Source organism: Henckelia pumila, unplaced genomic scaffold, assembly GCF_033568475.1.
Source record: "Henckelia pumila isolate YLH828 unplaced genomic scaffold, ASM3356847v2 CTG_476:::fragment_2:::debris, whole genome shotgun sequence".
In the NCBI taxonomy this organism is placed as follows: domain Eukaryota; kingdom Viridiplantae; phylum Streptophyta; class Magnoliopsida; order Lamiales; family Gesneriaceae; genus Henckelia; species Henckelia pumila.
This window is the reverse complement of record NW_027331837.1, coordinates 1-125,000: the sequence shown is the minus strand read 5'-3', so window position 1 is coordinate 125,000 and position 125,000 is coordinate 1. Positions and strand designations below refer to the sequence as shown.

The 125,000-nt window shown below is 38.3% G+C and overlaps 1 protein-coding gene, 1 long non-coding RNA gene and 2 pseudogenes across 8 annotated transcripts; 2 read left to right on the top strand and 2 right to left on the bottom strand.

Moving 5' to 3' along the window:
* The first annotated feature begins 44,174 nt into the window (after positions 1-44,174).
* On the top strand, positions 44,175-110,264 carry LOC140872713 (probable indole-3-pyruvate monooxygenase YUCCA7; annotated as a pseudogene).
* LOC140872714 (actin-7-like) lies at positions 44,374-49,839 on the top strand (annotated as a pseudogene).
* Positions 105,566-110,797, bottom strand: LOC140872715 (probable cyclic nucleotide-gated ion channel 20, chloroplastic). 7 transcript variants are annotated; one of them, XM_073275588.1, is made up of 10 exons: positions 110,671-110,797; positions 110,325-110,504; positions 109,205-109,736; positions 108,643-108,834; positions 108,113-108,211; positions 107,812-108,010; positions 107,222-107,496; positions 106,919-107,008; positions 106,572-106,845; positions 105,566-105,739 (listed from the first exon to the last, which is right to left on the bottom strand). In XM_073275588.1, the coding sequence occupies exons 3-6, from the start codon at positions 109,463-109,465 to the stop codon at positions 108,008-108,010; spliced, it is 555 nt and encodes a 184-aa protein (XP_073131689.1). In that variant the 5' UTR covers positions 109,466-109,736; positions 110,325-110,504; positions 110,671-110,797; the 3' UTR covers positions 105,566-105,739; positions 106,572-106,845; positions 106,919-107,008; positions 107,222-107,496; positions 107,812-108,007. The 7 variants fall into 7 exon arrangements, with proteins under 7 accessions (XP_073131689.1, XP_073131687.1, XP_073131685.1 ...); XM_073275586.1 differs by having other exon boundaries at positions 110,325-110,530; positions 110,671-110,796; XM_073275584.1 differs by having other exon boundaries at positions 107,805-108,010; positions 110,325-110,760.
* Positions 110,798-124,241: 13,444 nt separating this feature from the next.
* LOC140872717 (uncharacterized) lies at positions 124,242-124,923 on the bottom strand. Its single transcript, XR_012147895.1, has 3 exons — positions 124,795-124,923; positions 124,622-124,716; positions 124,242-124,542 (listed from the first exon to the last, which is right to left on the bottom strand). It is a non-coding gene; the product is annotated as an uncharacterized lncRNA (long non-coding RNA).
* Between the last annotated feature and the right edge of the window lie 77 nt (positions 124,924-125,000).

The following is a 125,000-nucleotide window of genomic DNA, read 5'->3' as shown; positions in this document are numbered from 1 at the left end:
ATGCCCTTACCAATAAAACGTGGTACACAAACAAATGCTAGTTTCAAACTCAAGCGACCTTTAACCTTTTTTTAGGTGGCTTAATTGACTAAGAACTTGTTTAGATTATACAGTAACTTAAATATGTGTTTCATGATTGTGATCATATGTAAAAACTCACATTTATTGTACTATAGTTTATTCAAAATCTTTATCTATGCAGTTTGCATGTGTATTCATATAAAGAAATGCCAAATTGAATGTAAAATGTAATTATATTTAAATAAATATTGTTTATTACACTTGAGCCAATAAAATCCCTACCCAATAGTTGGCTTGCAGGGCATTTATTCTAACATACCTCGTAAAAATGTGCACTGATTGTCTGCCCACTACACATGTAATCATGAATAGTCATTCGATTTTTTTATGATGTGCCAATATAGACAAAAATATTGTCACCTTCTCTTGCACTCAGACATATCGAGAATATATTAGTCCATATAAGTTGTTTAAAAGATAACACAACCTTCCAAATGTATTACAATTCGTCTCAAATTCACCAGACATGGAGCATCTCCGACAGTAATAATCATGTTCAAATGGCTCAATTGAGCAATGATTCTTTGTGTCATGGTGTACAAGATCAATTTGCACGAGGGGCACGAAGTCTCTTGGCAACCATTCTCTTACGTCGTCGGATGGATATTTTGATCTATCACGTCAAGACGATAAAAAACGGTTAACATGTCGGCGGTGACGGGAAATCGGGGAAGACGGAGGCGGTGCGGCGGCGACATCCAAAACTACTCCAAAACTCATGAAATTTGGCAGGCTTGTAGAGCTCAACGAGACGATCTCAACCATCTAAGCCACGATTGGAACAGACCAACGATGCGGTCGGGATCTACAAATTTCAGGTGACGGTGGCGTGAGCTTCCCAAGCTCCGATTTACACTATTCTTGACGGAAAAAGTTACCATAAGCTCGGGAAATGCTCTACACATCACATAATATCATCTATAATCTCAAAAACCAACACAATCGAGCTAAAATTGGATTTTTCCAACGAAGAAGAACATGAATAGTAATCCCGATTGTTCTTACCTCAATATCCGACGATCCAACCGTACGATCTTTGATTTCTTGGTACCGATGGAATCGTCTAGATCTTAGCTACACAATGACCATTCGAATTTCTGATCCGAGCTCCGAAAAGCGTCCGAAGAAGACAAATCAAAGGACTGCTACAGTGCACACAAAAAATTTTGGGAAATTAATGAAAAAAATCCGATCTGTGCTTAATTTTTGGTGTTTTAGTGTGTGTTTTGCGATTTATAGCAAATCGATAATTTTCTGATCAGGTCTAATTTATTTGATATCCAATTGGGCAAATTAGTCTTCATTCTGATATTTTTCTGGTACACACACCCCACAACTATTAACACCATTTTCTGAAATTATTGACTTTGACCAGTCAATTAGGCTTATAATTTCTCAAATTAATTCTTAAGTCAAACTTAGACCATGACCAGTCAACTCGGTCAAACATTATTCTAAATTAAATTATCTAGCATAAAAATTATTTTTATTCTAATCACTCAATAATTATATCAAAATATCAATATTACCAGATATCCAGAAATAGTCAAACTCATTGACTAATTGACACGTATATTTTATTTATACACTCTATAACTCATTTGGCAGTAATAATTATTTTAACAGCTCAATAATTAATTTAATTTCCAAATACTTCGGTAGCTAATTTTTGGGGCATTACATTTGATTTCTTGTATCACTGAAATAATTAGTTGCAAACCATGCTTCCTTTTTATTAACGTTGGTTGTAGTCATGTTTTATTCCTAATCTTTGTTGTGCGACTAAATCTGAACTTGTTGTCGTGTGTTGAGTGTTGAGTTTTGTGTCAAGATGGACTTGAACATAGAAACCTTCTAGTAGCTCTACTGGAACACCTTCCTCGCTGTTCTTTTCGCTCCAAAGTGCCCACCACAAGCATACGAGTAACAAAACGTGAGGATAGGAATTACCTCGCTTTCAGGTACACATATTCGTATGACTTGATCAGCGCAGTGTTTCCACAAGTATGGATCATCCCACACAAATTACTTAGCATCGCTTCTGACCTTATCTCTTTGTGCTTTGGAAAATTCAGAGGGAAACCTATTAGTAACTAAATAATTTACGATATGCACATACCAGGGTAATACTGTGCTCGCCGAAAGTAGTTGCTCATCAGGAAATTCTTCTTGCAATCTCAGCTCCTCATCAATGTGAACCAGACGGCTCAAGTGGTCAGCTACTCGATTCTCTGTTCCTCTTTTATCTTTGATTTCCACATCAAATTCGCTCAAGAGTAGTATTCATCTTATCAACCTTGGCTTTGCCTCCTTGTTCGCCATCAGAAAGCGAAGATCCGCATGATCAGAATAAACAATAACTTTAGCACCAAGTAAATAAGAACAAAATTTTTCTAAAGCAAAGACTACAGCTAAGAGCTCTTTCTCGGTGGTAGAATAATTCTGTTGGGCATCGTTTAGAATGCGCGAGGCGTAGTAGATGACATGCGATGCTTTCCCAAATTTTTGTCACAATACCGCTCCTATCGCGTAGTCTCTAGCATCACACATTATTTCAAACTGTTTGCTCCAGTCTGGTGGTTGGATGATTGGTGCCAAAGTCAATGAGTCCTTAAGTTTGTGAAACGACGCTTTGCATGGCTCATCAAACTCAAACTGAACATCTTTCTGCAACAGCTTACACATGGCGGAAGGGATCTTGGTGAAATCCCGAATAAATCTCCTGTAAAAACCTGTGTGGCCAAGAAAAGAGCGCACTTCCCGCACACAAGTGGTGTAACGCCCCAAATTTATCTTAATTGAGTTTATTTGAGTTAATAGGAGATTATAGAATTCTTGAGCCGATTTTTTTTATCAGGGTCTATTTTGCAATTTTCGGAATTTTCAAGGATTTAAATGCAAAAATGAGATTTTATATATTATCTTAACTTGGAAGTTGACTTGTTATTCACTTCCACCACCTCCCCTTCTTCTCCCTTAGCCGTCTCCTCCATTTAAGCATAGAGCGAGATCTTCAAGCTTTTCTTCTTCGGTTTTCGGTCGATCCGTCCGGTAGAATTTAAATCCAAAGTTAGTTTAGCGATCCCGGCAACGAGAGCTTCGTTCCATCGTAGGTTTTTCTCCGATCAGTTATGTTTCATTTTTTGGATGTTGTTAGAATCGAATGAGTTTCGGATGTGATGTTTTTGAACTAGTTCTTATCATTTATTCTCAGTCGGATCGGAAAAAGAGAGTCGTTCGGAATTGTTATGATTTTTGGTAGCATATTTATATAATGGGGTTTTTGTGATTTTTTGGTATTGAATTGTTATTGATGATTTGGTATTGGTTTGAGTTGGTTTCGATGTTATACTGCTGTCTGTGTTTTCGATTAATCAGAATATAGTCGTTATGCCGCTGGTTTGAGTTTTGGGTTATCGTTTGAGTTGAATTGATTGAACCGTATTAGTTTGAGTTTGTTTGTCGTTGTTGATCCTCTATTGCCTCCGTACAGATTGGTTCGAAGATTTGTTGAGCCCAAAGTTAGCAGGATTTGAATCGTCGAAGAGTTAGTCGAAGAGCGGTAAAGAGTTTTACCTTGATCGTTTGAATTATTGGTTGTTTAGATTTTGATATAAATCTCTTATTGTAGCTTATCCAGAATTGGAGCTTTTGAATCGAAAAGGTATATGAAGACATCGGTTAAGCGGGATAGAACACTCAAGATAGATGGATCTTGAGTTTTCCCTAAATCACATACTTGCATCAATACTTGTTCTAGAGTGGGGAACTTGTATTTTGTTGATTGAACTCTTGTTATTAAATTAATTATGGTGTAATGCTTTGCGTTTCTATATGAATAAAATTAAAGATTTATGCTCGAGAATGCTTTGCGTTTCTATATGCATTCTCGAGCATAAATCTTTAATTTTAGCGGGTTAAACAACCCTTTTTGTTTAGACGTTTTGGGGGCTATATTCGAGTGGCCTGGGTTGTAAGTTCACCTAGTGTCAGCATATTCCTTATAGTCGCACCAAAGTCTAGAGGATGGAGATACGTGACACCACCTCGATCAGGAGAGTTGGTGAGTTGTTACGTGATTTCATCCTCGGGATCCCAAAAGAATAGCAGAAATTCCTTCGATTATCAGAGTTGATATCCCGATTTTAAAGACATGCATTTCATTCGTATTAACGTTTAATATGTTGTATTTAGATTATGTTACTGATACATTACTTGTTATTGCATGTTATGTTGCTTTTACAGGAAATATCATTCTCACCGGAGTTATCCGGCTATTGTCTTGTCTTTGTATGTGTGCTTGGAAACAGGTGGGGCAGGACCGATTAAAAGATCGCATGGCTAGGTGGTTGAGTTGATAGAAGTGAGGAATTTGGTGTTTTAGAAGTCGAGTTGTTATTCGAACTTGATTGTATTTGGGCTTGTAATTCAGAACTGGAGCATGTTTTATGTTTGTTTAATATTCGAATAACTCTAGAACTGCTTGTATGACTTTTTATGAGTTTCGAGTTGTAATTCATGTTGAATCATATGTGTTGAGTTGATTTGGTCTTGGAATTCTGTTCTGTCATGTCTTTTCTTTTGCTGGTGCAACAGGTCACGGACCCCATGCCACGTCCGTGCAAGGGTCCGTGTCCCTTTGCATTTTGTTGGAGTGTGCAATTTTATTGATGCACGGACCCCGTTCCACCTCCGGGTGAGGGTCCGTGTAATGAGACAAAAACTCAAGTTTTTAGTGTATTGATTTCGCACGGACCCGGACATGGAGGTGGTGCGGGTCCCTGTGCCCTTCAGATAAATGCACGAACCCGTGCACGGATCTGTGCACGGGGTCCGGGCATGTTCTTAAAAAAAATTTCTTTACTTATTCTGTCTTGAATTGTAGTATCAATTGCATGTTTATTCGAGATTAGATGATTAGAGACGAGGTCCTCTCATTAAGGATAAGGTAAAGACTGAATAGTATCAATTTTTTCTTTATCTACCTCAATTCCCTTAGATGAGACGACGTGAGTTTTTGTTATGTGGCTTATGTTTATGTTTCTGTTATGCATTCATCTTGAGCCTACTTTGATTTCAGCGGGCAGAACCGCCCTTTTTGTTAGACGTTTGGGAACTATGATTGAGTGGCCTAGGTTGTAGTATTTCGCCTAGTGCTAGCATACTCATTATGGTTGCTCAAAGTCTAGAGGAGTGGGATACGTGGCACCACCTCGATTGGGAGAGTCGGTGAGTCGTTACGTGATCTCATCCTCGGGATCCCAAAGCAGAGCAATACTCCCGTGTTTATCAGAATCGATATCCTGGTTTTAAAGACATGCATATCATTAACTTCGACTTGAATATGTGGTTTGATAGCATATTGTATATTCATTACTTGATATGTTGCTTTTACTGGGATTATCATTCTCACCGGTTATCCGGCTGTTGCTTTGTTTTGTATATGTACTTGGAAACAGGTGGGGCAGGAACAAGTCAGAAGAGGCATGGTTAGCTTCGAGGGCAAGTAGTAGAAGTGAGACTCGGTTTAGAAGTCGAATTAGCATGTTTATCTAGTTTAAGATTGAAGCATGTTAGAACTCGAACTTGATATGTTTTGTTATTCGAATTAGTTTGTATTCGGATTGTAATCTGAAATCGAAGTATGTTGTTGTTGTATCGATTTAGACTTCTGGTTGTTTTTAGGCCTTCTGAAAGCATGACTTGTTATGGCATGTTTTCCCTACACCCTGTTATTGCATTTGTATTTGAAGGCATGTCGGACCAAGCGCGGAATCCTTTTTTTTTTTCCCGCAGCCTGAGCATTTTTTCTGCCCAGGCCTTCCGCGCGCGGGCGAGGCGTTCCTCGCGCGCGCGCGATGCCTTCGTTGGGCCTCTGAATCGTTTGCCCGCGCGCGCGCGAGCTTGGTACCTCGCGCGGGCGCGAGCCTTTTATAAAAAAAAAAAAAAAAAAAAAAAAACTTTGAATTGTTTTACTCTTGGATTCTTGTTCGCTTACTCGTTGTTTAATCCGAGATTGGTGGTTTAGAATCGAGGTCTCACAATATGTAAGGCCCGAAAATATTCAATTATTAATTATGGAATTTGAGAATTAAATTCCATATTATGGGCTAATATTGATTTGAGAAGTTTTGAAAATGATAGATTTAATTTCCGAGCTGAAAATATTTAATTTGAGAATATGCGGATTTTGAGAATTAAATTCCGAGAATTCTTAAATTAAAAGAATAAATATTCGATTTGAATATTTATGGAATTGAAGATTTAATTTCATGTTTCGGAAATTAAAGAAGATGAATTTGGAAGATATAACTCGATCAGGGACTGATTTGCACATACTGACATTTGAAGGGCTGAAGTGCAAACGGTCGGGATTATTTAATTAATCCGAATTTAATTTATTTTAATCCGAGAATATTTAATTTGGGAATATTTAGAGTTTTGATTTAAATTCTAATATTCTTAAATTATTTTGGATTGAAATTGAATTAAAATGAAGGCCGAGGACTGAATTGCAATTACTGAAGACTTGAGGGACTAAATTGCAATTTATGCAATATCTATCCAATTTAATCAGAATGAAACGTGTTTGAAGCAAAAAGGTTTCAGAATTTGAGAACAGAGGTCGAAACCTCTTCCTTTTGCTTTTGAATTCGATGATTTTCAAAATGCCGTAACTTTTGCGTCGTTCGTCCGATTTCAATTCCGAAAGATGTTTTGGAATCCTTGCGATGAGTACTTTGAATTTATGTAAGTTTCTGAGTACTTTAAGTATGTTTTGTAGAACGAAATTGGCAGAGATCAGTACATGAGCAGATGATCTTGTTCTTGACGTGTTGTTTAGTTTATATTCGAAACCGGATTGAAGATTTAGTTTTGAATGAATCGTATGGATTCTCCAGCATGTATTCTCGAAATTTTAGCTGCTGGTATGTGGTTATTTGTCTGGTTTATGATCACATATGTTGAGATGAGATTGAATTCGAATACGATATTTCGTCGGTTACCGATTTTCAGTCGTTATGCCGTCGATTGATGTTTTGAGACAAGTTTGATAGATGATTGTCGAGATAAGATGTTATTTGATATGTTTAGCTACTGTTTTGAAGATTCAAACGATGTAGTATTGATTTGAAAAGCTGTATGAATTGAATTGAAATTAGAAATGAATTCGATACCGTAACGATTCCCGATTGTCAATCGCTACGATGATTGGTTATGTTTGAAACCATATGGATAGTCTACGATTGAGCTAATGAACTTGGGATTGTATACTGATTTTGTTAGATGCAATCTGTATATTTCAGACATGCTACGAGCTCAAGCAACTCAAGAAGTCGAATAATGAACCGAGGAAGTTCGCTTGAAATTTGAAATGGTTTGATTGAAGATGTGCTGATGATTTCGACTCGATTCTGAAAGGATTGAATTGAACGAAGATGGATGTACATGTTTGAGGTTGAAGAATTCAGAACGGATAATATACGAAGGTAAAAGTGGACTATTATTTGATTGGGAATACAACTCGAGATGGTTTGTATCGAGTTCCCCTAAATCACATACTTGTTTGATTATTTGCTCTTATGTGTTTTACTATGAGCTATTGAATAAGTATTGATATAATGAATGCCTTGATGATGATATATGTTTCATTCATCTTGAAGACTTATTCTTTGATTTTGAAATGAACGGAAACGTTCGAATAGACGATTTGAGGAATCGTATATGTATGGCCTGGGTGGTTGATTTAGCCTAGCGTCTGATTTGCATATATGATTGCTTCAAAGTCTAGAGAAGAAAGATAAGTAACCCCACCTCGAGCGGGAGAGTCGGTGGATTAGTTATGATATCTACTTCTCGGGATCTCAATCGACGAATGAAGAGATGAACCTTGTTTTGAAAACATGCATTGTATTTACTGTTATATCATGATCTTGATATATGTTTGATATGCATGTTTAGTTGCTTTTACTGGGAAATATATTTCTCACCGGAGTTATCCGGCTATTGTTTTGTTGTATGTGTCATTGCAATAGGGGGATTGGAACAGGGCAAAAGCAATCATGAAGAACAAGGATTGAAGAGATATAGTGTGAGGATCCGAGTTAGGAGTTGTTTGAACTGTCATGAAGTTTATTGAGTCGTAAACATGATCATTTTAGAAGTTACTTGTATCAAGACTTGTTAAGGATGATCTAAAGGTCTTGTTATTATATTTGAAATTTGAGTAATGTTTCAAATATTTGACTCCAACATGTTGTATCTTGAACTAGTTTATATATGACAAGATTATTGCATGTTTATGAGATTTTGATTATGTTGTAAAGCCTTGGAATGGTTTATTCCTAACAATTATAGCATGTTAGAATGCATGTTAGATGTTATGATTGATTAAACCATGTCTAGATTTTTGTAGGAGATGATCTTGAATCAATTGTAGGCTTGATTTCATTTTTGTCAGCAGCTGAGCCAACATTTTTTTTCTGGTGCCGTGGCCGGCGCACGGGCGATCTACTGCTCGCGCGCGCGTGAGCCAGCCCATGGAGCCTCGGGCTCGTTGAACTACGCGCGCGCGAGGGGTGATGCCCGCGCGTGCGCAGGGCAATCCATTTTTAAAAAAAAAAAAAAAATTTTTATTCTTTTGTTTAGACATTGATACTTGTCTGTTATTGTTGATTAATGTTTATTGAGAGATTAGAACTCGGGTCGTCACATTATACATGCATTAACTGATCAATCATGTAAAAATCAGTGTACTACAATTTAAACGGTGAGCAAGAAGGAATTCGAAACGTGCCTCGATGATTTCTTGATCCAAAAAGTGATAACAACACGTATCGGCGCACCGGGACGATCGAGACGTCAAATATCCTAAATTTTCCTCAAGGTAATCGTGTTGTGTGTGCTGTGAAGTGGAGGATGTTTCTGATGAATGATGGAGGCGGCTCAAAGGTGAGTTTACGTAGGGTAAGGGCTAGGTGGATTGGGGTAGAAAATCTTAGGATAATATTTTGGGTAATCTAGGTTAAATATTTAAATAAATACTTTGGAGAGATAATTACTATAATTTAACCTTTAAAAAAAATACATGATAATTTGTTAAGAACTTAATAATCTCGAAATAATAAAATAGGAGATTTTTAAAGGTTAATAAAAGTAATTAAAATAACTTATTTTGGGTAAAAACTAGCACATAAATAAATATATATGTAAATACCATAATTTTCTTTCAATTATACCTTAAAATAATATTTTAAGGCTCCTACAAATATCATAAAATATTTTGGGTGAAAACAAACATCTCGTCCGTCCACGGTCTCGCCTATGCGATCATAAAATAAACTTTCTAAAATAAATTCATAAATCATATCATACCGATTTAAATGCCGAAACAATATTTAAAACATGTCAATAAATCACATAATTCACATAATAACTCATAAAACAATTTAAACACATTTTCACTTTATTTTTAAAATTATTAAAATCCCCTAGTTATGCATGTGAATTTACGTGAAGAATTTCTGGGCGTTACACCCACTCCTCAATGTGATAGCTTTACACTGCTCCTTGGGATTTGCCTCTGTGTTGCTAGGTAACTGGCCTTTGTTATTATCTTTCAAGGCATTCGCCAGCTGCCCAATGCTAGTCTCCATGGATTGAAGCACATCACCCATGTTGGACACGTGCATCTCTAAGCTGTCCAGGCGATTCTCAGTCCTTGCCATCCTCTTGCTCTATTCCTGCACAAAATTACTAACAACGTCCTCCAAAGATGGATTACCCTCACCCTTATTTGCATTGTACCCTGGAGGAGGATTCAACACATTTTTATTGTTAGCATAAGAAAAATTTTCATCATTTCTCAAACCTGGGTGATAAGTGTTGGGAGCAGGACTACCTCTATAGCCTCCATATCCTCGGTAGCCATTAGGATTGAGATAATTCACTTTCTCTGGGGGATGGGATCCTTCAATGGAAACTGAAACTCCAGCTGAATCTGAAACGTTCACCTTATTCAACGTGGTCACTTGTGTAGTCAGTGCAGATAACTGGGTAGTAATAAATGTGAGAGGATCCATTGCATACACTCCAACAGGCTTCTTGACACCTATATGCTCAAATGTCCATTGAAAGCTATTGATCGTCATTTGCTCCAACATATCATAGGCATGTACAGAGTCCTTAGCAAAAATGGTGCCTCCCGCAGCAGAGTCCACCGATGATCAAGTCGGCGCATTCAGTCCATTATAGAACAACTCGATTTGTTCCCAGTCTGCAAATTTATGGTTAGGACAATGTCTAAGTAAATACTTATACCTTTCCCATGCCTCATATAGCTGTTCTGAATCATGCTGATGAAAGGTGTTGATCTCTATCTTCAGCTGGGTGGACTTGGCAGGTGGAAAATATTTCGCTAAAAATTTAACAGCCATATCCTCCCAAGTAGTGATGCTTCCTAGTGGCAACGACTGCAACCAGCTCCGTGCCTGATCCCTGAGAGAAAAAGGAAACAAGCGTAAACGTATAATATCCTCAAACACCATTCATCTTTACCGTATCAGTTATCTCCAAGAAAGTACGCAGGTGTAGATGAGGATCAGCAGTTGCACTCCCATTAAACTGGTTCTGTTGAACCATTTTGATCAAGGCCGGCTTCAATTCAAAATTGTTGGCGTTAATGGTCCCATCGAGCGATTCCAGAATGGTGAGCCTGGATCGTCGGCCGAAAGTGATCTATAATTGGAACCAAGGGAGCTTGATTCACATTCTTTTCAGCCATTCTATCAACTTCTTCTCTTCTTGCTCTTCTCAAAGCACGCGCAATTTGCTCGTTCTCCGAATCAAAAAGTATAGAATTTGCACTTTGAGATCATTGCATGAACTGCAATAACGAACAAAAAGAGATAAATTAGTAACTTAAAAATAAAATAAAAAACTCTAAATTAAAACTTAGACTAATTGGTAACAAGACTAAACAAAATAAAAAATTACTCCCCGGCAACGGCGCCAAAAACTTGTTACGATATTTTGCTCGCAAGCATACGAGTGTCAAGTTTTAATAAAGTGATGAATCAAGTATCGTTCCCACGAGGAGTCAAATGAAAATATTCAGTACTTGTAATTAAAATAGTCATAATTTTATTTAGAAAATCAAAGATCAAAAGGTTTGCAGAAAATTTAAATAAGCAGATGATTTTATAGCACGCACACAACTCTCAAAGAAATTTCAATCAGATGAAAAATGGTCTAGAGGTTTAGATTTCACCTGACTTCGAAAAAAATCACTTATAATTAAATTAGTTTCATGAATTCCTTTCAATTAATAACCAAGAACACTTAAGTGTATTATTCCTTCTCCCGAATGCCGAATAAAATATATCAACTATAGTTCAATTTCAATATCCCTATTAAGAATCTACTTGCAGTGATCTATGTAAAAAATGTTCTTTTCTAAGTTTCGTTAAAATTATATACTCTCTCGAGTTATATAAATAATTAACAAAGTAATTTCTATTGGTCCTATTCAAAATCGCCTCTGTCGAGTGCCAGATTTCAAATAAATATTACAGTTCAATTATTGATTAGGTAATATCAGCCGCCACAACACATCAGACAGAAATTGAATAGTTTAGATTGAGATTTTGAGAGTAAAGAACATCAATCAGCAGAGTTTGAAGATCGATAGACCGAACACGACATCGAAGGTTCGACTTTGTTTTCTTTCCTTTATATTTATTTCTGAATTGATGTTTACTTTTATGAACATGTTTTGTGTTTATTTAAATTCTATTATGAACTAAATTTTTAGAGTCTAGAGGTTGGATGGAACCTGATGTAGACATTTTCATGAGTTTTTGATTTCATTGAATTGAGTTCCTATATATTAATTGTGTTTTTAGAATTGAATGTCTTTTCAATCCAATAAAAAGCCCACGAAAATACCCGAGTTTTCTAACAAAATCAAATTCTCAAATCTGAAAATCCCGTCGCGCAGGCGCGCAACTAACTTGGCGCGGGCGCGCTCAGGATTTTTCTCACTTCTTCAAGTCTTGATTTCCTCTCTTTTTCCATCCCTTTTGGCTTATTTTCACTTGAAATCATCAAATTCCATTATTTCCTGCAAACACAAAAACAACAACAAATCCCGCAATATCTCCCAAATAATTCACAAAAGTCAAGTAATATCATAAACAAATTAAGTGCATGAAATGCACTTATCAACGCCTGCTCGATTGGTGAAAGTATGCAGATCGAGAGGCCAAAACTCTGACTCGCTTTTCCAGCCAAAATGCTACATCCTACAAAATAAACCCGGAAGCATGTAATGCAGACATGATAAATGAAATACGAACAAAATACTGAATTAAAACAAATGAATGCATGCAAAACAACAACAAAATGATATTAAATATGCCACACAAACACGGCTATCACTCAGTAGTTTCATTCTTTAGATCTGCAAAATCATCAAATACAACATTAATAGACTTAATGTCCTCGTTCTCAAGTTAAACATCCTATAGGCACGGCTATTTGATGAATATCTCAAGAACAAACACTTATCACTTTTTTGCATCAAACTTAGCAAGATGATCTCTATCATTCAAAACGTGACATACACATCCAAAAACATGAAAATATGTAAGGTTTGGCCTCTTTTCCATGAGGATTTCATAGGATGTCATAGTAGTACCATACCTCAAATATAATCTATTTGAAATATGACATGCAGTATTCAAGGCTTCAGCCCAAAAACATTTTGAAATGTTTTTCGAGCTTAACATCACTCTTGTCATCTCTTGCAAAGTTCTATTTTTTCTTTCAGCAATTTCATTTTGTTGTGGAATTTTAGGAGCACAAAATTCATGAGAAATACCTTTTTATCACACAAACTAGCAAAAAAAGAGTTTTTGAACTCCTTACCATGATCAGTGTGAATGTGTCTGATGTGTATTATTGAGCAGTTTCTTGAAGAAATCAAATGTGTCTGAATTTTCTCTCAAAACATTCACCCAAGTATATCTTGAAAAATCAACACAAACAAAATATTATTTCTTACCACCGAAGCTTTCAACATACATTGGACCCATTAAATCCGTATGTATAAGCTCTAGGCAACGTGTTGTCACAGATGTTGGCAACACCTCACGTGACACTCTAGTCTGCTTCACTTTTTGACATGCTTCACAAACAAATGGAATACCAGATTTTAAGCTAGGCATACCTCTAACAGCATCTAACTTACTTAAGTTCTTTAGAGTCTCGAAACTTGCATGACCCTTAAATGTCAAATTTTATCACTTTAGTGTGCCAACAAGCCATCTCTTCTTCAAGTTGATAGGAGTTGTCGGATGACCTTGTACCTGACATGACACACAAATTAGAACTATAAAAAACTTTGCATACTTTCTTATCAAATTGCACATGCAAGTTATCATCACAAAGTTAACTAATGCTTATTAGATTTGCGGTAAGTCCTTCAACATGAAGCACATTGCGAAACTTAGGCAAACCAGCAACATTCATTATTCATTTTCCAACAATGTTTCTCTTTGAACCTCCTCCATAGGTTACTTTTCCACTTTTCTGTTCAACATAATCAGTGAGAAACTTCTTGGAACCTTTCATAAGACGTGAACTACCGCTATCAAAGTACCAAGCACTTGAAACATTAGTTTTCAATGCAGTATAGATCATATAATAGTAAATATTAGCTTTTGGTACCCAAACCTTTCTTATAGTAGATCTGTTTCTGGAGATGTTGTAGGAGGGTGTTGGCAACATCTTAGGCAACACCTTCGATGTTGTAGTGACCCGTATCCAGAATTAGCGATTAATGAGTAATTAATCAAGTGATCATGTTAGATTTAGTAAAACATGATTAAGGAGTTTCCAAAAGGATCTAAGAAGTTCAAAAATGGGTCTAGAACACTCGAAAATGGCCGGGAAGGTTTCGACGGTTCGAAGGGAACGAAGGATCCGAACCTGGATCGGAGGATCCGAACTTGCATGGCCAGCTGTCCGAGAGAAATATGTCATTGGTGACGTCACAGGGGGACTTCGGACAATCCGAACTCAGATCCGAGGCTCCGAACCCGTGTCGGCAAGCGTCCTTAGGAAGCTTGACACATGTCTGGACGGGAGAGTTCGAACAGTCCAAACCCGAGATCGGATGCTCCGAACTCTATCTAGAAATAGGGGTGTTGAGGCTTCATTTGGAGTGCACCATTCCTCTATTCTCTCTCTAGATCTTAGCCTTTCTAGTCAGATCTAGGAAATTTTAGGCGTCCTATTGGGAATCCAGAAGTAGCGGAGTGATCCCGACGTCGTAACGGAGCAAGGCTAAGTTTTGAGGCAGTCGACATCAGTGGGCTGACGACGGACACAGGTATAGCTATGGTCTCATTAAATTATTTAAGAGTATGCAATATCTTAGTTAAGGCTTTTAGAGCTTAGATAATGATGCATGGGTATTTTCATTGTAGAGCTGATGATAGGCCTTAAATCTTAGAGCGAGACTGCTAGGACTGCCTGTAGTAAGGTACGTAAGTACTGACTGAGATAGCCAGCGGGTTTGCATGCTTATGTGTTGAATTGTGTGCCATATTATTTTGCAGCATGTCCATATCATATTATGCATGTCCATATTTTGAGATGAGCCATGTAGGGCCGCTCAGCCCTGTTCGGATGGTCGATGTCGAGCGCCCCGCGACCAACGGGTTAGCCGGCAATGGCATCTATAGGATACATTCCACGTCCGGTAGGAATGAGCAGTGTACGCAGGGTTTGATTCCCGGGTTGTACCACTCATGTTCTAGGCGCCATTCCTAGCAGTTTGTATACAGTTATCCCAGATATGGATACCCTGTTATTTGCATGCATCATATTTGTATGTTTACCCATATTTGCATATTGTATTAGAGCTCACGTCCAGTATTTCTGTATATCTGGACACCCAATTTGACGGGGCAGGTGTAGGTGCAAGGTTGAGCACCTGGAGCTTGGAGTAGCCAGTGATCACTGAAGGCAGCAGGATTAGCTGTAGGTTTTAATTGCCCCTAGGATTATTTAATTTGATTGGGTTTTATATTGGTTTTATTTAACCGGTTGTATTCTTTTGATCTGCTTTTATTTAAGTCTTTCGCAGCGATTTATTTTAAATGCATGCTTAATTATGCTCTAACTCTGATCAGGTAGTGGTTCCGGGTTGGGTCGCTAAATTTATTGGTATCAAAGCGGCATGCAAAGAGACTTGGGAAAATAGTAATGAGACTTTGGGTTATCCTTGTAGGATTGATGAGACCATGAAAAGAGACGACGATGAGGTGATTAGATTACCCGAAGACTATCATCATCGGCAGGAATTTTAAAGATTTGGCTTATGGGATTCCAGAAAGTGCGGACAAGATCTAAGGATCTTGTCCAAGTTTTTGCGATTTCTACCCATGTGGATCCTAGCTTTGGATCGATTACCAGATGTTAGAGGAAATGGAAGAGGATTGGTTGGGACATACTTGATGTTTGCATCTGTATCGTCTGTACCATGATGACACTACTCTGAAGATTCTCCAGCCGTAGTTGGAGAGATTGTCATAAAAACCTTCACCAGGGAATGCCTCAAGTGGCTAAGGCATGACTGGTTTCGAGCATAAGGTCTTTAAACTCATGCAGAACATGGTTTTGCTGGTATGCTTGTATTGATGCGTTCGTTAGGCACATGGGAAACTTCATGTTAAAAAGTATGATATGGATGCAAGAAAAACGCTGACGGTATATTGTGAGCAGAAGAGGTCGACTGACAGGCACTGATGCAGAGCATAGCTGTTTAGCGAGCTTGAGTTAATTTCTCCGGAAGTCTTGGCAGGACGAGATACCGAGAGAGTTGGGCAGGAGTACGCTTGCATTGATGCGTGTGTCGATGAGAAGCTTCATGCTTAAGAAATCAAGATTAGTACAATGATTTAAATATTGTATTTCACTTGTAATGAATCATCAGAATCCGGTTGTATCATTTCAATTTGTTGGTTGTACATTTTCGTTGTATTTTGGATACTGTAATTGTATTACATGGGATTGTAATAAAGAAAATTGTGCATGACTTGGAGTAATGATACGTGTATTATTTATCTAGCAATTCGTGTATGATTGCAATATTTTGCTAAGGTTGGCATGGTTCTAGTTGATTAGTGTTCAACTATTGTAACTCATGGGTTTTGAATAAGCCAATTGTAACTGCTTGGCTTGTGGTTAGTCTAGGCGATTTCCTAGGATTGACCTAGTTAGTCAGTGGACTAAGTTAGTGCCAGTAATGAGTTGATTCATCAATGGGCATGAGTTTTGTTCTAGGTTGTTTCCTTAGAATAGTAGTCTGATGACCTTCTTAGGTTAAGACTTCGTGATTATAGGTTTTCATCAGGATGTCAGGTCCAGTATATGCCGAGAGTTGTGGACTATGACCATGATTTGACATGAGGAGGCGCGGCCCTATGTCGATGTACCTCAGAGCCTTTGTGCTTTAGGGTATGGCGGTGGCAAGGCTACTCAATCTCGAGTTTTTATAATAGTCACGACAAGGTATGACCTTGGATTAAATATCAGGATTGATATCAATGGTTAGATATCATTTGGCTTGTTTCAGATATATTAGTTTGAGTGTTCTGTTGTGAGAACCAATCTTGGAGGGATTTCCTTGACAAGTGTACACTCTGAGCAGATAGGTTTTGACCTATGAGATATTGCTAGACTAGTGGATCTAGTAGGTGATTGGATTCTCTTGTGATAGGACTTATCCAGGAGATGAGTTGTAGACTGTCTGGGAATTTGACTCAGAGGTAAGAATTTTCTAGCGATGAGATTGTTCCTCAATGGTTGATTATATAATATGCTAAGGATTGTACAAGACTATTTGAGGCGTGAGGGAAGCGTTTCCTATGCCCGTGAAGCCTTGGTGGTTGTCCAGGTGGGTTATCGAGGTAAGCTACCTCAATCTTAAATTGTTGCACAGTATTAGAGAGGGATAATCAGGAGCGTGTCCGCAGATTGTGGAAATCTTTGGGATTCGTTAGTTATAATTTTTGGACTTGACAAGCCATGACGTTCATTCCGAATGTACGAGGCAAAGGATAGTGAGTCCAGTGATTGCGCTAAGTATTATCTGATGTTTTCAGAATTAAGCGTGGGATTTTCCATGGGATGGAAATGATCTAGGTTGATAGATCACGAGCATTCCTTGGGTTTAGTTTGCCTTAATATTCGATTCCAGTATACAAGACAGCTGTCAGTAGTAAGGCGCGAGATGATGCCAATAGACTACTAATAGTTATTGTATGGCTATCGAGTGTAGGTGTGTTGAAACCAGAGCGAGTTGGGTATTCCAAGAGTTGGAAATAATAAACTTGTGGCAGCAGAGTCAAGATTATCGATCGAGCCACATAGGTATTCTGATTTGAGTTTCACTGTTGAGCTAAGTGTGAGCCACATTAGAATCGACGAGGTAGATTAGTTGAGCCCAATCTGTGATGATCAGGGTATAGCAATTAAGAAATACTTGGGATAGTATTTTTTTGCGTAGTGCTTAAGGGGATTTGTACTTAGTACAATATTAGAGCAGTCGGCGATTTGGGGTAATTTAGTAGTCTCTAGGGTTGATGGAGATGAATAATTTGGGATTGCAGTAATCGGGGATGATTGCAATTATACTTGTATGTTAAAGTTAGGCGATAACTTGATAGTAGAGACAAGCAAGAGAGTTGGTAGTTTCCCAGGATAGTGTCTTTTGCTAAGAAGAAGCCGAAATTGATCTAAGCAATTGCTTCGTGTTAAGCAATAACGTACTCAGGTTGAGTAAGTAAAGGGTCAAGTGTAACTTGGTGACCAATATCTTGTGACGATTCCAACGGATGACGTGTTCATCAGAGATCGTAGTCTTTTCCAATTCATGTCAAAGATGATGCGTTTCAGCAGGAACATGAGTTAGTGGAAATGTTGAATCTGTTGGGATTAATTGGTCAGATCTCGTAAGGATATAATTCCCGATGATGGTTGTCATCAGGGACTCCGAGATGAGTTATGTCGAGTGCAATGACTGTCAAGTTTCGGACAGGACAGGAAGCATTTCCAGATTCCAGTGCACTGTGGAATGTCCTAGTTGAGCATTTTGGTTAGCTTGCCTTAGTCTCGATATGTGTACAGTGATTGCAGGTATGTATAACTATCAGGGAGGGATGTCCAACGATAACTGAATCCTGTAGAGAGTTTTGACTAGTCCGTTGAATGAAATTCTTGGGTAAGTTACCTGTGGTCGGGATGATGTAGATCATTGGAGGTGCAATGATTGCCATTGTGGCATATACGTATGTTTATGCAGGCCAATGATTAAGAGATGACTTAGCATCATGGTAGGAAAGAGATGATAGTTTCCATCAGGGAACGATATTGAGTCATACTGAGAAACGTAAAATGCGATTTGCACTAGACATAATGGTTTGAGTTCCCGGTATCGGCTAGGAAGCTTGTTATGCTTCCGGAGAGCATGGGAACGAGAACCAGTTTGGAAATCGTGGGAAGCCGTTACGTTGAGGTATAGCTTTGAGTCAACTGAATTCTCTTGAGGAGAGATTCAGGATTTGCTGTGTCAGGAGCAGTGTTAGGAAGTGTGTTTCTTGACTATAGGTTGTTCCACACCGAGAGAAGTTGGGGAACCATTGGATGGTTAGATCTATTAGTGTTCAATGAAGGTTGCAAACCAGTTAGGTTTCGACGTGGGTTTCACCTACATAAGATTTTCCTTTGGGATGGTGATCTTGAGCAAGCAAATGTTTGCGTTCTTTTGTTGTGGTCAATTGGTATAAGATCAGTGCCCAAAAGTTGCAAGTGTTAACTCGATAAGAAGAACTTGAGGAGATGCTCCTTGACGACGGAAGATGTATCATTGTTGTGATACATTAGTGCCAAGGAGATTTGATGTTCGTATGTTAGCACAGAGACTTTCAGAACCTAGTCCCGGGGTTTGAAGAATGCTAAAAGTTGCTCAATCGGTTGAAGCTTGCTGGGAATTAGTCAAGAGTCTGAGTGTGTCGGAATCAATTCGACCAGATGCTCAAGTAAAGATCTTTAGTACGTTCTCGAGGTTTACCCTAAATTTTGAGGACGAAATATTTTAAGGGGAGAGAATGTAGTGACCCGTATCCATAATTAGCGATTAATGAGTAATTAATCAAGTGATCATGATTAGATTTACTAAAACATGATTAAGGAGTTTCCATAAGGATCTAAGGAGTTCAAAAATGGGTCCAAAACACTCAAAAATGGCCGGGAAGGTTCCGAGGGTTCGGAGGGAACGGAGGATCCAAACTCAAAACGGAGGATCCGAACTCAGAACGGAGGACCCAAACTTGCATAGCCAGCTGTTCGAGAGAAATACGTCATTGGTGACGTCACAGAGGGACTTCGGACGATCCGAACTCAGATCGGAGGCTCCGAACTCGTGTCGGCAAGCGTCCTCAGGAATCTTGAAACGTGTCTGGACGGGAGAGTTTGGACGCAAGGATCGGACGGTCCGAACCGGTTCGGAGGATCCAAACCCGAGATCGGACGCTCCGAACTCCTTCGTGCCGAGGCTTCATTTGAAATGCACCATTCCTCTCTTCTCTCTCTAGCTCTTAGCCTTTCTAGTCAGATCTAGGAAATTCTAGGCATCCTATTGTGAATCCGGAAGTAGCGGAGCAATCCTGGCATCGTAGTGGAGTCGTGGCTGAGTTTTGAGGTAGTCGCCATCAGTGGCTGACGACGGACTCAGGTATAGCTATGGTCTCCTTAAATTATTTAGGAGTATGCAATAGCTTAGTTAAAGATTTTAAAGCTTAGATAATGATGCATGGGTATTTGCATTGTAGAGCTGATGATAGACCTGAAATCCTAGAGCGGGACTGCTAGTACTGCCTGTAGTAAGGTACGTAAGTACTGACTGAGATAGCCAGCGGGTTTGCATGCTTATGTGTTGCATTGTGTGCCATATTATTCTGCAGCATGTGCATATCATATTGTGTATGTCCATCTTTTGAGATGAGCCATGTAGGGCCTCTCAGCCCTGTTCGGATGGTCGATTTTGAGGGGCTCGCGACCGATGTGTTTGCCGGCACTAGAATCTGTAGGATACGATCCACGTCAGGTAGGAATGAGCAGTGTACGCAGGATTTGATTCCCGGGTTGTACCATTCATGTCCTAGGCTCCATTCTGAGCAGTTTGTATAAAGTTATCTCAGATATGAATACCCTGTCATTTTCATGCATTATATTTGTATGTTTACCCGTATTTGCGTATTTAGCTTAAAGCTCACGTCCAGTATTTTCTGTATATCTGGACACCCCATTCGACGGGGCAGGTGTAGGTGCAGGGTTGAGCACCAAGAGCTTGGAGTAGCTAGTGATCAGTGAAGGCAACATGATTAGCTGTAGGTTTTAATTGCCCCTAGGATTATTTAATTCGATTGGGTTGTATATTGGTTTTATTTAACCGGTTGTATTCTGTCTATCTGCTTTTATTTAAGTCTTCCGCGGCGATTTATTTTAAATGCATGCTTAATTATTCTCTAACTCTGATCAGGTAGTGGATCCGGGTTGGGTCTCTATAGATGCTGTAACACACCGAATTTATCTCTTAATTGAGTTTATTGAGATAATCAGGGATTTTAGAAGTCGAGGGCCGATTTGTAATTGATCAGTGACTACTTTGCAATTTTCAAATTTTTTCAGGGACTAAAATGTAAAATTGGAGTTTGTTAGATATTTATAGCTTGTTTGACTTGGTCTGTCACTCCATCATCACCTCCATATCGCAATCCTCCATTGAAGACGTCCCAACCCTTCTCCAAGCTTTCAGATTTTGTTTTCTAATCGATCTGTCCGTTAGAAATTAAATCTGGAGGCAGATTAGCGATCACAACATTGAGAGCTTCGTTCTGTCGTAAGTATTCTTCGATCAGATATAATTTATTTTCCGGATGTTGTTAGAATCGAATGAGTTTCGAGTATGATGTTCTTGAACTATTTCTTATCGTTTATTCTCAGTCAGATCGGAAAAAGAACGTCGTTCGGATTTGTTATGAATTTTATTGTGATTTTCGAAAATGGGAATTTGAGATTTGGTTGATTTGAGTTGTTTTGATGAGATTGGAGTTGTATTGAGTTGAATGAGATATTGTACTGTTGTCTGTGTTTTCGGTTAATCTATTTTTAGCTGTTATGCCGCCGGTTTGAGTATAGGAATATCGTTTGGTTTGAATGTTGAGCCATATTCGATTGAGTTGAATGTGGATATTGATGTTCTATTCTTCTTCTTTCAGACTTGTGTGAAGTCGTAGGGCTCAGAGTTCAAAGATTGAATCGATAGCAAATTGACGAGGATTGGTAATGAGTTTTACCTAGTTTGATTGAAGGAGTTTGAATTGGTTATTGAATTTTTCTTGTTATTGAATTTTAGATTTGGAGCACCTTTGAATCGAATAAGGTATAAGCTAACATCGATCGAATGGGAAAGAACACTCGAGAATGATTTCAAAGCTCGAGTTTCCCTAAAATCACATATTTTAAATTATTTAGAAGTATGCAATAGCTTAGTTAAGGATTTTAAAGCTTAGATAATGATGCATGGGTATTTGCATTGTAGAGCTGATGATAGACCTGAAATCCTAGAGCGGGATTGCTAGTACTGCCTGTAGTAAGGTACGTAAGTACTGACTGAGATAGCCAGCAGGTTTGCATGCTTATGTGTTGCATTGTGTGACATATTATTCTGCAGCATATGCATATCATATTGTGTATGTCCATCTTTTGAGATGAGCCATGTAGGGCCTCTCAGCCCTGTTCGGATGGTCGATGTTGAGGGGCTCGCGACCGATGTGTTTGCCGGCACTAGAATCTGTAGGATACGATCCATGTCAGGTAGGAATGAGCAGTGTATGCAGGGTTTGATTCCTGGGTTGTACCATTCATGTCCTAGGCTCCATTCTGAGCAGTTTGTATAAAGTTATCTCAGATATGAATACCCTGTCATTTTCATGCATTATATTTGTATGTTTACCCATATTTGCGTATTTAGCTTAAAGCTCACGTCCAGTATTTTTTGTATATCTGGACACCCCATTCGACGGGGCAGGTGTAGGTGCAGGGTTGAGCACCAAGATCTTGGAGTAGCTAGTGATCAGTGAAGGCAACATGATTAGCTGTAGTTTTAATTGCCCCTAGGATTATTTAATTCGATTGGGTTGTATATTGGTTTTATTTAACCGGTTGTATTCTGTCGGTCTGCTTTTATTTAAGTCTTCCGCGGTGATTTATTTTAAATGCATGCTTAATTATTCTCTAACTCTGATCAGGTAGTGGATCCGGGTTGGGTCTTTATAGATGCTGTAACACCCCGAATTTATCTCTTAATTGAGTTTATTGAGATAATCAGGGATTTTAGAAGTCGAGGGCCGATTTGTAATTGATCAGTGACTACTTTGCAATTTTCAAATTTTTTCAGGGATTAAAATGCAAAATTGGAGTTTGTTAGATATTTATAGCTTGTTTGACTTGGTCTGTCACTCCATCATCACCTCCATATCGCAATCCTCCATTGAAGATGTCCCAACCCTTCTCCAAGCTTTCAGATTTTGGTTTCTAATCGATCCGTCCGTTAGAAATTAAATCTGAAGGCAGATTAGCGATCACAACATTGAGAGCTTCGTTCTGTCGTAAGTATTTCTTCGATCAGATATAATTTATTTTCCGGATGTTGTTAGAATCAAATGAGTTTCGAGTATGATGTTCTTGAACTAGTTCTTATCGTTTATTCTCAGTCAGATCGGAAAAAGAACGTCGTTCGGATTTGTTATGTAGCGACCCAAACCGGATCCACTACCTAATCAAAGTTTAGGAGCATAATTAAACATGCATTAAAATAAATTGCTGTGGAAGACTTAAATTAAAACAGACCGGCAAAATACAATCGGATAAATAAATTCGATTATACAACCCAATCGAATAAGTAACCCTAATGGCAAAACCTACAGCTAAATCCTGCTGTCTTCACTGGTCACTGGCTACTCCAAGCTCCTGGTGCCCAACCATGCACCTACAACTGTCCCGTCGAATGGGGTGTCCAGACATACAGAAACACTGGACGTGAGCTCTAAGCTCAATACGAAAGCAATGATATATATTATATGCAACACATAAGTGACTTTAAAAATCAGGGTTAAATCACTTTCTCTGGGCGCCTGGAATACACAGTACCGGGAAAGAGAGCGACTCCGCGTGGTACTCGTATATTCCCAAGACACGAATCCTCAGGAAGAATCGCCTCGACTGATGGAAACTATCATGACTCACATCATCCCGATGCAGTCTTCGTAAAAACATATGCATGTGCTAAAGCCGTAAAACATGGTAAAACATATAGCACATACTCATGCAACACATATAATATATATCTTGCTGGCCATCTCATTCAGTACTAACGTACCTCTCTACAGGCAAATCTTAGCAGTCCCACTCTAGGTTCCAAGCCTATCATCAACTCTATAATGCAAATATCCATGCATCATTCAATAAGCTCTAAAAGCCTTAACTAAGCTATTGCATACTCCTAAATAATTTAAGGAGACCATAGTTATACCTGCGTCCGTCGTCAGCCCACTGATGGCGACTATCCCGCAACTAGGGGCACACCCCTGCTGCAGCTCCACAGCTTCGAGCACTACTCCGCTACACGAGCACTGCCCCGTTACTATGTGAGACACTGTCTGACTATAATAAAATATATTTCCTACTCCAACTCTAAAATAAGAGTACCCAAAGCCCAAAATAGAGCTACTAGGGCGAAGGAGAGGAATTCGGAATTTGCAAGAAATGAGGAGCTCGGACCCTATATTTATAGACGTTAATCGAAAGTTCCATTCCTCGATCGGACGTTCCGTTCCGGCAGATCGGAAGCTCCGTTCCTCGATCGAACGCTCCGTTCGCCACGTGTCAATTCGATCCACATGCAACCACACACCTGTCACCGACAGCCATCGGAAGCTTCGTTCTTGATCGGACGTTCCGATTGTCGATCGGACGCTTCGATCCTAGATCATTTCTTCCGATCCCACTCGAGTCTTGGAACCCTCTAAACCAATTTCGAGTGTCCTGGATTTATTTTTGGGCTCCGTTAATCCTCCTAGAATTTTCTTAATCATGTTTTACTTAAGCCAAACATGATTACATGATTAATTACTCATTAATCGTTAATCACGGATACGGGTCACTACATTCTCCCCCCCTTAAAAGATTTCGTCCTCTAAATCTAAGGTAAAACCTCGAGAACATATAAAAGACCCTTGCTTGAGTGCCTGGTCGAAATAGCTTCCGACATACTCAGACTCTTGTCGAATTATATGCAAACTGCATAAATGCTAAATCACAATAGCATTCTCCGAGCTGGAAACCACTGCATTACTTGATGACAATTAACCTCGCTTGACACTAACGTGCCACAGCACTGATACGTCCTTCGTCACAATCATGATCTTACTGATCATGAAGGATACAACAATCCACTTGATCAAGATTATCATCCCAAGTAAAATCTAAAACTGACTAATACCAAGTCATAACCTGACTGGCTTACGATATTCGTCGAATCACTAAACAATTCTAACCATCCACTGGTCCCCAAAAGTTCTCAATGCCCAACACCTCTAGTTAGGAAACACTAATCACAACACTGTGCTGACACAACAAATCTCTAATTCTCTTCAAGAGAATCTAATTGACATAGGGTCATACTGAAATATAACTGCTTAACATGATTTCATAGACTGATTATCCTCCCCATGCCTCACCAAAGCAAAATAGCTTCCCAAGGGCAACACTGGGAACTATCCAGTCTAATACCAATCACCGTTCATGTTTCTTAGTATACCTCAGCACCCTGCTATGATGAAAACATCATCACTCACCAATAATGACGCTACGTCATTTCTAGCCTCTGATGATCAACATCATCTCAATCATAGGTTATTCACCCATGAATTCCATCGATGGACCTCCCCCGATAGTTATACATACTCGCAATCACTGTATACAAATCAAGACTAAGGCAAGCTCCCACCAATATGCTCGATTGAGACATTCCACAGTACACAGACATATGGAAACACTTCCTATACCATCTCGAAACTCGACAGTTGTAAGTTCCTGGTATAACTCAACTCGGAGTCTTTGATGATACCATCATCGCATACCAACCTCCCAAGGTTAATCACACTGATCCTGGGACTAAATCCCAACGGATTCTCAATAGTCAAATAGCTTCCCTTGCTGAACTCATCAGCCTCAGCAATGAAAAGACTAATTCGTCGATTCCCTAGCCGATCCTGGAAACACTTGTGCTTAGAGTAATGTGTCACATATAACACCTCCGACTATTGTCTACTGCTGCAACGTAATATCTTCGACAAACAGTCTGCACGGATGTGACTTACTAACTTGAAAGAACAAAGTCGCTGCATCGTTGTCTTGCGAAGTCTTCAATTCCCACAACAATCTTGTTGACCACTAAGTTGATCAACGACTACTTTGATCGTCTCAATGATCTTACGCACCATATGCTAAAAATTAGTGACACCCCCTGCTGGATCTCGAGAACTAAGTCCCAGCTAATGTCACATCTCGCGATCATACAACTGATGTCCATATAAGTGTCCAATCCTCGTTGGATCCCAAACTCCAATGGTACACTTAAGACCTCATCATAAAAGCACTTAAGCGACAAAGTACTATCCCAAGCATTTCTCGATTTCTACATCCAATTCATCGCTGATTGGACTTACTCATCGACCTCGTCGATTTGCTGATTGATACTCACACTTATCAAATCAGATAACCACTTATCGTCAACACCTAAGTGGCTCGATCAATTACTCTTGACTTGACTGATCCAAGTCTACTATTCCAAACATTGGATTACACAAAAACTCTCTGGTTACAACAAACCCGCGCTTGGTAACCGAAACATAGCTATTAGTAATCCAATGACACAATCTCGTGTCTTATTACTGACAGCTATCTCGTACACTGACTTAATCAATCTAACTCTGACAAAGTTAATCATTAACCACTAGTAGTCATTAGCACAAATCCTGTGCCGTCTCAGCACTACTACTCGTTTGTCTTGTTCAATCGAGATGATCATCAAGACAAACCAAGTTCAAGATCTTCTCGCGATCTTATCAACTTAGACCATTTCCATCTCAGGGAAAATCCTATGCTCCACCTCCGAAATATCAGACAGTTCTTGGCGCAATCACTGGACTCATTATTCTTGCCTCGTTCTTTCAAGATGAACATCACGATTCGTCAAGTCCAAGAAGCATAACTAATGAATACCAAATATCTTCACAATCTTCGAACATGCTCTGGATCAGATCCCTTGCTAAGACTGTACGACAATTCAAGACTTAGGGTAGCTTACCTCGATAACCCACCTGGACAACCACCAAGGCTTCACGGGTATAGGTCATGCTTCCCTCAGATCTCAATAATCCTTGTACAATACTTATCATATGATCCAACACTTGATGAAATCAATCATCATGAAGTAATTCTTGTATTCGAGTCGAAGTCTCGAAACTGCATCCCATCCTGGATCTCGGATAATTCCTATCTCAAGGAAACTTTATCCACAACTCTGATGACAACCACAAGTCATTGTTGGTAGAATTCCATCCACCTACTAGATCCCCACGTCTAGCATTAATCATCGGTCAAAAATTAAATCTATCTGCTCAGAGCACACACTTGTCAAGGAAATCCCTTCAAGACTGATTCCTATAGCAGAACACTATCACTGATATCTCTGACACATCAGACGATATCGAACCATCAATATCAAACCTGTGATATCTAATCCAAGGTCATACCCTGTTGTGACTACTGCCAAATCCCTAGACTGAGTAGCCTTCTCATCGCCATCTCCTGAAGCACAAAAGGCTCCCAGGTAATCCTCTAAAGTGCAAAGACTCCCAGAGTAACACTGGCATAGGGTCGCGCCCCATCACGTCTAGTCATGATCATAGTCCACAACTCTTGGTATATACTCGACCTGGCATCCTGATGAAATCCCATCATCGCAAGTCTCAACCTAACAAAGGTCAGACAGTCTACTGTCCTAAGAAAACAAAGTAGAACAAAATCCAATGTCCGAAAACGAACAATATTCCCATGCCTCTAGATGAGTCCACCCATCGCTGGCACTATCTTAGTCCACTGACTAACTAGATAAATCCTAGGAAAACACCTAGACTAACCGCAAGTCAACAATCACCGTTGGCCCTACTCAAATCCCATGAGTCACCACAGTTGAACACTAATCAACTAGGATCAATGCTAAACTTAGCAAAAACATGCAATCATCCACGAATTGCTAGATTAATAAAACATGTATCATTGCTTCAAGTTATGTACAATTTCTTGATTACAATCCCTATGTAATACCATTATAGTATTCCGAAAATACAAAATGTACAATCAATAACTTGAATGATACAACCGAATCTGATGATTTATTACAACTGAAACACTGTTTATAACTACAACAATACAGTATTTAAATCATCGTACTAGTCTTCGTTCCTTGAGCATGAAGCTTCTAATCGACATATGCATCGATACAAGCATACTCCCGTCCAAGTCTCTCTACATGTCCTCCCGCAAAGAACTCCGGAGAAATGGCACGTGTTAGCTAACCAGCTATGCTCTGCGTCAGTGTATGTCAATCGACCTCTTATGCTCACGATCTACCGTCAGCTTTCTTCTTGTAACTAAATCATGCTTTTGAACATGAAGTTTCCCGTATGCGTACCAAAAGCATCGATACACGCACACCGGCAAAACCATGTTCTGCATGAGTTTAAATGACAATCTCTCCAACTACGAGTGGAGAATCTCTTCGGACTGGAACCACATGGGTTATTACACACCATTCGTTCCAAAAAGCCCTCAGAGATATCTGACGTGATATTCTCTTTCTTCTCTCCCAGTCTTTTCCTGCTGGAATCCATATGTTTTTCGATCAGCATCCCAATGCATCAAATGATGAACTGTAGTCAGCATATTCATGCTACTACCGGTGTTCTCATCACTGCTGCCTTCCTTATAGCGAAGACTTATGCCGCAAACCTTGGCAATGAAGAACCAAATAATCCTTAGGTCTCACCAATCCTACAAGGATAATCCAAAGTCTCAGTACTATATCCCAAGTCTCTTGCATGTATATGCTCTGATACCAATGAATGTAGCGACCCAAACCAGATCCACTACCTAATCAGAGTTTAGAAGCATAATTAAACATGCATTAAATAAATCGCTGCGGAAGACTTAAATTAAAACAGACCGACAGAATACAATCGGATAAATAAATTCGACTATACAACCCAATCGAATAAATAACCCTAAAGGCAAAACCTACAGCTAAATCCTGTTGTCTTCACTGGTCACTGGCTACTCCAAGCTCCTGGTGCCCAACCATGCACCTACAACTGCCCCGTCGAATGGGGTGTCCAGACATACAGAAACACTGGACGTGAGCTCTAACCTCAATACGAAAGCAATGATATATATTATATGCAACACATAAGTGACTTTAAAAATCAGGGTTAAATCACTTTCTCTGGGCGCCTGGAATACACAGTACCGGGCAAGAGAGCAACTCCGCGTGGTACTCGTATATTCCCAAGACACGAATCCTCAGGAAGAATTGCCTTGACTGATGGAAACTGTCATGACTCACATCATCCCGATGCAGTATCCATAAAAATATATGCATGTGCTAAAGCCGTAAAACATGGTAAAACATATAGCACATACTCATGCAACACATATAATATATATCATGCTGGCCATCTCAGTCAGTACTAACGTACCTCACTACAGGCAAATCCTAGCAGTCCCACTCTAGGTTCCAAGCCTATCATCAACTCTACAATGCAAATATCCATGCATCATTCAATAAGCTCTAAAAGCCTTAACTAAGCTATTGCATACTCCTAAATAATTTAAGGAGACCATAGCTATACCTGCGTCCGTCGTCAGCCCACTGATGGCGACTATCCTGCAACTAGGGGCACACCCCTGCTGTAGCTCCACAGCTTCGAGCACTGCTCCGCTACACGAGCACTGCCCCGCTACTATGTCAGATACTGTCTGACTATACTAAAATATGTTTCCTACTCCAACTCTAAAATAAGAGTACCCAAAGCCCAAAATAGAGCTACTAGGGCGAAGGAGAGGAATTCGGAATTGGCAAAAAATGAGGAGCTCGGACCCTATATTTATAGACGTCGATCGAAAGTTCCGTTCCTCGATCGGATGTTCCGTTCCGGCAGATCGGAAGCTCCGTTCCTCGATCGGACGTTCCGTTCGCCACGTGTCAATTCGGTCCACATGCAACCACACACCTGTCACCAACAGCCATCGGAAGCTCCGTTCTTGATCGGACGTTCCGATCCCACTCGATTCTTGGAACCCTCTAAACCAATTTCGAGTGTCCTGGATCCATTTTTGGGTTCCGTTAATCCTCCTAGAATTTCCTTAATCATGTTTTACTTAACCCAAACATGATTACATGATTAATTACTCATTAATCGTTAATCACGGATACGGGTCACCACATGTTATGAATTTTATTGTGATTTTCGAAAATGGGAATTTGAGATTTGGTTGATTTGAGTTGTTTTGATGAGATTGGAGTTGTATTGAGTTGAATGAGATATTGTACTTTTGTCTGTGTTTTCGGTTAATCGATTTTTAGTTGTTATGCGGCCGGTTTGAGTATAGGAATATCGTTTGGTTTGAATGTTGAGCCATATTCGATTGAGTTAAATGTGGATATTGATGTTCTATTCTTCTTCTATCAAACTTGTGTGAAGTCGTAGGGCTCAAAGTTAAGAGTTTGAATCGATAGAAAATTGACGAGGATTGGTAATGAGTTTTACCTAGTTTGATTGAAGGAGTTTGAATTGGTTATTGAATTTTCCTTGTTATTGAATTTTAGATTTGGAGCACCTTTGAATCGAATAAGGTATAAGCTAACATCGATCGAATGGGAAAGAACACTCGAGAATGATTTCAAAGCTCGAGTTTCCCTAAAATCACATATTGCATGTTATTTGATCTTGAATGAGTTTTGTTTGACTATGTGCTCTTAATTTGAATACCTGAATTTAGTTGAACGCATATTGAACTGTATTGAATTCATATTGAGCCTTTACCTTTTTTTTGTAAGGGCAGAACAGCCCGAATCGAATTAGACGTTTTGGGGACTATAACTGAGTGGCCTGGGTCGTGGATTTCGCCCAAAGTTCAGAAGACTCTTTATATGTTGCTCAAATTCTAGGGTAATATAGATAAGTGAACCCACCTCAATCGGGAGAGTCGGTGGTAAGTCATGAGATCCTGGCCTCGGGATCCCAATCGAACGAACGAATTTCCTTTTGATTATCTGATTTTGATAATCCCGAATTTTAAAGACATGCATCTCATCCTTAGCTTTATTGAATATTATGAATCTCATATCATGATATTGATATGCTAATTGATATTGCATGTCCTGTTGCTTTTACCAGGATTTATTCTCACCGGAGTTATCCGGCTGTTGCTTTGCTTTGTATGTGTACTTGGCAACAGGTGGGGCAGGATTGAGTCAGAGACGACAAGTATAGATCGAGATTGAGGAATAAAAGTGGGACTTCGGTTTAGAAGTCGAATCGCATGCCAATCTAATTTATGTTTTGAAGCATGTTTAGAACTCAAACTTTGTTTGAATCATGTTGTATCGAATAGCTGAATATTGAGGTTTTTATGATGTTGATTGCATGAATTTATACCTCGTTATGTATTGAATGGAATTGGAGTTGGATTTTTGAGTTAGAGCAATTTCTGGTTTTCTGCAGACTTGGGCTCGCTCGATCGGTGGAAGTTTACCGATCGAGTGGGCAGTCTTGGCCTTGCGAGCCAGAGCTTTTCTCGCTCGATTGGTAACTTCTTACCGATCGAGCGAGAAGCCCTAGGAAATTTGGACAGGGTTTTGCGTTGTAGTAACCCGTACTTCTAATTAGTGATTAATGAGTAATTAATCACGTGATCATGTTTAGATTAAGTAAAAACATGATTAAGTAAGTTCCTATTGGGATAACAGACTTCAAAAATGGATTCAGAGAACTCGAATTAGTTGAATTGGTTTAGCAGGATCGGACGGTCCGAAGAGGAAGTTTGGACGATCCGAAGTGGATCGGAAGCTCCGTACCAGGATCGGAGGCTCCGATCGAGATCGGACGCTCCGTCGGCAAGATTGGAAGCTCCGATCTGGACCAGGGCACACGTCATCGCTTACGTCAGAAAGGTGACATCATGGCTGACGTAATATTGAGCGATCGGATGCTTCGAAGGTGAGATCGGAGGTTCCGATTGAGTTCGGACGGTCCGAACTGGGTTCGGAGGCTCCGAACGTTGCCTATAAATAGAGGGTCCGAGAATTCATTTTCTCACACCAATTTCCTCTCTTCTCTCTGATTCCTAAGCCTTCTAACTCAGATCTAGGGAGATCTAGGCGTCCTACGGGGAATCCGAAAGTGTCTTAGTGATCTAGACGTCATCGCAAAGCTACGGCCTAGTTTTGAGGCTATCGACAGCAAAGGGCTAACGACGGACGCAGGTATAGCTTTGGCATCCTAAAAATATTTAGGAGTATGCAATAGCTTAGTTAAGGCTTTTAGAGCTTTATTGTTGATGCATGGATATTTGCATTGTAGTAGCAGTAGACTGGACTAGTAGGCTTGGAGTCTAGGTCAGTGGAGCTAGGTTTGACCAGCGGTGTTAGAGGTACGTAAGTACTGACCGAGATAGCCGGCATGATATATTTGCTTATATGTTGCATGAGTATGTGCTATATGTTTTATCATGTTTTAGCATGTTTTACCGTCTTAGCACATACATGATTTTACGTGTGACTGCATCCGGAGAGATGTGAGTCATTGACAGTCTCCATAGGGAACGATGATCTCATTTTGGACTCGAGTCAGGTATGACAGTTTCCATATGGGACTTGTATCCTATTTTGGATTTGGGTCAGGATGGGGTTGGCTCAGCCCTGATATGGAGTATACGAGTACCCCGCGGAGTAGCTCTCTAGCCGGCATTGTATATTCCCGGCGCCAAGAGCAAGTGTATTCACTTGAGTTTTAAATCATCTGTGTGCGCATATTCGTATTTATATCATTGCTTCGTATTGAGCGTTCTAGCTCACGCCCCTGTGTTTGGGTATTGTGTACCTTGTGGCGGGGCAGGTTTGAGGCTGGACGGTCCAGGCGGCTCTCAGCAGGATTGAGCTTTGGGGAAGTGTGAGGTTGTAGAGGGTAGGGATTTATTTACCCTAAACCTACGATTTGGTTGTATAACAGTATTTATACACTTGTGGTAGCGTCGGTTGTATTCTGCCGATTGGATTTGTTGTATTTTAATTATCCGCTCTTTACGCTTTAAGCTTTTATTGCGTGCGCTTTTACTATAACTCTGATTAGATAGTGGATCCGGGTTGGGTCACTACATTTTTGGTATCAGAGCGACGCATTGCACTGGGAATATCGTAAAGCGGATTAAGTAATTATCTGTTCTTATGTAACAGATGGCAGATTACGACGAGAGCCACGGTAGCGTAGACGGCGGTCGTTGGGGCGATCCGGATGATCGTAGACGTTGGGGACAGCCCGAGGAGCGCAGGCGAGTGAGTATGCGCAGATTCAAGGAGGTTAGCCCGAAGTCTTTGACGGGTGGTGAGACAGCTGAAGAGGCGGAGAATTGGCTTGAGAGGATGGAGCAGTGCTTCCATAAGTTCCGTTGCACGGCTGAGGATAGGATGGGGATTCTTGCCTTTATGCTTGAAAGCATAGCAAGGAAGTGGTGAAGATCTACTTCCGCACCGTTCATAGCGGCTAGAGGAGCAGCTACGTGGGTTGAGTTCCGTACTGCTTATCAGAGGTTGTATTTTCCTCCAACTCTTCGTCAGGCGAAAGCCAGTGAGTTGTTGAGTTTGCGACAGGGGACGATGACGATCGAGGAGTACCAGCAGAAGTTCTTTGATCTGCTACCCTTTTGTCCTCATATTGCTGATAGTTCTATGGCAAAGTTTGATCATTTCCTTCAGGGTTTGAATCCCGATATTCATCGGATGATTGCTGTGGGCGGCGATGGGACTTACGAGGATTTGGGGGACCATTCTCGCCAGGCCGAGGATAGTATTCGGAGGAACAGGGGACTTTACTCTTCTTCTTCCAGGTCAGCGAGTGCTAGTGCTTTGGGCCCTAGGGGGCAGTCCTTCAAGAAGCCAGGAGGTACTTCTTCTTCTTCCTCTGGATCTGGGGGAGTACATCGTTTTGGTGGACAGAGACGGAACCGATGTAGTCAGTGCCGACGCAGACATCCGCCAGGGCAGTGTGGTCGATCGACCAATGCGTGTTTCCAGTGTGGCCAGGAGGGTCACATGAAGAGAGATTGTCCTATGTTGGTTGGAACAGCGAGTGGTTCCGGAGGTTCTCATGCATCTGTTCAGCCACCTCAGTACCAGCAGCCACCTTTCCAGCAGCAGTATTCGCAGTAGCGCCAGCAGCCGCAGCAGTCTCAGAGACAGCCTACTCAGACTCCTTCTCGGGATCATTCTTCTTTGAGGCCACGAACCCAGGGTCAGGTCTTTGCGCTTAACCAGGAGCAGGCAGAGGCTGACAGTGATCGGATGATTGCAGGTATCTGTAGTTTATGTGGTTTTCCTGCATATGTTTTAATTGATACCGGTGCATCGCATTCTTTTGTCTCAGCACGTTTTGCTAAGAAGTATAGATTGCCGTTAATTCCTTTAGAAGTATTGCTAGTGGTTTCTACTCCCATGGGGAGCGAGGTTTTAGCCAAGCGTCTAGTTGTGGGTTGTGTTTTGGATTTCGAGGGTAATCAGCTTAGTGCTAACCTGATAATTCTAGCGATGGAGGATTTCGATTGCATCAATGGGATAGATCTATTGACTACCTACCAAGCGATAGTGGATTGCTATCAGAGGTTTGTTCAGTTTCGTCCAGAGGATGACGAGTCATGGTATTTCTATGGTGAGGGAGCGCGACCCCCGATGCCAGTGGTTTCAGCTCTGAATGCCCGGCGTGCTTTAGAGTCTGGCGGGAAAGGCTACCTTATCTACGCCATTGACGTATCCTTAGGAGAACCAGATATCCGAGAGATACCAGTGGTTCGTGACTTTCCAGATGTGTTTCCGGAGGAGATTCCAGGTTTGCCACCAGTAAGGGAGATTGAGTTTGGCATTGAGTTAGTGCCAGGGACTACACCGATTTCCAGAACTCCTTACCGATTGGCACCGTCAGAAATGAAAGAGCTGCAGAAGCAATTGCAAGATCTTCTTGAAAAGGGTTATATTAGACCTAGTGTATGGGGAGCCCCAGTATTGTTTGTCAAGAAGAAGGATGGGTCGATGCGGTTGTATATTGACTACCGTCAGTTGAATCAGGTGATAGTGAAAAATAAGTATCCTCTTCCGCGGATAGATGATCTCTTTGATCAGTTGCAGGGTACTTCTGTCTACTCGAAGATTGATCTTCGGTCTGGGTATCATTAGTTGCGAGTTCGATAAGAGGATGTTCCTAAGACAGCATTTCGTACGCGGTATGGACACTATGAGTTTCTAGTGATGCCGTTTGGTTTGACGAATGCTCCAGCTATTTTTATGGATCTGATGAACAGAGTTTTCCGCGACTTTCTGGATAAGTTCGTGGTGGTGTTCATCGATGACATTTTGGTGTATTCTCGCAGCATGGATGAGCATGCCTACCATCTCTATACTGTACTGCAGGTCTTGAGGGAGAGACAGTTGTACGCAAAGCTGAGTAAGTGTGACTTCTGGATTGACCGAGTTGTGTTCCTTGGTCATGTCATTTCTCAGGAGGGCGTATCTGTTGATCCCAGCAAGACAGAGGCTATTTTGAATTGGTCACGTCCGACTACAGCTTATGAGATTCGTAGTTTCCTTGGTTTAGCAGGATACTATCGTCGTTTTGTGGAGAATTTCTCTCAGATAGCTAAGCCTTTGACTCAGTTGACGAAGAAAGACGTTTCTTTTGTTTGGTCTGATGCTTTTGAAGACAGTTTTTGTGAGTTGAGACGTCATCTGATGACAGCTCCAGTTCTTGCTTTACCGTCAGGATCAGGTGGTTTTGTAGTCTTCACTGATGCTTTTCTCCAGGGTTTGGGGTGCGTGTTGACTCAAAATAGCCACGTGATTGCTTACGCCTCCAGACAGCTGAAGACTCACGAGGAAAACTATCCCGTACATGATTTAGAGCTTGCAGCCATTGTTTTTGCTTTTAAGATATGACGTCACTATTTGTATGGAGAACGATTTGAGATCTTCACCGATCATAAGAGTTTGAAATATCTGTTCACTCAGGCTGAGTTGAACATGCGGCAGCGTCGTTGGATGGATCTGTTGAAGGATTACGATTGTGAGATCAAGTACCATCCAGGTTCTTCAAATCCCGTTGCTGATGCGCTTAGTCGCAAGGTTTATGTGAGTTCCCTTCGTACCAGTTCGGTTTCGAAGGCAATGGAGGAGTTTTGTTCTTTGGGATTCACGTTCCGTCATAAGAAAGAACAACAAGGGATTCGTGTCTCTTCTGTGCTTGCAGAGCCAGCGTTGTATCGACGAATCCGGGAAGCTCAGAATTCTGATCTGAAGACTCAGAAGTTAGCCCGGTTGGCTGAAAGTGTTAATAGTTCTGGTTTTCATCTGCAAGGAGACGGTCTGTTGTGTCTTTCTGGTCGAGTTGTGGTACCCGAGGATTATACTTTGAAGGATGAGATCTTATCACAAGCTCACCGCAGTTGATTCTCTGTACATCCAGGCAGCATGAAGATGTATAAGGATCTTCGCACTCGATTTTGGTGGAAAGGGATGAAGCGCAGTGTTTATCAGTTTGTCTCCCGATGCCTTGTGTGTCAACAAGTCAAGGCGGAGTTTAGACGACCCGGAGGGTTACTTCACAGCTTAGAGATTCCTGAATGAAAGTGGGAGCATGTGACGATGGACTTTGTCACCCACTTGCCTATGTCTTCCAGGAATTGTGATGCTATTTGGGTGGTCGTGGATCGGTTGTCAAAGTCAACGAATTTTCTTCCCTATAACCGCGATTACACCTTTGATAGAATGACGCAATTGTATGTGCGGAAGATTGTTCGATTGCATGGGATTCCGTTGAGCATTGTCAGCGATAGAGATCCGAGATTCACCTCGAGATTTTGGGGTAGTTTCCAGCGAGCCCTTGGTACTACTTTGAGCTTGAGTACGGCTTATCACCCAGAGACGGACGGACATTCGGAGCTTATTATTCGCACTTTAGAGGATATGCTTCACGCGGCGATGATGGATTTTGGTCCAGCATGGCATGATCATTTACCCTTGGTGGAGTTCGCCTACAACAATAGTTTTCATCGCAGCATTGGCATGGCACCATTTGAGGCTCTTTATGGACGCCGTTGTCGTACACCTTTGTTTTGGGACGAGGTTGGCGAGCGTCAGGTTGAGGATCCTCAGATGATTCAGCAGATGATTGATGCAGTAGAGTTGATCCGACGTAGGGTTAAGATAGCCCAGGATCGACAGGCTAGCTACGCGAACACCCACCGCAGGCCACTCCATTTTGAGGTAGGGGAGTATGTTTTCTTGCGTGTGTCACCTTTTCGGAAGGTGATGAGGTTTGGTCGCAAGGGTAAGCTGACACCTAGGTTTATTGGTCCTTTCGAGATTCTCGAGAAGGTTGGGGATGTTGCTTATCGTCTGGCCTTGCCACCCGATCTTTCGGAGATCCACGATGTGTTCCACGTGTCCTTGTTGAGGGAGTATGTGGCGGACGAGTCGCATATTTTGCGTCCGACCGAGGTTAAGGTAGATTGAGATCTATCGTATGTGGAGAAACCCCTACGGATTCTTGACAAGAAGGACAAGGTACTTCGTAACAAGTGTATACCATTGGTTATGGTACAGTGGCAGCGCAGAGGTACAGAGAAATCTACTTGGGAGTTCGAGAGCCGGATGTTAGCCGAGCACCCCGAGTTATTTTGAGATTTTTTACTTCCGTGTATCGAGTTTATACTTGTTCAGTTGTAATAAAGAACATTTGGTTGGCTATTTATGTTTTCCTCTAAGACTTAAATTTTGAGGACGAAATTTTTTAAGTGGGGGAGAATGTAGTAACCCGCAGTTCTAATTAGTGATTAATGAGTAATTAATCACGTGATCATGTTTAGATTAAGTAAAAACATGATTAAGTAAGTTCCTATTGGGATAACGGACTTCAGAAATGGATTCAGAGAACTTGAATTAGTTGAATTGGTTCAGCAGGATCGGACGGTCCGAAGAGGAAGTTCGGACGATCCAAAGTGGATCGGAAGCTCCGTACCAGGATCGGAGGCTCCGATCGAGATCGGACGCTCCGTCGGCAAGATCAAAAGCTCCGATCTGGACCAGGGCACACGTCATCGCTTACGTCAGGTGACATCATGGCTGACGTAATATTTATCGATCGGACGCTCCGAAGGTGCGATCGGAGGTTCCGATCGAGTTCGGATGGTCCGAACCGGGTTCGGAGGCTCCGAACATTGCCTATAAATAGAGGGTCCGAGAATTCATTTTCTCGCACCAATTTCCTCTCTTCTCTCTGATTCCTAAGCCTTCTAACTCAGATCTAGGGAGATCTAGGCGTCCTACGAGGAATCCGGAAGTGGCTTAGTGATCTAGACGTCGTCGCGGAGCTATGGCCTAGTTTTGAGGCTATCGACAGCAAAGGGCTAACGACGGACGCAGGTATAGCTTTTGCATCCTAAAAATATTTAGGAGTATGCAATAGCTTAGTTAAGGCTTTTAGAGCTTTATTGTTGATGCATGGATATTTGCATTGTAGTAGCAGTAGACTGGACTAGTAGGCTTGGAGTTTAGGTCAGTGGAGCTAGGTTTGACCAGCGGTGTTAGAGGTACGTAAGTACTGACCGAGATAGCCGGCATGATATATTTTCTTATATGTTGCATGAGTATGTGCTATATGTTTTATCATGTTTTAGCATGTTTTACCGTCTTAGCACATACATGATTTTACGTGTGACTGCATCCAGAGAGATGTGAGTCATTGACAGTCTCCATAGGGAACGATGATCTCATTTTGGACTCGAGTCAGGTATGACAGTTTCCATATGGGACTTGTATCCTATTTTGGATTCGAGTCAGGATGGGGTTGGCTCAGCCCTGATATGGAGTATACGAGTACCCTGCGGAGTAGCTCTCTAGCCGGTACTGTATATTCCCGGCGCCATGAGCAAGTGTTTTCACTTGAGTTTTAAATCATCTGTGTGCGCATATTCGTATTTATATCATTGCTTCGTATTGAGCGTTCTAGCTCACGCCCCTGTGTTTGGGTATTGAGGCTGGACGGTCCAGGTGGCTCTCAGCAGGATTGAGCTTTGGGGGAGTGCGAGGTTGTAGAGGGTAGGGATTTATTTACCCTGAACCTTCGATTTGGTTGTATAACAGTATTTATACACTTGTGGTAGCGTCGATTGTATTCTGCCGATTGGATTTGTTGTATTTTAATTATCCGCTCTTTATGCTTTAAGCTTTTATTGCGTGCGCTTTTACTATAACTCTGATTAGATAGTGGATCCGGGTTGGGTCACTACATGCGTGCTCGATCGGTAAGAAGTTACCGATCGAGCGGGGCACTGTTCACCTTCAAAATTGAAAAACAATTATTGATTATTTCTTGGCTCTTGATTGTTTATCGATTGGATTAGTTCTTGTTTAGATGATTAGAATCGAGGTCTCACAGATGCAGATCTTTGTCTATAGTCTTCCTGCAACTTACAAAAGTATGGTTTGATATGACCAGGTCTATGACAGTAGTGACAAATATACTTACCCTTCCTTCTAGGCTTTGAAGGAGCAGTAGGTTGTGGCTTTGGTTTTGGAGGATCAGTTGATGTAGCCTTTTTGGTTGAGTATTCTGTATATCCACTTTCTTTGCGTTTTTGAACATTCACCAAATTCAAATGTATTGTTTTCAAAATCTAAACCAGTCGTACCATCTCTTCCCATCATGAGTAAATAATCAAGCTTGTTTGTGTTTGAATTGAACTTGGCCAATGTAGCTTTTGCTTTTCCCAGTTCTGCCTTTAATTGGAACAATTCCAGATCTTTCTTACTCAGCACAACTTCAAGTCTTGACACAGCAGCCTTCAAATCAGTATTTTCTTTTGAAAGGATAGTGTTCAACTTATTTCTTTAAATCCAATCAGCATAAAGCTCTTCCTACATCATCCGAGCTTCTTCCATAGACAATGTTCCATCACCTGCATCAGAAGTACACAATTGATCAATAATAGAGGAATTAAAACATACTGACTTTTGTGAGATTTTGCGGTCAGGTGTGGCAACACCTAAAGGATTGACTTGATACTTCTTTTTGTTTTTCAGTAGGGCAGATAAGACAGTGTGGCTTTCTTCATCTTCATGTTCTTCATCTTCTTCAGACTCTTCATCACTCAAGAAAGTGTTCATTCCTTTCCTAAGAGCGTTAGCACACTCATTGGCATAATATCCAAAACCTTGACATGCATGATATTGTACCGTCTCTAACTTCTTTGATACTACTTCTTCTTTCCTTTCAACATCAGCCGAGGCTTCGGAGTATCAGTAGGCTTCCTTGGTGACTGTTTTGTTCCAGTAATCCTCAAAGGCTTGTTAGAAAACATTGGAGTCTTAAGCTTTTGATCCGATTTCTTAACCTCCTTCATCCTTTTCAAATAATCATTGAATTTCTTGTTCATCAGTGAAATCTTATCCTCTTCAAGATCAGATTGAAGAACATTTTGACAAAATTGAACATACTCCTTATATGATTCATCAAAAGTTTGCAAGACAATTGATTTTCCTTTATCCTTCTTCTGTGCAATGTTATTAATCTCAAATACTTGACGGATGCTCATAAATTCTGTCAACTTCATCTTCGAGGTATCCTTGACTTCTTCAAGAGCCCAAATTTTTCCATTTAATCTTTCGGGTAATGACCGAAGAACTTTATTCACAAGTCTTTCATTGGCAATCGGTTCTCCAAGATTGAAAGCTTCAGTGACCAACTCTCTAAGTCTTTGATCATATTCAAAAATAGTTTCATCTCCGCTCATACGAAGATTTTCAAATTTTGAGTTGAGTAGCCTCATCCTTGTTCTCTTGACACTTTTGGATCCTTCACAATGCTCTTGTAGAGTATCCCATGCATCCTTAGCAGTAACACAATCAGCAATAAGGCTTAACATCCTCATGTCCACGCTGGAAGATGGTGTTGATTGCTTTAGCATTAAATCTTGAAATTTGTGTCTCCTCGGTTGTCCATGCGGTTTCCGGCTTTAAGATGTATTCGCCCTCTTTGTCCATAGCCTTGAAAGAGTGGGTGTCCTGCTAGCCAACTTGTGGCTAAGGGCCTTTATGACTCTATTTGTAAACAATCTTTGTTTAATATAATTTACACTCTTCATTGGAATTTACTTTATCTTTTATCATATTGTTATGTTGTTACGTACTATACGATGTTTAGATAAAGACCTTGAATATACTAAAGTGCATGCAATATGTGATAGTGGATATGGATGACTATCATGAAACACATCTTGTAATCACTGTATATTCTAAACCAGTTCCTAGTCAATTGAGCCGTCCGCAATAAGGATAAGGATCGCTCAAGATTGAGACTAGCATTTGCGATGCCGAGTACCACGTTTCATTGGTATGGAACATAGAGATGTTCGAAGCATGCAAATGGATATTCATTGGATAAATGATCGAACTACCCTATTCGGACTTTCCAAGTGGTTTTCACTAATTGAGTGGAAAAGTCTGTGGTTTTGGTTGTACATCATTAGTCCTTACTACTTGAAACATCATGGAGACTCTATATGCTATTACTGTACTTTGACTCGTTTACCGACTCTATGAGGGTCATCAGGTGTCAAGATTGGATACAATTACGACACATATAGGAGTCAATGTTTTGTTGTCAAGGATTCACCACACGCTTGCGAGTGTGGATATCCTATGCGATCTGAGGATATATTAGTGTGACAAATCTCTGGCCAGAGTACATGATGTGCTTTAGGTTACTTGGTTTCCTAGTTGCACATGCGATGTCACTATTTGATCTTCAAGATGCATTGCATAGTTATCGAATCTCGAATAACTCTCGATATACCAATGATTGTTGATTCGATTGGGATATATGGATGAAGGGACCGTACTGTGCGATAACCAAAACCCACTGGTTCTTGCAGGCACTATCAGTGATACCTAGGGAATCATGGGGCGATGTTGCTAGGCGCTCTTACCATGATTCAATGGGAAAGTCAGAAATTGTTCTTCCGAGTCACAAAGGAATTGTGAGCCCACGGCTAGCTGTATCCCTGAACCATTGAGGGTTACACAAGTAATAGATTTCTAATCCCCGTTGAGATAATTAAATTTAATGAGTTAAATTTAGTGAATGAGAAGTAGGACTTCTTATTAATGAGTAGAGGGAGTGAGATTTCCTAAAATGACATAGGGATGCCATTTTTGAAAACCACTGAATTCGAATTCAGAAAATTTATCTTGACTTTAAAATATGCAGAAAATGTTTCTGTACACATTGGTAAAATTGGTTTATCAATTTAAGTCACGATGAATTTTATATTAATTTCTGAACATGCGGGCTTTGCTTGTCAGGCTTGAACTTATGACTAACGGGCCCTAAGCTGTTAGCACCCCATGTTATAAATAAGTTATTGCAGTACAGAAATTAGACCATAGCTCATAATTTTCGAAAAACCTAGAGTATTCTCTCTAGGGTTGGCCGCCCACTTCCCTCCTCTGTGTTCGAAATTCTAGGCTGCAATTTTCGAAATTGCAGTCTAGTTTAACAGATCAAATCTGTTAATTCTCTTCATAAAAACTTCTGATAGACTTTCTAGTGCAGTCTATCAGAGGGTTTTAGAATTCTGTTCGTGGACCTGATTCAGGAGTTGATTGAGTCATCAGTTCCTGGGATATACAAGAAGAGCATATTTATCTGTTGGAGTCCATAACCTCAAGTTGAGACTTGAAAGGTAAAATTAATTTTTGTGTTATTTTACTTATTTATTTTAATCGTAAGGATTTGATACCCACGATCTGGAATTATTCCAGATTAGAAAATAAAATTTTTAAACCTTCCGCTGCTATGGGTATCAGATCTGACAGATCCGAGAACGTGTTCCAACACGCCTTAGGTGCACTCCAACCAGTAAGAATACTCTGTCATGCTCGTTCATCCATAGCTTTAATATTAAAGTGCATCCTTGTCTTTCACAAGGCATAATTCGTGCCATCAAGAACTGGAGGCTTCAAAAATGAATTTGCAGTAGTAGATGAGTCCATCTTATTTCTTGAAATAAAATAAATAAACCATGATCATTTCTTAGTGTATCAAGAATATGTCTCTGATGCCACTTGTAAGGAAATGGGGGTTGCACATAAACAGATTTAGGTGTTGTCACAAGGTGTTGGCAACACCTCCAAAAACACTTTAAGTAATATGCAGCGGAAAATAATTAAAACGTCAATAAAATAAACTAGAAACCACTAAATAAACTCAGATATTTAAGCAGGAGTATAAAATACTCTTGCAGCGCCTCAGGTCAAAACTTTCACTAGAAAACGATCAAATAGTTTTACAATCCCTGAAACTAGTGATTATTGTAACAATCAATTTTCTCAAGCGTATGAGAAAATAAATCATAAAAATTCTCCTAAAAATTCTATATGCAATAGAATAAAAAAAATCAGAGCACGAAGAAAAATCCTTGACGCCAAAACTCGTTGAAACCAACACTCTTCGATCTTTGATATTCAAGTGTTCTTCAAAGCATCAAGGTAACACACGACCAAATCAAGCTTCAGAAAAATATTCAGAATTCTCTTTAAGTTGTACGCGTATGAAGCTCTTACCAAAAACTATCTCGGTCGATCTCTCTCGGTCTCTCTCTTTAATGTGCATGCCTTCATCATAAATAGGAAAGAATCCTTTTTCACATTGTTTCCTTGTATGCGTAGGATTCCTTAGATTTGATCATATCAAATCTACAAAAATAAGAATGAGATCAATTAGATATGAGATAGATAAATACAGGAGCGGACCCATGTAGGGTCCAGGGGGGCATGTGCCCCACCTCAATTTTTTTTTAAAATTATTAGTATATACTTATATTACTTTTTTAATAAAATAAAATATGGTACATGTTAATTTTAAATAATATTGATGTATTATATTCCAAAGAAAATATTTTTAATAACTCATGAAATAATTGTATAATGAATTATTATGAATTGATGATAATGTTTTAACTTTTCTGGTCGTCTTTTAGTTGATATAAAATTCACATTCATGATTGTTTTATGAATTGTATCAAATAACGGAGCCAGATTTTTATCTATATCCAAACTAAAATTTTTTAAGCTCTCTTTTATGTGTTGAGATTTTATCTTTTTATTTTTAAAATTGTTCACGGGGATATTGACAAAGTTGACTAAATTTAATGTATAAAAAATAGGAAAAAAATTAGGTCGCCCAAGCGACCACCCGGACGAAACAACACATAGCTCCGTAATTATGCCCTCGACCAAATTTTCTGGGACCGCCCCTGGATAAATATGATGATAATCTTAATAACATCTCAAATCTATCTAAAATAAGGAATTATCTCAAATTTACTTTATGTCCAAGAAAAAAAAAAGACTTTAAATAAAATTTTTTAGGCTTAAGGAATTTTAGGAATAAAATATTCCTTTCACGCAGTTTCTGTTCTTTTCTTCTGTCACATTCATAATTTAAACATCTTATTTTTGTTTAAAAAAGGTTTCAAATTAGCGACACTAGCTTTTACGCCTTAATTAATATCTTTTCAACTTGTTCTATCATCCAAGAAAATAATTTTTTTATATACATCTTGATGCCCGATTGTGATCCACAAATGTCGCCAACATTCCGAAAGGACGATCATTTCTCCGGTCGATGCATACTCGTAAACGGCCCGGTGATCGTTGGAGCCGGTCTGTCCGGCCTAGCAGTTAGTGCAGGCCTTAAACAACAAGGAGTTCCATTCATCCTTGTTGAAAGATCCAATTCGTTATGGCGGAACCGGGCGTATAATCGCTTGAAACTCCACCTTCCGAAACAATTCTGCCAACTTCCTTACATCTCTTTCCCGAAAAGCATCCATGAATACCCCACGAAACATCAGTTGTGGATGAGCGTTTTTTTTAATCTACTGCAACGATTTATTTTAAAGCGTAAATAGAAGAAATAAAATAAGTTTATTTACTTTTCGAGGTACTTCACCTCAATTCAGTCTTTCATTCTAGCGGATTTCTCAAAACCCTATTTCTCATATTCAATCAAACCTCCGATTTGCTTTCTCATTTTTTGGGGTTGAAGATCTTGCGACCTATTAGGGTGAAGAGCAAGATGGCGGCGGAGCCCATCCGGAAGAGGCAGTTGGGGAGGAGCATGGTTCGTTCAGAGAGACGATGTCCAACGACCTGATGGTCATCGTCGGAGAAGCCCTGAATCGAACATAACCACCATCGGCCCGCTGGTTCTTGTTATTTTCGTACTAGTATCTGAATAGTACTTTTTCATTTTTTGTTGATTTTTTGACTCGATTTTGGCTATTTGTGTTACGTGACTGCGAGATCTGGAAATTGATTTATGCACAAATCTATTTTTACCTTATTTGTTCGAGAGTTTTTATTTGAAAGGATTAGACTTGGTGATTTTGAAGAAATCTGATACGCTGGACTTGAATATGTCGTTTACGTCGTCATAGTTTTTATCGATCTGTTTTTCTTCTTATAGATCTGAATTTATTTTGATTTTTTTATTTCCTTGTTTTGTTTGAAATGATCTCGTTTAATTGATGCTTCTGGATATGAGTGGATAAGTTGACACTTGATGTGTGTTTTATATATCCAATTACTAAATTGAACAATATCATGTTAGTTTTAAGGGAAAATGATTTGTATTGACTTGATTTCTTGTATATATGTTTTTGGTTTTTCTCAATATATGTCTCGATTTCTCGGTACATCTTGTCAAGATTTCAACTGCATATTATTCGTGAGTTTGATTCTTATAATTTCGTGTGTTTTAATTAATTAGATTCACATATATTCATTTGTAGTCAAATAAGCTCATTAATGTTTCTGAAAATCTCGAAATTTAATTTGTAGAATCGAAACATGAAGAATAAGGTTTTTATTTTAAAAAAAATTTTAATTTTTTTTTATTATTGTTATCTAGAATTGTGCAAATTATGAAGCTACTTTAAAAAAAATTTACATATGTCATCAATATATGAAAATTCCCTTGATCTCTGGTTTTTCCTGGTCGTAATTTCTTTTATTTTTCTTATCAAAACTTTTGGACGTGTGAGGTATCAAACAGCATGTGCTACATTTTTTTTAACTCTGATTCCAGGTGACTTAATAATTCAATCTTCATGTTTTTACAGTTATATAAAATGGCCGATGCTGAGGATATTCAGCCCCTCGTCTGCGATAATGGAACTGGAATGGTGAAGGTTCGTAGATAAGCTGAATTGCTATGGAAATCCTTTCCTTCTTAGCTATGCATGAGATAAGTTTGATCTATGGTTTTTATTCTTTTCCAGGCTGGATTTTCTGGTTATGATGCTCCCAGGGCAGTGTTCCCAAGTATTGTGGGTCGACCTAGACACACTGAAATCATGGTCGGGATGGGACAAAAGGAAGCCTATGTGGGTGAAGAAGCTCAGTCCAAAAGAGGTATCTTGACCCTGAAATATCCCATTGATCATGGTATTGTCAGCAACCGGGCATGGAGAAGATATATGGCATCATAAATTTTACAATGAACTTTGTGTGGCACATGAGGATCATCCCGTACTTCTAACTGAGGCACCTCTGAACCCCAAGGCCAATAGGGAGAAGATGACGCAGATCATGTTCGAAACTTTTAATGTTCCTGCTATGTATGTTTCTATCCAGGCTGTACTTTACCTGTATGCCAGTGGTCGTACAACTGGTCGCTGTTTTTGGTCCTTAGAAATTACAGCCGACATGGATGAGATGGGGGAAGAGAGGTCAAAATTGGTACATTGCTTTCTAAATTTTTCAAGGTTACACATTTCTTGAGTTTGATTAAGTATATACATTTATACAATATATATTAGGAGTTATGCAATGTGGAGATGGTTTGATACACATCTCTCCTTTCTTTCTCTAATGTCTTGAAGCCATATTTATTTTGAGAGATGCTGATTTTCATTGCAGGTTTTTGCAAACACTAAAAAGCCTAATCCCCGTGGCGATTTTCATGGAAAAGTCAATTCCATTTTTCCATCGACAAGGGAAAGTTTAAACTACCGATGCGCCCTTGTCTCTTGTCCATTTGCAGCGATTGTTGGTATATATTTTGTGACCCTCTTCTCCTGCATGCTCTTTCTTTTGGTTCGGAGTTATGCTTTGTAGGTAGCTGTGTATATATGCTTGTGTGAAGTTGCAGCGCCTATCGATTTCTCGTGAAGACTAACTAGTTTATCCCTTCAAAATTTCTATAGGTACAACGCTGATCGATTTCCCTACGTCCTTGGACGAGGTGAGCCCCAACTCCAACCCTTCTTTTCCTCATTTCTTAGTAATTTTTTTTATCGATTTATGATTTCAATCGGTGTGTTGGAAACATACATGTGTGAATAGCTCTTCTCCTTACTGCTGCATCCAGGAATAATGGCCATGGAGAAACTATACAGAGGTAATTTTTGGAAGTTTTCCTCTTCTAAATTCATCACTTTGTTATCATGTTTATTATCTCACTTGTAAAAACTAAAAACTTACCCTTTCTATAGTTGTCCTGGATTTTTTATATATATATATTTTTGCAGCATTCAAGATCTTTCAATGATTTTTCGAGTAAGGCAATCTATATTAGTCTCTCCTCGTACTCTCCTCCCACAATCAGTTTCTCGACCAAATCCAACATCAATATGATGGATTCTGTTCCCAAAAATAGCGAGCCCAGGTTCTATCCTCACCAAGAAGCCATATTTTCCACCTTCGTGGGCATCCCACCTCAATCCCATTCCTTCTCATATCTTTTCACTTGGCCATGTACGTGTATAAGCACTCACATTTTTTATTTTTTTGTGCGTCATCTCTCTTAGTTTTTGGCTTGTTTGACTTGGTCAAGTGTTTTGAATGGCTTGTATGTGCTTTTGCATTGTTTTTTTTAGTTGCCGACTTCAATTCCCTGATGGAAGCTTCCTAATTTGCTTAAGAATTCCGAGGTTTATATCAAGGTAAAAAAGTTTCTTCATTGATTATCTTACCAGTCAGTAATGGAGTCTTGATGTCTTTGAATTTTTGTGCCAAATGTGACATACGAGAACACATAACAGGGATGATGGGATCTGGGACAAAACAGTGGGAAATGTTTTTGTCAGACTTGGATATTCTTTTTGTGACTTGTTGGCCCAAAACTTCATTCTTCTTTCATAAGTGAGGAGTCATTTAAAATTAGAAAAGAGCTATTTTAAAATGGATTGAGATATAACTTTTTATCAACGACTACTGGCTATTTATGATTATATCATTCCCTCCACTGAACTCATGGATTTGCAGTAAAATATGATTATATTGTACAAAAACTTTTGAAGTACAACATTGATTTCTCAAGACCCTAGTAATGATGATAAGTGTTTGATCGTGCTTCGATACATATGTCATAGGAGCTTGCGAATGCTGGGGTTATATACCTGTGTGGCATTGTCAACGGAAAAAAGATGAAAATGCCTGATTTGCTTCAGGTTCGGAATTTACTTATCTGATTTGCTATACACTTGGTTATATGCTGTCTAATTCAGATTGTATATCCCGGATTAAAATGGGCTAAGACTATTGCTTTAGGAAATTTCATTTTTCTCCTCCAATTCCAAATTGTTCCTTTTTGGTAATGTGTGTTTACTTTCATTGCTCATTACGTACTACAAGTTTAATTTATGTTTAAGAAGATTCGCTTTGGCATATAACTTGACACTAAAGAATTACGAAAAATTGAAGGTATATTTGTTATTGAAATTCCAATTGATTGTTTAGGTGCATCTTGTTTTTAGTTTGATTTGAAAGACTTTAAATCTCCATTACAGCCTGTTTTGGATCCTCTAAGCTTGAGATTTATTACAGAGTATGAAATGAATTGTATTGAATTGAATGATGAATCAGTTTCATCTAAAGAGTTTTATACGAGAGCTTTTAACTACTTATTTAACCAACTAACTACTCAACTAATTCTAAGTATGATTATAACTAACAATATGAATTTGAATTTTAATAAGATTACAGTAATAATACTGATCTTTGTCCTGCTGCCAAAGTCCCTATAGTGTAAGTTTTGAGTTCTTTGGGTGTGATCTATGTTTGTATGGAAAACACAAACATTTTAGTTTATGTTTGGCTCAACAGTTTCTCGTTCTCCTCCATTTTCTTGGTATCCATAAGGACTTGGAAAGTTTGCTGCAACCATTTCAAATAGTTACCACTTTGGCTCTTTGATGAACACTAAACGGTTGCTTGGGGAGGGGAATAACGGAGTTTTTGAAGATGGAAACATGGCGCATGGATTTCCTTTGCAGGAACTATTGTCTAGGCACAAGTCAACTGTTGCTGAATTTCTTACTAAAGTTTATGACTGGGTAAGTGAACTGCACGTCATCAATATGCATACTGAAGAAAGTAATGTCTTCATTATGTGTTAGATTTTTCTTGTGACTACGATAATATAGAAATCATCCTCTTTCTGAAATGGCCATAGAAAATTCTAAATTTTTCTAGTAGAGATCTGCAATTCAGTAATTCATATGTGTTACCATCAAAATTTACTGTATTCTGGCTTTGAAAATTAATCAATTTTGTTTCCCTTGTGTGCTCCAGTTTTTAATCTGCTAGATATGTCTTTCTGTCGTTATTTGCAGAGTATAATAGTAAGCTGCTTGAATCTTCCAACTATATCACTAGAAGGCACTGCCAACTGTTAATATTTGGATAGTAAACATGTTTGCTGGAATGTTACTCAAAAGATAAGATCGCTGGGATAGCCTTATTATTGCTTATAAAGATATCTATATCGGAACTCAAGAGTTTTAAGCTGATTTCATCATTGTCTGATAAAGAATCAATTTTTAAATTCTGAGTTTTGGTTTTTTTTTTTTTTGCTTTCAGCAAACATGTGTGTGTTAAAATTATGCATGCTTTCAGCTGCTTTAGAAGGTTGCCGTCGTTGACCGTCGCCTAGGCTAGGAGGAAGGTTGCTTGAAATGATGCGGGATTGGAGCTTTTGGATGATGAGGAGCACATTTTCAGTATGCGGATTATGCATTTGTTTCCATTCATACTATGTCGGGGTATTGGAGGCATTTCCATGTTTAGAATTTTATTATTTTTTGTACTTGAATGGTTTGTAATATTGGAAGATTGTATGTTGAATTTTATTTTGAAATTTTGAATTTTGAGTTATTTATAATATTGAAAATTTGTGAATTGTTGAAAATATATTATATTATATTAGAATTGTTGAATATTGAGTTGTATTATTTTGAAAATTAGTGTGTGATGATGTAGATGATGATGATTTAATTTTTGGACTAATCTTTCATTGAGATCTATAAATAGGTCTCTTCATTTGTGTAAAAAAACACAATTTGAGAGAAATTTAAAGTGTGGAGTTTGAGAATATTTTGAGTTTTTGAGTTTTATAAATTTTATTTTTCACAACACGTTATTAGTACGATCACTCGAAGGTTCTCTATATTTTCCGACGCTTCAAAATACAAGAAGAAGTCAAAAATATTCAACAAGTAAGAATTTTTATTTTACTGTTTATATATTTTTATTGTGTATATATTAATATATAATATCATGTTATCAAAAAATAAGTTTTTTTTATCAAAACTTGTTATAAATCCTGGGAGGATGTTAAGACGACATCCCACACTCCCGGTAAGGGATACGACAAGTATAAAAGCCTCTAAGGTTTTTAAACAATAACGTGATATATATTTATTATGTATATATATTAGCTATATTAATATATAATTTCATGTTATTATATAAAAGGTTGTCTATGACACTGACCTTATAATAACGTGATATGATATATATTATTGTGTATTTATATACTAACCATATTTGTATAATCTCATGTTATTATATAAAAGGTTGTCTACGACACCGATCTTATAATAATGTGATATGATATACTATACCTGACTTTATACTAACTATATTGGTATAATTTCACAACATTATATAAAAGGCTGTCTACGACACTGACCTTATAATAATGTGATATGATATACATAATTATTTAATTATGATTATCATTATATGCATTGCATCATTATCACAAATTTTTATTCAACACATACTCGATTTTTTCCTTTACCCCCAACGGTCACAAACGGCTAAATTTTTGCCCTATAAATATGTTCACTCAAACTCATTTTCAATCACACCAAATTCATTCTTCATCTCAAAACATTTTCTCCTCGGTTTTTTTTTTTCGAAAAAGAAGAAGATGGAGTTTTTGGCTTTTCTAAGGATATTTTTCATAACGATTATGATCATCATGCTCACGAGTTTTGTACTCACCAGCGATTTTCCACCACATGCTTTTTCTCTATTTGTACACTTACTTGTACTCATCGTTTATCCATTATTTTGTATTGTCATATTAATGGAAATTAACTAATAAAATGCATTGTTATTTTTCTACTACCACCATGTCAAACATGGCAAAGCTTGAATTCGTTGCACTCGATATCACTGGAAAAAATTATATGCCATGGACTCTTGATGTTGAGATGCATCTTGAGTCATTGGGTCTAAGTGAAAGTATTAAAGAAAATAATATATCAACCTCACAAGATAAAGCAAAAACCATGATTTTCTTGCGCCGACATCTTGATGAAGGGTTGAAATGTGAGTATCTCACAGAAAAAGACCCAATGATTTTATGGAAAGGGCTGAAAGAAAGATTTGAGCATATAAGGGAAGTGATACTCCCGACCGCCCGTGATGAATGGAATACGTTGAGATTCCAAGACTTTAAAAAAGTCAGTGATTATAATTCTGCGATGTATCGAATAGTCTCGCAATTAAAATTCTGTGGACTTGAAGTCACAGAGATGGAAATGCTTGAAAAAACATTTTCCACTTTTCACGCATCGAATATAACTCTACAACAACAATATAGAGTGCGTGGATTTTTGAGATATTCCGAACTAATCGCATGTCTTCTTGTGGCGGAAAAAAACAACGAATTGTTAGTAAGAAATCATCAATCCCAACCCACTGGATCAACGGCATTTCCTGAAGCAAATGTCGTAATGAAAAATAAAAACCAAAATCAAAGGAATAGACCAGATTTTGGTCGTAGATGAGGTCGAGGACGTGGGCGTGGACGTGGACGTAGAAATGACCGTGGTCGTGGACGCGGTCGTGGATATGAAAATAATCGAGATAGTTATTTTAGTAACTCATCTCAAAAGAGCGTCACGCACCACCCACTAAAAAGACAGCATGAAAACATGAGTGAATGAAAATCACTCAAAAAGAACCGAGAGTGTTTGTTATAGATGTGGCACTCCGGGACATTGGTCACGAACTTGTCGAGCCCCCGAGCACCTTTGTAAGCTCTATAAAGAATCGATAAAGGGAAAAGGAAAAGAGAACAATTTTGTTGAAAATAGTGACCATTTAATTGGTTCAACTAGTTTCAGTGCTGCAGATTTTTTGAATGATTTCGAAGACATTGATTAAAAGATTGGTGGGACTAGATTGTAACAAATTTGTATTTTTCATGCATTTTTGTATTATAAAGCATGTTATATTTTACATTTGTATTGTACTTAATTTTTCTTTATTACATTTTTGTGAAGTTTGATATGGAAAATGCTATGAGCAAACATGGAAATAATATCATGGAAATTTGCATACCGGATAGTGGTACAACGCACACTATTCTGCGAGATGAAAGATATTTTTTGAAACTAAAACCAACAAAAACAATGGTGAATACAATATCAGGTCCTGTAGACTTGATTGAAGGTTTTGGTAAAGCGAAATTTTTGTTACCTAATGGTACAAAATTTTTGATAAATGATGCTTTATATTCACCACGATCGAAAAAAATTTTGTTGAGTTTTAATGACATATATTCTCATGGGTATGATACTGAGACAATGACTGATGGAAATCAGAAATATATGTGTCTTACCACATATAAGTCAGGAAAGATATTTGTAGTTGAGAAACTACCAATGCTCCCTACTGGATTGCATTATACACATATAAGTCCAATTGAATCAAATATGGTGATGGATAATTCATCAATATTAACAAATTGGCATGATCGATTGGGACATCCTGGTTCAACAATGATGCGAAGAATTATTGAAAATACACGTGGTCATCCACTGAAAGACCAGAAGATCTTTCAGAATAATAAGTTTCAATGTAAAGCATGTTCACTTGGAAAACTTATTATAAGACCATCACCAGCTAAAATCCAAACTGAATCACCCATATTTCTTGAACGTATTCAGGGTGATATTTGTGGGCCAATTCATCCACCATATGGACCATTTCGATACTTTATGGTATTGATCGATGCCTCTAGCAGATGGTCACATGTATGCTTATTGTCAACTCGGAATGTGGCATTTGCAAGATTGATGGCTCAAATAATAAAATTGCGAAATCAATTTCCCGATTATACAATCAAGAAAATAAGACTTGATAATGCTGGAGAATTTACATCCCAGACTTTCAATGATTATTGTATGTCAATGGGAATCACTGTTGAACATCCTGTAGTTCATGTTCATACGCAAAATGGATTAGCTGAATCATTGATTAAACGTCTACAACTGATTGCTAGACCAATGATTATGAAAACAAAACTCCCTATTTCTATATGGGGACATGCAATTTTACATGCTGCGGCATTAATTCGCATCAGACCAAGTGCATATCATAAATTCTCCCCATTGCAACTTGCATTTGGTAAAGAACCAAATATCTCTCATCTAAGAATTTTTGGATGTATGGTGTATGTGCCTATTGCACCACCTCAACGATAAAAAATGGGTCCTCAAAGAAAAATCGGTATTTATATCGGTTATGATAGTCCATCAATCATTCGATATCTTGAGCCTCAGACAGGCGATGTGTTTACAGCACGCTTTACTGATTGTCATTTTAATGAAGAAATATTTCCAGTGTTAGGGGGAGAAAAGAAACACATCGAAAAAGAAATCACATGGTATGTACCATCATTGTTACATTTGGATCCAAGGACCAAACAATGTGAAAAAGATGTACAACAAATTGTACATTTGCAAAGAATAGCAAATCAAATGCCAGATGCATTTGCAGACACAAAAGGGGTGACAAAATCATATATACATGCTGTAAATGCCCCAGCTCGAATTGAAATTTCAAAAAACATATTGAAGACACTCATGATGTCATTAAACGCCTGAAGCGTGGAAGGCCAGTCGGTTCCAAGGATAAAAATCCTCGGAAAAGAAAAGGCATAGAGAAGCACGATGATCATAAAATAGAAAATGGTGTTCCAGAAGAAACACCTGATGATGAAAATGTTCTGTCAGAACCACAAACTAACGAGAATCGTGAAATCTCTATCAATTATATTAATACTGGAAAAATATGGAACCGAAAAGACATAGAAGATATTGATGAGATATTTTCTTATAATGTGGCTTGTGACATCATAAATGAAAATGAGGATCATGAACCAAAATCTTTTGGTGAATGTAAAACTCGTCATGATTGGGCCAAATGGAAAGATGCCATCCAGGTTGAATTGGATTCGCTGAATAAACGTAATATTTTTGGACCTATAGTCCTCACACCTGAAGGTGTAAAACCTGTTGGATACAAATGGGTTTTTATTCGAAAGCAAAATGAGAAAAATGAAATAGTCAGATATAAAGCTAGACTTGTTGCACAAGGTTTTTCTCAAAGGCTTGAAATTGATTATGAAGAAACGTATTCTCCTGTTATGGATGCAATTACGTTTCGATATTTGATTAGTTTGGCAGTGTCTGAAAATTTGGAAATGTGTCTTATGGATGTTGTTACAGCTTACTTATACGGATCACTTGATAGTGATATATACATGAAAATCCCTAAAGGATTTAAGATGCCTGAAGCACAAAGTTCAAAACCCAGAGAATTTTATTCTGTAAAATTGCAAAGATCATTATATGGGTTGAAGCAATCAGGCTGAATGTGGTATAATCGGCTAAGTGATCACTTGATGAAAAAGGGATATGTAAATGATCCAATATGCCCTTGTGTTTTCATCAAGAAAACAACATCCGGATGTGTAATTATTGCTGTATATGTTGATGATTTAAACATCATTGGAACGAATAAAAAAATTCATGAAGTTATGATGTACTTGAAAGAAGAATTTGAAATGAAGGATCTTGGAAAAACCAAGTACTGTCTGGGTTTGCAAATCGAACAAAAAGAACGTGGAATTTTTGTTCACCAGTCAAATTATACAGAAAAGATCCTTAAACGTTTTAATATGGATAAATCAAATCCATTAAGTACTCCAATGGTTGTAAGATAATTAAACATAGAAAAGGATCCATTCCGTCCATGTGAGGATGATGAAGTGATTCTTGGTCCAGAAGTACCATATCTAAGTGCCATTGGTGCCCTTATGTATCTTGCAAATTGCACTAGACCTGATATATCTTTTGCTGTAAATTTATTGGCAAGATTCAGTTCATATCCAACAAAGAGGCACTGGAACGGAATTAAACATATATTCCGTTATCTACGAGGAACGACAGATTTGGGATTTTTGTACTCAAAAGACACCAATCAAATTATCATTGGTTATGCTGATGCTGGATATTTATCTGATCCACATAAGGCACGTTCCCAAACCGGATATGTATTTACTCGTGGAGGCACCGCAATTTCTTGGCGTTCACAGAAACAAACACTCGTAACAACTTCATCAAATCACGCCGAGATTATTGCATTACATGAAGCAAGTCGTGAATGTGTGTGGTTAAAATCAATGACACAACATATCCAAACTTATTGTGGATTATCAGTAGACAAGAAGCCTGTGACGTTGTATGAAGACAATGTTGCATGTATTTCTCAAATGAAAGAAGGATACATCAAAAGTGATAGAACCAAACATATCCCCCCAAAGTTCTTTGCCTACACTCAAGAGCTTGATAAGAATAAAGATATTGATATCTGTTACATTCAATCAAGTGAGAACTCATCAGATCTCTTCACAAAGGCACTTCCCACGACGATATTCAGAAAGCATATATACAACATTGGGATGCGAAATCTACGGAATATGTGAAGAATAACTCATATTAACATGAGGGAGAGTTTACGTGGCTGCACTCTTTTTTCCTTGCTATGGTTTTTATCCCACTGGGTTTATCCTAGTAAGATTTTTAACGAGGCAGCATAAAATACGTAATAAAGACAATCATCATATGACGATCATCATCACAAGGGGGAGTGTTGAAAATATATTATATTATATTAGAATTTTTGAATATTGAGTTGTATTATTTTGAAAATTAGTGTGTGATGATGTAGATGATGATGATTTAATTTTTGGACTAATCTCCCATTGAGATCTATAAATAGGTCTCTCCATTTGTGTAGAAAAACACAATTTGAGAGAATAAATTTAAAGTGTGGAGTTTGAGAATATTTTGAGTTTTTGAGTTTTATAAATTTTACTTCTCACAACATGAATTAAATTATTTTTTTTGTTTTTTATTTGAAAAAAGACAACGCTTTTTAAATGTTGTCGTAAGGAGATTTAAAGTGTTGTTAAAGACATTGTTGTAAAAAATTCCGTTCAACGACAACGCTTTTTCTGCGTTGTCTATTGTATAAACAATGCGTTTTAAGCATTGCAGAAGCGTTGTCTTTTCCAAATACAACAACGCTTTTTATGCGTTGTCTTTGCCCAAAACGACAACGCTTTTTTTGCGTTGTCTTTGAGCGTGGTCTTTTACATCACTGGCTACGACAACGCTTTTTTTGTGACATTAACAACGCGAAAAAGTGTTGTTTTTCACCTTTTTTCTTGTAGTGAATTCACTATATCAGTTCCAAAACAAGATAACACAGTACCAAAACCAGGTATATACATGAGTAACAAGTTCAAGCAAAATATTCTAACTTTCTTACATCAAACTACTAGTTTAAGTATTCAAACTAGCTAAGAAACAAACAAGTTCCATATGTTTCTCAACATAACAACCAACACTTGTTTCTAACATATGTAACAGCTATTGCACAAACACTTCAGCTAAGACCCGAGTCCACACGTGCTAGATTATCTCTCGAGCTATCAAGGTTGTCTCTGACTAGCTCCTGCCCCTCCTATTGTCATGCACACATGCAAAACAAAGCAATAGCCGGATAAACTCCGGTGAGAAATCATTCTCAGTATAAAAGATATATACATGCTTTAACAATCATAAATCAACTCAAGATCTAAGTAAAGCAGTAAAACTTTGCAACCGACGTCTGTCATCGATGTTTTAAGCCGCTCAAGGCCTCAAGATTCATATCTGAATCCCGGTGTCATGATTCGTATACGATCTTAACATTAATATCCATTATCTTTGCTTCATAACCAACACGACGTAATTAACATCAAGATAATCAAAGATCTACTACCTGAGATGGATCATAAACTCCAATTCTAAATCAAGAACATAAACAAAACATAAACGATATGTACGTGATTTGCTTCGAGGAAACTCGAGATACAACAACCTCGAGTATCAAAATCCCTCTTCGACTGATATCGTTTTATAGCTTCTCGTTTCTTCTCGATTCTTGAAGACTTCAATCTGAGATAAAACATCAAGAATACATATCAAATTCTGCTCCAATTCATGACAACTCAATCAATCAAACTAACTTCAAACCTTCTTCCAATCTTGCTCGGTTCGAAGGCTAACTTCTCGACTCGATCAAGCTCTTATCTAATCTGCAATAAGTCATATTCAACTATACATATCAGCTAGCAACTCATAAAATCTTCATCTCAATCATAAGATCATCAAAACAACTTCAAATCAAAACCGACGGCATGACGATACAAAATCGGTAACCGAAACGGATAGATAACTAGACACCACGTTCATCTACTTCAAACCCATCTCATATCAGAATACACACATCATAAACCAACATAAATCAGTAGGCAAAGGTTCGAACATGAGCTGGAAATCATACTAATGTCATACAACTTCAAATCGTCGATCCGATTTTGATATCGTAATATATATAACGTCAAGAAACTCAAGACATCATCAATTCTAATATCTCCATAATAAACACTTTGAAAACCTGCTGAATCATAAGAAAACTTACAGCAACTCGTAGTCCTTCTTGTAAGGATCGCAATGCTATTTTCAGAATTGAAATCGGATAACCGGAACTTGAGATATCGGAGTTCGAAGATTATGAAAATTCTTCCAAATCTGAAGATAGTGGTCTCGTCTCTTGGATGAAGAATTTCTGAATTATATGCATACATACCCACGTGAATACATATAAGAATAACAAGTTTCCAATCAATTATGCCTTATTTGCACTTTGGCCCCTCAAGTTTTCACCATTTGCAATTCAGTCCTCGAAAACTCAAAATAATTAAATTTCAATCCTAATTACTTTAAGAATATTAGAATTTAATTCTAAACTCAAAATATTCTCAAATTAAATATTCTTGGATTAAAATTAAATAATTTTTGGGATTTACAGTTCTCCCCCTCTAAGACACGATTTCGTCCTCGAAATCTCAAACAATCTGTATGCACTAAGATACTGAAATAAGCAAAAACAGAATAAGACTCACATCAGTGAAATAGCTCTGGAAAGCGATGTCTCATATCTTCTGCTTCCCAAGTAGCTTCTTCAATTCCATGCCGATTCCACTGAATCTTTACTAATGGAATGGTCTTAGTTCGGAGTTGCTTTTCTTTTCGATCAAGTATCTGAATTGGCTGTTCAAAGTAGCTAAGAGTTTCATCAAGTTCTGCTACATCAGGTTGCAAGATACGATATTCATCAGGCTGATACTTTCGAAGCATAGAGACGTGGAATACATCGTGAATACCAGACAAAGATGGAGGAAGAGTGAGTAGATAAGAAATATTTCCTATCTTCTCAAGAATCTCGTACGAACCAATAAATCGTGGAGATAACTTCCCTTGCTTGCCAAATCTAACTGTGCCTCGGAAAGGTGAGATCTGCAAAAATACCTTGTCCCCTTTCTCAAAACACAACGGTCTTCGTCTGATATTGGCATACTTTGCTTGTCGATCTTGTACCGTCTTCATTTTTTTCTGAATCAGTTTTACTTTCTCAGTCATCTCTCTAGTCATATTAGGTCCAATGTCAGGTGTTTCATATATATCATCCCAGTACAATGGTGATCTGCACTTCTTCCCTACAACGCTTCAAGTGGAGCCATCTCAATACTCGTTTGATAGCTATTGTTGTATGAGAACTCCACCAGTGGTAATGATTCTTGCCAAGTAGTGTTAAAATCTGAAACCACAGCTCTAAGCATATCCTCAAGTGTTTGAATAGTTCGTTCAGATTGTCCGTCATTTTGAGGATTATAAGAAATACTCAAATGTAATTTTGTACCTATAGCTTGTTACAAACTGTGCCAAAAGCGTGATGTGAATCGAGGATCTCTATCAGATACAATAGACTTAGGCACACTGTGTAGTCTTACCACTTCCTTGACATATAAATCTGCCATTTGATCATGTCTATGTGTCATTTTATACGGAATGAAGCATGTTGATTTCGTCAATCGATCAATAATCACCCAGATAGCATCGCATCCTCAGGATGATCGTGGTAACTTCGTTACAAAATCCATGGAAAAATGATCTTATTTCCATTCAGGAATGGATAAACTATGCAGTAAACCACCTGGTTTCTTTCTTTCAGCCGTCACCTATTGGCATTCAAGCATTTAGCTACAAATTTTGCTTCCACCAATACTGATTCTTCAAGTCATTGTACATTTTTTTTGCCTCCAGGATGAATACTGAATCGACTACAGTGAGCTTCTTTCAAGATATCCTATCTCAACTTAGAAATATTCGGCACAACAATACGGTTATTCACATAAATAACCTCATCAGCACTGACCTTTTATATTCGGATTGATGTCCTGCTCTGACCATCTCAATCGAATTCTGAATACTTTGATCATTTTTCTGCGCTTCTCTGATTCTAACCAACAAATATGGATCAGCTCGAATAGCACATACTCGAATAGCTTTCACATCTGTTTCAAATAGTAATCCCGAAGTACAACAGTCATATACTAAATGAGAGATACCAATATTAGATAAATAAAGAGAACATATCTTTCAACTAAGCGTATCAACAGCTGTATTGGACTTTCCGAGATAATATTTATTTTCACAATCGTAGTATTTCAATAAATCGAGCCATATTCATTGCCTCATGTTTAATTCAGACTGTGTAAATAGATATTTCAAACTTTTATGGTCAGAAAATATTTCAAACTTCTCACCGTACAGATAGTGTCGCCAAATCTTCAATGCAAAGACAATAGCTGCCAATTCAAGATCATGAATTGGATATCTGATTTCATGCGGCTTTAATTGTCTTGAGGCATACGCAACAACATGACCTTGCTGCATAAGAACACATCCTAGTCCCCTGTGAGAAACATCATAATATACAACAAAATCACCAGTACCTGAAGGGATTGTCAAGACTGGTGCACTCGACAATCTTTTCTTTAGTTCAAGGAAACTGGCTTCACAAGCTTCAGACCAAATATACGGTGCATTTTTCTGTGTCAACTGCGTAATAGGATTTGCAATAGAAGAGAAATCTCTGATAAATTGACGGTAATAACCTGCCAAGCCCATAAAAATTTGTATTTTTGGTACAGATGTCGGTCTCGGCCAATTAATCACTGCCTCAACTTTGCTCGGATCCACGGAAATACCATCACCTGAAATGATATGTTCGAGAAACACAACTTTCTGCAACCAAAACTCACATTTTGACTGTTTGGAATATAATTTCTCTTCTCGCAAAGTTTTCAAAACAATTCTCAAATGGTCAGCATGATGACACAGATTCTTGGAATATATCAAAATATTATCAATAAAAATAATGACGAAGTCATCTAAGTATCTCTAGAATATTCTATTCATCAATCCCATAAATACGGCTGGTGCATTTGTTAAACCAAAAGGCATGACTATAAACTCATAATGTCCATACCTGGTTCTAAATGCAGCCTTAGGGATATCTTCATCTCGTACCCTCAATTGATGATACCCGGATCGTAGATCAATCTTTGAATAAACCAATGAACCCTGCAACTAATCAAACAAATCATCTATACGAGGCAAAGGATATCGATTCTTTACCGTTGTCTTGTTCAGTTGCCTATAATCGATGCAAATCCTCATTGAACCGTATTTATTTCGTACAAACAGAACCGGAGTGCCCCAAGGTGAAACGCTTGGTCTGATGTACCATTTGGAAAGAAGATCTTCTAACTGCTCTTTCAGTTATTTCAATTCAATGGGATCCATACGATAAGGAGCTTTAGAAATTGGTTGCGTACCTGGCATTAATTCAATACTGAAGTCTACCTCTCGAGTCGGAGGCAATCCTGAAATCTTATCAGGAAAGACATCAGCAAACTCACTAACCACTGGCAAGTCAGCCAATTGCGGGCTAGTTTTCAACACATCTACTGCATAAATGAGGAATCCCTCTGCTCCTTTCTGCAATAAACTAGTAATCGAAAGAACAGATATCAAAGGAATTCTGGCTCGTGAACCCTTACCATAAAATTTCCATTCAGTTGTCATTTCTGGTCTAAATCTCACAATCTTCTAAAAGCAATAAATTGTAGCCCTGTACTTGGTTAACATGTCGATACCGATAATACAATCAAATTCGGACAAACCAAGCACAATACAATCTATTTCAATCTCATTCCCCTCATACTGTAGCATACAATTCCTGACTGATTTCACAGATACAATACCGCTCCCCAGGGGTAAAGAGATTGATACAACAGTAGATAACGACTCAACAGGCAATGAATGTGATAAAACAAATTGCTCAGAAATAAACGTATGTGAAGCACTTGTATCTACTAACACATAAGCAGGATAACCATAAATAAAGCAGTTACCTGTAATCACATCATCAGGTGTCGCCTGTGCTTGGTCTGTTGGAACACGTTTTCAGATCATAGATCTGATACCCGGTGCGCGGAAGTTTAAAATTTTTTTTATATGGAACGATTCCATATCATGGATATCAAATCCTAACGATTAAATTATGTAAGTAAAATAATAATAACAATTAATATTTTACCTCTTCAAGCTATGGCTTGATTATGGACTCCAACAGATTAAATCTGCTCTTATTGTAAATCCTAGGAACTGATGACTGCTCGATCAATCTCCGGAATTAGGTCCACGAACAAAAAACTAAAACCCTCTGATTGATTGCACTAGAAATCAATCAAATGTTTATCGAAGAGATTAAACAGATTTTATCTGTCAATTCAGAATGTAATTTTTCATAAAAATCACAGACTGAATTCTCTCAAAAAAGGAGAGTGGATTTTCGAAAAATCCTTTTTCTATTTTGTGTAATTTTCAAAAAATAAAGCTTGGAATAACTTATGATTTTCGAAAATTGCATACCATGTATTTATAATTTCTAGACTGGATTAAGTTATATGTCTATTAGGACACTAACTCCTTAGGGCCCATAATCCATAACTTAAGCCCAACAAGCCAAGCCTGTTATTATAGAAATTAATATAAAATTCATCATGACTCCGATTGATAAACTGATTTCACCAATGTGCACAGAAACCATTTCTGCACCTTTTAAAGTCAAGATAATTTTTTTGAATCCGAATTCAGTGATTTCCAAAAATGCCCATCCCTATGTCATTTTAGAAAATTCCACTCCCTTTAGTTAAGAAGTTCAACTTCTCTTTCGCTAAATTCAACTCTTTAAATTTAACTATCTCAACGGGGATTAGTAATCCATTACTTGTGTGACCCTCAATGGTTCAGGGATACAGCTAGTCGTGGGCTCACAACTCCTTGTGACTCGGAACAACAATTTCCGACTTACCCATCGAATCATGGTAAGAGTGCCTAACAACATCGCCCCATGATTTCCTAGGTATCACTGATAGTGCCTGCAAGAACCAGTAGGTTTTGGTTAGCGTACAGTACGGTCTCTTCATCCATATATCCCGATCGAATCAACAACCATTGGTACATCGATAGTCATTCGAAATTCGATAACTATGCAATGCATCTTGAAGATCAAATAGTGACATCGCATGTGCTACTAGGAAACCAAGTAACCTAAATCACATCGAGTACTCTGGCCAGAGATTTTGTCACACTAATATCTCCTCAGATCGCATAGGATATCCACACTCGCAAGCGTGTGGTGAATCCTTGACAACAAAGCATCGACTCCTATATGTGTCGTAACTGTACCCAATCCCGACACCTGATGACCCTCATATAGTCGGTAAACGAGTCAAAGTATAGTACTAGCATATAGAGTCTCCATGCTGTTTCAAGTAGTAAGGACTAATGGAGTACAACCAAAACCGTGGACTTATCCACTCAATTAATAATAACCACTTGGAAAGTCCGAATAGGGTAGTTCGATCATTCATCATATGAATATCTATTTGCATGCTTTGAACATCTCTATGTTCCATACCAATGAAACGTGGTACTTGGCATCGCAAATTCTAGTCTCGATCTCGAGCGATTCTTATCCTTATTTGCGGACGGCTCAATTGACTAGGAACTGTTTAGAATATACAGTGACTATAAGATGTGTTTCATGATAGTGATCTCTCTTTATTCACTATCTCATCTTACTTATACTATAGTATATTCAAGGTCTTTATCAAAACAACAATAGTATATCATAATATAACATTATGAAGAAAGATAAAAAAAAATGTCATTAATGAATGTAAATTATATTAAACAAAGATTGTTTACAATAAGAGACTCTCAAAGCCCTTAGCCACAACTTGGCTAGCGGGGCATCAATTATTTCAATCTCCCACTTGACATATAGCCAACTAGTCATACTACGTAGTCCCATTGCTTCGCGATGTTTGTCAAACAATGGTCCTGGCAAGGGCTTAGTAAGTGGATCAGCGATATTGTCTGCAAAGGCCACTCTCTCGACAATGATGTCTCCTCTTTCCATGATCTCCCGGATGATGTGGTATTTCCTCAGTATGTGGTTGGATCTTTGATGAGACCTTGGTTCCTTTGCCTGAGCAACGGCACCAGTGTTGTCACAGTACACCGGGACTGGACCAACAGCTTCAGGAATTACGCCCAACTCTTGGACGAAATTCCTCATCCAAACGGCCTCTTTAGCAGCAACTGATGCTGCAATGTATTTTGCCTCAGTGGTGGAATCCGCTGTGGTGTCCTGCTTGGAACTCTTCCAAGAGACAGCACTGCCATTGAGCATGAATACAAATCCAGAGGTTGACTTCGAGTCATCCACGTCACTTTGGAAGCTAGAGTCGGTATAGCATTCCAATTTCAATTCTCTTCTTAATAAACCATGAATATATTCTTAGTCCTTCTCAAGTACTTTAGAATATCCTTCACAGCTTTCCAATGCATTTGACCAGGATTGGCCTGATATCTACTCGTGACACTCAGAGAAAAGTCTACATCCGGTCTGGTAGATATCATCCCATACATGATACTACCTATGGCTGATGCATATGGTATGTGTGTCATTTTCTCTATCTCTTCGTCAGTCTTGGGAGACATAGACTTGGATAGAGAAACTCCATGACACATAGGTAGATGTCCTCTCTTGGACTCATCCATAGAAAACCTTTTCAATATGGTGTTGATGTAGGATGCTTGAGTGAGTCCTATCATTCTCTTAGATCTATCTCTATAGATCTGTATTCCTAGAATATAGGACGCCTCACCCAAATTCTTCATCGAGAATCTCACTGATAACCATATCTTTGTTGACTGCAACATCCCTACATCATTCCCACTGAGTAGGATGTCATCAACATAAAGTACTAAGAATGTCACAGCATCCATAACTACTTTCTTGTACACGCATGGTTCCTCCGGGTTCTTGATGAAACCAAAATCCTTTATTGTTTCATCAAATTTCTGTTTCCAACTTCTTGATGCCTGTTTGAGACCATAAATTGATCTCTGAAGCTTGCATACCTTATGCTCGCTTTCCATGGATGTGAATCCCTTTGGCTGCATCATATAGATCTCTTCCTTAATGTTTCCATTAAGAAATACAATCTTCACATCCATTTGTCATATCTCGTAGTCATACCAAGCTGCTATGACAATAAAGATTCTTATGGACTTGAACATTGCGACTGGTGAAAAGGTTTCATCATAGTCAACTCCTTGTCTTTGAGTATAACCTTTTGCGACCAATCGTGCCTTGTAGGTCAGTACCTTACCATCAGGCCCAAGTTTTCTCTTGTAGATCCATTTACACCCTATTGGAACAATTCCATCGGGAGGATCTACTAAAGACCAAACTTGGTTTGTATGCATCGAGTCTATTTCCGACTGCATAGCTTCAAGCCATAAATTTGAATCCGCATCAGAAATTGCTTCCATGAAGTTTCTTGGATCACATCCAATGTCGGGTTCATTTTGATCCCCTTCAATAAGTAGACCATATCGAATAGGAGGTCTAGAAGTCCTCTCGGATCTTCTAGAAAGAGGTGTGTCGTTTAATGGTTCCTGAGGTGTGGGATCGTTATTTTGAATCTCGGGTTCTTCTCGAATTTCTTCGAGTTCCATCATCTTGATTTTCTTATCAAGTAAGAACTCCTTCTCCATGAAGGTGGCATTCCTCGAAACAAACACTTTTGTTTCAGTAGGATGATAGAAATAATATCCAATTGAATTCTTCGGATACCCTACAAAATAACATAAGGTGGATCGACTATCCAACTTATCTCCCACTATCCGCTTCACGTAAGCAGGACATCCCCAAATCCTTAAGTACGAATACTTAGGGGCTTTGCCATTCCATAACTCGTATGGAGTTTTATCCACTGTTTTAATGTGGACATTGTTCAACAACAATACCGTCTTTTCAAGCGCATAGCCCCAAAACAAAGGTTGGAGCTCAGTGAAGCTTATCATGGATCGAACCATGTCCAACAAAGTTCGATTGCGATGCTCCGAAACACCATTAAGCTGAGGTGTCATAGGAGGAGTCCACTGATAGAGAATCTCATTCTCTTTTAGATAGTCCAAAAACTCGGTACTCAAATATTCTCCACCTCGATCCGATCGAAGTGCTTTAATACTCTTACCTAGTTTGTTTTCTACTTCAGCCTTGAATTCTTTGAACTTTTCAAATGCTTCAGACTTATATTTCATCAAATATAAATACACATACCTAGAATAATCATCAGTAAAGGTAATGAAGTAGGTGCGACCAAATTTAGTACCAATACTAAATGGACCGCAAACATCTGTATGGATCAAATCCAACAGATTTTGACTACGCTCAGGTTTTCTTTTGAAAGTAGATTTAGTCATTTTTCCTTTTAGGCAGGACTCACAAGTAGGTAGAGAGTTAATATCAGACATATCAAACATGCCCTCTCCCACTAGCTTGTTCATCCTCCTTGAGGAAATATGACCTAGCCTAGCATGCCAAAGGTTTGCCGGGTTTTGACTATCGTTTTTCCTTTTATTTGTTGTTACCGGTTTATCAACATAATTAATTAGTACGTCTTTTAATTTTAAGTTATATAGACCGTTTTCAAGTTGTCCACATCCAATCAAACATTCATTCTTGTAAATATTGCAAATCTCATTCACAAAATTGCAAGAAAAACCATATCTATCAAGCATAGAAACAGAAATAATGTTTTTAACCAAATCTGGCACAAATAAAAAATCTCTCAAAAATAACTTAAAATCATTCTGCAAAACTAAATAAACGTCTCCCACAGCTTTGGCTTCAAATCTAAAACCATTTTCGAGCCTTAGCTGGGTCTCACCCATCCTAAGCTTACGACTTCTTGTCATCACCTGCAAATCATTGCAAATGTGAGATCCACATCTAGTATCCAATACCCAAGAAGTAGTATTAAGTGAAACATTTATTTCAATGTAAAGCATACCCTTTGCAGTTCGCAACTGCTCGAGATATACTTTGCAGTTACGTTTCCAATGACCGGGTTTCTTGCAGTGATGGTAAACGTCTTCAGATCCGTTCACGTTTGAAGCCTTTGTTTTGCTCTTCTTCTTTGGTAAAATTTTCTTGGGTGGGGCAGAACGTTTCTTACCCTTTCCACTTGGCCCCTTCTTAAAGTTAGAAGAGAAACCAACCAAGAGTACCGGTTTATCCTTCTTTAATGTGGCCTCATAAGTCACAAGCATATTGACCATCTCATCAAGGGTGGCCTCTATCTTGTTCATATTGAAGTTCATCACAAAGCCGTAAAATGACGAAGGAAGAGAAAGAAGTAACAAGTCCGCGCTTAGTTTATGCTCCAATGTCAAATCGAGTGTTACCAACTTTTCAATGAGCCCAATCATGTGTACCCCATGCTCACGGACCGAAGTCCCATCTCGCATGCGACATGTCATGAGCACTTTGACGGTGGCATACCTCTCCGATCTTGACTGAGCTCCAAAAAGTTCCTTGAGAGTATCGTGAATGTCAACAGAATTCATTGCATTCTCAAATCGCCTCTGAAGTTCATCAGACATCGAAGCCTGCATGTAACATTTGGCCTTGATATCATGGTCCCACCATTTGTCAAGTTTGGCCAATTCTTTCGGACTCACATCAGCCGGTGCTTCTTTCGGAGGAGGCTTTTCTAACACGTAGAAAACCTTTTCCAAACTTAGAACAATCTTTAACTTACGGAACCATTCCGTATAGTTTGCGCCAGTCCGTTTGTTTTGTTCGAGAATTGAGAATAGTTGTGAGACCTCGGTTTCAAACAACTAATCTCGGGATAAAACAACAATAAGGCATACTATAACCAAAGGTTAAAAGCAATAAATATTTTTTTTTGAAATAGTGCCTCGCTCGATCGGTAAGATTTTACCGATCGAGCGAGCCAAAACTCAAAAGGTTTTGCCCGAGAAAACCAGCCCTCGCTCGATCCGTAAGATCTTGCGGATCGAGCGAGCCACAAAAATTCCAACACAGAAACTGCATCAAAATGCCCTCGCTCGATCCGCAACATATTGCCGATCGAGCGGCGACAGAAACAGAGCCAAAAATAGCAGAATTCATGCTAGAAACTTGAGTCCAAAACCCACAAAATAATATCATGCGTTGCAATCACAAGTTCTCCAACTAATACATGAAGTACTGGAGTCATACAACCGCTCCAAATATAGAATATGTGATGATAACATGTCGAAAAGGCTCGCATAATCAATACAACAACAAAACGAAGTTCGATATCTAAACATGTTCCAATAAAACTAGGTAGACATGCTGACACGACTTTCTAAACCGAGTCTTACTACTAGCTCTCTCTCTTGCTGCTAGCCAGGCCTACGCTGACTTGGTCCTACCCCACCTGTTTCCAAGTACACATACAAAACAAAGCAACAGCCGGATAACCGGTGAGAAAGATAATCCCAATAAAAGCAACGTAACAAGTAATACAATAATAAACATGCTTTCAAGACAACAACGAAATCAATAACAACGTAATGAAATGCATGTCTTTAAACCGGGATATCAAATCTGATAAACGAGGGATTGCTACTGTGCTTTTGGGATCCCGAGGATGAGATCACGTAACGACTCACCGACTCTCCCAATCGAGGTGGTGCCACGTATCCCACTCCTCTAGACTTTGAGCAACTATAATGAGTATGCTAGCACCAGGCGAAACGACTATGACCTAGGCCACTCAATCACAGTTCCCAAACGTCTAAACAAAAAGGGGAGGTTATGCCCGCTACAACAAGATTGACTCAAGATGAATGCATATCAAAACATAAACATAAGCCACATAAACAACTCAAATAACAACCAAAATACAAGTTCCACATGCTAGAACAAGTATTAATGCAATATGTGATTTAAAAGGGAAACTCGAGAACCAACAGTTCCGAGTATGATATCCCGCTACAATGACTGCTTTTACCTTTCAAGGCAGTAGTTCCAAATTCTGGAAAGCTACAACAAAAGATTGTATCAACATCTATACAACCTAATCAACAAACGACGACTCAAGGAAAACTCTTTACCGATCTTCGTCCAACTCTTGACGAACAATGCTGCTAACACGGGCTTGACAAACTCCAAACAAATCTGTTCAGATACAAATCAAAGATCAATTACCATGATCAACTTACAAGCCAAGTTCAACAACTCAAAAACGGTTCGAAATCCCAAAACTCAAACCGACGGCATAACGGCTAAAAACTGAACAAACCGGAAATGCAGACAGCAGTTCATTACCGATATCAACTCAATTCAATGCTAATACAACAACAACAAGGCAATCTCAACAAATCTCAAAACCCACATTTTCAAAAATGGTTTCCAAAAATCATAACAATTCCGAACGTCGCTCTATTTTAAAACCGACAGATAATAAACGATCAGAATTCCGCCAAGAACAACATACTAGAATCTAAATCGATTCTAACAACCTCCAAAAAACAAAACATATCCGATCGGAGAAATACTTACGGTATAACGGAGCTCTCACTGCAATGATCACTAATCTGCCTTCAGAAATAATTTCCAACGACCGGATCGAGCTCAGACTGAAATCCCAAAGCTTGGAAGCAAAAGGAATCGGCTACAATGGAGGAGGAAGGAATGGGGAAGGAGATGAAGACTTTCAATCTCAATTCTAAGTGTAGATAATATATAAAATCCAATAATTGCGTTTTAGTCCCTGAAATTTCCAAAATTTGCAAAAAGGACCCTGATCAAAATCAAGTCGGCTCGTGAACTCTGCAATCTCCGATTAACTCAAATAAACTCATTTAAGATAAAAACGGGGCGTTACAATTCTCCCCCACTAAGAAGAGATTTCGTCCTCGAAATCAAAGAGAACCACAACTCATAAGATAGAATAAAGAACTAAAGACAGTAAGAAGAAATCACGTCATCCGAATAACTCCGAAAATCGCTGTCTCATGTCAGATTCTATCTTCCAAGTTGCTTCCTCTACTCCGTGATGGATCCACTGCACTTTCACCAACGGAATCAACTGGGTTCTGAGTTGCTTTTCTTTCCGATCAAGGATCTGAATCGGTCGTTCAAAATAGCTCAGAGTCTCGTCTAACTCGGCTTCATCAGGCTGAAGGATATGAGAAGGATCTGGATGATACTTTCGCAGCATAGAGACGTGAAAAACGTCTTGAATACCAGATAAATATGGAGAAAGTGCAAGTCTGTAGGCAAGATCGCCTATCTTCTCGAGAATCTCGTACGGACCGATGAATCTCGGAGATAACTTTCCTCTCTTCCCAAATCTAACAGTGCCTCTGAAAGGTGAAATCTTCAGAAAGACTCGGTCTCCCTGATCAAAACTCAGAGGTCTATGCCTGACATTCGCATACTTCGCCTGTCTATCCTGAGATGACTTCATTCTAGACTGAATGACCTTAACTTGCTCTGCCATATCTCTAAGCAAATTCGGTCCCAAATCTGGTGACTCGGAAAAGTCGTCCCAAAACAACGGAGATCGTCATTTCTTACAGTACAATGCCTCAAAAGGCGCCATACCGATACTCGCTTGGAAGCTGTTGTTGTAAGAAAACTCAACAAGAGGCAAAAAATCCTGCCAACTAGTGCCAAAGTCTAGCACTATCGCTCGCAGCATATCCTCTAACGTCTGAATAGTCCGCTCTGACTGTCCATCCGTCTGAGGATGATAAGCTGTACTCAGATGCAATCGAGTACCAAGTGCCTCCTGAAGACTATGCCAAAAGTGCGAAGTGAATCTAGGATCTCTGTCTAAAACGATCGACTTCGGCACACCATGAAATCTCACAACATTGCTAACATACAACTCAGCCATCTGATCATGACGATATGTCATCCTGTACGGAATAAAACAAGCAGACTTCGTCAATCGGTCGATCACTACCCAAATAGCATTGCATCCTCGAACGGATCGTGGTAGTTTCGTGACGAAATCCATGGAAATGTGATCCCATTTCCATTCAGGAACAGATAGACTGTGCAACAGACCTCCGGGTCGCTTCCGCTCTGCTTTTACCTGCTGACAATTCAAACACCAAGATACAAACCTCGCTACGTCGCTCTTCATTCTCTTCCACCAAAACTGAATCTTCAGATCGTTGTACATCTTACGACCTCCAGGATGAACGCTGAACCGACTGCAATGAGCCTCTCGGAGAATACGCTGTCTCAACTCCGGAATATCAGGCACAACAATACGGCTATTCACCAACAAAACATCATCTTTAACCTGGAATTCAGACTGATGTCCCGATCTGACTTTCTCTACTGAAACCTGAATGCTCGGATCAGTCTTCTGTGCTTCTCTGATTGCAACAAACAACTTCGGATCGGCTTGAATAGCAAACACTCTGATAGTCTCCCTATCTGTTTCAAACTCTAAACCAGAAGCGCAACAATCACCGATCAACTGAGAAACACCGATAGTAGAAAGAGATAAAGAACATAGCTTTCGGCTCAAGGCATCTGCAACTGCATTTGACTTTCCCGGATAATACTTGATTTCACAGTCAAAATCCTTCAACAGATCTAACCATCTTCTCTGTCTCATATTCAGTTCTGCCTGTGAAAACAAGTACTTAAGGCTCTTATGGTCAGAAAAGATCTCGAAAGACTCACCATAAAGATAGTGACGCCAGATCTTCAGAGCAAAGACGATCGCAGCTAGTTCAAGATCATGAACCGGATAACGAGTCTCGTGCGGTTTTATTTGCCTCGATGCATACGCTATCACATGCTTATGCTGCATAAGAACACAACCCAAGCCTCGGTTAGAAGCATCACAATAGACTGTGAAACCTCTAGTATCCTTCGGAATAGAATGAATCGGAGCACTGGTCAGTCTCCTCTTCAGATCAACAAAGCTAGCCTCACAATCTGCAGTCCAGAAAAAAGGTGCATTCTTCTGAGTCAGCTGGGTAATAGGCTTGGCAATAGACGAGAAACCCTCGATGAAACGACGGTAATAACCAGCTAAACCCATGAAGCTTCGGATCTCCGGCACTGAAGTAGGTCTAGGCCAATTCATAACCGCTTCAATCTTGCTGGGATCGACAGAAATCCCATCTTCAAAAATAATGTGACCGAGAAAGACAACTCGATCTAACCAGAATTCACACTTAGACAGCTTAGCAAACAACTGCTCAACTCGCAAAATCTGCAATACGGTCCTCAAGTGCTCTGCATGGTCAGTACGATTCTTCGAGTAGATAAGAATATCATCGATAAAGATAATGACGAACTCATCTAAATAACGCTGAAAGATACGGTTCATAAAACCCATAAAAACCACTGGAGCGTTAGTCAAACCGAACGGCATGACTATAAACTCAAAATGACCATACCTCGTTCTGAATGCGGTCTTAGGAACGTCTTCCTCTCGCACTCTCAACTGGTGATAACCTGACCTCAGATCAATCTTAGAGTAGACAGAAGAACCCTGCAGTTGATCAAAAAGGTCATCTATTCGGGGTAAAGGATACCTGTTCTTAACTGTAGCCTGATTCAATTGGCGGTAGTTGATATAGAGCCGCATAGAACCATCCTTCTTCATAACAAAAAGCACAGGAGCACCCCAAGGCAATACACTAGGTCTAATGTATCCCTTGGCAATCAAATCCTCAAGCTGCTCCTTCAACTCTCTCAATTCAATAAGTATCATACGATACAGAGCTTTGGAGATAGGTTGAGTACCTGGCACTAAGTCAATGCTGAATTCGATTTCTCGAATAGGTGGCAAACCAGGAACATCATCCGGGAACACATCAGCAAATTCTCTAACCACCGGTAAATCTACCAAAGCTGGGCTAGATTTCAGTACATCAACCGCATAAACCAAAAATCCTTCTGCACCTCTCTGTAGCAAATGAGTCATAGATAACACAGAAATCAAAGGAATTCTAGATCGAGAACCCTTACCAAATAATTTCCACTCGTCTGCCATTTCAGGTCTGAACCTGAAAACTTTCAGAAAACAATCGACTGTTGCCCTGTACTTGGTTAAAGCATCTATACCGACAATACAATCAAAATCTGACAGTCCAAGTACAATACAGTCGAATTCTAACAAATTTCTTTCAAAACACAGTTCACAGTTCCTGACTAATCTGACAGAAACAATTCCTCCACCCAAAGGTGAAGTAACAGCTACTACTGTAGGCAACAACTCAGTAGGCAAAGCATTCAATAACACAAATTTCTCAGAGATAAAGGAATGGGAAGCACCTGTATCTATCAAAACATGAGCAGAATGACCAAAAATCGAACAGTTACCTGCTATAACATCATCAGGTGCCGCCTGAGCCTGATCCTCTGTCAAGGCGAAAACTCGTGCCTGCTGTCTCGGGGGCTGGTTTTCAGTAGGGTTACCTCCCTGTCTGTTCTGCTGCTGGGGCTGGAAAGAGTGAACTGCAGGAGACTGCCTCTCAGGCTGAGCTGTAGGTCGAGATGAACTTCCACTCTGAGCTCGATCTCTAAAACGCTGAGGGCACACCTTAGAGAAGTGTCCCGGTTGCTGACAGGTGTTACAATTACCAAAGACTCCCACACACTGATCCGGTGAGTGTATTCCCCCACACTTGCTGCAGTACAAGGATGATGACCCAGAACTCGGTCCTGAACCGAATTGCTTCGAACCACTGGAACTGGAAGAACTATTTCCTTGCCTCTTAAACTGCTTACCTCTTGCCTTGTACTGATCCTTTCTGTTTCCCCCACTGTTTCCACCTTCATACCTTTGCTGCTAGTTCTGATGTTGCGGTGGCTGATTCTGATACTGAGATGGTTGGTTCTGATACTGCCTCTGCTGCTGAGGTGCCACCTGATTACCTCTTTGCCTCCACAAGCCTGCTTCTGCTCCCTTTGCGTGATTCATGGCATCCGCAAAGTTGTTAGGCCTGTTGGTGTTTACCAACGTGAAGACGTCGGGGTTCAAACCATTGATGAACTGATCTGCCTTAGCTTCTTCATCTCCGGCAATTAGCGGCGCAAAACGCAACAGACTATCAAACTTAGCCACGTACTCTTCAATGTTCAGATTCCCTTGCCTCAGGTTGGAAAACTCTGCTCCCTTATCTTTGCGATACGAGATAGGTAAAAACCGCTTATAAAATTCAGATTTAAAAAGAGTCCAAGTAACTTCCGTACCTCTACTCTCCATTGCTTTCTTTGTCATGATCCACCAGCTCTTAGCAACCCCACGTAGCTGATGAATGACTAACCTGATTCTGCGGTCATCTGTGTAATCAATGGAATCGAACAGTTGATCAATATCATCCAACCAACTCTCGCAGTCAACTGGATTTTCTGAACCCATCAATAACGGCGGATTGAACGACTGAAACCTCTTCAGCAAGGTTTCCATAGGCGTTGCTGAAGCATCCAACTGATCAACTTCAGTGCTAACTTGCTCAGTCGCAGGGATAACTGGCAGTGTATTTTTGTTTATCACTAGACGAGGACCCATCTGATAATCAAAGGTTAGGACACGAGATATCTCAATCGCTACAATCAGTGCCCTTACAACCGCTTGGAATACCGGATACCAGTCGATAACAGAAACAGTTATATCTCAAGTAGATCATGCTTTATAAATCAAATCACATAACCATGTAATTCAATAATTCTCAATAATAAAGCATGCTTGCATGGAATTAAGTACATAGTTAAAATAATTCAAACACATGCGAGGAGCCAATACACGCAGACTCGATCTACTTGCTCACTCTAGTTCGACCAAGAATCTTAACTCTCTGATACCACTTAATGTGAGACCTCGGTTCCAAACAACTAATCTCGGGATTAAACAACAATAAGGCATACAATAACCAAAGGTTAAAAGCAATAAAGATTTTTTTTTTTGAAATAGTGCCTCGCTCGATCGGTAAGATTTTACCGATCGAGCGAGCCAAAACTCAAAAGGTTCTGTCCGAGAAAACAGGCCCTCGCTCGATCCGTAAGATCTTGCGGATCAAGCGAGCCACAAAAATTCCAACACAGAAACTGCATTAAAATTCCCTCGCTTGATCCGCAACATATTGTCGATCGAGCGGCGACAGAAACAGAGCCAAAAACAGCAGAATTCATGCTAGAAACTTGAGTCCAAAACCCACAAAATAATATCATGCATTGCAATCACAAGTTCTCCAACTAATACATGAAGTACTGGAGTCATACAACCGCTCCAAATATAGAATATGTGATGATAACATGTCGAAAAGGCTCGCATAATCAATACAACAACAAAACAAAGTTCGATATCTAAACATGTTCCAATACAACTAGGTAGACATGCTGACACGACTTTCTAAACCGAGTCTCACTACTAGCTCTCCCTCTTGCTGCTAGCCAGGCCTACGCTGACTTGGTCCTACCCCACCTGTTGCCAAGTACACATACAAAACAAAGCAACAGTCGGATAACCGGTGAGAAAGATAATCCCAGTAAAAACAACGTAACAAGTAATACAACAATAAACATGCTTTCAAGACAACGACGAAATCAATAACAACGTAATGAAATGCATGTCTTTAAACCGGGATATCAAATCTGATAAACGAGGGATTGCTACTGTGCTTTTGGGATCCCGAGAATGAGATCACGTAACGACTCACCGACTCTCCCAATCGAGGTGGTGCCACGTATACCACTCCTCTAAACTTTGAGCAACTATAATGAGTATGCTAGCACCAGGCGAAACGACTACGACCTAGGCCACTCAATCATAGTTCCCAAACATCTAAACAAAAAGGGGCGGTTCTGCCCGCTAGAACAAAATTGGCTCAAGATGAATGCTTATCAAAACATAAACATAAGCCACATAAACAACTCAAATAACAACCAAAATACAAGTTCCACATGCTAGAACAAGTATTAATGCAATATGTGATTTAAAAGGGAAACTCGAGAACCAACAGTCCCGAGTATGCTATCCTGCTACAATGACTGCTTTTACCTTTCAAGGCAGTAGTTACAACTTCTAGAAAGCTACAACAAAAGATTGTATCAACATCTATACAACCTAATCAACAAACGATGACTCAAGGAAAACTCTTTACCGATCTTCGTCCAACTCTTGACGAACAATGCTGCTAACACGGGCTTGACAAACTCCAAACGAATCTGTTTAGATACAAATCAAAGATCAATTACCATGATCAACTTACAAGCCAAGTTCAATAACTCAAAAACGGTTCGAAATCCCAAAACTCAAACCAACCGCATAACGGCTAAAAACTGAACAAACCGAAAACGCAGACAGCAGTTCATTACCGATATCAACTCAATTCAATGCTAATACAACAGCAACAAGGCAATCCCAACAAATCTCAAAACCCACATTTTCGAAAATGGTTTCCAAAAATCATAACAATTCCGAACGTCGCTCTATTTCAAAACCGACAGATAATAAACGATCAGAACTCCGCCAAGAACAACATACTAGAATCTAAATCGATTCTAACAACCTCCGAAAAACAAAACATATCCGATCGGAGAAATACTTACGGTATAACGGAGCTCTCACTGCAGTGATCACTAATCTGCCTTCAGAAATAATTTCCAACGGCCGGATCGAGCTCGGACTGAAATCCCAAAGCTTGGAAGCAAAAGGAATCGGCTACAATGGAGGAGGAAGGAATGGGGAAGGAGATAAAGACTTTCAATCTCAATTCTAAGTGTAGATAATATATAAAATCCAATAATTGCGTTTTAGTCCCTGAAATTTCTAAAATTTGCAAAAAGGACCCTGATCAAAATCAAGTCGGCTCGTGAACTCTGGAATCTCCGATTAACTCAAATAAACTCATTTAAGATAAAAACGGGGCGTTACAATAGTGGATTGCTCGAATTCATTGTAATGAAATACTGAAAAGAAACAGACAATAATCAGTGATTGCTTAATTAATTTACTAAGACATAAAATATGACGAGATTTAATTTTATGAATTTCACTCCCACTATTTTAACGATTTCACTACCCTCTAGTGAAAACGAGAAACCGATTTCCTTAGTGGGAACATGGAGTCCAATTAACAAATCATAGTCCCGAATAATATCAGCCAACCATAATTTTCAAAAGGTAGAGCCCAATTGCTTTCAAATCAACCCCCATGTTTTTACCTCATGTCCAATAAGAGCCCAATAATGTGACGCCGTTTATTGTGACATGTCAAGATGACCCATCAATATTAAGTTGTGATGGACGGTCGCCATGTGGATCCCCAATAATATGAGCCAATCCCATGGGAGTTCCACCCAACTTACAACATGTGTCGATCCAATGTACAGCTTTCCGACGAACGGGCCCCCCCAATAATATGAGCCGGACCGTGCCCGCGGGTAGCATCTCATACATTGATCGTTGATGGAAGGTAGGAATATTTAAATAATATTTAAATTCCATTTTGTTTATCTTGATATCAATTTTAAATCATATTTAAAATGAGGGATTTTTTTAATTTTGAAAAATTGTCTCATCTTATCATATTTGTATGCTTGCGGGATTCATGCAATTTAGTCTAAACATGCATACAACAATAATATCATATATTATATTTAGGATGATCGACCCCAAAACTAATCGACCCGTGGTTGCCAATCACAAGTCTAAGTCCAATCTTAGGTGATATGCAAGTATGCAATGCAATCCTATTACATTGAGCTTCCAATTTACATTTCTTCGGTCTTTATTGTCTGCTGGGCCCACCTTTGTCTTCAAATCTTTATCTCCCACTAAGTCTAATAAATTTACAATAAATTTCGATGACAAGTAGGGGATACATATTTAAGGGTGGGAACGGGCCATAAACCAGGCCCACTTTTTATTAAAAATGACAAATCAAATTGGGTCATAAATCAAGCCCATTAATAAAACCCAACAACAATAACAAAAACCAAATGTAAATTTCCTAACATACACCTACAAAATTGGTCATGGCAATCGATCATCCTTTATCCAATATTTAATTCAATAATTAAATCATTGGATAACATGCAATGGCAACATAATTAAAAGATAAAATCAAATTTTATCTAATATATACATAAGATCATATCTTATCATCAATTGTACCAAAATAATTAATTTTATAAAATTTAATTTAACGGATAAAATTTATAAATTTTCCAAAAAATTAAATTTATCCAAAATCAATTTTAAAAATTTCGGACTCAAACAATTTGACCCGATGCCTCGTGGACCAATCAAAAACAATTTTCGATCGGACCAAAAACTAAAATTTCCAAAAATTAAAATTCTAATTAAAAATCAAATTTTAATTTTCCGTGCTGCCCGGGACGTTCCCGGGCAGCCCCGCCTCCACGTGGGACAGGGCTGCCCACGTGGAGCCGGGCAGCTCGTCGCTGCCCTTGGGCGGCGACGATCGCTGCCCCTGAGCAGCGTCGTGCGCTGCCCTGGGCAGGGATCACATCGCTGCCCGTGTTACCCTTCAAAAATTTTAATTTAAAATTTTGTTTTGTTTCAAAAACCGAGGCTAAAAATTTTGTACAATTGATTAATTTAAATCGTTTGATCTGAGAGCAACCTGTCTCATAGATCTGATACCCGGTGCAGCAAAAGTTTAAATTTTTTTTTATATTGAACGATTCCATATCATGGGTATCAAATTCTAACGATTAAATTATGCAAGTAAAATAATAATAACAATTAATATTTTATCTCTTCAAGCTATGGCTTGATTATGGACTCCAACAGATTAAATCTGCTCTTGTTGTAAATCCCAGGAACTGATGACTGCTCGATCAATCTCCGGAATTAGGTCCACGAACAGAAAACTAAAACCCTCTGATTGATTGCACTAGAAATCAATCAGATGTTTATCGAAGAGATTAAACAGATTTGATCTGTCAATTCAGAATGTAATTTTTCATAAAAATTACAGACTGAATTCTCTCAAAAAGGGAGAGTGGATTTTCGAAAAATCCTTTTTTTATTTTGTGTAATTTTTGAAAAATCAAGCTTGGAATAACTTATGATTTTCGAAAATTGCATACCATGTATTTATAATTTCTAGACTGGATTAAGTTATATGTCTATTAGGACACTAACTCCTTAGGGCCCATAATCCATAACTTAAGCCCAACAAGCCAAGCCTGTTATTATAGAAATTAATATAAAATTCATCATGACTCCGATTGATAAACTGATTTCACCAATGTACACAGAAACCATTTCTGCACCTTTTAAAGTCAAGATAATTTTTCTGAATCCAAATTCAGTGATTTCCAAAAATGCCCATCCCTATGTCATTCTAGGAAATTCCACTCCCTTTATTTAAGAAGTCCAACTTCTCTTTCGCTAAATTCAACTCTTTAAATTTAACTATCTCAACGGGGATTAGTAATTCATTACTTGTGTGACCCTCAATGGTTCAGGGATACAGCTAGCCATGGGCTCACAACTCCTTGTGACTCGGAACAATAATTTCCGACTTATCCATCGAATCATGGTAAGAGCGCCTAGCAACATCGCCCCATGATTCCCTAGGTATCACTGATAGTGCCTGCAAGAACCAGTAGGTTTTGGTTAGCGTACAGTACGGTCCCTTCATCCATATATCCCGATCGAATCAACAACCATTGGTACATCGAGATTCGTTCGAGATTCGATAACTAAGCAATGCATCTTGAAGATCAAATAGTGACATCGCATGTGCTACTAGGAAACCAAGTAACCTAAATCACATTGAGTACTCTGGCCAGATATTTGTCACACTAATATCTCCTCAGATCGCATAGGATATCCACACTCGCAAGCGTGTGGTGAATCCTTGACAACAAAGCATCGACTCCTATATATGTCGTAACTGTACCCAATCCCGACACCTGATGACCCTCATAGAGTCGGTAAATGAGTCAAATTATAGTACTAGAATATAGAGTCTCCATGATGTTTCAAGTAGTAAGGACTAATGAAGTACAACCAAAACCGCGAACTTATCCACTCAATTAATAATAACCACTTGGAAAGTTCGAATAGGGTAGTTCGATCATTCATCATATGAATATCCATTTGCATGCTTTGAACATCTCTATGTTCCATACCAATGAAACGTGGTACTTGGCATCGCAAATTCTAGTCTCGATCTCGCGCGATCCTTATCCTTATTTGCTGACGGCTCAATTGACTAGGAACTGTTTAGAATATACAGTGACTATAAGATGTGTTTCATGATAGTGATCTCTCTTTATTCACTATCTCATCTTACTTATACTATAGTATATTCAAGGTTTTTATCAAAACAACAATAGTATATCACAATATAACATTATGAAGAAAGATAAAGAAAATGCCATTAATGAATGTAAATTATATTAAACAAAGATTGTTTACAATAAGAGACTCTCAAAGCCCTTAGCCACAACTTGGTTAGAGGGCATCAACTCTTTCATGTTCTTTAGTCAATGCAAACACTCTAGCCTATTGCCTAGGAGGTTGACTAACAGTCTGAATTCCTCCTTGTTTACCCTGTTGTTGAGCTTGTGGTTGGAATGAATGAACAGAAGATGATTTCCTCTCTTGCTGTATCACTGATCGAGATGATCCAGCACCTTGTGAACTTCCAGAACCACGTTGTGGGCATACTCAAGCAAAATTTCCGGTTTGATTGCATATATGACAACTGCCAAATACTCCTCTTCATTGGTCGCTAGCATGTCGTCCACCACATTTATTGCAATACACACCAGAAGAACCAGAACTCTATCCAGACTTGGATCATCGTTGGCCACTAGAACCTGAAGAACTACTACTCGACTTCTCAAATTGCTTTCCCTAAGGCCTGAAGAATTCCCTTCTACTGCTACTACCGCCTGATTCAAATCGAGGTGGTGGTTGAGAAACCTATGGTTGATCAGTAGATGGTACCTGTATAGCTGGTGGTGGTGTGAATGGTACTCCCTTCTGTCTAACCAACCCAACTTCAGCACCCTTGGCTTTGTCAAGTGCATCAGCAAGGTTGTTAGGTCTTCCGGTATTCAACAAATTAAAGATGTTCGAATTCAGTCCATTCACAAAATGATCTATCTTAGCTTCTTCATTTTCATCCCCATGTGGCGCAAATTTCAATAGAGCTGATAACTTGGCCACATAATCTTCCACATTCAAGTTGCCTTGCTTCAAATTGGCAAACTCAGCTACCTTGTCTTTTTTATACGACACTGGGAAAAATCGTTGATAGAAGTGAGTTTTAAATAGATTCCAAGTCACGGTCGTACCTTTGTTCTCCAGAGTTTTCTTGGTACTGATCCACCAACTCTTGGCCACTTCATGTAGTTGATGTATCACTAATCGGAGTCGACGTTCATCAGTATAATCTATGGATTCAAACAGTTGATCGATATCTTCCAACCAGTTTTTGCATTCAACAGGATTCACTTTCCCCTTCAAAGTCGGAGGTTTAAATGACTGGAATCTTTTCAATAGTGTCTCCATCGGAGTGGCAGTCACATCCATCAGATCCTCGGAAGTACTACCCTGTTCAATTCGAGGAGCTTCAGTTACCTGTGGCACTGTCTGTTGGAAAACTGTGTTCAGATCAATTAGAATTGATACCCGGTGCAGCGGAAGTTTAAAAATTTATTTTATTAATATGAAACGATTCCATATCTGGGTATCAAAACTTTACGATTAAATTGTGTAAGTAAAACAAATAATCACTATTAAATATTTTATCTTAAAATCTTGAAGCGAGATTATGGACACCAACAGAATTTAATCTGCTCTTGTTGTATATCCCCGGAACTGATGAACGAACGTTTCTTCAATCAGGTCCACGAATAGAAAACAAAACCCTCTGATTGACTGCACTAGAAATCAATCAGAAGTTTGCGTAGAGAATAAACATATATGATCTGTTAATTCATATTGTAATTTTTCACAAAAACACAACCCGAATTTTCTCCAAAAGGGACAGAGGATTTCGAAAATCCCCTTGAATAATATAGGCTGAAATTCAAAAATTGCAAGACTGAAATCACACCAAATTTTTGAACACTGCAGTCCTATTTATAGATAATTTCTAGACTGGATTAAGTTATAATTATATCAGGACTCTAACTCCTTAAAGCCCACAATCCATAACTTAAGCCCAACAAGCCAAGCCTGTTGTTATAGAAATTAATATAAAATTCATCGCGACTCTGATTGATAAACTGATTTCACCAATGTGCACAGAAACCATTTCTGCATCTTTTATATTCAAGATAATTTTTCTGAATCCGAATTCAGTGATTTCCAAAAATGTCCATCCCTATGTCATTTTAGGAAATTCCACTACCTTTAGTTAAGAAGTCCAACTTCTCTTTCATTAAATTTAACTCTTTAAATTTAACTATCTCTACGGGGTTTTAGTAATCCATTACTTGTGTAACCCTCAATGGTTCAGGAATACAGCTAGCCGTGGGCTCACAACTCCTTGTGACTCGGAACAACAATTTCCGACTTACCCATCGAATCATGGTAAGAGCGCCTAGCAACATCGCCCCATGATTTCCTAGGTATTACTGATAGTGCCTGCAAGAACCAGTAGATTTTGGTTAGCGTACAGTACGGTCCCTTCATCCATATATCCCGATCGAATCAACAACCACTGGTATATCGAGAGTCGTTCGAGATTCGATAACTATGCATAACATCTTGGAGATCTATTAGTGACATCTCATGTGTTACTAGGAACACCAAGTAACCTAAAACACATCATGTACTCTGGCCAGAGATTCGTCACACTAATATCTCCTCAGATCGCATAGGATATCCACAGTCGCAAGTATGTGGTGAATCCTTGACAACAAAGAATCGACTCCTATATGTGTTGTAACTGTACCCAATCCCGACACCTGATGACCCCAATAGAGTCGGTAAATGATTCAAAGTACAGTACTAGCATATAGAGTCTCAATGATGTTTCAAGTAATAAGGACTAATGGTGTACAACCAAAACCGCGGACTTTATCCACTCGATAAGTGATAACCACTTGGAAAGTCCGAATAGGGTAGTTCGATCATTTATCATATGAATATCCATTTGCATGCTTTGAACATCTCTATGTTCCATACCAATGAAACGTGGCACTCGGCATCGCAAACGCTAGTCTCAATCTCGAGCGATCCTTATCCTTATTTGCGGACGACTCAATTGACTAGGAACAGTTTAGAATATACAGTGACTATAAGATGTGTTTCATGATAGCATCCCCATGTGCTACCACATCTTACATACACTATAGTATATTCAAGGTCTTTATCAAAACAACAATAGTATATCACAATATAACATTATGAAGAAAGATAAAGTCAATGCCATTATAAAAGTGTAAATTATATTAAACAAAAGATTGTTTTACATAGAGTCATAAAAGCCCTTAGCCACAAGTTGGCTAACCGGGCACCCACTCTTTCAATCTCCCACTTGCCCTAAAGCCAACTAGTCATACTACGTAATCCCATTGCTTCGCGATGTTTGTCAAACAATGGTCCTGGCAAGGGCTTAGTAAGCGGATTAGCGATATTGTCTGTAGAGGCCACTCTCTCGACACTGATGTCTCCTCTTTCCACGATCTCCCGGATGATGTGGTATTTCCTCAGTACGTGTTTAGACTTCTGATGAGACCTTGGTTCCTTTGCCTGAGCAATGGCACCCGTGTTGTCACAGTACACCGGGACTGGACCAACAGCTTCAGGAATTACACCCAACTCTTGGATGAATTTCCTTATCCAAACCGCCTCTTTAGCAGCAGCTGATGCTGCAATGTATTCTGCCTCAGTGGTGGAATCCGCTGTGGTGTCCTGCTTGGAACTCTTCCAAGAGACAGCACCGCCATTGAGCACGAATACAAATCCAGAGGTTCATTTTGAGTCATACACGTCACATTGGAAGCTAGAGTCGGTATAGCCTTCCAACTTCAATTCTCTCCCTTCATAAACCATGAATAAGTTCTTAGTCCTTCGCAAGTACTTAAGAATATCCTTCACAGCTTTCCAATGCATTTGACTGGGATTGGCTTGGTATCTGCTCGTGACGCTAAGAGCATAGGCCACATCCGGTCTGGTAGATATCATCTCATACATGATACTACCTATGGCTGAAGCATATGGCACGTGTGTCATCTTCTCTATTTCTTCGTCAGTCTTGGAACACATAGACTTGGATAGAGAAACTCCATGACACATAGGTAGATGTCCTCTCTTGGACTCATCCATAGAAAACCTTTTCAATATGGTGTCGATGTAGGTTGATTGAGTGAGTCCTATCATTCTTTTAGATCTATCTCTATAGATCTGAATTCCTAGAATATAGGATGCCTCACCTAAATCCTTCATCGAGAATCTACCTGATAACCATATCTTTGTTGACTGCAACATCCCTACATCATTCCCCATGAGTAGGATGTCATCAACATAAAGTACTAAGAATGTTACCGCATTCTTAACTACTTTCTTGTACACGCATGGTTCCTCCGGGTTCTTGATGAAACCAAAATCCTTTATTGTTTCATCAAATTTCTGGTTCCAACTTCTTGATGCTTGTTTGAGACCATAGATTGATCTCTGAAGCTTGCATACCTTATGCTCACTTCCCATGGATGTGTATCCCTCAGGCTGCATCATATAGATCTCTTCCTTAATGTTTCCATTAAGAAATGCAGTCTTTACATCCATTTGCCATATCTCATAGTCATACCATGCTGCTATGGCAATAAGGATTCTTATGGACTTGAATATTGCGACTGGTGAAAAGGTTTCATCATAGTCAACTCCTTGTCTTTGAGTATAACCTTTTGCCACCAATCGTGCCTTGTAGGTCAATACCTTTCCATCAGGCCCAAGCTTTCTCTTGTAGATCTATTTGCACCCAATTGGAACAATTCCATCGGGAGGATCTACTAAAGACCAAACTTGGTTAGAATGCATCGAGTCTATTTCCGATTGCATAGCTTCATGCCATAAATTCGAATCCGCATCAGAAATTGCTTCCTTGAAGTTTCTTGGATCACATCCAATGTCGGGTTCACTTTGATCCCCTTCAAGAAGAAGACCATATCTAATAGGAGGCCTAGAAGTCCTCTCGGATCTCCTAGTAATAGGCGTGTCTTGTGATGATTCTTGAGGTGTAGGATCGCTATTTTGTATCTCGGGTTCTTCTCGAATTTCTTCGAGTTCCATCATCTTGCCTTTCTTATCCAATAAGAACTCCTTCTCCAAGAAGGTGGCATTCCTTGAAACAAACACTTTTGTTTCAACAGGATGATAGAAATAATATCCGATTGAATTGTTCGGATACCCTACAAAATAACATAAGGTGGATCGACTATCCAACTTATCTCCCACTGTCTGCTTCACGTAAGCAGGACATCTCCAAATCCTCAAGTACGAATACTTAGGAGCTTTGCCATTCCATAACTCGTATGGTGTTTTATTTACTGCTTTAGTGTGGACGTTGTTTAACAACAATACCGCCGTTTCAAGCGCGTAGCCCCAAAACGAAGGTGGGAGCTCAGTGAAGCTCATCATGGATCGAACCATATCCAACAAAGTTCGATTGCGACGCTCCGAAACACCATTAAGCTGAGGTATCATAGGAGGAGTCCACTGAGAGAGAATACCATTCTCTTTTAGATAGTCCAAAAACTCGGTACTTAAGTATTCTCCACCTCGATCCGATCGAAGTGCCTTAATACTTTTACCTAGTTTGTTTTCTACTTCAGCCTTGAATTCTTTGAACCTTTCAAATGCTTCAGACTTATATTTCATTAAATATAAATGCCCATACCTAGAATGATCATCAGTAAAGGTAATGAAGTAGGTTTTGCCACATTTAGTACCAATCCTAAATGGACCGCAAACATCTGTATGGATCAAATCCAACAGATTTTGACTACGCTCAGGTTTCCCTTTGAAAGGAGATTTAGTCATTTTTTTCTTTAGGCAGGACTCACAAGTAGGTAGAGAGTTAATATCAGACATATCAAACATGCCCTTTCCCACTAGCTTGTTCATTCTCCTTGAGGAAATATGACCTAGCCTAGCATGCCAAAGGATTGCCGGGTTTTGACTATCGTCCTTCCTTTTAATTGTTGTTACCGGTTTATCAACATAATTAATTGGAACGTCTTTTAATTTTAAGCTATATAGATCGTTTTCAAGTTGTCCATTTCCAATCAAACATTCATTCTTGTAAATATTGCAAATCTCATTTACAAAATTACAAGAAAAATCATCTCTATCAAGAATAGAAATAGATATAATGTATTTGACCAAATCCGGAACATATAAAACATCTCTCAAAAATAACTTAAAATTGTTCTACAAAACTAAATAAATGTCTCCTATAGCTTTGGCTTCGACTCTAGAACCATTCCCGAGCCTTAGCTGGGTCTCACCCATCCTTAGCTTACGACTTCTTGTCATCACCTGCAAATCATTGCAAATGTGAGATCCACATCCGGTATCCAATACCCAAGAAGAAGTATTAAGCGAAACATTTATTTCAATGTAAAACATACCCTTTGCAGTTCGCAACTGTTCGAGGTATTCCTTGCAGTTACGTTTCCAATGACCGGGTTTCTTGCAGTAATGGCAAACATTTTCATCTTTTATTCCAATTGAAGCCTTGGCCTTTCCATTCTTATTTGGTACAATCTTCTTGGGTGGGGCAGAACGTTTCTTACCCTTTCCACTTGGTCCTTTCTTAGAGTTAGAAGAGGAGCCAACCAAGAGTACCGGTTTATCCTTCTTTAGTGTGGCTTAATATGTGACAAGCATATTGACCATCTCTTCAAGGGTGGCCTCTATCTTGTTCATATTAAAGTTCATCACAAAACCGTCAAACGATGAAGGAAGTGATAGAAGCAACAAGTCCGCGCTAAGTTCATGCTCCAAAGTCAAGTCGAGTGTTACCAACTTTTCAATGAGCCCAATCATGTGCACCCCATGCTCACGGACCGAAGTCCCATCTCGCATGTGGCTCGTCATGAGCTCTCTGACGGTGGCATACCTCTCCGACCTTGACTGAGCTCCATAGAGTTCCTTGAGGTTCTTGTGAATGTCAGCAGCATTCACGGCATCCTCGAATCTCCTTTGAAGCTCATCAGACATCGAAGCCTGCATGTAGAATTTGGCCTTGATATCATGGTCCCACCATAAATCAAGTTTGGCCAACTCTTTCGGACTTGTATTAGCCGGGGCTTCCTTCGGAGGCGGCTTCTCTAACACGTAGAAAGCTTTTTCCGAAGTAAGAATAATTTTCAACTTACGGAACCATTCCGCATAGTTTGCGCCAGTCAATTTGTTTTGTTCGAGAATTGAAAACAGTGGATTGCGAGAAGTCATTGTAATAGTATAGTGAAAAGGAAACAGACAATAATCAATGATCCCGAATAATATCAGCCAACCATAATTTTCAAAAGGTAGAGCCCAATTACTTCCAAAGTAACCCCCATGTTTTTACCTCATGTCCAATAAGGGCCCAATAATATGACGCCGTTTATTGTGACATGTCAAGATAACCCATCAATATTAAGTTGTGATGGACGGTCGCCATGTGGATCCCCCAATAATATGAGCCAATCCCATGGGAGTTCCACCCAACTTACAACAAGTGTCGATCCAATGTACAGCTTTTCGACGAACGGGCCCCCCCAATAATATGAGCCGGACCGTATCCGTGGGTAACATCTCATACATTGATCGTTGATGGAAGGTAGGAATATTTAAACAAAATTTAAATTCCCTTTTTATTAATCTTGATATCAATTTTAAATCATATTTAAAATGAGGGATTTTTAATTTTGAAAATTTGTCTCATCATGCAATTTATGTATGCTTGCGGGATTCATACAATTTTGTCTAAACATGCATACATCAATAATATCATATATTATTTAAGGATGATCGATCCCATTAACTAATCGACCTGTGGTTGCCAATCACGAGTCTAAGTCCAATCCTAGGTGATATGTAAGTATGCAATGCAATCCTATTACATTGTGCTTCCAATTTACATTTCTTCGGTCTTCATTGTCTGCTGGGCCCACCATTTCTTCAAATCTTTGTCTCCCACTAAGTTTAATAAATTTACAATAAATTTCGATGACAAATATGGGATACATTTTTAGGGGTGGGAACGGGCCATAAACCAGACCCATTTTTATTACATATGAAAATCATATTGGGCTATAAACCAAGCCCATTAATAAACACCAACAACAATAAGACAAATTTAAATTACCTAACATACACCTAAAACATTGGTCATGGCAATCGATCATCCTTTTATCCAATAATTAATTCAATAATTAAAATAATTGGATAAACATGCAATGGCATCATAATTAAAAGATAAAATCATATTTTATCTTATCCATCCATAAGATCATATCTTATCATCAATTGTACCAAAATAATTAATTTTATAAAATCTAATTTAACGGATAAAATTTATAAATTTTCCAAAAATTCAAATTTATCCAAAAATCAATTTTAAAAATTTCGGACTCGAACAATTCGATCCGATGCCTCGTGATCTAATCAAAAATAATTTTCGATCGGATCAAACACTAGAATTTCAAAAATTCAAAATTTTTTAAAAAAATAAAATTTTAATTTTCCAGGCTGCACGGGATTAGGCTGGGCAGCCCGTCACTGCCCGATCGCTGCCCTGGGCAGTGATCACATCGCTGCCCCGTGCAGCGATCCGATCGCTTCCCGTGTTTTGCCCGTCAAAATTTTGATATTTTAAAAATTTGTTTTGTTTCAAAAACCGAGGCTTAAAAATTTTGTACAATCGATTAATTTAATCGTTTGATCTGAGCAACCTGTCTCTGATACCACTTGTTGAAAACTGTGTTCAGATCAATTAAAATTGATACCCGGTGCAGCGAAAGTTTAAAAATTTATTTTATTAATATGGAACGATTCCATATCTGGGTATCAAAACTTTACGATTAAATTGTGTAAGTAAAACAAATAATCACTATTAAATATTTTACCTTAAAATCTCGAAGCGAGATTATGGACACCAACAAAATTTAATCTGCTCTTGTTGTATATCCCCGGAACTGATGAACGAACGTTTCTTCAATCAGGTCCACGAATAGAAAACAAAACCCTCTGATTGACTGCACTAAAAATCAATCAGAAGTTTACGTAGAGAATAAACAGATATGATCTGTTAATTCAGATTGTAATTTTTCACAAAAACACAACCCGAATTTTCTCCAAAAGGGACAGAGGATTTCGAAAATCCCCTTGAATAATATAGGCTGAAATTCAAAAATTGCAAGACTGAAATCACACCAAATTTTCGAACACTACAGTCCTATTTATAGATAATTTCTAGACTGGATTAAGTTATAATTATATCAGGACTCTAACTCCTTAAAGCCCACAATCCATAACTTAAGCCCAACAAGCCAAGCCTGTTGTTATAGAAATTAATATAAAATTCATCGCGACTCTGATTGATAAACTGATTTCACCAATGTGCACAGAAACCATTTCTGCATCTTTTAGAGTCAAGATAATTTTTTTGAATCCGAATTCTGTGATTTCCAAAAATGTCCATCCCTATGTCATTTTAGGAAATTCCACTACCTTTAGTTAAGAAGTCTAACTTCTCTTTCATTAAATTTAACTCTTTAAATTTAACTATCTCTACGGGGTTTTAGTAATCCATTACTTGTGTAACCCTCAATGGTTCAGGAATACAGCTAGCCGTGGGCTCACAACTCCTTGTGACTCGGAACAATAATTTCCGACTTATCCATCGAATCATGCTAAGAGCGCCTAGCAACATCGCCCCATGATTCCCTAGGTATTACTGATAGTGCCTGCAAGAACCAGTAGATTTTGGTTAGCGTACAGTACGGTTCCTTCATCCATATATCGCGATCGAATCAACAACCATTGGTATATCGAGAGTCGTTCGAGATTCGATAACTATGCATAACATCTTGGAGATCTATTAGTGACATCGCATGTGTTACTAGGAACACCAAGTAACCTAAAACACATCATGTACTCTAGCCAGAGATTCGTCACACTAATATCTCCTCAGATCGCATAGGATATCCACACTCGCAAGTATGTGGTAAATCCTTGACAACAAAGCATCGACTCCTATATGTGTCGTAACTATACCCAATCCCGACACCTGATGACCCCAATAGAGTCGGTAAATGAGTCAAAGTACAGTACTAGCATATAGAGTCTCAATGATGTTTCAATTAATAAGGACTAATGGTGTACAACCAAAAACGCGGACTTTATCCACTCGATAAGTGATAACCACTTGGAAAGTCCGAATAGGGTAGTTCGATCATTTATCATATGAATATCCATTTGCATGCTTTGAACATCTCTATGTTCCATACCAATGAAACGTGGTACTCGGCATCGCAAACGCTAGTCTCAATCTCGAGCGATCCTTATCCTTTTTTGCGGACGGCTCAATTGACTAGGAACAGTTTAGAATATACAGTGACTATAAGATATGTTTCATGATAGCCATCCCCATGTGCTACCACATCTTACATACACTATAGTATATTCAAGGTCTTTATCAAAACAACAATAGTATATCACAATATAACATTATGAAGAAAGATAAAGTCAATGCCATTATAAAAGTGTAAATTATATTAAACAAAAGATTGTTTTACATAGAGTCAAAAAAGCCCTTAGCCACAAGTTGGCTAACCGGGCACCCACTCTTTCACTGTCGGTGCTACAACTGCCTGTTCTTGCACTAGAACTGTGCATGTCTGTCTAGTCACTGGTCTTCGAGGCATATCTGATAATCAAACAGATTAATGCACATTTCAACAATATATCACAGACAACAGTTCAATCTCAGTCCTCCTCTGATTAGCATAATCATGTCGTCTCAAGAGATCGAATCTGATCAAGAATCTATACTGATCCATTCTCGAATAACACATACTTTCAATCACTTCAGAAATTTTGGCAAGTATGGAATTCTTAAAGAAATAAATAAATTCAAATCATAATCATTCTTTAAGAATAAATAAATCAATCAAAAGGACTCGATCTACCCCGCTCACTCTAGTCCAGTCCAAGAACGTATCGCTTTGATACCACCTGTTTTGGGGGCTTGGGTCACTAATTCAAATGATAGGGCATTTAATAATTAAATTCTAAATAAATCAAATGTAAAGAATAAAGACCAAATTTTTTTAAAAAAAACCTTGCATCTCGCTCGATCGGTCAACATCAATCGATCGAGCGAGCATATGACACAAACTCTCGGTTTTTAGAAATGATAAGCCTCGCTCGATTGGTCAAGTTCAACCGATCGAGCAAGCAATCTCTGCTCGAAATTTTGCAAATTCTGTTGCTGTCAAAGTCTGTTCAAAGCCTTCTTAATTCACTATATCAGTTCCAAAACTAGATAACACAGTACCAAAACCAGGTATATACATGGGTAACAAGTTCAAGCACAATATTCTAGCTTTCTTATGTTGGAGAACGCGGCGATCAGATCAATTAGAATTGATACCCGGTGCAGCGGAAGTTTAAAAATTTTATATGGAACGATTCCATAATGGGTATCAAAACTTAACGATTAAATTGTGTGTGTAAAAATTAAATAACAATTATAAATTTTTACCTCCAATCTCGAATCGAGATTATGGACACCAACAGATTGCTCTGCTCTTGTTGTATATCCCTGGAACTGATGGACGAACTGTTCTTCAATCAGGTCCACGAATGGATATTTAATCCCTCTGATAGATTGCACTAGAAAATCTATCAGAATTTTCTACGAAGAGAATTAACGAATTTGATCCGTTAAACCAGACTGTAATTCAAAATTCACAGACTGGATTTTCCCGAGTAGAGAGGGAGGGGGCGGCCACTTTTGAGAGAAAATAGCTAGGTTTTCGAAAATTGTGACCTGTTGTGTATAATTTCTGTACTGCAATAACTTATTTATAATGTAGGCCACTAACAGCTTAGGGCCCATTAGTCATAAGTTCAAGCCCGACAAGCAAAACCCGCATGTTCAGAAATTAATATAAAATTCATCATGACTCCGATTGATAAACCGATTTCACCAATGTGTACAGAAACCATTTCTGCACCTTTTAAAGTCAAGATAAATTTTTCTGAATCCGAATTCAGTGATTTCCAAAAATGCCCATCCCTATGTCATTTTAGGAAATCTTACTCCTCTACTATTAATTAAGAAGTCCAACTTCTTTGTTCATTAAATTTAACTCTTTAAATTTAACTATCTCAACGGGGATTAAAAATCCATTACTCTGTGTGACCCTCAATGGTTCAGGGATACAGCTAGTCGTGGGCTCACAACTCCTTGTGACTCGGAACAACAATTTCCGACTTGCCCATCGAATCATGGTAAGAGCACCTAGCAACATCGCCCCATGATTCCCTAGGTATCACTGATAGTGCCTGCAAGAACCAATAGATTTTGGTTAGCGTACAGTACGGTCCCTTCAACCAAATATCCCGATCGAATCAACAACCATTGGTAAATTGAGAGTCGTTCGAGATTCGATAACTATGCAATACATCTTGAAGATCAAATAGTGACATCGCATGTGCTACTAAGAAACCATTTCTTAAAACACATCATGTACTCTGGCCAGAGATTCGTCACACTAATATCTCCTCAGATCGCATAGGATATCCACACTCACAAGTATGTGGTGAATCCTTGACAACAAAGCATCGACTCCTATATGTGTTGTAACTGTACCCAATCCCGACACCTGATGACCCCAATAGAGTCGGTAAACGAGTCAAAGCACAGTACTAGCATATAGAGTCTCAATGATGTTTCAAGTAGTAAGGACTAATGGTGTACAACCAAAACCGCGGACTTTATCCACTCGATAAGTGATAACCACTTGGAAAGTCCGGATAGGGTAGTTCAATCATTCATCATATGAATATCCATTTGCATGCTTCGAACATCTCTATGTTCCTTAACAATGAAACGTGGTACTCTGCATCGCAAATGCTAGTCTCAAACTCGAGCGATCCTTATCCTTATTATCGGACGGCTCAATCGACTAGGAACAGTTTAGAATATACAGTGACTATAAGATGTGTTTCATGATAGTCATCCCCATGTGCTACCACATCTTACATACACTATAGTATATTCAAGGTCTTTATCAAAACAACAATAGTATATCACAATATAACAATATGAAGAAAGATAAAGTCATTGCCATTAATAAAAGTGTAAATTATATTAAACAAAAGATTGTTTATACAAAGAGTCATCAAAGCCCTTAGCCACAAGTTGGCTCACCGGGCACCCACTCTTTCATCTTACATCAAACTACTAGTTTAAGTATTCAAACTAGCTAAGATACAAATAAGTTCCATATGTTTCTCAACATAACAACCAACACTTGTTTCTAACATATTTAACAGCTATTGCACAAAAACTTCAGTTAAGACCCAAGTCCACACGTGCTAGATTCTCTCTCGAGCTATCAAGGTTGTCTCTGACTAGCTCCTGCCTCTCCTATTACCATGCACAGATACAAAACAAAGCAATAGCCGGATAAACTCCGATGAGGAGTCATTCTCAGTATAAAATATATATACAATCTTTAACAATCATAAAAAAACTCAATATCTAAGTAAGGCAGTAAAACTTCGTAACCGACGTCTGTCATCGAGGTTTTAAGCCGCTCAAGGCCTCAAGATTCATATCTGAATCCCGGTGTCAAGATTCGTATACGATCTTAACATGGATATTCATTCTCTTCGCTTCATAACCAACACGATGTCATTAACATCAAGATAATCAAAGATCCACTACCTGAGATGGATCATAAACTCAAATTCTAAATCAAGAACATAAACAAAACATAAACAATAAGTATGTGATTTTCTTTGAGGAAACTCAAGATACAACAACCTCGAGTATCAAAATCCCTCTTCGACTGATATCGTTTTATGCTTTCTCGTTTCTTCTCGATTCTTGAAGACTTCAATCTAAGATAAACCATCAAGAATAAATATCAAATTCTGTTCCAAGTCATGACAACTAAATCAATTAAACTAACTTCAAACATTCTTCAAATCTTGCTCAGTTCGAAGGCTAACTTCTCGACTCGATCAAGCTCTTATCTAATCTGAAATAAGGCATATTCAACTATACATATCAGCTAGCAACTCATAAAATCTTCAGCTCAATCATAAGAACATCAAAATAGCTTCAAATCAAAACCAACTGCGTAACGATACAAAATCGGTAACCGAAACGGATAGATAACTACACACCAAGTTCATCTACATCAAACCCATCTCATATCAGCATACACACATTGTAAACCAACATAAATCAGTAGGCAAAGGTTCAAACATAAGCTGGAAATCATACTAAAGTCATACAACTTCAAATCGTCGATCCGATTTCGATATCGTAATATATATAACATCAATAAACTCAAGACATTATCAATTCTAATATCTCCATCATACACACTTTCAAAACCTTCTTAATCAAAATAAAACTTACAGCAACTCGTAGTCCTTCTTGTAAGGATCGCAACACTGTTTTCAGAATTGAAATCCGATAACCGGAACATGAGATATCGGAGTTTGAAGATTATGAAAATGCTTCCAAATCTGAAGATAGTGGTCTCGGCTCTTGGCTGAAGAATTTCTGAATGATATGCATCCATACAAACGTGAATACATATAAGAATAACAAGTGTCCAATCAATTATGCCTTATTTGCACTTTGGCCCCTCAAGTTTGTTGGAAAAATGTGTTCAGATCAATTAGAATTGATACCCGGTGCAGCGGAAGTTTAAAAATTTATTTTATTAATATGGAACGATTCCATATCTGGGTATCAAAACTTTACGATTAAATTGTGTAAGTAAAACAAATAATCACTATTAAACATTTTACCTTAAAATCTCGAAGCGAGATTATGGACACCAACAGAATTTAATCTGCTCTTGTTGTATATCCCCGGAACTGATGAACGAACGTTTCTTCAATCAGGTCCACGAATAGAAAACAAAACCCTCTGATTGACTGCACTAGAAATCAATCAGAAGTTTGCGTAGAGAATAAACAGATATGATCTGTTAATTCAGATTGTAATTTTTCTCAAAAACACAACCCGAATTTTCTCCAAAAGGGACAGAGGATTTCGAAAATCCCCTTGAATAATATAGGCTGAAATTCGAAAATTGCAAGACTGAAAATCTTATGGAATTTTCGAACACTGCAGTATATTTATATATAATTTCTAGTTATAATTGTATCAGGACTCTAACTCCTTAAAGCCCACAATCCATAACTTAAGCCCAACAAGCCAAGCCTGTTGTTATAGAAATTAATATAAAATCCATCGTGACTCCTATTGATAAACTGATTTCACCAATGTGCACAGAAACCATTTCTGCATCTTTTAGAGTCAAGATAATTTTTCTGAATACGAATTCAGTGATTTCCAAAAATGCCCATCCCTATGTCATTTTAGGAAATCTCACTCCCTTTAGTTAAGAAGTCCAACTTCTCTTTCATTAAATTAACTCTTTAAATTTAACTATCTCTACGGGGTTTTAGTAATCCATTACTTGTGTAACCCTCAATGATTCAGGAATACAGCTAGCCGTGGGCTCACAACTCCTTGTGACTCGGAACAACAATTTCCGACTTACTCATCGAATATTGCGAAGAGCGCCTAGCAACATCGCCCCATGATTCCCTAGATATTACTGATAGTGCCTGCAAGAACCAGTAGATTTGGTTAGCGTACAGTACGGTCCCTTCATCCATATATCCCAATCGAATCAACAACCATTGGTGAATCGAGACTCGTTCGAGATTCGATAACTATGCATAACATCTTGGAGATCTATTAGTGACATCGCATGTGTTACTAGGAACACCAAGTAACCTAAAACACATCATGTACTCTGGCCAGAGATTCATCACACTAATATCTCCTCATATCGCATAGGATATCCACACTCGCAAGTATGTGGTGAATCCTTGACAACAAAGCATCGACTCCTATATGTGTCATAACTGTACCAAATCCCGACACCTGATGACCCCAATAGAGTCGGTAAATGAGTCAAAGTACAGTACTAGCATATAGAGTCTCAATGATGTTTCAAGTAATAAGGACTAATGGTATACAACCAAAACCGCGGACTTTATCCACTCAGTGATAACCACTTGGAAAGTCCGAATAGGGTAGTTCGATCATTCATTATATGAATATCCATTTGCATGTTTTGAACATCTCTATGTTCCATACCAATGAAACTTGGTACTCGGCATCGCAAATGCTAGTCTCAATCTCGAGCGATCCTTATCCTTATTTGCGGACGACTCAATTGACTAGGAACTGTTTAGAATATACAGTGACTATAAGATGTGTTTCATGATAGCCATCCTCATGTGCTACCACATCTTACATACATTATAGTATATTCAAGGTCTTTATCAAAACAACAATAGTATATCATAATATAACAATATGAAGAAAGATAAAGTCAATGCCATTATAAAAGTGTAAATTATATTAAACAAAAGATTGTTTTACATAGAGTCATAAAAGCCCTTAGCCACAAGTTGGCTAACCGGGCACCCACTCTTTCAATCTCCCACTTGCCCTAAAGCCAACTAGTCATACTACGTAATCCCATTGCTTCGCGATGTTTGTCAAACAATGGTCCTGGCAAGGGCTTAGTAAGCGGATCATCGATATTGTCTGTAGAGGCCACTCTCTCGACACTGATGTCTCCTCTTTCCACGATCTCCCGAATGATGTGATATTTCCTCAGTACGTGTTTGGACTTCTGATGAGACCTTGGCTCCTTTGCCTGAGCAACGGCACCCGTGTTGTCACAGTACACCGGGACTGGACCAACAGCTTCAGGAATTACACCCAACTCTTGGATGAATTTCCTTATCCAAACCTCCTCTTTAGCAGCAGCTGATGCTGCAATGTATTCTGCCTCAGTGGTGGAATCCGCTGTGGTGTCCTGATTGGAACTCTTCCAAGAGACAGCACCGCCATAGAGCACAAATACAAATCCAGAGGTTGATTTCGAGTCATCCACGTCACATTGGAAGCTAGAGTCGGTATAGCCTTCCAACTTCAATTCTCTCCCTCCATAAACCATGAATAAATTCTTAGTCCTTCGCAAGTACTTAAGAATATCCTTCACAGCTTTCCAATGCATTTGACCGGGATTGTCTTGGTATCTGCTCGTGACGCTCAGAGCATAGGCCACATCCGGTCTGGTAGATATCATCCCATACATAATACTACCTATGGCTGACGCATATGGCACGTGTGTCATCTTCTCTATCTCTTCGTCAGTCTTGGGACACATAGACTTGGATAGAGAAACTCCATGACACATAGGTAGATGTCCTCTCTTGGACTCATCCATAAAAAAAACCTTTTCAATATGGTGTCGATGTATGTTGATTGAGTGAGTCCTATCATTCTTTTAGATCTATCTCTATAGATCTGAATTCCTAGAATATAGGATGCCTCACCTAAATCCTTCATCGAGAATCTACCTGATAACCATATCTTTGTTGACTGCAACATCCCTACATCATTCCCCATGATTAGGATGTCATCAACATAAAGTACTAAGAATGTTACCGCATTCTTAACTACTTTCTTGTACACGCATGGTTCCTCCGGGTTCTTGATAAAACCAAAATTCTTTATTGTTTCATCAAATTTTTGGTTCCAACTTCTTGATGCTTGTTTGAGACCATAGATTGATCTCTGAAGCTTGCATACCTTATGCTCGCTTCCCATGGATGTGTATCTCTCAGGCTGCATCATATAGATCTCTTCCTTAATGTTTCCATTAAGAAATGCAGTCTTTACATCAATTTGTCATATCTCATAGTCATACCATGCTGCTATGGCAATAAGGATTCTTATGAACTTGAATATTGCGACTGGTGAAAAGGTTTCATCATAGTCAACTCCTTGTCTTTGAGTATAACCTTTTGCCACCAATCGTGCCTTGTAGGTCAATACCTTTCCATCAGGCCCAAGCTTTCCCTTGTAGATCCATTTGCACCCAATTGGAACAATTCCATCGGGAGGATCTACTAAAGACCAAACTTGGTTAGAATGCATCGAGTCTATTTCTGATTGCATAGCTTCAAGCCATAAATTCGAATCCGCATCAGAAATTGCTTCCTTGAAGTTTCTTGGATCACATCCAATGTCGGGTTCACTTTGATCCCCTTCAAGAAGAAGACCATATCTAATAGGAGGCCTAAAAGTCCTCTCGGATCTCCTAGTAATAGGCGTGTCTTGTGATGATTCTTGAGGTGTAGGATCGCTATTTTGTATCTCGGGTTCTTCTCGAATTTCTTCGAGTTCCATCATCTTGCCTTTCTTATCCAATAAGAACTCCTTCTCCAAGAAGGTGGCATTCCTTGAAACAAACACTTTTGTTTCAGCAGGATGATAGAAATAATATCCGATTGAATTCTTCGGATACCCTACAAAATAACATAAAGTGGATCGACTATCCAACTTATCTCCCACTGTCTGCTTCACGTAAGCAGGACATCCCCAAATCCTCAAGTACGAATACTTAGGAGCTTTGCCATTCCATAACTCGTATGGTGTTTTATTTACTGCTTTAGTGTGGACGTTGTTTAACAACAATACCGTCGTTTCAAGCGCGTAGCCCCAAAACGAAGGTGGGAGCTCAGTGAAGCTCATCATGGATCGAACCATGTCCAACAAAGTTCTATTGCGACGCTCTGAAACACCATTAAGCTGAGGTGTCATAGGAGGAGTCCACTGAGAGAGAATCTCATTCTCTTTTAGATAGTCCAAAAACTCGGTACTTAAGTATTCTCCACCTCGATCCGATCGAAGTGCCTTAATACTTTTACCTAGTTTGTTTTCTACTTTAGCCTTGAATTCTTTGAACCTTTCAAATGCTTCAGACTTATATTTCATTAAATATAAATACCCATACCTAGAATGATCATCAGTAAAGGTAATGAAGTAGGTTTTGCCACATTTAGTACCAATCCTAAATGGACCGCAAACATCTGTATGGATCAAATCCAACAGATTTTGACTACGCTCAGGTTTCCCTTTGAAAGGAGATTTAGTCATTTTTCCCTTTAAGCAGGACTCACAAGTAGGTAGAGAGTTAATATCAGACATATCAAACATGCCCTCTCCTACTAGCTTGTTCATCCTCCTTGAGGAAATATGACCTAGCCTAGCATGCCAAAGGTTTGCCGGGTTTTGACTATCGTCCTTCCTTTTAATTGTTGTTACCGGTTTATCAAAATAATTAATTGGAACGTCTTTTAATTTTAAGCTATATAGATCGTTTTCAAGTTGTCCATTTCCAATCAAACATTCATTCTTGTAAATATTGCAAATCTCATTCACAAAATTGCAAGAAAAACCATCTCTATCAAGCATAGAAATAGATATAATGTTTTTGACCAAATCCGAAACATATAAAACATCTCTCAAAAATAATTTAAAATTGTTCTGCAAAACTAAATAAATGTCTCCTATGGCTTTGGCTTCCACTCTAGAACCATTCTCGAGCCTTAGCTGGGTCTCACCTATCCTTAGCTTACGACTTCTTGTCATCATCTGCAAATCATTGCAAATGTGAGATCCACATCCGGTATCCAATACCCAAGAAGAAGTATTAAGCGAAACATTTATTTCAATGTAAAACATATCCTTTGCAGTTTGCAACTGTTCGAGGTATTCCTTGCAGTTACGTTTCCAATGACCGGGTTTCTTGTAGTAATGGCAAACGTTTTCATCTTTTATCCCAATTGAAGCCTTGGCCTTTCCCTTCTTATTTGGTACAATCTTCTTGGGCGGGGCAGAACGTTTCTTACCCTTTCTACTTGGTCCTTTCTTAGAGTTAGAAGAGGATCCAACCAAGAGTACCGGTTTATCCTTCTTTAGTGTGGCTTCATATGTGACAAGCATATTGACCATCTCTTCAAGGGTGGCCTCTATCTTGTTCATATTGAAGTTCATCACAAAACCGTCAAACGATGAAGGAAGTGATAGAAGCAACAAGTCCGCGCTAAGTTCATGCTCCAAAGTCAAGTCGAGTGTTACCAACTTTTCAATGAGCCCAATCATGCGCACCCCATGCTCACGGACCGAAGTCCCATCTCGCATGTGGCTCGTCATGAGCTCTCTGACGGTGGCATACATCTCCGACCTTGACTGAGCTCCAAAGAGTTCCTTGAGGTTCTTGTGAATGTCAGCAGCATTCACGGTATCCTCGAATCTCCTTTGAAGCTCATCAGACATCGAAGCCTGCATGTAGCATTTGGCCTTGATATCATGGTCCCACCATAAATCAAGTTTGGCCAACTCTTCCGGACTTGTATTAGCCGGGGCTTCCTTCGGAGGCGACTTCTCTAACACATAGAAAGCTTTTTCCGAAGTAAGAATAATTTTCAACTTACGGAACCATTCCGTATAGTTTGCGCCAGTCAATTTGTTTTGTTCGAGAATTGAAAACAGTGGATTGCGTGGATTCATCGTAATATAATACTGAAAAGGAACCAGACAATAATCATTGATTTGTTTAATTAATTTACTAAGACATAAAATATGGCGAATTTTATTTTATGAATTACAGTCCCACTATTTTAACGATTTCACTACCCTCTAGTGAAAACGGGAAACTATTTTCCTTAGTGAGAACATGGAGTCCAATTGATAAATCATGATCCCGAATAATATCAGCCAACCATAATTTTCCAAAGGTAGAGCCCAAATACTTCCAAAGTAACCCCATGTTTTTACGTCATGTCCAATAAGGGCCCAATAATATGACGCCGTTTATTGTGACATGTCAAGATAACCCATCAATATTAAGTTGTGATGGACGGTCGCCATGTGGATCCCCAATAATATGAGCCAATCCCATGGGAGTTCCACCCAACTTACAACATGTGTCGATCCAATGTACAGCTTTCCGACGAACGGGCCCCCCCAATAATATGAGACGGACCGTATTCGCGGGTAGCATCTCATACATTGATCGTTGATGGAAGGTAGGAATATTTAAACAATATTTAAATTCCCTTTTTATTAATCTTGATATCAATTTTAAATCATATTTAAAATGAGGGATTTTTAATTTTTGAAAATTTGTCTCATCATGCAATTTATGTATGCTTGCGGGATTCATACAATTTATGTCTAAACATGCATACATCAATAATATCATATATTATTAAAGGATGATCGATCCCATTAACTATTCGACCCGTGGTTGCCAATCACGAGTCTAAGTCCAATCCTAGGTGATATGCAAGTATGCAATGCAATCCTATTACATTGAGCTTCCAATTTACATTTCTTCGGTCTTCATTGTCTGCTGGGCCCACCATTTCTTCAAATCTTTGTCTCCCACTAAGTCTAATAAATTTACAATAAATTTCGATGACAAATATGGGATACATTTTTAGGGGTGGGAACGGGCCATAAACCAGGCCCACTTTTATTACATATGACAATCATATTGGGCTATAAACCAAGCCCATTAATAAACACCAACAACAATAAGACAAATGTAAATCACCTAACATAAACCTAAAACATTGGTCATGGCAATCGATCATCCTTTATCCATTAATTAATTCAATAATTAAATAATTGGATAAACATGCAAAGGCATCATAATTTAAAAGATAAAATCATATTTTATCTTATCCATCCATAAGATCATATCTTATCATCAATTGTACCAAAATAATTAATTTTATAAAATTTAATTTAACGGATAAAATTTATAAATTTTCCAAAAAATTCAAATTTATCCAAAAATCAATTTTAAAAATTTCGGACTCGAACAATTCGATCCGATGCCTCGTGATCTAATCAAAAACAATTTTCGATCGGATCAAACACTAGAATTTCAAAAATTCAAAATTTTTTAAAAAAATTAAATTTCAATTTTCCGGGCTGCCCGGGACAATCCCGGGCAGCCCGTCGCTGCCCATTGGGCAGCGACGATCGCTGCCCGTGTTTTGCCCGTCAAAATGTTGATTTTAAAAAATTTGTTTTGTTTCAAAAACCGAGGCTTAAAAATTTTGTACAATCGATTAATTTAATCGTTTGATCTGAGCAACCTGTCTCTGATACCACTGTTGGAAAAATGTGTTCAGATCAATTAGAATTGATACCCGGTGCTGCGGAAGTTTAAAAATTTATTTTATTAATATGGAACGATTTCTTATCTGGGTATCAAAACTTTACGATTAAATTGTGTAAGTAAAACAAATAATCACTATTAAATATTTTACCTTAAAATCTCGAAGCGAGATTATGGACACCAACAGAATTTAATCTGCTCTTGTTGTATATCCCCGGAACTGATGAACGAACGTTTCTTCAATCAGGTCCACGAATAGAAAACAAAATCCTCTGATTGACTGCACTAGAAATCAATCAAAAGTTTGCGTAGAGAATAAACAGATATGATCTGTTAATTCAGATTGTAATTTTTCACAAAAACACAACCCGAATTTTCTCCAAAAGGGACAGAGGATTTCGAAAATCCCCTTGAATAATATAGGCTGAAATTCGAAAATTGCAAGACTGAAAATCTTATGTAATTTTCGAACACTGCAGTATATTTATAGATGATTTCTAGTTATAATTGTATCAGGACTCTAACTCCTTAAAGCCCACAATCCATAACTTAAGCCCAACAAGCCAAGCCTGTTGTTAGAGAAATTAATATAAAATCCATCGTGACTCCGATTGATAAACTGATTTCACCAATGTGCACAGAAATCATTTCTGCATCTATTAGAGTCAAGATAATTTTTCTGAATCCGAATTCAGTGATTTCCAAAAATGCCCATCCCTATGTCATTTTAGGAAATCTCACTCCCTTTAGTTAAGAAGTCCAACTTCTCTTTCATTAAATTTAACTCTTTAAATTTAACTATCTCTACGGGGTTTTAGTAATCCATTACTTGTGTAACCCTCAATGGTTCAGGAATACAGCTAGCCGTGGGCTCACAACTCCTTGTGACTCGGAACAACAATTTCCGACTTACCCATCGAATCATGGTAAGAGCGCCTAGCAACATCGCCCCATGATTTCCTAGTTATTACTGATAGTGCCTGCAAGAACCAGTAGATTTTGGTTAGCGTACAGTACGGTCCCTTCATCCATATATCCCGATCGAATCAACAACCATTGGTGCATCGAGAGTCGTTCGAGATTCGATAACTATGCATAACATCTTGGAGATCTATTAGTGACATCGCATGTGTTACTAGGAACACCAAGTAACCTAAAACACATCATGTACTCTGGCCAGAGATTCGTCACACTAATATCTCCTCAGATCGCATAGGATATCCACACTCGCAAGTATGTGGTGAATCCTTGACAACAAAGCATCGACTCCTATATGTGTCGTAACTGATCCCGACATCTGATGACCCCAATAGAGTCGGTAAACGAGTCAAAGTACAGTACTAGCATATAGAGTCTCAATGATGTTTCAAGTAATAAGGACTAATGGTGTACAACCAAAACCGCGGACTTTATCCACTCGATAAGTGATAACCACTTGGAAAGTCCGAATAGGGTAGTTCGATCATTCATCATATGAATATCCATTTGCATGTTTTGAACATATCTATGTTCCATACCAATGAAACGTGGTACTCGGCATCGCAAATGCTAGTCTCAATCTCGAGCGATCCTTATCCTTATTTGCGGACGGCTCAATTGACTAGGAACTGTTTAGAATATACAGTGACTATAAGATGTGTTTCATGTTAGCCATCCCCATGTGCTACCACATCTTACATACACTATAGTATATTGAAGGTCTTTATCAAAACAACAATAGTATATCATAATATAACAATATGAAGAAAGATAAAGTCAATGTCATTATAAAAGTGTAAATTATATTAAACAAAAGATTATTTTACATAGAGTCATAAAAGCCCTTAGCCACAAGTTGGCTAACCGGGCACCCACTCTTTCAAAGTTTCCACTATTTGCAATTCAGTCTCCAGAAACTCAAAATAATTCAATTTCAATCCTAATTACTTAAAGAATATTAGAATTTAATTTTAAACTCCAAATATTTTCAAATTAAATATTCTCGAATTAAAATTAAATAATTTCGGGGCTTTAACGACGGAGTATATGTGTAGGTGGCTGGTGGAGAGAATGCAGAGAAAGTGGTGTCTGCCTGAATTCGAAGGATTAACGGAGGAGTTCGAGAGGGATGTGATCCATGCTTGTGATTATAAAACGGATAAGGATTATAGTGGAAAGCGTGTTTTGGTAGTTGGCTGTAGGAATTCAGGAATGGAGGTTTGCCTTGATTTGTGTCAACACAATGTCCTTCCATCAATGGTGGTCAAAAGCTCTGTAAGTAGCAATATTCATTTTTAATCAAAGTTAGTTAATTTATGCCTAATTTTAGTTCTTCAAGTTGACCTATATATATATATATATATAGACTTTTTAAGTTACACCTTTTACATTTTAAAAGACATGATCATTTAAAAACGAGTAATTAAAGTTTGAAGGTCCATGTGTTGCCGAGGGAAATTCTTAATTGGAAGATCAACATTCGAGGTGGCAGTATCGCTGATGAGATGGCTTCCGGTTTCAGTCGTGGACAGAGTACTAGTCGCATCGACCAGATTAATTCCTCGGATACATGGGATCAAAAGGCCACGTTTGGGGCCATTACAGCTCAAGAACAGCCAAGGGAAGACGTTGGCCGGTATTGGACATAGGCACACTTTCAAAGATCAGATCTGGGGATATCAGGATTGTGCCAGCTGGAATCAAGAGATTTTTGGGCGACGGAATCGAGCTGATTCACGGCCAAATCCTTGGGGTCGATTCTGTTATTCTGGCCACCGAATATTCTAGCAACGTCCCGTGGTGGTTGGAGGTAAGATTAGAATTTCGAGGCCGACTTTCTTAAACTATATGTTACCCTCGAGGAATATTTGAACTGGTTTATGATAAGAATATATAGTAACTTACATTAATCATTCGCGTATTTGGAAAGCATGTATATACAAATGTTAGGGAGTGTTTGCAAAAAAATTTGCTTTCGTAGAAATGATTAAATTTATAAATTATAAAAAAAATGAATAAAAATCAAAAGTTGGTAGTGTTTGAAAACAAAAGTGAAAATCTAAAAATCAAAGTTGGGTATTGTTTGATAAATAAGTGATTATAGTGATTTTAATATTGACCTTTATACTACAATCACTTTTGGAGAATCATAATCACATATGACTATCTTTTAGATTTCAATTAAGTTAAGCATAAGCTAACACATAATATGGGTTTAAAAAACACACAAGAGTGATTTTTTAAAGCCAAAATCTAACAATCACTTTTTTTTAGTGATTGCAAACAGTATTGTATAAGTCAGTTATATGTGTGTGTCTGATTCCATGTGACAGTTATGGAGGCACTACAACAAAAAAGGCCAACGACAACTCTTATTCCGCGTTGTCTATGTAGCTGAAAAAACGTTGTTAAAGCCAGTGTTGTAAAAAAACCCGCTCAACGACAACGCTTTTTCCGCATTGTCTTTTTTAGAAAAGACAACGCTTTTCTCAAAACGACAACGCAAAAAAAGCGTTGTCGTTGGGCAGACTTTTTTACAACACTGGCTTTAACAACGCTTTTTCAGCCACATAGACAACGCGGAAAAATCGTTATCTTTTTTCAAATAAAAAACAAAAAAAAAATTTAATTCACAAATTTTCAATATTATAAAACGCTCAAAATTCAAAAATTTGAAAAATAAAATTTAATATACAATATTTCAATATTATTAATCATTCAAATGTAAAAAATAATCAAATTAATTCTAACGCTATAAACACTAGAAAAAAAACTATACATTAATCCATCCTACAACATAGGATCTATCATATATTTGCAGGTGTTCCCTCACGCCAATGCCTCCAAACCTGAATCAATCTAGAGACATATATTCTTGATCAGTAACTAATACGTGCAACAAACTTAGAATGCAAAGATTTGAGACATTTATATATATAATTTGAATTTGAATTTATCAATATACTTGCAAAAAATAACCAAGATGAGATTGCATTTTTTTTCCTTTTTCAAAAACAAACTAACTCCAACCTCTTTGTCAAAATAAATAAATAAATAAACAAATAAACAAACTAAGGCCAAATTTGAAATGATTTATCAAGAAATCAGAGCATCATAAGCTACGTGAGAGTTGGTAGACTCGGCTAATTATAAGGATTAGCATGAGAATAAGATTTATTCGTTGGAGCAATCTCATTAGTTCTCAAAAAGCTTGTTCAAAACTTTGTATACTTTTAAGAGTATTTCACGTGGACTGCTAGTGATGGATATATATTTAGAAACAATGGACATGTTCATTCAAATTCCCGGAGATCCGACAAGTTTAGATGCTTTCATGAAAGAAACCCATACATAACAGATGGAAAGCACCTCTTGTTCCAAAGATAGATAGATATATACATTCTAGAAAAGTTAAAATTTAATCTCATAAACTTCTGTCAGATAATTAAGATCTAACAATTATGATACTGAACCTGCATTGTTACAAAAGACATGTCACATGTTCCTTGCTACATGTATGCAAGTCCTTGGAACTTATTTATTCACGTAATCAAATCCTTCTAAAACAATCTAAAAAGTGTTTCTTCTTCTTCTTCTCAAATATACTAGTTTCCAAACCTGCTCTCGCTTAATTAGTCAGCTAACAAGGCAAGGACAAATTTGCAAAATAAAATGAAAACACAAATATTACCTCCATGAAGACCTGCTCTCCCATAAGCATCAACCATTATATTGTACGAGGCTCTATCTGGTTCACATCCCATGTGATGCATAAGTGAAAAAATTCTTGCAGCACCGAAAGGAAAACCTGCACGACTGTCAAAATAGTAGATTGAGTGTGTTAAGACAATCCAATTCAAATATAAGGATGTAATACATTCCAAGCCATAGTGGTAGGGTGAACTTCATATTCTGGTCTTCTTTTTCCAGCGAACTGACTTGAAGATTGTTGTTTTCCATAAAACCTAATACATTCAAAAATATTTTAGGTTTATTTACAATCGAAAAAAATAGAATGGTTACTGATAGAATGGTTACCGATATTTTAGGGGCGAAAATGAACACGGCGTCGCCTTTTTGGGAGAGCAGACCTCATAAAAACCACAGTAAGCAGTAGTCCCAGGCATGCTAAGTAAAAAAGAGAAGTATAATTGATAAAGAAAAGTTAGGGAGACTTAATATTGAAGTTTCAATTTAATCAAGCATAATTTGAAATCATAATCCAGTTGAATACTGAATTCTATGCAGGGATGGAGCCTTAGCCTCTAAATTTACAATAACACTTATTTTTCTAAGTGATTTATTCATACCGCCCTTATCCGATAAAAAAATAATTCTCACCTCTCTCAGTTTTTTGAATTTTCTGTCTCCGTCCCTGTTTCTAAGTGTACCTAAAACACAGGCACATTTTCCACAAGCATGAGCCATGGTCACATACCAAGGATTTCGGTATAATAAGATAGAGGTACATCAGTGTGGTGAATCTTGAAAAGTCCCTGAGTAGATTTGATGAGGCTATACTCCTCACACCCTGTCATGCCCCATATCAGGTCACCTTTCTTGAATTTGGGATCAGTAGAATCCACAACTTTACACACTCCATATCCTGTTATTGGCTGCATTTCAGAGAACAAATCGACACTTAACATTTAAAAATCTGAAGCAAAATGGAATGTAAGGAGAATCTCAAACAATGTTTAACTATTGTTGAACCTAAAAAAACATAGCTATGTGAAACATCACTTTTTACTAAAGCTAAAAACACGGAACTGAACTATGAATATACTTCAACTCTCACTGATTATTAGTAAGTAAAAAATTATACATATACAAAATTGAACTATAATTACATCAAATAATTAAAAATTAGTCCAACAGTCAAAATTAATTAATAATAAACGAGATTCCAAAGCAAAATTAGTACCACTCACAGAGTCGGGCACAAAGGAGTCGAAATAGCTTCCCTCCATTTTGCGCATGCATAACGGTCGCAAGACAAGTAGAGATTCTTCACCAAAATGGCGCCGTCGCAGCCAAAGGGTACTATGAGTTTGATGGCCGAGGTTTTAAGCAACATATCAGACTCCTTCGGAAATCCCTTCACGTAATCTGTCAACACCATCATCCTTACTGTAAAATTAAATGACTGACTTTAGTTTCCAGCTGATATAACTACTAGCGAAAATAAACGAAGCATAAGGCCTCTCTGCTCCACCAAGTACATATAATTACCTGAAGAAGGATATGAAGCAAATAAATGAAGTCAGTCATGCTCCGCAAGACCACCATCGTTGTTGTCAAGGGACAATCTAACACAATACACTTGTTATCCTGGTCAAAAGTAATGACATTAAACTTGAGACGAGTTTATTTATATCAACCTCTTCAAGTGACAAGTAAAAGCACAAGTATTCATAGAATGCCTTGGGTTAAAATATAGGTATGGTTAATCAGGAACAATTCATAATTAGCACAACCGGAATCATAGCATTGCATGTGCTACCACATTCAACAGGAGTCTAAACAAATATGACTTTGAATCAATATGCTAAGGTATGCACAAATAAAATCAAGAAAAATCTTTCCCAATGCTCGACCCATAATATATCTTTTTTAAAATTGACTTATAGCATTGATTTTGACAGAATTTGCAGCTTGATTTCAACAACTGTTTTGTTCTTCGAATGAAAAACCGATATAAGGAAAGTTATTTGTTTGTTGGATAACAAAAATTGAAAATAAATTAAAACAAACATGCATACCTGCTTCACAGAGAGAAGAAAAAAGTACAGTGGGTCTAAAAATACAGCGAAAAAGCAAGATATCACAAAAAACTTGTTCCACCGCTGAACAAATAGTGCATGAGGGTTCATGACTCTGGGAATATAAGGAAGCAGAAACGAACACATTCTCTTGGCCCAACCTTTTGCATCTCCATAGATCATATGATGAAACTGCAAAAAAGGTTCCGGAAAATAAAATAGATTAAAGGGATAGGCAATCCGTGAAACTGTAAAGCATATTATTAATAAGATAAGATAATCGGGATACGAAGGCCAAAACAGATCTCTGGAAGGAATTCGTACAGAACCAATAAATTGACTAACCAATTAAAACAGATGAATTAATATAGTTCCCAAAGGCCTCAACTACAAGTTCCATTGAAAAAAAAACATGTAGTAAAGCTTAGTATTTAGTAACTTTTTTAGTTCTTCAATCATTAGTATGTTCTCCCACTATTTCCCTTATCTAACCAGACAATACAATAGGTTATGGTGCTTATAAGTTTATTCATAAAGAGAATAGCTAGCACAAGGAAAATACCTTGGGATCAAATATCTCTGATGTTCTTGAGTGCTTTTGACGCCCTTTAGCATTATAATAAGTTGGGCATGTAGTGCAGTAAGGGTCATTACACATCCCCAGTTGACCCGATTTCAACAGATGTTCATTTTTTCCACCATATTCATCCGATGACCAATGAATATTAGCCATCCCATCAATAGAAGAAGGATACCTTTCAACTTTAGACTCCATATTTTGCTGAAGTAATGCACTTTGGGGAGGCCTGAAAGACAACCTCATGGTTACGGGAGGCGTATAAAGGGCCAGTCATTTGTACCGCAATATTTCGTCTTTCATTTCTCAAAGGACCTGTGAAACCCACGAGCCTGTTCGCATCTTCTGAAGAGTCCATATAGTTAGAAGGAAGAGACATTGGTGCACTCTTTGTCCTGGTTGAAAAATGTCGAACTGTTGCGTCACTGTCATAATCTGATTGTATGAATGTGGTCGCTAGCATTGGTGTTTCATATTTTTCAGAAGGATCCATTACCCAAGTATAACTGTAAACAAGCTGTTCAAAATACGAATAAGATATTGTTGTTTTAGCTTCTAACCCATAATCTAATTAATAACATTCATAATGCAGGTCAAATCTTCAGGCGAGTGTCCATCGTCGTTTCAGAATTCAAATAGAGGATTTCAAACTTTCACAGCATAATAAGTCATAGGAGTTGCATCTATAATATAGATTAAGTTCTCATTTCTTTGAAAAAATCTGCATTTTTTTCCACTGGCTGACTAATCCCGAGTCAAAATCAAAATCAAATGCTCACGGTGAACACTACATATACCCAATATGCTCTTGAGCAAAGAAATTATATCAACAAAATCAAGATTCTTTTACAACGACTCTAGTCCAGGTATTGATTTCTAACTCTTATATTTTTCTTGGTTACTTTTCGATAGCAAGTCACAAGATTCAAGTCAGAACTAACAGAATCTCGAAGGAAAAACAAGAACCCAAAAAGAAAATCCACTAAACAAAAGCTACGGATAGCTCCCGACTCCCATAATTCCCAATAAAGAGAAGGTCACAAGAATCCGATGGTTGAAGAAACCCAAGAAAGAACAAAGAGGACAACAAAACAAACCAACAAACCTCAGCAACTCAAGTTCAGCGGACAAGGGAAATCATGCTTTCCAGCACAAGCTAGAGAAACCAGCCCAGAGAAGCAGCACAGATCGCGACTCACCCCCGTTGATTTCAATCTGCTAAAATCAGAACCACAGTAGCTGTCCAGACCAAAGCCCTAACTCCAGAGTCAAGACCAGACCCAAACTAAAAAATGTCCAACTACATCAGAGCTGGACAAAGTAATCAAAAAAATCAAGCCCTTAACAAAACAAGGTAACGCGAGGAGCAAAATTTAGGGTTCCCACACTAGAATCAAAGCCAATCACGTGCATAAACGGCGGAATAAAAACCGAGAGAGCTCCATTGTCACCTGAAAAGGAGAATCGCTGGAGTCGCCAAGTAATCTGCGAAGAAGTGTGGAGCAGATGGGAATTCCATTAAGTAGGGCTTCGATCAATTTCTTCGAGTTAAGTGAAATGGGCCGGATAGCTTTTGGGTATTTCTTTCTGTTTACGCTTTTAAACACAGCTTTGTAATAAAATTATATTTATTTACTTATTATATTTAAGTTTTTTTACAAAGCGTTGTGGTAAGATTAAAAAAAACGCTCATCAACAACGCTGAAGACATAAAAAATTAACTAAAGACAACGCTTTCCAGTAAAAGCGTTGTGTTTATTTTTTTGACAACGCTTTTTGTGAAAAGCGTTGTCTTTCTACTGTTGTTAATGACATTTTTTCTTGTAGTAAGGTTGGGTTCATTTTAGATTCTGTATGCCTGAATTTGAATCCAGTCAGTATTAAAAAATATTTTTTGAATAGAAATGTTGTTCAAGATTAATCAATGGTACATCCAAGAACAAGTCAAAACCTTTGAACATTTGATTTGTTGTTGTTATTATTATTATTATTATTATTGTTGTTGTTGTTGTTGTTGTTTTGGAGTAAAATATGTTGCATTATTTGATATATGAAGCTAAATAATATAATTGTAAGAAGATCACCGAAATCAGAGTACTATATATATATATATATATATATATATATATTCATGGTCCATTTAAAGTGAATGTTTCTATGTATGATAAGATGAGCGTACTTTATTTTAATCCTGTTTCGATTTCCAATTATGACTGAGTTGATTGAATGATACCATTTTTCTTTAAAAAAGATTATATAAAATAATGTACTACATATTGTAAACGATATATATATTTTTTATAACATTACTTTATGGTGTTTCCATTATTTATGAGAGGCATCAATGGATGCCATTAAAGTTTCACAAGACATAGACAGAATCTGGAAAAGTGAAACAAAGCAAAACAAGCATGCATTCGGTTGGCGTTGCATGCCATAGTCGTCGATCGACGCCAAGAACCCCATAATTAAATATTTATATATATTGTAACGTTTACTTGGCGGTTGATGGATTGGATTTTTTTTTTTTTTTTGAAACACCGCCGAAAGCGGGGAGTTAGGAAGACCCCTGCCTGTATATAAACATAAATAAGCAATACAAGGAAAACATAAATGAGGAGGGGGACTAGGTCAAGACCTGCTCAAAAGGCTATACACTAATACACTGAAAATAGTCACATCCAAACACCTAGGGTATCAGAAAAAATACAAACAAGACAACCCTAGGAAGTGAATGAGTACATACAAAATAACAGTGAGTTGGAACCAGATCAGTTCGATATCCTCAGAACGACGGACAGCCAGATCAGACGAGTCGAACTTAGATGTATGTCTTGAGTTAGAACCAGAGACGATTGGATTGTGACTGAGCAGATAAGGATTATGCTGACGAGAATGAGTCAACTTTTGATTGGCGGACTTGAAGGAGTATTTGAGAGACACAGTTCGCGTTGGAACCGTGTTTGATTTCGAGGACGAAATCTTTTATTAGAGGGGGAGAATTGTAACGCCCCGATTTTATCTTAATCGACTTTATTTGAGATAATCGGAGATTCCAGAGTTCAAGAGCCGACTTGATTTTGATCAGGGTCCTTTTTGCAAATTTAGGATTTTTCAGGGACTAAAATGCAAATATTGGATTTGTTAGATATTTAAGCATGAGATTGACTTTTCTTCCTCATTATCTTTTTCCTCCTCACGCCTCCCTCCATTGTTGAATGCCCAAAACCCTTTCCAAGCTTTTAGATTTCCTCCCGAGCTCGATCCGTCCGTTGGAAATCATTTCGGAAAGCAGATTAGCGATCACGGGTGCGAGAGCTTCGTTCTATTGTAAGTTTTTCTACGATCAGATGCATTCTAGTTTTGGGATGTCGTTAGAATCGATTGAGTTGCTAGTATGTTGTTTTTGGCAGAGTTTTGATTGTTTATTCTCTGTCGGTTTCGAAATAGAGCGTCGTTCGGATTTGTTATGATTTTTGAAAGCCTTTTTCGAAAATGAGGATTTTAGATTTGTTGAGTTGGAGCTTTTTTTGTTTGTTTGGGCATTGTATTGAGTTGATATCGTTGTTACGATGCTGTCTGCGTTTCCGGTTTATCAGAATTTAGCCGTTATGCCGTCAGATTGAGAGATTGAATGTCGATATTGATCTTGATGGCTTCTTTTGTTAGATTGATTTGAAGCCAGTGGAATTGCTAGATTGCAGCTTTGTGTCGTCTGAAGATTGTAGCCGGTATAGTATCGATTTCTTATTATCGATTGAGGAAGTTTGATTGAATCTTGATTGAGTATTGTTGTTGTTTCCAGATTTGGAGCATCGACGTTTGAGAAAACGTATAAGATGACTTAGACTGGAATGGAACGAGTGACTCGAATTCGACTTGATTCGAGTGTTCCGAAAAAATCACATACTTGCATGTTATTTGATTTACTTGAATGATTTATGATTTGCATTGCATTCATATTGAGCCAATGGATTTATTTCATTTTGAGTTAGACGTTTTGAGAACTATAGTAAGGGGCATTGACAGGCGATTTACTGCAATGACCGACTTAACTCTATATAGTTGCTTCAGAGTCTAGAGGATTGAATTATACACTATCTACCCCGAGTGGAGGGTCGGTGCGATTTTGTGTGATAGTTCATCCTCGGGATCCCAATAGAGGAAGAGAAGAGCTAATTACCTTGATTATCCGGACTTGATAATCCCAGAGTTTTAAAGACATGCATTTCATTTTGAATTGTCTTGGATTTGCATGATTGATATTTGAATATCTGGAATTTGATGTATTTCGTTTTGAGATGCTTATCTGATATATCATGTTTGTCTCTTTTACTGGAAATATTATTCTCACCGGATTATCCGGCTGTTGTCTTGTCTTTGTATGTGTGCTTGGCAACAGGTGGGGCAGGACCGAGTCAGAGATCGCATGGCTAGGTGGTCGAGTTGATAGAGTGAGGCCTTGTTGTTGTAGAAGTCGAATATGTAATCGAACTTAGATTGTATTCGAACTCGAGTTGTATTTTGGATTGTAAACTTAGATTGAAAGCATGTTCTATTAGTTTGGATTGGATGTATAACTTTAGATCTATATTTTAATGTATTATGCATGTTGGTTATGTTGATGCATGTTTTAGATTGAAGATTTGATAGGTGTTTGAATTGTTGAAAGCCTGCCCTGTTTTTGAGGTTTTCTGGGCAGAGGGCGCGCTCGATCGCGCTCGTTCGTCGGATCGAGCGCGGACCTTTTATTGTTGAGGCAGCAACTTTGCAAAACTTGGTGCGCTCGATCCCACGAGTACGTGCGATCGAGCACAACACTATTCACCAGAACTTAGCACTTTTGTGGTGCGCTTGGTCGCACGAACTCGTGCGATCGAGCGCGGCACTATTCATCCAAAAAAAAAATTATTTTCTTTTCTTTTGGCTTTTGATTAATGATGTTTAATTATTGAATATTCGTTATTAGCCGATTAGAATCGAGGTTTCACATTAAGTTGTATCAGAGAAATAAGATCTTGGACTGAATTTAGAAGTGAGCGGGGTAGATCGAGTTCTCATGAATTGAATTCTCGCATGTGTTTGAGTTATTTAAATTGATTTATTTAAATATCATGCAAGCATGCTTCATTGTTGAGAATTAATTGAATTACATGATTTTGTGATTTGAAATGTAAAACATGAATTATTTGAGATATGAACTGTATTTCACCTGTATCCGGAATTCTGAGAGGTTGCAAGGACACCGATTGCAGCGATTGAGATATCTTGTGTCCTAATCTTTGATTATCAGATGGGTCCTCGACGAGTTATTAACAGGAACCCACCGACAGTTACTCCACCGAATGAGCAAGCTAGTACTGAAACTGTTCAGATGGATGCTACAGCGACGTCGATGAAAACATTTCTGAAGAGGTTTCAGTCGTTTAATCCGCCGTTGTTGATGGGTACTGAAAATCCAGTTGACTGTGAGGGTTGGTTGGATGACGCTGATCAGTTGTTTGATTCCCTTGATTATTCTGATGACCGCCGAACCAGGTTAGTCATTCATCAGCTTCGAGGTGTGGCTAAGAACTGGTGGATCACGACGAAGAGGTCCATGGAGAACCGAGGTACAACTATTAACTGGAATCTGTTTAAGTCTGAGTTTTATAAACGTTTTTTCCCAGTTTCGTACCGAAAGGACAAGGGAGCCGAATTTGCAAATCTGAGACAAGGAAACTTGAACATTGAGGAATACGTAGCCAAGTTTGATAGTCTATTGCGATTCGCACCGCACATTGCCGACAACGAAGAAGCAAAAGCGGATTAGTTCATTAATGGTCTGAACCCTGACATCTTCACACTGGTAAACACTGTTAGGCCTGATAATTTTGCGGATGCCATGAATCATGCAAAAGGAGCTGAAGCAGATTTGTGGAGACAGAGAGGAGGTCAGTTTGTGCCACAGCAGCAGCAAGGACAGTTTCAGGCACAACCTTCTCAATACCAGAACCAATCGTATTACCAGAACCAGTCCTTTCAATTTCACAACCAACCACCGAGTTCCGAAGGTGGTAGCAGTGGAGGTAATAAGAAGGATTACTATCATCCGAAAGGGAAGCAATTTAAGAAGCATGGAACCAGTTCTTCGAGCTCTAGTGGCTCGAGACAATTTGGATCGGGACAGAGTTCGGGTCATTCAGGCATTTCTTGTGCCAACTGCGAAGGTCGTCACTCCAGTGATCAGTGTAGAGGTATTTTTTAAAGCTGCTATATCTGTAACTAGGCGGGGCACTTTTCCAGAGCGTGTCCTCAGCGTGTCCCTGAGCAAGCTCAGAGTGGAAGTTTTTCGAGACAGACAGCTCAGCCTCAGCAACAAGCTCCTACTGTCCACTCTTTTCAACCTCAGCAGCAGAATAGATAGGAAGGTAATCAGTATGCAAGCCAGCCTCCCAGACAGCAGGCACGAGTCTTTGCTCTGTATGAGGAACCGCAGACTCAGGCTGCACCCGATAATGACAGATCAGGTAACGTTTGATTTTGGTTTTCTATTGTTACTGGACTGTTAGATACTGGCAAGTTAATTGCCTTCTTATTGAAGAATCTGTTTAATGTTTATCGTGCCTCTAAACTTTTGTTGAATCGTTTGAATTGGCGAATACTCAAGTAGTGTTGTTAATCTTTCTATTAACTGGATCTTTCAGAAGAATTAGTTGAGATTAGGAATTCTTATCGTTGATTTCTTATCTTTTGGAATGAGAATTGTGCTGATCTTTCAGAGTTTTTGAGAATCGTATAGCAGATATTGGTACCAATCAGTTGTTTGTTATTCTTCAATGTCGGAATTCTTTTGGATTGAATGGTCTTCTTCGATTGTTTGAGTTAATGATGGAATTTGTGCCGATCAGAGCTCTCTTCTTATCGAGATTTTGGGATGTATTCTTATTCAGAGGAATCGCGCTATAGTCTGGACATCGAGACAGCTGAAGACGCTCGAGACTCAATGTCTGAATCTGGACTTCGAGCTCGCAGCGATCTTATTGATTTGGGGATCTGTTATCTATTTTCTTATGAGGAGATTTCCGTGATCTTTTCTAATTTTTTGGAGTTGGAGTAATTGTTTTCACAGTTGGAGCTGATTTGGAGGCAGAAAAGAGGATTAGATTGTATGAGATTTCTGACTGCGAATCTTTATCTGAGAAATTGTATGCAGCAACTGATGTTTTGAGCTGTTCTTATTTTATCTACTATCTAACTTCGATTGACCGATTGTTGGAATCGGCTACCGTTTTCTGTACAGAATGAATTTCAGTCAAGACTAGAGGATTGAAATCTTGTCAGAGGTCGTTAGATGTCATGTTTTGCCGAAGTCTGTCAGTTTAGTCGGAGATCCTCGATGCACTCGTTCTTTCAGCAAGGACTTTGATGAGATTTGTTGTCTGATTTCAACTCTTTCAGTTCGATATCCTCAGAACGATGGACAGCCAGATTAGACGAGTCGAACTTAGATGTATGTCTTGAGTTGGAACCAGAGACGATTGGATTGTGACTGAGCAGATGAGGATTATGCTGACGAGAATGAGTCGACTTTTGATTGGCGGACTTGAAGGAGTATTTGAGAGACACAGTTCGGTTGGAACCGTGTTTGATTTCGAGGACGAAATCTTTTCTTAGAGGGGGAGAATTATAACGCCCCGATTTTATCTTAATCGACTTTATTTGAGATAATCGGAGATTTCAGAGTTCAAGAGCCGACTTGATTTTGATCAGGGTCCTTTTTGCAAATTTAGGATTTTTCAGGGACTAAAATGCAAATATTGGATTTGTTAGATATTTAAGAATGAGATTGACTTTTCTTCCTCATTATCTTCTTCCTCCTCATGCCTCCCTCCATTGTTGAACGCCCAAAACCCTTTCCAAGCTTTTAGATTTCCTCCCGAGCTCGATCCGTCAGTTGGAAATCATTTCAGAAAGCATATTAGCGATCACGGCTGCGAGAGCTTCGTTCTATCGTAAGTTTTTCTACGATCAGATACATTCTAGTTTTGGGATGTCGTTAGAATCAATTGAGTTGCTAGTATGTTGTTCTTGGCAGAGTTCTGATTGTTTATTCTCTGTCGGTTTCGAAATAGAGTGTCGTTCGGATTTGTGATGATTTTTTGAAGCCTTTTTCGAAAATGAGGATTTTAGATTTGTTGAGTTTGAGCTTTTGTTGTTTGTTTGGGCATTGTATTGAGTTGATATCATTGTTACGATGCTGTCTGCGTTTTCGGTTTATCAGAATTTAGCCGTTATGCCGTCAGATTGAGAGATTGAATGTCGATATTGATCTTGATGGCTTCTTTTGTTAGATTGATTTGAAGCCAATGGAATTGCTAGATTGCAGCTTTGTGCCGTCTGAAGATTGTAGCCGGTATAGTATCGATTTCTTATTATCGATTGAGGATGTTTGATTGAATCTTGATTGAGTATTGTTGTTGTTTCCAGATTTGGAGCATCGACGTTTGAGAAAACGTATAAGATGACTTAGACTGGAATGGAACGAGTGACTCGAATTCGACTTGATTCGAGTGTTCCGGAAAAATCACATACTTGCATGTTATTGATTTACTTGAATGAGTTATGATTTGAATTGCATTCATATTGAGCCAATGGATTTATTTCATTTTGAGTTAGACGTTCTGAGAACTATAGTAAGGGGCATTGACAGGCGATTTACTGCAATGACCGACTTAACTCTATATAGTTACTTCAGAGTCTAGAAGATTGAATTATACACTATCCACCCCGAGTGGAGGGTCGGTGCGATTTTGTGTGATAGTTCATCCTCGGGATCCCAATAGAGGAAGAAAAGAGCTAATTACCTTGATTATCCGGACTTGATAATCCCAGAGTTTTAAATACATGAATTTCATTTTGAATTGTCTTGGATTTGCATGATTGATATTTGAATATCTGGAATTTGATGTATTTCGTTTTGAGATGCTTATCTGATATATCATGTTTGTCTCTTTTACTGGGAATATTATTCTCACCGGATTATCCGGCTGTTGTCTTGTCTTTGTATGTGTGCTTGGTAACAGGTGGGGCAGGACCGAGTCAGAGATCGCATGGCTAGATGGTCGAGTTGATAGAGTGAGGCCTTGTTGTTGTAGAAGTCGAATATGTAATCGAACTTAGATTGTATTCGAACTCAAGTTGTATTTTGGATTGTAAACTTAGATTGAAAGCATGCTCTATTAGTTTGGATTGAATGTATAACTTTAGATCTATCTTTTAATGTATTATGCATGTTGGTTATGTTGATGCATGTTTTAGATTGAAGATTTGATAGGTGTTTGAATTGTTGAAAGCCTGCCCTGTTTTTGAGGTTTTCTGGGCAGAGGGCGCGCTCGATCGCGCGAGTTCGTCGGATCGAGCGTGGCCCTTTTATTGTTGAGGCAGCAACTTCGCAAAACTTGGTGCGCTCGATCCCACGAGTACGTGCGATCGAGCGCAGCACTATTCACCAGAACTTAGCACTTTTGTGGTGCCTCGGTCGCACGAACTCGTGCGATCGAGCACGGCACTATTCATCCGAAAAAAAATTTATTTTCTTTTCTTTTGGCTTTTGACTAATGATGTTTAATTATTGATTATTCGTTATTAGCCGATTAGAATCGAGGTCTCACAACAGCGATGTGAGTGGTTAGAGAAACACCTGCCTCCAACAAACACTGCCTATGGTCATGAGCTAGCTGTGTCAACGCATCCGCTACCGAATTCCTTCCCTATAGATATGGGAGAAATGAACCGGCCTATCCGCCATCAAAACACGCGTCCTCGACACAATATGGTCCAAATCCCAACGACACCTCCGAGATCAAAGAATCTGAATGGCTATATGGGAATCAGTCTCAATCCAAAGGGGAAAAAGGCTAAGGTCAGAACAGATAAGGATACCCCTCCAAACCGCCCAAAGCTCTGCACAGACATTGGACCCCATACCGATGAACCCACTGAAAAACGCCAAGACCCGCCCAGAAGAATATCTAACAACCCCACCCACAGAAGACTCGCCCGGGTTCCCTCTCGTGCTCCCATCAACATTGAGCTTGAAGAACCCAGGAAGCGGCCTCAGCCAACGGATAATCGCAGACTTGTGAAAATATATATATAATTCTGTTGCTTGATGGATTGGATGAGTACTAGTCTGTTTAGAGAAGAATGTAGGCTAAAAAAACAAAAGGCCCTCTTCATGACAAGTCCCAATGCTTGGTTTTTGGGCATTTTTGTACAAAGGAAGATGAGGCTTTTCATTTAATTTTTAGAGTTTGTACACAAGTTTGTGATGCTAGCTAGTGTTTATTTCATGAATTTAAAATTAACTACCTAATTTTCCAGTAATTATATATATATATATATATATATATATGTATATATATATATATCTCGATCTCACACGCTTGCATTTGATTCATGAGATTATGGTAAACTTTGTGAAGAAAAGTTATAATCAGTAAAGTAAGCAAATACTATTCGTATTTTTAAAAATTTAACTAAAAATAGAATGAGAGGAAAAAGAAAGAAGCCTAGAATCCCAAGTAGTTTTTAACATAATGTTTCAAAGTTCCATACTTTATGATAATATATATAGAAGCATATTTGCGTTGTTTGTGATTTTTGACTCTATTTTTAGATGGTATTGATTAGGTTGTAAACTAATCAAATTGAGTTGAATACGAAGAAAATTTCAATATCTGAATTAGTTATATATGAGTTAGAGTTTGATTCAAGGGATTCAAAGCTCAATAATTCAAAATTTTGAACTTGAGTTCGGGTTGAAAACTATTAAATAAAATGATTTGAACTCGAATTCGTCTCCAAAATGAAGTTCGAACATATTCAAATTTGACTTGAATTTGAATCAAAAATTTTCAAGTCGACTTGTATAGTTTGCATCCCTGTGCTGGCTGCTCAATTGCACATCTTTTATCCCAGTAAAATTAAAGATATATTTATTCTCATCTTCGATAATAAGCTTCCTTAACAAAGAAAATGCTAAAATACATGATTAATAGAGAAATGAACTTTTATAGTTTACTAAAATTGTATAAAGTCAGGGACGGATCCATAAATTAGAGTTGGGGTGTGCTAGAACTTAATTAATAAATTATATATTATAAAAAAATTCATACATTGTACTACTCCGAAAAAATAAAAAAATTTGTGTTTTTGGTCCTATATGTTTGTTTTTAGGATTTTGATCATCTATGTTTTCAAATTCAATTTTAGTCTGCTATCTTTGTTTTTTTGGCAGCATTCATTTGTCTTCCGACTTCGCTCTGACATGAAAACAATGCAGTACTGGTATAGTACTGGTATAACACTATAGTGTATAATATCACATTAATACTTCCAATAAAAAAAGACTAGAATTATAAAAAACAATTGTGTGACTAAAACTGAAATTTGATAACATAGAAAATCAAAATCATAAAATGACAAATTTGCAGGACCAAAATGCAATTTTCCTCTAAAAAATGAAGTTGTCATTAGAATTAAGAAGATGTGCTAGACTTTCGGGGTCAAAAGTAAGTATTATTGGATTAAGTAAAACAACTTAAATATGTAATAAAAAAATTTTGGGGTGGGCTACAGCCTAGGACTGACCTAAGCTAGATCCGTCCTTGTTAATAAAGTGTTATATTGAAGTTATTACCCGAGTGAAAAAACCAATGTAACATAAAACATGCAAAAGAAACACATCACTCATAGAAGTTGTGTGTATTATTGGAGGATATAATTTAGACGTGGTGTATCGTATTGTACCGAAAAATGTATTTCGATATCGTACCAAAAATTACGGTCGTAAATTTTTTTATACCGATACCGTATCGAACATTTAGGTATACCGAAAATTGATATACCAAAAATTTTGATACATATAACTGGCATACCGATTATACCAAAATTTTACGGTATACCGAAATTTTCTGTACGGTACTGGTATATACCGTTTTATACCGAAAAAATATTATATTTTTTATAATTTATAAATTTATTGTTTAAAATATTATATATATTTTTAATTTTTATATAATATTTCGGTATATCAGTATACTGATATATACAAAAATTTTAAAAATTTCATACCATTACCGTGCCAAAAAAGTTTGTATATCGAAAATTCGGTAAATTAATTATTTTTTCGATACAACCTTGATTTACCGAAAATTCCGTAGTTTTTTCCCAACTAGGATATATATGAGAAGTTTAGCAATATAATAAAAAGAATCATTAACCTTACCTTTGAATTAAACCATTCAGTCGAAAATGAAATTCAAATTTGCCGAATTTGATCATATCAAGATATACTCAATAGATTTAAATCTTGGATTCGACATTCTTCAAAATTCAAATTTTCAATCCAAACAAACTTAACTTAATGGTTTTACATTAATCAATTTATTCATAGATTTTTTAGCTATAATCTCAAGTACTTATGTGGGACAAAATATTTTTCCCCATAATTCTCATAAAGATATCTAAATCTTCACATTCACACTATTGACCAATTTAGGCATGTAAATAATCTCTTTGAAAATAAATATTTAATTTAATTTGTTCCTTAATGTGGTCAAGAAATAATATTATAAGAAATGAGAGCATCCGAATGATCAAGCATTCCCAGTGGACAAACAATCCGAGTGGACAACCAAATGGTATCCAGGTGATCGACCAATGCGGATGGTCGATTATGACTCCAAATTCTCATGCTTTTCGTGGGTTTTCATTTGCGTCGCCAACAAGTGTTAAAAGATGTCAGGTTGTCTAGCTACAATCATCTAACGCTCAAATCAGCAATCGTTAGACGACGTTCTACTTTTTTAACTTCTAAGTATATTTTTTTAGTTAATCACAGACTTGAACGTCAAAATATTTTCACCGACATCGCTTGACATCTCTAATGTTGTTTGACGTATGTAACGACTTCGAAGTTTATTGTTAGGAGCACCGAGGAAAAATCTTACTACTCAAATTGATCACAAGAATCTCCTAATTTAAGATAACATTATTTGTTTCCAACATCAGTACTAATGTATTGGGATCTCTCTCCAAATCATGGTCCACTTGGACAAATTAAATAAAGTGGACCTTAATATTTCAATACAATTCTCCTGCACCCACATTCTATTCAATGTGAAACCGACTCTTCCCTGCTCTTGTTTCGGGAGAAATGTTTTATATTATAATATTATAAAATTAAATAAAACACCAGAGTTTCATGTTGCTTTATCATATGCATAGACCCCACAAGACTTGGTTATCTAATATTGTATAAATCGAGCTTGTGAGTGACTAATATGATTTGTTTGTTTCCAAAAAAAAATATAAAGTACAATCTGATAAAATACAAATAGAAATGCCATTTATAATTTCAAGATTTACGCACTCTTTTTTAATTTTTTGAAACATATCTAGGACATTATTTGTGTCTGATATGCCCACACACGAAAATCCAAGCCAAACAGGACCATATTTTAGAGATTATTGTTTCAAATTATTCCAGTTTTTGATTATTCGAAATCCATCGGAAGGAATGTCTCATATATATAGGCTCAAAGTTGTAAACGAAATTAAATCTATTTGTAATTTTATCCCATGCTCGTCAAAATTTCACCAAGTCAAATTTCGAATCATAAATTTTCATCCAATGTTGACGTGATTATGATTCTCAAATTGGTCCAAATAAATCGAAATATATCTATTTAATATATAATAACATCTTCTCTGATTCGATGGATGTTGTCCGAGCAGTGACAAAACCAGTAAATTGCTTTGGGACACAAGGGACCCTAATTGATCAAATTAAAGAGCTATCACTGGACAGCATGTTTGAAGGGAAAAGCTCATGTTCGAAGACAAAAATTATGCAGCTCACGCTACAGCCAAGTTTGTATGTTCCAATGTTAATGATATAATTTGGAGGAATGCGTGGTCTGTGCCGTTGTGTCTATGAGGTTAAGGTAGTGTTTGAGAGAATATCTAGAAAGCACTTCTCACCTTTTCCTTCACAAATGCTTGTTTTGATTTCAAACTCGACTTTTGGCTCCAAACTAGAATCGACTCTCAAGCTTTCAATCTAGTGTGTTCCGCATAAATCAACAGAATAAGCTCCTGAAAAACCACCTGCATTACCATTGCCCTCGACCCGTTAAAAAAAGTGAAAACTAGAATACTGCTCATGGGCGAGTCATAAGTCATAACTCGAATTCCATTTGAATTTTCATGCATAATTTTGGTTCATCAAATCTGCAGTGAGTTGTTAGACATCACAATAACCAAGAGAAAGAAACACATGGGGTGGTCACCAAAAAGTGTTTCACATGTCCATGGAAGGTCGGCATTATCCGTTATTGTGTTTCACATGTCCATGGAAGGTCGGCATTATCCTTATATCTTGTCTTCCTTAGGGCCTACTCCAAACAATTCGCTATTTAATGCGTCTTGCTGCACCAAATCTTTGTTGGGTTTCTTCTGAAATCATAAATTTATCGAAGAAATCCAACGGCTTTTTATGGGTATGTGGGGACAAGTGGATCTAGCACAAGGGCAAGCAAGAAAATCCGAGCAGGCATTGGTTTATCCCCCTCCCTCTATAGGAGGTTTAGAAAATAGCAACAATCCTCATAAGTACATGTATTATGGTTCAAAATTTCGTTGGTCCTTCACGTTCTGCAACAAGGGAGACTACAAAGGTCATTTGGCTCAATAAATTTCATAGGTCATCTACTGCCTATATGTATACCCATCCAGGAAGTACATGCTGAGTGCTCGCCAACACGACTAATGATGGACCTCCAAAGGCAAAGACAGAACAATGATCTAGAAATATTTCAGTGGGATAGTGTCAAATAATGTACAGAAATTGAGGAAGAAGGAGAATTAAATTCATATGCATCAACATGTTTGCTACTTTCCATTATCAGTTCAGAAGTATTACCAGATGCTTGAAGTGTTTGGTATATCTTTCGCCCCAAACATTTTGAATACATCCTTTCCCTCAAAAGTATTGGTAATTTAAAGTCCATATCCATCCACATTACATTATTGTGATGTAAAAGAAGGTAACATGTTGTGTGCATAAATAAGGGCCTATCCTCTTAACTAGAAGAAAAATTGTAAATCTTACAAAACAACAAAAATTATATCAACTTTGGAATACATGTAAATGAAGGGCATGTGCCAAAAATGGCTCTGAAACTTCTCATTTGGTGGAAAGCATCTTGTCAATCTCACCATTTCGGTTATACATAGCCACGAGTTTCTTTGCATATGATGGCATATGCCTATCAGCTCTGTGACCATGTGTTCGAAAAATCAGATAGAATTAAATTGAGACTATAACACATGTTCCAAGTTTTTTTGCAGCCATACCTTTGTTTTCCCCAAGCACGATTTACATGAAGGTAGTTGCGAATAGTGTGGTAATCTAAGGAATAGCGAGCAAATTCAAGACCCTTTGGACCAATCTTGGAAAGAGAAATGGTGTCAGAATATAGAACCATCTGTGCTTCAAAATATTTTTCGGCTAGTGAAAGAATCCTTACCAGATTTAAAATGAACGCAATTAAGTTACCCACGAACTTTGGAGCAGGCTGCGTCGGACCTTTCCCTAAGAAAACAAACGGTTACCAAATTACTCCTAATACTTAGATATACGCTGAAATTCAGCAAGGCAGCAAGCTATAGGAACCATTTCATGTTATGCAGAAAAAACTTATTTTCACCCTACAGCGTGTTCACATCATCTACA

Bases quoted from the DNA above. Each gene is read 5' to 3' on its own strand.
- LOC140872715 (XM_073275588.1), bottom strand. From the start codon at position 109,465: ATGAGGTTGTCTTTCAGGCCTCCCCAAAGTGCATTACTTCAGCAAAAT. The intron at 108,835-109,204 runs GTATTTTCCTTG...CCTTTTTTGCAG, and splicing joins CAGAGATATTTGATCCCAAG to TTTCATCATATGATCTATGG. The intron at 108,212-108,642 runs GTATGCATGTTT...ACTTTTGACCAG, and splicing joins TTCTTCTCTCTGTGAAGCAG to GATAACAAGTGTATTGTGTT.